The sequence below is a fragment of the Mesocricetus auratus genome, unplaced genomic scaffold (assembly GCF_017639785.1).
Source record: "Mesocricetus auratus isolate SY011 unplaced genomic scaffold, BCM_Maur_2.0 Super-Scaffold_100009, whole genome shotgun sequence".
In the NCBI taxonomy this organism is placed as follows: domain Eukaryota; kingdom Metazoa; phylum Chordata; class Mammalia; order Rodentia; family Cricetidae; genus Mesocricetus; species Mesocricetus auratus.
The window spans coordinates 25,237,576-25,366,869 of record NW_024429193.1 but is presented as its reverse complement, the minus strand read 5'-3'; the positions used below and the strand labels follow the sequence as shown (position 1 = coordinate 25,366,869).

The window sequence follows — 129,294 nt, the reverse complement described above, 5'->3', positions numbered from 1 at the left end:
GGGATAATTTATGAGACTGTCTGAACACAAATTAGACTTTAAGCATTTCCATTGCTTGGGAACATTTTTTTCCACGTTACTTGATGTACTCCTTTAATAGAATTCAGTACCTAAATCTGACAGAGTTGGAGACTTCTTGGAGTTGTAGTAAACTTGGTAGTGTTATGCGCTTTCTGAGAAAAAGGTTCTGCAATTTTCATCAAATCTGAAAAGGGTCTGAAGCCCCCAAAGGACCATACTGCCTACAATAAGCTTGAAGCTACACTGCCTTCTCTAGGCTTATTTATAGCATTAAAAATTATATCTCAAAGGATTAGGTGCATTTCTTGCTAAATTTTTATCAAGGGTATACTTTGTTGTAGGTACTGCTTGAAGATTCAATGCAAAAATTACTTCTCTGAATAGAATTCTATATTGCCTCTCAAGGTGGCAGTGCTTCTGATGTAGGCAGTGCTGGATACTGCCTGTGAACATTCTGATTGCTTGTAAATGGAAAAGAGGAGATGCCATACAAGCACACAGCATCCAGAGATTTCTGCAGCGAAACATGAGACAGTCCTTTATGGAGCCAACTGTTAGTCACTCCTGAGGTCAGCATGCCAGAGCCAGAGTGAATAGAGCTGATTTTCACATGCATTGGTATACTTAGCCCCTCCTACTTCTTAGTTCTGCAGAGGTCAGTGGGGGAGATGACAGTCATGGTTTCCAGACAATAAGAACAAAATAAGTTGTGAAGGAGGCTGGTGTCTGGAATAGCAACGGACAGGGATGCTTCTCCTTCCTGTAACAGACAAGTACAAACTTCAACACACAGAGTTGATCTATCCTTGCTCAGTTTATCCATGAAAAGACTTGGGCTCCAGAGAGACTATCAATTATTCATTTTCTTCTCACTGGGACTCTTAACAGAAAAATATAATGAATGTATGTATATGTACATATGTATGTATGTGTAGCACAAGTTCTAATAGGTCTTAATAATAAAAGCCTGGAGTCAGATATAGGGGAAAATGTTGAAAGATCAGAGAGATGAGTCACAGCCACACCTTACCTCACTAACTTCCTAGCTTTAAAAAACGACTTGAGTTCCTGTCTCCCTCAGCCTTATCACTTCCTCTCTCTACCCAGTCATATCACTTTCTGTCTGTCTGTACAGACTTCCAGACGTCTATGGCTAACTAGTGGCTAACTCTATCCACTCATCTTCAGACAAGTTTTATTTGTTAGAGTACACACAAGATATCACTGTGTGTGTGTGTGTGTGTGTGTGTGTGTGTGTGTGTGTGTGTATCCCTTAGGTCTCTGGGGAGAGAGTGCTTAGCCATTAGTTTTTGGTTTGAAAAAGGGTTAAAGTGTGGAAGAGCTAGGACCATAATAAGAACTTCTCCCCAAAGCCAAGGTCATGAAAGAAGAAAAGAGAAGGAAAGGAAATGAGGGATGAGTCCAGTGCTGGTGGGAAAGTAAATACATGACACCAAGTCCACAGCTCAGGAGTTCACTCTGGAACACTCTGGATTGAAGGGTGACTGTAGTCAGGCACAGTAGGATTCATTCTTCAAAAGTCACATAGGGGGTGATTCCTGGTACTCAGCGTGGCAGGTGACAATATTAGGACTCATTCTTGAGCAGCCACATGTGAGGTGATTCTTGGTACTCAGTGTGGCAGGTGACAAGAGCTGGAGCTGACTCTTCTGAACCTTCAGGGTGCTTTGAGTCAAAGGGAGTGATTTGTTTGGGAAATGAGAAGTCTCCATTGTAAGTGACAGGAAGACAGGTAAAATTAAGGAGTAAAATGGGTGTGTTGAGAGGATGAATAGATATCCCAGAGCAAAGGCAAGATCTCCTGACATAAAGGTGAAGTGAGGGTGATCCTGGAATTTTTTTAATTAAATTTAATTTTTATTTATTTGAGACAGGGTGTCCCTGAACTCATTAGAGGTCCACCTGCCTGTGTCTCCCAAGGGCTGAGACTAAAGGTGTGCACCATGATCCTGCTCCTAGGATTTTAATAACTGGAACCAAGGATTTGGATGCCCTTAAGACTTTCTGAGGTTTCTTCTTTCTGTGATTGGTGGAACATGGCTTCATGTAGTTACCTCCATTGCTGTTTTGAGATGTCTAGGGAGGAAATGAGATTGGCCTACTGTGTAGTCCTGTAGGGCTGGTATGACTTTAAATAGAGAAATTGATAGCACACAGTCTTAACCACTTAAAGCCTTGCCAGAGGTTCTATAAACAAAGCAGCATCTATGGCAACTCTACATTCAGAAGAAATCTCTACTCAACTCACAGAATTCCAGGGTGAGAAATTGGCTCTTGGGTCACCAGTGACCTGACCAGAGAATTAGATTTTCTTTGCTCTCTTGAAAGGGCAGCCAGAGTGACAAATGTTTTCCCAGGAGATGATGTAATGGAAGGGCTGCTTGTGATTTGTAGCACCCACAGCTGTCCTAAGAGATGAATGAGGCATGTGCACAGTCTGGTAGCTTAAAGACTTCTTAATTACTCTCCTCTTTGATGGTTGTGCATACAGGAGTTTGTAAATTAAATTAAAAGTTTTCTCTATATTTCTTGTGTACCACTATTTATGAGGAGGCGAGAAGACAACTTTCCAGAGTTCATTCTTTCTTTCAGCCATGTTGATTTCAGAGATCAAAGTCCAGGTATCACATTTGGCAGCAAATGATGTTACCCACTGAGCTGTCTCATTCTCTCCACCCCAGTTTTAACTAAAAGAAAAAGAGACATTTCTTTTTTAAGTTTATGAATGTGAGATGTATCTTATGTGGTTGACCTATTTTATTTAAGATATATAATTTACCTTCTGAGATGGGGACATGGAGATGTTGGTGTTATTTACTTAAGTGCAACACTGCTGCTAATTTCACTCATTCCATGATGAAAGGGCTTAATATTACAAAGAGATTTCGGTCAGGAGTTCTCAGAAAACCAGAAGTTCCAAGGTTTTACTGGCTTGTCCAAATTATGTGTTGCCAAGAAAGTCTGCTGGTGAGTTGCAGAATACTTGGGTTCAAAGTGAGTGTCAGTAGACTATGCTATTAGACTACTCTGCCACCCTGGGTTTATGAATTAGTCATATGGCTAAATGATGATTAGATAATGTGTTCAGTAATCATTATAATAAATGCTATAACACGTAGCACATTTACCACAAATTACTTGGTGTACTTTATAGCATGCACATATGCGGGCCATCTACTATGCCACTACAACTGTACACTTCCCTTTTGAGGTATGGAACCCTTTCCAATAAGATCTACTGTAATACCACCACCACCACCACCACCACCATGTGCTGCTTTTTCAGGCCACTGGATAGGATTAGTTCAAGAGAAGTTGCCCAACACAAACATAGACAATTCCCTCCCATAACTGAAAACTGAGATTATAGCTGGAAAGAATATGATGAAAGCAAGGACAAAATGTCAACATCAGGATCCATGAGAAACTTTGGTTCTGCCTCACCAAGGAAGTTGCTGAAGAAGAATCATACTGACATTTCAAGAGAAATCAGTTTATAAGACAGATCTGGAGAAAGGATCCTTGGGAAATGGTTCAGCTGGTAAACTGCTGACCATGCAAACATGGGTACAAGTTCACATCCCCAGAACCATTAGATGCCATTTGCTGTGGTATTAACCTATGAACTAGCTCTGGGGATGGCAGAGGTAGATAAAGCCCTGGAGCTCATTGGCCGTCTAGTCTAGCTGAATCAATAAGCATCAGATTCAATGAGAGATGCGGTCTCAACGAATAAAGTGAGGAGTAATCAAAGAGGACATTCAGTATCAACCTCTGCCCCTCCCACACACAGGCACACAGGCAAAGAGGACATTCAGTATCAACCTCTGCCCCTCCCACGCACAGGCACACAGGCAAAGAGGACATTCAGTATCAACCTCTGCCCCTCCCACGCACAGGCACACAGGCAAAGAGGACATTCAGTATCAACCTCTGCCCCTCCCACGCAAGGCACACAGGCAAAGAGGACATTCAGTATCAACCTCTGCCCCTCCCACGCACAGGCACACAGGCACACAGGCACACACACACAGGCACACACACACACACACAGGCACACATGCACACACTTGTATGATACTATTTCTTAAGCAAGTGCAGGTTGGCTGAGTATTTGTTCTTCTAGGTTGGGTTTAGTTGGGGTAGACATATATGTCATTCATTAATTTTTTTGGATCAGTATCTAAAGCCCACTCTTCTCATGGAGACGAGAATGCCACAGGGGGCAAACCCAGATGTGCCAGCTTACTTTACACATTCCCTTGTGGTACCATCTACTCATGTCCTTCCTTCTAAGTCACATTGCTGAACCCATTGTTGAGTTACAGCCAAATATGCAGCCGTTGGGAACCTCAGAGACACATGGGAGAGGTCAATGATAGAGGAATGAAAACCTTGTTGGCTGATACAATCTGCGATACATTTGTGGATCTTCCTCAGCATAGTGTCCTGGTTGACTTGCTTTGGCATCGAATGTCAAAAGGCTTGCCTGCAGGGTTCAAGCTCAGACTTCGTAGCTGTAGTTAGGTGATGGCTGATGTTTCACAGAGCAGTGGAGAAGCAGGTAGGGACTTCCCAGGCATCTACAGGTGAGTAGAATCTACTACTATGATTTCATAAATAAGCTCACTATCAAACTGCCCTTTGAATTCACGTCTCTCTCCCCATAGACTATTGCAACCCTTGGACATCGTCAGAGAAGTGCAATCCATGGCAGTTAGTGGTGGTTAATGCAAAAGTTCACAGCTGGTCAAAGGGAAATGAACACATGGCGGTAGAGCGCTCAGCACCAATGGGGCATCTGTGTCACACTCTCTCCAAGCTCAGGGGACCATTGCGGAAGAAGTGGTGGAAAGACTGTAAGAGCCTCAGGTTGGGAGGAAGAAAGGGAGGAAAGGACCAAAGCACGTATGAACTCATGGCAGCTGCTGTGGCCTACATATATCAAGCTAGTCAACCTTCCAGCACAGAGTAGGAAGGAGTTTACCTGCCCCCACCACTAACTGGGGAGCTATGAACAACTGGTGGCTTTTGGGGGGAGGAGATAGGTCAGCCATGCTACAGTGAAAGACCCAACACCTAACTAACATGACTATAAATTTGACTATTATAGATGACCATCAATTAATCTGTGTTTTAAAATTATAGACTACATTTTTAAATGTGCTGCATAAACATAAAACCTTAAATAAGAGTATATATATATGTATATATATATATATATAACAAAATTGACCTTAAATTTGTACCAACAAACCTAAATCCATACCAATGTCAGACTATCTAAAATGTTCTGAGCAAAATGAGGGTGACTGGAATAGCCTTGTTACTATTTTCAACAAAGGCACAAATGCTCTTATGATGTTTATTTAAAAGTAATACTGAGTTACCATCATCTCTCTTCTCCAGGATCTGGGGAGGAAGCAGAATCAAGCATCATTTAAAGCATGGGGAAAGCTGAAATTTTACAGAGATGAGTCAACAGTGGTGATTTAGAAAAGAAGAATAATTGCAGCCAGGGCCAATGATTGATTTCTAAAAATTACAAGAAAAACACTTCATCTCTGTAAGTTGCATTTCCATAGTAAGATTGCATTTCCATAGTGTAAGTCTGTAACATCATTACTACTTTGGAGTTTTAGAAATGGAGACTAGGAAGTTATTTTAAGTACTACTTCTGATGCCTTCTTTTACTTACAGAAATTATTTCTTAGTTACAGAAACAAATAAAAAGTAGGAGGAAAAATGGTTTTATGATAGGAGGCTAAATCAGCTACAGCTTTCTTTTGCATTAAAAGCATATGAAAGTACATTTTTGTATCTGTTGATCAAGTAGATTGCACCATGACATTTAATCTAGCCTGGAAAGGTCTGAGTTATGTAAAATTAATATAACTTATGATTTTGGAGTAAATCTTAGTACAGAAGTTTTAAGGAGAAAATTAAAAACTAAGATGAAATACAATAAATATTTCACATACCTTATGTTATATGGTAGTCTAATTTTTAAGCGTGCACACCATAATTAGGTCAGAGCTTTTGTAAATGTGTTCACTGTACCAATGCTCTAGCTGATTCCATACTGTTCTAAGATGATCACTAGAGACCATTGGCAGTCCCAACCATTTCTCATGAAACCTGAAAGGTCACCCACTGTGGATATAGATCTATCTAGAAGGCTAGAATTTGAGAAGCATTTATGATCAAGTCTTGAAGGTTTTGCTTTCCAATTGACTTATAGACATAGTCACATTAATTTATCAATTGGTAGTATTATATCCCACCTCCCACAGCGTGGAAATTCCTTCTTGTTACAGTAAAACAAACCATCTTTGGGGATGCTCCTTCACCAAGAAGCATTCATATCTAGAGATTGTCATCCACAATCCCACAATGAATAGAAATGCTGTTGCCAAGACAATACACAAAAGACATTTCTCCCAACTTTTATCTTCCTATTGCCAACAGTGTTTGAACATATGTAGTATTTGTTGATAATTTGTGATTTTTTAAGAAAAATGTATGAATTCCCTAATTTCTGTCTTCTATTATGTTATTGGTTTATTTCCTGCTTGTTTTAAAAGCCATCTATAAAATTGAGTATTGCAGTGGGAATGGCGATGTGACACTCAGATTCATTTTAAGGAAGGACTTATTTACCCAGCTTCAGGGAATGCCTTCAGCCATCAGACTGCCAGGAAACACCTTCTAAAATGCTTACATCCCCAACTGATGTGAAGGAGGGGGTTTATAAGGGTCCCACCATTCTGGTCCACTAGGAGACATTCCTAACCATCAATGTTACCTCCCAATGCTCACTGACAGCAATCAAAGCTGGTTTGGGGTCTGTGTTGCTGTGATACAATCCACCGCATCTCCCCATGTCCTTCTAAATCCACATTCTTCATTCTGTTTTCCTCAGGTGTTGTTTGCAAGCATGCTCCCTCGGAAGCAATCCTCTCTCAGTGTCTTCTTCTCCCTGGAAAATCCAAGCTGAGGCAATACATATTTATTTTCACAAATTTTTCATCAGGAAGTATTTCTCAGATAATACTACCTCTGGACCTTTGTATCTTCTCTGTCCCATGGCTGCCTTTTCATTGACTGTCATATGCAGTATCATATTTATACAGAAGCCTCCCTTCATCCTTAGCCCAAACCGGGTCTCTCAGCTATTCTGTCTCGGCTCCTGTACTTTCCACGGTGACACTTATGTCAGTTTTATATCTATAGGCTGAAGTGGTTCTTTGTGAATAATCAGGCTTTAATTGTCAGTAGGCTGAACCACTGCTACTTCTACTACCTCTACCTCCTCCTCCTCTTCCTCTTCTCCTCCTCCTCTTCCTCCTCCTTTCTCCTCTTCCTCTCTTACTTTTCCATTGTTTTATATACCATTTTTGAGTTGGATTAGAGTATCACTGTGGTTTCTGTATTTATAATATTATAAGGAATTTATAGTGTGACACGGGGATTGAAATTTCTCATGCTTATTTTTAGCATAAAAGTAGTCATAATACTCAACCAAGGAAAACTTGTTTTTTCCTCATGCCACTTAATAGTATGTACTTAGCTCAGTGACTCTTGTATGATGGGTAAATGTTATTATTATGGCTAATTTAGTGAGGAGCCAGAGAGGTCGAGTCCTTAATACCAAGTCCCTTCTTCAAATCACTGGGACTTGCATAAAAGTAACTGTAACTTGTCCGTCCTCTTCAGTTTTTAAGAAGTGAATGAGCCTCAGGACACAGGCTTGTTGTTACCCAGAAGAAATCACTCCAGAAAGGATTTCAACGTACTAGCTCCATCATGGGATTGATCAAGACCCCCTGAATGGGGGTGTCAGTGAGGAGGCCTAGGTAATCTATTGAGCCTTGGGCAGTAGATCAGTATTCATCCTGAGTATACACATGGACTTTGACTCCCATCCAACAATGTGAGATGAACTCTCACCCTGAACTCTTGGGAGGAGGGTCTAGGCCCTGCCCTGGATGAAATGACAGACTATGGACACCCCCATGGGGAAATGAGGGGGTAATGGGGGAGTTGGGGGGAGGGCACGGGAGGAGGGGAGGGAAAGGCAGAGGGACCTGGAACTATCTTGTGAACCAACCATGTTTCTAATCTAAATTTAAACTTAAAAATAAAAAAATTAATAATAAAAAAGTAAAGCTCAGCAAAATGCTATTACTACTCCAAAAAGAATAGTGTATAAAAATCTCTCGAAGAATGGAAGCACCTTGTAGCTACATAGCTGCATATAACATTCAAGGGGTAATGGGTGTTTTAGCCTAGGCTGCAATAGTATTTATATCTACATCTATATCCATATCCATCTATATATCTATACTGTATCTGTATCTATATCCATATCTATCTATATATCTACATCTGTATCCATATCCATTTCTCTATCTATACAGAGATATATAGATATATATAGATATGGATGAAGATAGATAGATAGATAGATAGATATAGACTGCTAGTCAAGAAAGCCAATCTGAGTTGAAAGCAAGTATATGTCATAAGTAGGCCATCCGACAGTACTAGTGACAGGAGATACTAGTTAGGAAGCTGAAAGAATGGTGTGTAGCCGGAATAATAAAAACCCCCAAAACAGGTATTGGGTTCAAGCTGAAGAGCAGAAAAGCAAAGCAGCAGTTCTTACCTCTGTCAAGGCTCAGACCAAAGGGGGTGGGGGTAGGAATCCTATCCTCAGAGTGACTGCAGACTGCAATACTCTCCATCAAACCTCAGACTCCCTGAGACTGCACTGAGCCCCTGCCTTATATTCTTCTCTAGTGCTGGGATTATAGGTATGTCATCCAAGTGCTGGGATCAAAGGCATGAGCTCTGTTTCTCTTTTAGAATGATTTGGTCTCGTGTAGCTGGGTGGCCTTGAACTCACAGAGATCCATCTGCCTGTGTCTTCCGAATCTTAACATTAAAGATTTGGCCACTACTGTCTGTCCTCTATGGTTAACTAGTGGCTTAGTGTGTATGTATGACTAACAAGTGACTTAGCTCTGCACTTCAGGCAAACTTTGTTATATTTGTTAGATTAGAAACAAAAACCCCTACAGTGGTAATTACTAAATGATAATGTAAGGCATAGCAACTAACAATGGAAAAAGAATGAAACATTCCAAATTTAAACTATTTGTTATTGTTAATACCAGGAGTGGGGTGCTGGGCCAGCCTAGACTGCATAGTGAGGCTCTGTTTGAAGCAGCAGCATAAAAAGGAAGATGAGAAAAGGTAGGAAGAACAGAAAAATGACTTTATTATCTTGAGATATGTCTTTTACTATCATTGTTTATGGACTTCTTTGAAATGGGCCGTTAAAAAGAGCAGTTTTATGTTCACAGAACAATTGAGGGGAACATACAGAGATTTTGATTGTATATTAGATGTAAATGGATCTTTCTTTGGGCTTCCAGCTCACAAATAATGACAGGCAGACTTATTAAGAAAGGTTGGCCTTTGCTTAGGTGTCTTCCTAACTAGTTAAATTAACCCACTTATACTGATCTACATTTTGCTTCAGTGGCTTTTACCCCTCTTCCATCTTCTACCTCCTGTTTCCTCTCTGTGTCCACTGGCATCTCTCCTGCATCTAGATTCATCCCCAATACCTCTCTCTCTGCCCAGAGGTCCTACTTAACCTCTTCCTGCCTAGCTCTTTATTAAACCAATCAGAAGGTGCCTTGGCAAAAAGATTATTCCACAACAACTAGACATATTTCTTGGTCCTGTGTGTGTGTGGGAAACTTGTGACAAAAGCAACTTTAGGAAGTCAGGGCTCTTTTGTTTTTGTGCTTTGGCTCACTGACTGTGGACAAAGCATGGTGTCAAGGCGGGAGGCATCTGGTCATCTTGTGCCGGGTGTCAGCAGTCAGAGAGAGGTGAACGCTGATGCTCAACTCACTTTCTTCGTCTTTTTTATTCAGCTCAAGACTCCAACCATCCACATTCAGGTTAGTTTTTTTCCTTCTCTAGTTAAACCTCTCTGCAAACAGCCTCACAGTCATGATTAGAGGTGAGGACGAGAACCCTACTCACAGTTGAGTAGAAACTGGGAGAGTTCTTGAAGACCTTTGCAATGAGGACCCCCCCCCAAAAAAACCCAACAAACAAACCAAAACCTGGTTCACAGAGAAGGAAAATGACATTTGTGGCCCTGTCACTTGTTCCTTCTGCAGTACCATAGCACCCGTTGTTAGCTGGACCAAAGACCGCAGAATAAAATGCTGCTGCTGTAACTAGTTGCAGCCACTAGACTAGGTATAAACACTTGTGATGTTTGCAGTTGCTGTGAAGTTGGAAGTTAACTCCACTTGGGTTAAATATTAAAGGGCCTTATGGAGGAAGTAGAACTTGAGGGAATTAAAGATTTTGTCTACTTCTGTGTCAAAGATCTTCAGAAGGCGGTTCAGTCATGCGTCATAGTCCTGTGTGTCTGTCTGTGTGTGTGTGTGTGTGTGTGTGTGTGTGTGTGTGTGTGTGTGTGTCCGTCCGTCCTCTCATCTCCTGGTTTGGACAGTCTTTGAGCAGTTTCTAGAGCCATGCGACCAATACTACATCAGTGTAATGAAAGTACGATCTAGATATCGACAGTGTGTGAGTGAGTGACTGGAGGTAAATTCCTGGGGTGAGGCTCTCAGGGCGCAGGGAGGAAGGGGACAGGTAGGCAGGTTCTGGGATTCAGAAGAGGGTGGGATTTGAAGCCAACCGGGAGGCAGTGCCGGCTCCGAGCGGCAGGGGGCGCCGTGGTGCGGCCGCGCTGGCCCCAGTACCCAGCGGGCGCCGATCGGCTCAGTCCGTCCGCCATGCGCGCGCTGCTGCCGCTGCTGAGCGTCGGCCGAGGGTGGCGCGTGGGGGCCGCCGCCCGCCCTCCGCGTCGCGTCATGTCCCTGTACCGCACGGAGGAGCGCGGCCGTCCCCACTCGGAGGACTACCGCCTGTTCTTCAGTAAGTGGCTCGCCGAGCTCCGCGCCGGCCCGAGCAGCAGCCGCGACGCCGTGCCCTGCCCGGTCGGGTCCGCGCAGCCCGATCCCAGCCTGGGGCCACAGGGACGGGGCTCGGCACGCAGCGGGGACACGCAGGGCGGCGCGGGGCCAACCGCCCTCTGCAGCCACCGCAGCGCCGCGCTCCACCCGCTGACCTCCCGGGAGCGGCTAAGCCCATCCCCCTCCGCAAGGTCGCAGAACTTCGGGGACCGGGGCTTCACTCCTAAACCGAGTTTGCCCGCGAGCTGGCCGCGAGCGCAGGCGTATTTGGAGGGAGGAAGTGGGAGGGGAGTGGGAGCCAGGCTCTGGGATTGGCTTGCGTACAAATGCCCTAATGAAACCTGTTATTTTGTAGCGCAGCTTGGAACCAGAGCAATAATAAGCCGGGTTTATAGCTCAAAGTTTGCACCCTGAATGCCACCCACAAACAGGGGACTGACTGGCGTTCGAGCAAGATGGTGGCACCACCTCTTGCCTTGGACATTGAACTAACCTAGAGGGAGGTGCCTGGTGCCACCCTGAGCTGGCCCCCAAAGACAGAAGCTCCTGGCTCCCTTTTCTTTTCACTGTGTAGTGTTTTTTGTTTTTTTTTCCCCAGTAACATGAAATAGCCACGAAGATCGAGTTGCCTTCATGCCCCATTGACTTCAGAGCCCCGAGGAGAGCTGTAAACCATGTAAAATCCTGTGCACACCTGTTAGGAGGTTCCACCCCTTCGGGGGTGGAGCTGGAATCTTGGAAATTCATAGATTTTGCTCTGAGAACTCTATCCTGAGCTAGTTTCTTAACTTGCTAAGGATTAGGTTTTTTTCACCTTGTAAAACAGGGCTGCAGAAATTGCTGTGTGTGTGCATAGTAGTTACTGGGCTTATAGTGTAACTTGTACTCAGTGATAACTATGCTTTGATATTTATAACTACCTTTCTGGGCCTTGAGGTTGAAGGTTGTTTTATGATAAAGGAGTAAAGCTAACTTAAACTCTTGTCTTTTTGTTTTCTTTTGATTTTTGAGTCAGCGGCTGCCTCTGCCTCCTGGATTGAACACAGGGGCCTCTTCATTTGACAAACCCTCCTAGTTGTCATTACATCTCGTACTAAATAGTTTCTTCAAAATTAGTTTCTGTGCTATAGTTTTTCCATCCTGTCTTGTTTAGGCAAGAGTGATAGACCTTTTTAAGAAGGGGGCTGTACACGCAGTGGGAGCCTGGGTAAGACACGAGTCTCAAAAACAGCAACAAGAGTAATAATACAAAAACAACCCAAGGAGGAACCCTTCATAAAGTAGACTCATTTCTGAATGGATTGTGTCCTCAAAGTTACAATGTAGCAGTTACTGGCAGTGTTCTCCCTAGAGATACTGTTTTCTGCTTCCTAAGCAGAAAAGCTTTTATGTATAATATGGTGAAAATGCCCTAGGTTTTCAGTAAGTATCGTCACATGTGGTGAAAGTGTTTTGTCAGAAACAAACACATTAGTCATCTACAATGTCAGAGTTAATTTAATAACAGTAAATTTAGAGGCTGCAAGGGTTTGGTGGGGCCCCACTCTGCCAAGTAGTGTGTTTCCCTTGATTTCTGGCCCCAGACAGGTCCTCTGTGCACGCGAGTGTGGAGACCAGAGGTCTTAAAGTGTTCTGTGGGTGCTGTCTGCTGTAGTTTTTGAGACAGTCTCAGTGGTCTGGTAAGACTGGATGGCTCATGAGCCACAGAGATAGGTCTCTGCCTCCCCAGCACTGGGGTAATACAAATGCGCTACCATATGTGTTTTTTGGTTTTTTTTTTTTTTTTTAAACATTGGTTCTGGGGAGTGAACTCAAATGCTTTATGCTTGCACAGCCAAGTGCTTTGCCAACTTAGCTATGCCCCTGGTTCAAACAGGCTCCTTTATACCAGTCTTTGCTAATGTTGACTCTGAGATCGCACTTTATACACCATGCAGTCAGTACATCTGTATTTGTGGGTTACACAATGACTGCCAAAGAGTTAAGAGCTTGTGGCTCTTCGAGGAGTTCCAAATGCCTTTCTGAAAGGAAAAAGCAGCTGGATACAGATGCCCAATAGGTGTTTGTTTAAGGTGCTGGGAAATCAGATAAGCCAGAGGTTTGAATCGGGTCAAGAGCCACAGGGTCAGAGTTGAGCTGAGCTTCAGCATAAAGTCAGGTTGGCCATGTGATGTGTGGGGAGTGTGGAAACTGAGGAGCAGAACCAGATCCAGTCAGAGGAGTAGGCCACAGGCATTCTGGAGTGAGTCTACTGGTCCTTGGACCCAGTTGATGATTAGCTGACCGGTAGGTGGTAGTCATAACCCTTCAGGGTTAAGTGGCCTTGATGAGGACATGGGGTAGAAATAGGATAGGCCGCTTAGTGTAGAGGACTCTGAAAGTAGACTCATTCTTCTTAGTAAAGCTGTAAATATGTCCTCGGTTCTGTCCGGGCCGGCTAGGAGAGCTCAGGGCCCTTGTCTCTTCTGACTTCTTCCCTGGGAGGTACGCATGAGGATGTGATTGAAAGTCCAGTCTAGACATGATCCTAGGAGTGCCGTAAGGGAGCTCAGGGCCCTTGTCTCTTCTGACTTCTTCCCTGGGAGGTACGCATGAAGATATGATTGAAAGTCCAGTCTAGACATGATCCCTTCTGGAGCTCTTGATTTTCATGGTGGAAATGAGTTCTTTCTATTCCCTAGTCTCTGCCCATCTCCTAAATCATTTTCGAGACTATTGGGGGTAGAGATGTTATAGTAGTGTTGGGAGCCATTGAGGGTGGATGTAAAAGTTCTGTTGAGGCTCAGTAAGGTAAAGCAATTTTGTCCTGGCCAAAATTGTATCTTTGACCCTGGGGGAGACAAGACATTCCTGTGTGCTCACTGTCTCCTCCCTTAAGAGTTAATCCATCCATACCTGTCAGTCACCTTGCAAAGAGCGGCCCTGGGGCAGCTGATACACCTAAAGCTGTGCTAAGGAGGTGGGAGGAGTAATTATCCCTTTCACATGTATTAAGGGTAACGTAGTTATCCTTCCCAGAAACCCCACCCTCAGCCTAGACGCTTGCAGAGTTTCCTAGCACAGCTGAGCTTGCCCACTTTTCTGAGTTACTTAGAAAACAAATCTTTCTTTTTTCCAAAGCTTAAACATGACTTTCCCGATTCTCTGGGCTTTCTCATCCTTTCTCTGAAGCAACCCAGGCCCCTGTCACTATGTGGCTGCTTACAAACTTTCTTCCTCTTTGCAGTCTTCTTCCGGGGAGTTTCCACGATTCACAGCCTGCACCCTCTGAAGGTTTTTCTCTTGATTTCTAATAAATTTCCTCTCACACTTCAAGTCTGTTTCTAAACTCTTTTATTAGTAAGACTAGGAACCCCAAAGAGGAAATCCTCATTTGCCCAATAATATATTGAGACTCCCCGAAGTTTCTGGGAACATGCTCTTCTTTATGGCGTCCAGGTGAGGATATTGTACCTTTTCATTCATCTGTTTTGTTTGATAAATTCTTGGGCCTGGCTTTTCTGATAGGATTTTGTTACATTTGTGAATATTGAGTGTGTGTGTGTCTGTGTGTGTGTGTGTGTGTGTGTAGGAATGCACCTGCCAGCTACATGTGGAAGTTGGTTCTCTCCCTCTAACGTGTGGGTCCTGGAGATCAAATGCAGGTTGTCAAGTTTGGCAGCAAGTGTCTTTAGGCACTGAGCTATCTCGCCAGAGCTTGATAAGATTTTAATGTGCCATGTGCTCATTTGGCCTCAATGTACTTGGATAATTTGATAGACTATCATTGTGTGGACTTTTAGGGGTGATTTCTTTCTTTATATCCTTGATTGATTGATTGATTGATTGATTTGTCTGTGCTGGTGGTACTGTTATTTACATGTTGGCCAAGGTGCAGAGTCCTCCTGCCTCTGCATTTGTGCTCTAAATGGAGTAAATTCTGCCTGTAAAGTGGGGTTTCTCAGACAGAGACACAGCCTGAAAATCTTCTGTTATAATGAGATATAGTGAGATCTACCCTGGACCAGGGCGCGCTCTAGTCTCAGCTACCATTGAAATGGGTTATGGAGAGATAAAACCTAGAACAGGGCACACTCTAGTCTCAGTAGAGTAGGAGGCAACAAAAAATGTGCTGAGCAGTGGAGAGGGCATGGTACAGGAGGTAGTCATGTACCCTGCCCTCAGAATAGTGTAACTAATTGTGAAAACTGTAAAAACAGAGAAAAGCTGTTCAGGAGAGTCTACAGCACAGGTGGCCGATCACTAGATTTGGAATGGGAAGGCCTGGATCTTAATCTTGGTCCTCTTGGTGTGTGCGGCCGGGCAGGCGATGGCAGTGTTTATTCTGTGGACGGTTCTGCCCTAAAAGGAGGCAGCTGGCCCTGTGGTAGTCCTTAAGGTCCTTCTTGCACTAGCATTCCTTCAAGGCATTGGATGCATTAATGATAGAAACTCACGTAATCCATGTTGGGAAAGGTTGTGACAGGGTACCTCCAACGCTAGACTGCAATTTTTTTCTTCTCAATATATGTTTTTATTTAAATTAGAAACGTGAATGCTTCACAGGTCAGTCCCAGCTCCCTCTCCCACCCCTCCTCCCTTGTCCCTCCACCAGCCCCCCAGTTCCCCACCCAACCCCCACATCATTCCCCAGGGAGGGTGAGACTCTCCTTGGAGGGGGATCTCTAAAGTCTATCATTTCATCCTGGGCAGGACCTAGGCCCTTCCCCATGTGTCCAGGCTGAGAGAGCATCCCTCTATTTGGAATGGGCTCCCAAAGCTCATTCATAAACCATGGTAAACACTGATCTACTAACCAATGCCCCAGTGATTTCTGTGGCCTCCTCACTGAGACTACATTCATGGAGTCTGGATCAGTCTCCTGTTGGCCTCTCAGCCATCTAGACTGTAATTTTTTTAAAGCTTCAAATGTACTTAAGATTCTTCTGGAACTTGGACACCATAAGTAAAGTTGATTTTTATTCAGTTGAGTAAATAGAGCAGAGCAGAAGAAGAAAAAACAAATGAAAGGTTTTGCTGAAAGAAATGACAAGAATCCTGGTAAAAGCAAGTGCTATCTGGGGAGGTTCAAATGATGTGACTCTTTGGAAAAGTTGAGTTAAACAGTTCTGGAACCTACCACCAGATGGCGTCAATGGCCCAGGACTTTTTCTACTTGCTGAAAGAGGTGGATGAAATGATGGGAACCTACTTGAGGGTAAGTTGAGGAAGGGGCCATGCAGAACATGTTGCTTTTTGCACAGACACAATAAGTGAAGGAGAGTTTGAAGGGATGGGTATCACAAGGTGGAAATGCTAACTTTTGGTTATATTTGATATTACTGTAATATCAAAATGGGATGGCCCCAATATGGATTTATGCAGTACTGGGTGCATATGAGCATGCGTGTTCTGTTTCAACAGAAAAGTAGAAATTATGGGCTGAAAATCGCCATTCAGCGTTATTACAGTGGAAACCCTGCCTGTATTTGAAACATAGCCCACCTCTCTGAGATATCAATATAGTCGGAGATGGGACATTTTTGATCTTCAGTGGGTTTTCTTTACCCCCACCATAATTAATGAGGATATTGATTGACATTATACTTTTTAAAAATTGGTGTTGATCTTTGTAGAAATATAACCACACGAAACTGAGTGATCATGGGAAAGTGTGTCTGGGAGAGCCACCTCCTCCCTGCCTTGTGGCCTCGCTCAGTGACTAATTGAAGTTTTGTCACTTCGTTTCCGAATGTCATTTTATAAACCATGGAATGGGAGAGTTGAGGCCAGTAGCCATTTTCCAAACTATGCTTACTTGAACACAAGTGTCCCTTGAGATACTAGGTTTTCTTTTAAGCACAGAGCTTTGCCACTTAATAAAGTAAAGCATTTCTCACTTACTACCCTCTTGAGGAAAAATAATGAACATATTAAAGTTCTGGAAAATTCTGATATAAGGCAATGCATCCCAGACCTTCGAACAGTGAAGTACTTATTTCTTAGAACAATGCTAACATCTGAGTAGCTCTGGAGATTCCTAGAACTCAATTTAGGAAGTACCATTCAGGGTTCCTTCAGTCTCTAGAAGCTGGTGGGCTATGGTGACAGATAGAAGCCAGCAAGAAAGGCGTTTGAGCTTTAGTTCTGGCTTTACCATCTTGGACAAGTCACCTGGCTGAGCTAACCATGGCATGACCTTTCCAACCTTTTAGCTCAGTTTCTTTCTAGGATAAGGTTAGCAGTAATCAGAGAATTACCATGGCTGCTCAATGAGGTGTGTATACAGTGAGGTGTACAGACGTGAGGTGTGCATGCAGTAAGTTTTGCATACAGTGAGGCATGTATAAAGATGGTCGGTGTCTCATGGTAGTAGTTACTGAATTATGCCATTTTTTTCTCTTTTGATTTGAAGAAATTAGTCATTTTAGGTTTTTTAGTTTTGAGATCTTATATACAATATGACTCACATTTATCCCCACTTTCCTTTCCCAACACTTTCTGATTATGTTTTTATTTCATTAAGTCAGGAGCTACCCATATGTGCAAGAGTGTGGGACCATTCACTGGAGCATGGGAAATCTAGCCGTGGTCACATCCTCCAAAATGAATGATACTCTCCCCCAGAAACTACCCACTGCCAGTAGTTCCTCAGTGAAGGGTGTGGTGTGTAGATCACCTACCCAAACGGTACCAGTTTTAGCTGGCTTGATCTTTTGTAGGTCTTGTGCAGTGGGTTCATGACTGCGGTAGCCATGTCATATCCAGAAGACAGAGTGTTTCTGCACTACTCCGTATACTTGGGGCTCTTAGTTTCTTTTCACCTCTTCCTTAATGTGCTCTGAACCGTGGTAATAGTGGGAGGAATACAGATGTCCTGCTTAGGACTGCACATTCAGTCTCTTGATCTTAGCACTTTGACAATTTATGCATCTCTCCATTGACCGGTGACTACTGAAAACACTTTTTTTTTTCTTTTTCCTTTTGACCAAGGTTCACAGCAGTCCAGGCCTGTGGGTTTAAGTGTAAATATTCAGGAAGTGGTTTGACCATATAACCTTTTAGCAAAACAACAACAACAACTTCTAGTCTAGGGCCTATGACTTCTCCCAGCCATGTGCTACTGACCAAGAGTACATACAGTACCAGGCATGAAGTTCCTCTTGTGGAGCAGGCTGCGAATCCAACTTGAAAGTAGTTAATTACCCTGTAAAAGTTGTGCCACTGTTATACAGTGTTACAGAATGAAGGGCTCAGTGCAGGGTAAAGACCGGGCATGTGTTTTCTCCCCCAGCAGCCCATACAACACATCTGGTACTATGAAAGCTATCGAGCAGGAAGGAAGTTTCTCTGTTAGTGTGTGGGTTGAACAAGGGTCCTGGCAGTAACCTGTGTGTCTGAAGACCTCCGAGGCCTCCCTGACCAGTAACTCACAGCAGGATATCCCATGCCTTGCACTGAGATTTAATAACTTCTGGAAGTGCCACTGTCTACTTATGTAGGGTACCTGATTCAAACTCCTTTTTTAAATGAGGTTTTTAAATGAGCTCATTAACTAGTGGGTTTGCATAGGGCTTTTTCATAGATCTTTAGTTTTGGTTAACATATTTATTATCCCTCTTCTCCCCTCCCCCTTGCCTCTATCCCTACTTAATCTTTAACCCCTATTATTTCCCCATCATATTTCATATTCCATGTATTTGACCATCCCTCTGTTGTGGAATAATTTTTTTTGTACACTGTGAAGATGTTTCATTTTTAATGAAAAGCTTACTGACCAATAGCTAGGTAGGATTTTTGTGGCAGAGAGAATGCTGGGAAGAAGAAGTGTGGAGTCTCAGGAGTCAGGAGCAGACACAGAAGAAGCAACATGGGAAGTTCATAGATGAGGTAAGCGAGCCTCAGGGCAGCATGTAGATAAATAGAAATAGGTTAATTTAAGTTGCAAGAGCTGGCTCGAGACGAGCCTAAGCTATCCACCAAGTATTTATAATTAATATTAAGTCTCTTGAATTTGAGAGCCCCCGCCAAGACAAAGACAAACTCTGCCTACATACTCCAATTATATATTTTAAGTACGTTGAGACCTGTGGGGTTTCCTGTGGCTTTCAGCACACTGTTTAAATTAGCCCTTCTCCATGCCAGTTAAACCTATCCACCGGAGCCCCGCCCTCCTTCAGCCTCTCTACCCAAGTCCTCTGCCTCACTACTTCCAATTTACTAGTATCTGTTGTCCTACCTGAACATGCCTACCCCCCAAAGGCCTCTTTCTCGTTTGCTGGCTTCCACTTGTGCTCCAAACTGAACATGCAAAAGATTAGAAGCTAGAATCCTGACTTGAGAGAAAAAATACAGAGTTTGTGTTAGAAGAGTAATTTACTCATTAAGTGCAATCTTTTTCACTCCCATACATTTACATGCAAGTTTCATGTTTTTTATCTTTTATGCACTTCGCAGCTAAGTAATACTCCATTGTGTATATGTACCACATTTCCTTTATCCATTCACCTGTTGAAGGACATCTAGTTTGATTCCATTCCCTAGTTATTGTAAATAGAATAACAACAAATGGGGATTTTCAAGTGTCTCTGTACTTAGATATAAAGCCCAATATATTTATTCCCAGGAGTAGTGTAGCTGGTCATATGGCAGCCCTACTTTTAGTTTTCCAGATTGGTTTCCAAAGTGGCTGCATTAATTTATATTCCATTTTGCGATCTGTGACAGACAGCATTTGTGGTCACATGTGCTCTTGATGATGGCCATTCTGAGTGGGCTTTTAAGATTTATTTATTTATGTATGTGAGTGCTCTGTGTTCCTGTCTGCATAACAGCAGAGGCCATTGCATCCCATCACAGATGGGTTCTGAGCTATCATGTGGGTGCTGGGAATTGAACTAAGCAGTCAGTGCTCTTAACCACCGAGTCACCTCTCTAGCCCCTTGAGATGGAATCTTAAAGTAGTTTTAATTTGCAGTTTCCTGATTGGTAAGAGTGTGGAGTATAAGCAGGGTGTTGGTGGCGCATGCCTTTAATCCCAGTACTCGGGAGGCAGAGACAGGCAGATCTCTGTGAGTTGGAGGCCAGCCTGGTCTACAGAGCGAGTTCCAGAACAGCTTCCAAAACAATACAGAGAAACCCTGTATTGACAAACCAAAAAAAAAAAAAAAAGAGTGTTGAGTGTTATTTTAAAAAAAGTATTCTCTAGCCATTTAGCCATTTCCCCTTCTTTTGGGAATTTTCTGTTCAGATCTACAACCAATTTTTAATTGGGGTATTTTCTTGATGTTTGGAAGAGTTTTTCTTTTTTTCTGTATGTATTCTAGACAACTAATCCCCCACTGGATGTATAGATGGCAAAGCTTTTCTCCCATTCTGTGGGCCCCCTACTCATTAACTAGCATTCCTTTTGCTGCACAGAAGCTTTTTAGTTTCATGAGATCCCATTTGTTGATCTTAGGTTTTGTGCTACCAAAATTATATTCAAAAGGTCCTCACCAGTGCCTGTGACTTGAAGTTCACCCCCACCTTTTTCCTTCAGCCGTTTCAGGTCTTAATGCTGACGTCTTTGTCCCATTTTGTGTATGATGATAACGAAGGATCGAGTTTCATCTTTCAGTAAGTTAAATCCAGTTTTCCTAGCATCATTTGTTGAAGATGCTACTTTTGCACAATGTGTACTGTTAGCATCTTTGTCAAAAATTAGGTAAATGCAGTTGTATGGCCTTATGTCTAGATCCTGGATTAATCTGTTTGTCTGTTTTTGTGTCTGTACCATACTGTTTTTAATTATAAATGTTTTTCTCTGTTTTTTTAAATATAAATTAGAAACAAGCTTGTTTTACAAGTCAATTCCAGTGCCCTCTCCATCCTCCCCTGTCCCCACCTACTCCCTATCCCATCCCCTTTCTGCTCCCCAGGGAAGGTGAGGCCATCCATGGGGGCTCTTCAAAGTCTGTCACATCATTTGAAGCAAGGCCTAGGCCCCTAACCCATGTGTCTAGACAAAGAGAATATCCCTCTATGTGGAATGGGCCCTCAAAGTCTATTCATACACTAGGGATAAATACTGTTCCACTACCAGAGGCCCCATAGACTGCCCAGGCCTCCTAACTGGCACCTATGTTCAGGGGGTCTGGGTCGGTCCTATGGTGATTTCCCAGCTATCAGTCTGGGGTCCATGAGCTCCCCCTTGCTCAGGTTTCTGTGGATTTCTCTAGCCTGGTCTTGATCCCATTGCTCATCACTCCTCCCTCTCTGCAACTGGCTCAGTGTTTACCTGTGGTGTCTGCTTCTGTTTCCATCAGCTACTGGATGAAGGCTCTAAGATGACATATAAGGTAGTCATCAATCTCATTGTAGGGGAAGGGCATTTAAGGTAGCCTCTCCATTATTGCTTAGATTGCCAGTTGGTTTCATCCTTGTATATCTCTAAACATTTGCCTAGTGCCAGATTTCTCTTTAAACCTATAATGACTCCCTTTATTAGGGTTATCTCTTTTCTTGCTCTCTTCTGTTCTTCTCTTAACTCAATCTTACTCCCTCATGTTTTCCTCTCCCCTCCTCTTTTCCCCTTCTCTTTCTCCTAACTCCCTCTCCCCTCCCCCCCATGCTCCCAATTTCCTCAGGAGAGCTTGTCTCTTTCCCATTCTCCGGGTGACCTATGTCTTTCTTAGGGTCCTCCTTATTTCTTAGCTTCTCTGGTGATGTGGATTGTAGGCTGGTAATCCTTTGCTTTGTGTCTAATATTCATATATGAGTGAGTACATCCCATGTTGGTCTTTTTGTGACTGGGTTACCTCACTCAGGATGGTTTCTTCTAGTTCCATCCACTTGCCTGGGAATTTCAAGATTCCATTGTTTTTTTCATTGTGTAAATATACCACATTTTATCCATCCATTCTTCATTTGAGGGGCATCTAGATTGCTTTCAGGTTCTTCCTATTACAAATAATGCTGCTATGAACATAGCTAAACAGATGTCCTTGTTGTATGAATGTGCATCCTTTGGGTGTATGTCTAAGAGTGGAATTGCTGGATCTTGTGGTAGACTGATTCCCATTTTCCTGAGGAATCTCCATACTGATTTCCAAAGTGGCTGTGCAAAGTTTGCACTCCCACTGTCAGTGGAGGAGTGTTCTCCTTTCTCCACATCCTCTCCAGCATAAACTGTCATTGGTGTTTTTGATTTTAGCCATTCTGGCAGGAGCAAGATTTTATCTTAGAGTTATTTTGCATTTCCCTGATGGCTAAGGATGTTGAGCACTTTCTTAAGTGTCTTTCAGTCATTTCAGATTCCTCTACTGAGAATTCTTTATTTAGTTCTGTACCCCACTTTTTAATTGGATCCTTTGGTGTTTTGGAGACTTGCTTCTTGAGTTCTTTGTGTGTTTTGGAGATCAGCCCTCTGTGTGATGTGGGGTTGGTGAATATCGTTTCCCATTCTGTGGGTTGCCTTTTTGTCTTGTTGACTGTGTCCTTTGCCTTACAGAAGCTTCTCAGTTTCAGGAGGTCCCATTTATTAACTGTCAATCTCAGTGTCTGTGCTACTGGTATTATGTTTGGGAAGCTGTCTCCTGTACCAATTCATTAAAAGGTACCTCCCACTTTCTCTTCTAAGAGATTCAGTGTGGCTGGATTTATGTTGAGGTCTTTGATCCATTTGGACTTAAGTTTTGTACATGGCGATAGATGTGGCTCTATCTGCAAACTTCTACATGCCAGCATCCAGTTATGCCAGCACCATTTGTTGAAGATGCTTCCTTTTTTCCATTGTATAATTTTAGCTTCTTTGTCAAAAATCAAGTGTTCATAGGTGTGTGGGTTAGTATCAGGGTTTTCAGTTGGATTCCATTTGTTTACCTGTCTATTTTTGTGCCAATACCAAGCTGTTTTCAGGACTATAGCTCTAAAATAGAGATGGTGATGCCTCCGGAAGTTCCTTTATTGTACAGGGCTGTTTTGGCTATCATGGGTATTTTGTTTTTCCATGTAAAGTTGAGTATTGTTCTTTGAAAGCCTGTTAGAATTATGCTGAGATTTTGATGGGATCTGCATCGAATCTGTAGATTGCTTTTTGCAATATTGTCATTTTTTTTACTACGTTGATTTTACCTATCCAAGAGCATGGGAGATCTTTCCATTTTTGGTATCTTCTTTAATTCCTTTCTTTAATGACTCAAAGTTCTTGTTATATAGATCTTTCACTTGTTTGGTTAGAGTTACCCCGAGATATTTTATGTTGTTTGTGGTTATTGTAAAAGGTGATGTTTCTCTGATTTCTTTCTCAGTCAGTTATCATCTGTATATAGTAGGGCAGCTTTTTTTTTTTTTTTGAGATAAATCTTGTATCCTGCCACTTTAATGGAAGTTTTTATCAGATGTAGGAGTTCACTGGTAGAATTTTTAGGGTCACTTATTTAAACTATCATATCATCTGCAAATAGTGAAAGTTTGACCTCTTCCTTTCCAATTTTTATCCCCTTGATCTCCTTTTGTTGTCTTATTGCTCTAGATAGAACTTCAAGTACAATATTGAATAGGTATGGAGAGAGTGGACAGCCTTGTCTTGTTCCTGGTTTTAGAGGAATCGCCTTGAGTTTCTCTTCATTTAGTTTGCTGTTGGCTGTTGGTTTGCTGTACATTACTTTTATTATGTTTAGGTATGTTCCTGCTAGTGCTGATCTCTCTAAGATCTTTTTTCATGAAGGGGTAGTAGATTTTGTCAAAGGCTTTTTCAGCATCTAGTGAGATGATCATGTGGTTTTTCTTTTTCAGTTTGTTTATATGGTAGATTACATTGATGTATATTTGTATGTTATATCATCCTTGCATCCCTGGGATGAAGCCTACTTGATCATAGTAGATGATTTTTCTGATGTGTTCTTGGATTCGATTTGGCAGTTTTTTGTTTGTTTGTTTGTTTTGAGACAGGGTTTCTCTGTGGCTTTGGAGGCTGCCCTGGACCTAGCTCTTATAGACCTGGCTAGTCTCAAACTCACAGAGATCCTAGCCTTCCTCTGCCTCTTGAGTGCTGGGATTAAAGGTGTGTGCCACCATTGCCCGGCGATTTGCCAGTATTTTTTTGAGTATTTTTGCATTAATGTTCATGAGGGAGATTGGTCTGTAGTTCTCTTTCTTAGTTGTGTCTTTTTGTGGTTTGGGTACCAAGGTAATTGTTGCCTCGTAAAAAAGAGTTTGGCAATGTCCGTTCTGCATGTATTGTGTGGAACAATTTGAGGAGTATTGGTATTAGATGTTCTTTGAATTTTTGATAGAATTCTGCACTAAAACTATCTGACCCTTGTGGTTTTTTTTTTTGGTTGGGAGACTATTGATGACTGTTTCTATTTCATTAGTGGATGGTTACAGGTCTATTTAAATAGCTTATCTGTTCTTGATTTAATTTTGGCAAGTGATATCTATTCAGAAAATTGTCCATTTCCTTTAAATTTCCCAATTTTGTGACGTACAGTATGACATGATGAATCTCTGGATTTCCTCAGTATCTTTTGTTATGTGCCCCTTTTCATTTCTGATTTTGTTAATTTGCATATTCTCTTTCTACCTTTTGGTTAGTTTGGATAAAGGTTTGTATCTTGTTGATTTTCTCGAAGAACCAACTCTTTGTTTTATTCATTCTTTGTATTGTTTTCTTAGTTTCTACTTTATTGGTTTCAACCCTCAATTTGATTTTTTTCTGGAGTCTACTCCTCCTGGGTAAGTTTGCTTCTTTTTGTTCTAGAACCTTCAGGTATACTGTTAATTCTCTAGTGTGACTATTTTCCAGTTTCTTCATGTAGGCACTTAGTGCTATGAACTTTCCTCTTAGCACTGCTCTCAAAGTGTCCCATAAGTTCAGGTATGTTGTGTCTTCATTTTAGTTGAATTCTAGGAAGTCTTTAATTTCTTTTTTTATTTCTTCCTTTACCAAGGAATGATACAATTACACATTGTTCAATTTCCACAAGTACGTAGGGTTTCTGCCATTTGTGTTGTTGGTGAATTCTAATTTAAAGCCTAGTGATCTGATAAGATACAGGGATTATTCCAATTTTGTGTGTGTGTCTGTTGAAGTTTGCTATGTTGCTAAGCATGTGGTTGATTTTTAGGTGGTTCCATGTGGTGCTGAGAAGAAGGTATATTCTTTTGTGTTTGGATGAACTGTTCTATAGATGCCTGTTAAACCCAATTGTTATATAACTTCTGTTAGTTCCTTTGTTTCTTTGTTAAGTTTCTGTCTGGTGGTCCTGTCTAGTGGTAGGAGTGGGGTGTTGAAGTCTCCCACTGTAAGTGTGTGAGGGTTTTATTTGTGATTTGAGTTTTAGTAATGTTTCTTTTACGAATGTGGGTGCCTTTGTATTTGGGGCATAGATGTTTAGAATTGAGACTTTACCTTGATGGATTTTTGCTGTGATGTATATTAAATGACCACCTTCATCACTTTTGATTGATTTTAGCTTGAAGTTTAATTTGTTAGATATTAGGATAGCTACACCAGCTTGTTTCTTGGGTCCATTTGATTGGAAAATCTTTTCACAACCCTTTTTTTCTGAGGTCCCATCTGTCTTTGAAGTTGAGGTGTGTTTTTTGTAAGCAACAGAAGAATGGATTCTGTCTTTGTACCCATTCTGTTAGCCTGTGTCTTTTTATAGGCAAATTAAGACCATTGATATTGAGGGAAATTAATGACTATTGATTGTTAATTCTTGTTTGTTTTGCATTTATTGTTGTTGTAATTGTGTGTGGATTTACACCGTCCCCCCCCCAGCTGTTTGGCTTTTGGTAAAGTGGGATATCTATTGCCTGTGTTTTTGTGAGTGTAGTTAACTTCCCTAGGTGGCAGTTTTCCTTCAAGTACTTTCTGTAGGACTGGATTAATGTATATGTATTGTTTAAATCTGGTTTTGTTATGGAGTATCTTGTTTTCTCCATCTATAATGACTGAAAGCTTTTCTGGTTATAGTGGTCTGGGCTGTCATCTGTGATCTCTTAGTGTTGGTAGAATATCAATCTAGGATCTTCTGGCTTTTAGAGTTTCCATGGAGAAATTAGGTGTAATTCTGATAGGTCTGCCTTTATATGTTACTTGGCCTTTTTCCTTTGCTGCCCTTAATATTCTTTGTTTATTCAGTATGTTTGGTGTTTTGATTATTATGTGGTGAGGGGATCTCTCTCTTTTTTTTTTTGGTCCAGTCAATTTGATGTTCTGTAAGCTTCTTGTATTTTCATTGACGTGTCTTTCTTTAAGTTGGGAAAGTTTTCTTCTATGATTTTATTGAATATGTTTTCTGTGCCTTTGAGGTGGGTTTCTTCACTTTCTTCTATACCTGTTATTCTTAGGTTTGGTCTTTTCATGGTGTCCCATTTTTTCCTGGATATTTTGTGTTAGGGGTTATATTTTCTTTGGTCAATGAATCTATTTCTCCTATATTTCTCCTAGTATATCTTCAATGCCTGAGATTCTCTTTTCCTTCCTTTGTATTCTGTTGGGTATGCTTGCATCTGTATTTCCTGAACATTTACCCATCTTTTCTAATTCCAGCATTCCCTCAGCTGTGTTTTTTTTTCCTTAGTCTCTATTTCAGCTTTCAAGCCTTGAATTGTGAATTGTTTGAATTGTTTTCTTCATTGTTTGATTGTTTTTTTCTTAGGTTTCCTTTCTTTCTTTTAGAGATTTGTTTATTTCTTGCATTTTTTTTGGTTTGTATTTTCTCCCATTTCTTGATTTTTAAAAAAAATTTTTTCTTCCATTTCTTTAAGGGATTTTCTCATTCCCTCTTTGAGGGTCTCTATCATCTTCTTTAACGTCGTTCTCTTCTGCTTCATCTGTGTTGGGATGTTCAGGTCTTGCTGGTGTAGAGTCCTTAGACTCTGGTAGCATCATATTGGCTTTTCTGTTGTTGAATGTGTTGCTATATTGTTGTCTTCCCATCCCTTCTTCTAGTGGGTGCAGGTGGGTTCTCTTCCTCTCCTAGTAGGTATGGGTCCAAGGTTCCCTTCCGGTGGGTACAAGCACGTCCAATAATCTGATGGCTCTCAAGGTAGGTACAGGCAGGTCTGAGACACTCACTCAGCCGACTCTGGATGGCTTGGTTTGCTGGGGACAAGTCGACCTGCCTGCAGTTCCCAGGCCTGGAGATCCCAAAGAGGGCAAGAGGAAGTCAGGCCTGAGACACGGGTCCAACCTCACCTCGTCTCAGTAAATCTTTTAATGTGGCCTTATAAATCTTACCAGTTCATAAGCAGCAAGTTTTGTTTCAGAGGTTCAGTCCATTATCATCATGGTGGGGAGCATGGTAGCATGCAGGCAGATGTGGTACTGGAGAAATAGCTGAGAGTCCTACATCTTTCAGGCAACAGCTTAATTATAAATTTTTAAGAGCTAATAAATAATTTTAGCAAAGTGGCTGGATACAAAATTAGCATACAAAAATAGCCTTCCTATTTACCAGTGACAGACATAGGAAAAATAAATTAGAGAAACATTTCTATTCACAATACACACACACACACACACACACACACACACACACACACACACACACACACACCTGGAAATAAACCAAGGAAACAAAAGACCTTTGCAATGAAAATTTTAGGACATTGCAAAAAGAAATTGAGCCACAAGAAGAATGACATCTTGTGCTCATGGGTTAGAAGAAGAATGACATCTTGTGCTCATGGGTTAGCAGGAAAAAAAAATGATTGTGAAAATAAACACCCTGCCAAAAGCAGTCTACTGATTAATCCCAATCAATATTCCAATGTATTCTCCACCATACATAGAAAAAAAATCCAAAAATTTATGGGGAAACACAAAGACCTGAGTAATCAAAGCAATACTGAATAAAAGCAATATTGTGAGTGGTTTCACCATACCTGACTTCAAATTATACTATAGAACCATAGTATTAGGGATACATTCTTTCTGTTAAATTCCATGGAGGGTGATTGTAATGGAATAAGTGTAAGATTGAATTTTTTTCTTTTCTTTTTTTTTAATTTAAATTAGAAACAAGCCTGCTTCACACATCAATCCCAGCTCCCTCTCCCTCCCCTCCTCTCCCACCCCCACCAACACTCCTAAATTCCCCACTCCATCCCTGCTCCCCTCCCCAGGAAGGGCCAGGCCCTCCATGGGGGATCTTCAAGGTCTGTCACACCATTGGGGCAGGGTCCAGGCCCTCCCCCATGTGTCCAGGCTGAGAGAGCAAGATTGAATATTTGAAAACTTCAGTTCCCAGACTTCTAGTGGATGTAGCCGTACAGCCTTGCATTAGCTGTGAAATGATAAAAAACCAAGTTTCATACGTAGGATTACAGGTGCAACACTGCCTGTCTGGTCCCTTTGATATTGCCGCTAGTTTTTGCTAGTGGTATAACTTGAAAGTGACTTATTTTAGATTTAAAATTTTTCTTAAAGGATAGGGGAAAACGCATACTTGCCATAATTCGAACTTTTGTTGGTATGTGGTAGAAGACAGATTCACTTTATAAAACAGTGTTGTTTATAATTCAAGTTATTTTTATTTGTTCTAGGACTGAGTCATACAGGTCTTCGTTAAAGTGATTTCCTTCTCTTTTTCTTTTCTTTGTAAATAGGGGCTGAAATTACCGTATATTTTCTTAATTACATCTTTTGAGTAGTGGGTGGTGACATGTTTGAGCTTAGTAAAACTTCCTACGAGTAAGTTCCTGTAAGCTTGAATCAAAACATTTAAACATAATAGTTATTATGTTAGTATTATTATTAAGTTAATATGTTAAAAGTTATGTTTACTTGATGTTAGTTTATAGAATCTTAAAACAGTTTTCTGAATGAAGAAATGTAAATTAGAAATCCTGTGATTTGTATGAAGCAGAGGGCACATTTTCACTGAAACTCATCTTTTAAATTTCTTAATCTTATTAGAAAGTATTGCAAAACTCATTTTTGTTTTATTTGTTATCAAACTTCCAGTGAGAATCTCTGTAAGTGGGTCAGTAACGCTGTGTATGTTGGTGTTTGATATAAATATAGCTATTTGGTGTATAAATGTTATAATGCTATAATATGTTATATATTATATAATGGATATATGATACATATATAATGTATAGCATATTCAATAATTATGTATTATGATATATTATGGCATTACAATATATAGATATATTGTAGATTATATAATATAATGGTATAATATATAATTATATAATATGATATTATAATGTTATAAATATTAGGTAAGGGTTCCACAGTCTATTCTGTTTTCTCAGTTTCAAATACAACTACTAAATTTTCAGCAGCATGAGTCAATGAAACCTTAGAAACTTACAGACTGATAGAATGAAAAGCAGTGTAGACAGTTGAAGGGGAAGGTGAGGCTGGCGTCCCTGGGACATGCTGATGAACCTGCTGGAATTGATTAATTTTTGTGTAGGCTGCAGACTGCCTTTATACCCAGACTAAATATGGTGACTGCAGCTGTCTGGTCAACTTTCTAGTAAATACCATATTAAAGTCAGAGCGAGAGTAAGAAGGAACAGCCCATAGACAACAAAGAATGAGCCACCAGAGCTCGAGAGAAGAGTGCACAATATTTCATCATTTTGTTTAAAGAAGTGTGGCTGTGATGAAGTAGTCCAGGGGTGGAGTTGGGAGGGAGCTGAGCTGTTTGCAGACTTTAGGCATTGGACACATTGAGACAGGTAGGAGAGAGAGTGGGTGTGATGTGTGGCTCAAAATTGGTAAGTTATTTTGATGACTTTCCCTTCATATAACCCTTTGTGTGACCCTTCTCTTATTTCTGACCTCTAACCTGTGAGATGTCTCCGGATTCTGTTCTTAGCCCTCGTCTCTACACCATCTCTCTCCCCTGGAGTTGGCAAAGCTGTCTGTAAAGGACCAGATGGGAAATATTTTAGGTCACATGAGCTATCCACCCCTGTCATAACTGCTCAGTGCTGTGTTTTGGCACACTGCCTTTGGTGGCCAGAGTCAGATGACTGTGGCTATGGCTCTGAGTGAACCTACTATGTGTCTTAGTGTCAGGGGTCGTGTGTAAGTCCTAGGCTGTCACCATTAGTCTCAAGTCTTGAAGATGGCATTCACACGGCTAGCTTTGCACCCTGTATTTCTCCTTTACTACAAAGCACATTACGAATGAAACAGAAATCTTGATCACCTTTGTCTGCCCAATACGCTTATCTGTTTTGATCAAGTTAATGGAATTAGCATATTCATTGCCTCAGATATTTATTATTTGTGTGTAGCAAGTACGGGGGAAGCCTCTCTAGCTGTTGGAAAGTATGTGGTCCGTTCCATTAGCTGTGGTCACTAGCTTTCTCTGGAGCCTGTGTAACTGCTGTGATGTGCCTTCAGCTGACCTTTCCACACTCCTTCCCCTGTAACCCACTTGTCCCTTCTCTTACCTTTGTCCCATGTTGAGTCATTGGCATCATATCCTTTTGGGACATATCCAGCTCAGCTTTTGAAAAGTACCCAGAATACATTTTCTTTTCTGTCCATCCCCATCCTTGTGACATCACCCATGTCAACATCATCTTCAGGTGATCAATTGCAGAGGCCTCCTAATTCTTTCCCTTTGGTATACTTAACGTACTGAGGACACATTATGCCTTTTAAATAGCTCTGTTCAAGACCAGCATTCTTTCTGTTTTACTCAAAAGAATTTTGAAAACTAAGGATACAAGGTTCTTCATGTTCGGGTGTGAGACATTGCTCTTCATTCACTGCCAACCATTCTTTTGCCTTTGATTGTTGCATTCCTGCCTAACTGGCCTACTTGATGTTTCTCATCATCTTGTCTTTGATGCTCTCCTCGGCACCTTACTCCATATGTGCCAGACCCTCTCCCTCACTTCCTGCAGGCTGCTGCTGCCATGCTGCCTGTTTGAGAGACACCTCCTGGCCGTCCAGAGTCACCAACATTCACTCTTTACTTGTCCTGACGTGTTTTATAGTGCTTACCATTCCTGCTGTAGTTTATATATATTCATCACTTCTGTCTCCCACTGGGATATGTGCCAGGAAGTTAGAATATGTATTCTTGGCACATAGAATAATGTTTGGAAAGGCACATGTGTTCTGTAAATAATTACCAAATGAATGAATGTAAGGAAATAAGATAACCAGAAATCAGAAACATGAGAATTTGAATATTAAACATTAATGGGGTTGGTAGAGAGATGCCCCATTGGTTAAAAACTCCTGTTGCTCTTGCAGAGGACCCATGCTAATTTCTCAGCTCTCAGTTCCAGGGAATCTGATGCCCTCTACTGAGCTCCACAGGCACCAGGCGTGCACATGGTATGCATCACAACACCCACACCCAGTGTCATAAAAGTAAAAGTAACACAGCTCCAAACAAACACTAATGCACGTTCTCCTTCCCATCATGCTCTTCTTCAGCTTTGCCCATACCATGTCCCATGCCCTGCAGGAGTTACCTTGTTGCCAGGGTAGGGAAAGCCTGGAAAGGGGGAGAAATGGAATAGTAATAAGTTGTTTATTTGGTAACTACTGAATGCCAGCTAGGTGCTAACTGTAAGCATTTCAAGGGCTCAGATGGGATGGACAGGGATGGATTATGGCACTCAGGAGCCAAAGAATACTGGGTGTTACAAGCTTGGATGAAAAGGTATTCTGGCACTCAGGAGCCAAGGAATACCACAGGTCACAGTAAGCGTAGCAGCTTACAACCCTGCTTCAGGAGAGAGCTTCCCCAGTGAAGTTGTTACAGTTCAGCTCCGGAGTGTAACAACTTTGCTATGGAAGGTTTCCCCAGCAAAAAGTGTTACAGCCCAGCTCCCCTCTGCTCCGCCCATGTCTTCCCTGCCCTGGGTGACAGAAGGTCTCACCCAAACCTCATTTAAGAGATTTATTGGGAGGGAAGAATCCAGGAGAGTGACTGCCCTGTGCTAGGGTGGCAGAGGACAGCCTGGCAGCCTTAACAATCACAAGCTGATTTATATCGGGCTTCTTAGGGGGTGGAGTTTTTATAGGGTGGGGGTTGGTTAGATTTCAGTCCTGAGCTTAGGATGGCTAGATCTCCTGCACAGGCATTGGTTAGTTTTCTGCATGGGTTTCCGGTCAGATTTGGCTCTGGTTTCAGGGCTGAAGTGCGTTTCTTTCTCTGGCTCTGATTCCAGGGGCAAAGTGTGTTTCTTTGGCACTGGTTTCAGGGTCTGATGGAGGAAGTCGGTCTGTGTATATGTCAGTAAAGAACTGTTGGCCAATAGGGAAGCAAGATAGGTGGGACTAGGAGTCTAGGAGGATTCTGGGAAATGTAGTGAAGAGAGTTGTTGCCATGTGATCTCCCAGGAGCAAAGGGCACTCAGCAGTGCATCCTCAAAAAGATAAGTCCTTATAAAATATATATTAGTAATTATGTGTTAATAATCAAGTCAGACCTAGCCGATAGAAAACCAAACAAACTGCCAACAGCTTCATAATTAATTTAGTGTCTTGTGTGTTATTTGGGGGCTAAAACGCCAATGGGACACGGGCAGGAATCCCACTACAAGGGTCAGGGTGCATTTCTTTGGTTCTGGTTGCAGGGCCAAAGTGTGTTTCTTTGGCTCTGCTCAGGTTTGTTTCTTTGGCTGGCCCCTTTTCCCTACACTAGCTACCTTTTGCATGCAGGGAATTCAATAGAAATGTAACAAAACAGACAAAACTAAGAGCCAACAAGAACCCTTTCCCTCAGAATTTAACCTAGTGCTACTGGCTCATGAGCTGGGGTAGGAGGCGGGAGTAAAAGTTTAATAAAATAGCATCATTGTTACGTTGTCAACCTCTACTTTTATTGAACTGGAGTTAGAACTTACTGTCTGCTGTTTAGCCAGGTGTTTTGTGATAATTTTATTAATCGTTTATTTTAGCCTTTTGTCCCCGCATCTTGCCAGCTCCAGATGGACCTTTCTTCCTATGGGTTGCAGGTGGAAACTGTGGAATATACTGTTAATTTTCTTCTAAGGAAATTGATGTTAGGGTAGTCTAATTCACTTAGTAATGAGAGTGTTAGTCTACCTTAGCTGGTTTCTGCACCGGGTATTTGAAGTCAAGCACAATATTGAATTACATGATTTCAACAACCAAGTATGGGTAGTTGGCATATATTTCTCTCTTCAGGCTGGACCACGTTTTAAAAGTTGAATTAAAATGCTGAGGTGTAAAGTTAGCATTGCTAAAAGCATAAAAGTTGCCGCAAAAGCCGCATATGCATAGCTGTAATTCTGTTGCTTTTTCCTTTACAGAGAATGTAGCTGGTCACTACATTTCCCCTTTCCATGATATTCCTCTGAAGGCGGATTCTACAAAGGTATTGGTTTTACTTGTCTTGGAATTGAAAAGCTTCTTGTACATGATAGTATGAAAATGATACTTCACTACTGGCCTGAAAATCTTATATAGAAATGCCTTGAAAGTAAAGATTCGGTTGGCAGGCAGGAGAAGAAACCGAGGAGCTGGAACAGGACTGTGAGCCTCCTTTGTGGATTAAAATTTGTGGGCAGCCAGGAAAAGGGGTATTTGTGGTCTGTGAAGTTTAGGCTTTGGTAGGAACTAAAGAGATTCAAGGGCAGTAATGTGGGAAATTACCTGTTTTGAATCATAACATAGTTAACATTTGCGGGTGACTTCTGCGTGCTAGCCACCATGTGAATGTGTTATTTTCTTTAACCCATGCTAAATTGCCATAAGCTGCCCAAGGGCCGTGGGCTTTCTCACCACAGAACTCTTACCCATTACCACACTGTGAAGCAGAAACGGAAAGCTGGAAAAGCCTAGTGTTTCATTAGCTTTTCTCTTGAAAACCATTGACAGTCGGAAGGACTTTGTAGGGAGAGCTGAGGGAGCCTGAAGGCTGGGTACATGAAGGCAAGTGCTCAGTGCTCACCATGTGTTACTGTAATCCTGATGGCAGCTACTGTTACTCGCTTGCTTCTTGATGAGGTCCCATACCTTGCTCTTGGTCCCACATGTAGACCGTTGTGAAATGGGCTTCAGTTTAGATGTAGTGCTTATTAGCCTGTTACTTCAATATTCTGACGTACAGGGTGTTGTGAACTATCACATGCCTCTTGTCTGCCCATCACCTTCCTTTTGGCCAAAGGTGTGTGTGCAATGGTTTATCCACTCGGTGAATAATCGTCGCGCACTTAGTATCCACCACGTTTCTGTTTGCGGCACTGAGTGTGCAGCTCACCCTCAGTGGGAGGAAACGTACGGCTGTGGGAGAGATCAGTCAGATGGTGTTTATTACCGTAAAGCCGAATGGAGGAAGAAGCACTGACTATTTATGTAGTGTCCTCTATGGGGTTCGCCATAGCAAACGCGTAAACTGCATAACAGCAATGATGCCAAAGCTTCAGTTTATTTATTTTTTTTAATTTCGAAGTGGGTAGGGGTGTGTATCAAAGATAGACACACATCTGTGGGTGCAGCACTCTGCCTGTGGAATTTGAGGAGAAGGCAGGACAATTATAAGACAGAAGACCAGTGAATTCTAGAAGTGAAGGTGTGTGTGTGTGTGTGTGTGTGTGTGTGTGTGTGTGTGCGCCTGCACATGCTGAGGTGCACAGCATGTATATAAACTGGTTTCCCCGCCTTTGGAGCCAGTCATGATTGGAATTTTTGCACCTTGTGTCTTGGGATGTAAAGTTTTGAGAACAAGAAGAATGTTCCAGGACACTGTGACTTGGAATCATCACTTTCTGTTTAGTTTGTTTCTCCGCAGTCATTTCGGTGTGGAAGTGTTACATAGACCCGGTGAACATTTGTGAATGGCCCGGCCTTTCTTCCCACCCCACCGCGTAGTCGAGCTTAATTTAGGGATGCGCAGTGGAGGCAGAATAATCACACCTTGATAGGATTCACAGGCAGGAGGTGTAGCCAAGCACTTTCACAGCTTGTTAGTCAAGCTCCCGGGAGTTTCATTTCAAAAATGAAATGACTGTTTGAGACGCAGTCACTGGAACCTGCTGGTGTCTCTCTGCACACTTGGCGGCAGACGCTCTGCTTGCGTCAGTCAGGCAGACTTGGGAAGTTAGTGACGTGAAAGGGCTTTGGACTGTCTGATACTTAACTTTTACAGCACTTTGATCCCCTGTTCATTTGACACTGGGGATGCTAGGGACAGACATTACTGGCAGATTGTCTGCTGAGTCTGATTTCTAGGCAGCAGCTAATAAAACTCATGTGCAGTAGACGTGTTTTTTTTTTTTGGTTTTTTTTTTGCTATGCTGTGCACCCTGCATTCTTCTGTGAGACATTTGTTCCAATCACAATTACCATCTTTGCTCTTACAGGAAAATGGCATTCCCAGAAAGAAAGCACGAAATGATGAATTTAAGGTACCTTTTGAAGTTTCCATCGTTTGAATCCTTTAAAATGTTCTGCGGTCTGTGTGTGTGTGTGTTTGTGTGCATGCAGGTAGGTACTCATGGAGGCCAGAAAAGGGTGCCTGATCCCGTTCAGCTGGCATTACAGATGGTTGTGAGCCATCTGGCTTCAGTGCTAGGGACCCCATTTGGGTCCTCTGGAAGAGCAGCAAGCTCTTTTAACCAAAGGACCATTTCTCCAGTCTCATGAGTCCCTTATACTGTCTGTTAATGACCTTGGTGATAGTTTGCATTTTTAAACTGCTTCTGATTTTCCCCTGCAAGCTTTCCTGTAGATTTCGGTGTTTGTCTCATGTGTTTTAGCAAGCACAGTTGCAGTGCAATAAAGAACCACTGTTCTGTATGGGAGCTGGCATGCAGGCATGCAGGCACGCGAGGCTTTGTAGTTCCCAGAGATCTGGCATTTTAGTCATCTGAAGTGGTCTTTGTCTTTTCAGTGGGGAAAATATATTCCAAGTTCTGAGTGCCAGTTTAAAATTTAGTTCTTTGAGCCAGGCAGTGGTGGGGCGCACCTTTAATCCCAGCACTTGGGAGGCAGAGGCACACGGATCTCTGTGAGTTCGAGACAAGCCTGGTCTACAGAGCAAGTTCCAGGACAGCCTCCAAAACAATACAGAGAAACCCTGTCTCAAACAACAAAAACAAACAAAAAGAATTAATTCTTGTAACACATTATAGGTTGGGCACTGATTTGTATTTATCTATTACCTTATTTTTCCCCCCAAGGGGAAAAATGAAAAGAAAAGGACTAAAGGATGGGGTTAGGTTTCCCTGCCATATTTCTGATTTGAATATATATCTTTGATTTTCTGATAAATGCTGGTAGGCAGTTGTTGGCCTATTACTCACGCTAACCTTAGGAACACGAGAGCGGTCCTAGCTTTGATGAATCACACTCAGAGCACACTGTAGCTGGAGAGAAGAAGGGCGTGGTAGCATGAGCCCCGGGCCATCCAGTGCAAATGGTGACTGAGAGTGTGGCTTGCAGGCTCACGTTTCAAACCTGCACCTCACCTGTTGCGCTTTTGGCCCAACAGATAGATCTGTGCAAGTGGCCTCGGTGGGTGTCTTTGCACAGCCGTTAACTAGCACAGTCCCCTCTGTCATCACCTTGTGTTCATCCATCTGCGTTCACCCTTTTGTAGCCAGGCTTTCAAAGTTGAATACATTGTGTAAACAGCTGCCAGATAGTTAGGTTCCCGATGCTTTGCTGTGGAGTATCTTGAAGTTGGGCACATCTCCAAAGCTACAATGTTTTAGTGTTAGATTCAGTACATACACAAATTACTGTCAGTGAACTACAAATGTTTCTAAATCATCAGCTAACTCTGCAGACTGGTCGTGGGCCTGGGGTATGCTGTTTTAAACTATTGCTTCCCCTTGACCATGATTCATTATTGACATTAAGCTTAATTGCCTTACCTAATTTTGTAAGCCACCTTTAAATGTTAAGACTTTCTCTTTGTGAGGCAAGTTGTGGGCATTGTTTTTACCCACACTAACCTAGTGTCTCCTTCAAGCTAAGCAGTTTACAAAGTATAAAAGTGAGAAAAAGAAGCCATGGCCCTTTTGTAATGTTAAGGAATCTGAAGTCACTAACCTTGTTTTAGAAAGGCAAGTCTAACTCCTTGTAAACTTTCTAACTGCCTATAGTGATATCTTTGATTTTATATTATGATTAAAGCATGGATACAAATGTTCTTTTAATCATTTTCAACTGCCTAATTCTCTGTATGTGCTCCTTTAAATTGCATATCGATATTCTAACCACATTGCCATGAGTAGAGCAGAAGGGGTCATAGTATTTTAGTTGGAAAATAATAATCAAAACTCATTTTCTGCCAGGTGTGGTGGTGCATGTCCTTAATCCTAGTACTCACGTGGCAGAGGCAGGTAGATCTCTGTTTAAGGCTAGCCTGGATGCCATTTCTAGGCTAGCCAGAGCTACCTGGTAAGACTCTGCCTCAGAACAAATAAATGAAAGAGAACAAGTCTCCTTGCTCCCAGTATTGCCACTGCTCTGAAAAGTGCTTCCAGATGTTCAGTGCCCTTTGATGCTGTGCAGCGGTGGTCAGATGCGTGGTGCCTCTGAGTGTTAGGTGGCCTCTTTCACTGTGAGAAGGGTTTCAGAGCATGGATGGATATAGAAGGCAGGCACTAAACGTTGTGTGTGGGGGGTTAAAACCTTTTGCTATTGTTTTATTAGAGGCTCTACTTATTTTTATTTTAGCATACAGTCCTCCAGTGGAAAAAAGTAAAATAGAAGGTGAATAAAAATGTTAATGCTTTAACTTTTTTTTTAACTGCAGAATTTGTTTAATATGGTTGTGGAAATACCTCGGTGGACAAATGCCAAGATGGAGGTACAGATATATTCTATTAACATAAAATTGAAATGCTAACTTAATCGTATAAAAGCATCTTTTCTATCTACTTGGCATATTTGGAGGAGGGATGCCAGACTTCTTTATGTAGGAGATAATTTAAAACACTCTTGTGAGAGTAGACCTTAATTTCAAGAAGGAAATGGTTTGAACTGCATATTCACTTTGAAGAGTGTTTCCCCGTTTTTTTTTTTTTTTTTTTTTTTTTTAGGCACGCATTTATGTAATTTTCTCTGCCCTTTCCCTGACACGATGGCGAGCACTTTCAAGTTTCATTCAGGCTCTGCTCTGTATTTAGTTCAGACACAAGCAAAGCACTTTGTCTGGTGCTGACAGCAGTTTCGGTTTCTGGGGACTTAGTCCTTTAGAGTTTCACGTTGCCTGGGAACAGTGCCTTCTCCCGAATCTATGGATGTTATCTAAGAGCACCTAATGTAGCCCTTGCTAAATCTTTTTAAAAAACTGTTTGTGAATCTCTTCCATGGAGCACAGAGCTGTCAAGCATCCCTCTTCTGCTCATCATTGTCTGCGCTCTTCCTTCCATCAGATGAGTCCTTCGCAGTTTGAAGTGGGTTCTCAAGTGCGGTGCTTTGTTTCTTTACTTCATTGTCTTGTTTGTTTATCTTATATCAGATGTTTTTGTCCTTTTTCAATACTAATATGAATATGTTTGATAGAAAAATAGCTTTAAAATAAAGTCACCTGGCAAGGATAGCTTGGATTGAAAAATTACTGTAAATGAGCAATATATATTTATAAAATACAAATGTGATTTATGACTATGACATACAAATTAGATCAAGTTGATCAACATACAATCAGAAATATTTTTCTCTGGTGAGGTCACTTTAAAGTCTTACCTTCTTAGCAATTTTGATATGTGTGCTATCCTGGTAACTGTGTTCACCGCCCTGTACAACAACACTCAAAACACAACAAAATATTCCTGTCTAAAATATTTATACTCTTTGACTGTCGTCACCATTTTGTTCTGCTTTTTCAAATTGAAATTTGTTATTTTAATTCTATTTAATTATTAACTATAACATAGAAACATAAACATGATGGTGTGTTGCACTTAAGTGGATACATAATGTTTGAATAGTGTTAAGCGCATCTGTCTGTAAACATATAACTTGCACAGTGAATGCTTTCTGGGTCCCTTCTACTCTTTGAAGTACGTACACCCTTTTGTCTTCAGCTGTCCTCACGGTGTGCAGATGCACCAGCGCCTCTCCCCGCCTCCTGCTCTTTCGAGCTGCTGTTTGGCTCTCAAGCTCTCAGATGTCAACCTTGGAGCCTGTTTTCCTTGCCCTGTTTCCATCCCTTGGCTGTTGTGAAAGTGAGGTGCCATCAGATGTCAAGTTAGCATACTGACATCCTCTCCTTTGGCTATAGAGTTGGTTGTTCTGTCAGTTCTGTTTTCTGTTTCTCAGGTAACTTTTGTGGTGTTTTCCTTGATGGCTGTATTAATTTCTGTTCCTTTAACAGTGTACCAGGCTATCCCCTCAACAGTGTACAAGGCTATCCCCTTAACAGTGGACAAGGCCATCCCCTCAACAGTGGACAAGGCTATCCTCCCTCAACAGTGTACAAGGCTATCCCCTCAACAGTGTACAAGGCCATCCCCTCAACAGTGTACAAGGCCATCCCCTCAACAGTGTACAAGGCTATCCTCCCTCAACAGTGTACTAGGCTATCCTCCTCAACAGTGTACAAGGCCATCCTCCCTCAACAGTGTACAAGACTATCCCCTCAACAGTGTACAAGGCCATCCTCCTTCAACAGTGTACAAGGCTATCCCCTCAACAGTGGACAAGGCTATCCCCTCAACAGTGGACAAGGCTATCCCCTCAACAGTGTACAAGGCTATCCTCCCTCAACAGTGTACAAGGCCATCCTCCCTCAACAGTGTACAAGGCTATCCCCTCAACAGTGTAGAAGGCTATCCTCCCTCAACAGTGGACAAGACTATCCCCTCAACAGTGTACAAGGTTTTCCCCTCAACAGTGGACAAGGCTATCCCCTCAACAGTGGACAAGGCTATCCCCTCAACAGTGGACAAGGCTATCCCCTCAACAGTGTACAAGGCTATCCTCCCTCAACAGTGTACAAGGCTATCCTCCTCAACAGTGTACAAGGCCATCCTCCCTCAACAGTGTACAAGGCCATCCTCAACAGTGTACAAGGCTATCCTCCCTCAACAGTGTACAAGGCTATCCCCTCAACAGTGTACAAGGTTATCCCCTTAAAAGTGGACAAGGCTATCCACTCAACAGTGTACAAGGCTATCCCCTCAACAGTGGACAAGGCTATCCCCTCAACAGTGGACAAGGCCATCCTCCTTCAACAGTGTACAAGGCTATCCCCTCAACAGTGTACAAGGCTATCCTCCCTCAACAGTGGACAAGGCTATCCCCTCAACAGTGTACAAGGCTATCCTCCCTCAACAGTGTACAAGGCTATCCTCCCTCAACAGTGTACAAGGCTATCCCCTCAACAGTGTACAAGGCCATCCTCCCTCAACAGTGTACAAGGCTATCCTCCCTCAACAGTGGACAAGGCCATCCTCCCTCAACAGTGGACAAGGCTATCCCCTCAACAGTGTACAAGGTTATCCCCTCAACAGTGGACAAGGCTATCCCCTCAACAGTGTACAAGGCCATCCTCCTTCAACAGTGGACAAGGCTATCCTCTCAACAGTGTACAAGGCCATCCACCCTCAACAGTGTACAAGGCTATCCCCTCAACAGTGTACAAGGCTATCCTCCCTCAACAGTGGACAAGGCTATCCCCTCAACAGTGTACAAGGCCATCCTCCCTCAACAGTGTACAAGGCTATCCCCTCAACAGTGTAGAAGGCTATCCTCCCTCAACAGTGGACAAGACTATCCCCTCAACAGTGTACAAGGTTTTCCCCTCAACAGTGGACAAGGCTATCCCCTCAACAGTGGACAAGGCTATCCCCTCAACAGTGGACAAGGCTATCCCCTCAACAGTGTACAAGGCTATCCTCCCTCAACAGTGTACAAGGCTATCCTCCTCAACAGTGTACAAGGCCATCCTCCCTCAACAGTGTACAAGGCCATCCTCAACAGTGTACAAGGCTATCCTCCCTCAACAGTGTACAAGGCTATCCCCTCAACAGTGTACAAGGTTATCCCCTTAAAAGTGGACAAGGCTATCCACTCAACAGTGTACAAGGCTATCCCCTCAACAGTGGACAAGGCTATCCCCTCAACAGTGGACAAGGCCATCCTCCTTCAACAGTGTACAAGGCTATCCCCTCAACAGTGTACAAGGCTATCCTCCCTCAACAGTGGACAAGGCTATCCCCTCAACAGTGTACAAGGCTATCCTCCCTCAACAGTGTACAAGGCTATCCTCCCTCAACAGTGTACAAGGCTATCCCCTCAACAGTGTACAAGGCCATCCTCCCTCAACAGTGTACAAGGCTATCCTCCCTCAACAGTGTACAAGGCCATCCTCCCTCAACAGTGGACAAGGCTATCCCCTCAACAGTGTACAAGGTTATCCCCTCAACAGTGGACAAGGCTATCCCCTCAACAGTGTACAAGGCCATCCTCCTTCAACAGTGGACAAGGCTATCCTCTCAACAGTGTACAAGGCCATCCACCCTCAACAGTGTACAAGGCTATCCCCTCAACAGTGTACAAGGCCATCCCCTCAACAGTGTACAAGGCTATCCTCCCTCAACAGTGTACAAGGCTATCCCCTCAACAGTGTGCAATGCTATCCCCTCAACAGTGTACAAGGCCATCCCCTCAACAGTGGACAAGGCCATCCTCCCTCAACAGTGGACAAGGCTATCCTCCCTCAACAGTGGACAAGGCTATCCTCTCAACAGTGGACAAGGCTATCCCCTCAACAGTGGACAAGGCTATCCCCTCAACAGTGGACAAGGCTATCCTCCCTCAACAGTGGACAAGGCTATCCCCTCAACAGTGTACAAGGCTATCCTCCCTCAACAGTGTACAAGGCTATCCTCCTTCAACAGTGGACAAGGCTATCCTCCATCAGCAGTATAGGCTTTCCTTCCCTGCATCTTTACTAGCACTTAGTGTCTGTAGTCTTTTTGATTATAGTCTTTCTTACTAGAGTGAGGTGAACCTGCATTGTGGTATTGTTATTAAACATTTGTGTGTGTGTAAATAGGTGGACAACCTTTGGGAGTTGGTTCTTTCCCTCCATTGTGTGATGTACCTGGTACTCCAAATGTAGGCTTTGACATCAAATGCCTTTGCTGTCTGAGCCATCTTGCTGGTCTCCTCATTATTGTTTTGACTGGAATATTCCTGTTAGATATAGTGACTATTTTTTTTTCTCATTCTTGTTGACCATTTGCATATCTTCTTGAGAAATAAGTCTACTGCCCCCATTTTATAATTATACTTTTTGTTTATTTGCTTTGTTTTTCTGGTTAGCTATTTAGTTTCTTGCATATTTTGGCTTTTAAACTCTTGTCATATGTATGATTTGAAATGTATTTTCTCCCATGATGTATATTGTAGATTTTTTAAAAACTCTTTGGTGGGGGTGGGGAGTGGGGAGGTGGGGAGGTGGGAGGGTGCCACCCATTCCTAAATAATCCCCCAGAGACTTATTCTTTCTTATGACTGCCCGGCCTTAGCTTGGCTTATTTCTAGCCAGCTTTTCTTAATAACCAGGTCATCCTTCTGTCTGTAGGGTTTTATATTTCTCCATTCTGTATACCTTTCTTTCCTTCTTATTCTGCTGCTTGCTGTGTAGCTGCCCCTGATGTCCTCCTCTCCTTCTTTTCCCACCCCTCCCTCTTCTCTTTTTCTCCTCCTATTTATTTTTTCTGCCTGGCATCTCCGCCTGTCCCTCTCCTGCCTAGATAGTGGCCATTCAGCTCTTTATTAGACCACTCAGGGGTAGACAGGTAAAGCATCAGAGTGAAGCAAATGCATCATAAAGAATGCCACACATGTTTGCATCATTAAACAAACATCCCACAGCTTAAACAATATGCACTAGTATATTGTGTCCTTATTCTGTTGGTTGTTTCCCTTGCTGTGCCGAAGCTTTTCAATTTGATGTAATTCCATTTGTCTATTTTTACTTTAATTGCCTGTGGTTTTGTGGTCCAATCCCAGAAGTTGTTGTCCACACCAGTTTGTCCTTTCCTTCTGTTTTCTCATTGGGCAGTTTCCGCCTTACATTTCAAGAATCCGTCTTCAGTTGGTTCTTCCACGCATGCTTAGGCTATTTTCCCACTGTAGCTTCTTCAGGAGTGTGGTCTTTTCCTGTCGTGTGTTGCCAGCACCTCTGCTGAAACCTTCTGTATTCGCTCTCACCTGTCTGTTTCGGAATTTGACTTTGTTGTGTGGTTGGGAATTGATAGTGATATTTTTTCTCTTTGCTCATAATTGCCATAGCATTTTAGGATGCGTGTGTCTGTGTATTTCCATGGAAACTTCAAGGTTTGCTCTTTCTATCTCTGTTCTTTTTAAATGAACTTTGGAACTTTGCTGTGGGTTGCAGTGATCCTGAATCATCTCCTTCAATCCAATGCTGGACATCTTTCCTTTTGTGTCTCCTTTGATGTTTTTCAGTAGGAACAAATATTCCTTTTCCTCCCTTAAATTTATTCCCAAGTGCTCTGAGTTTTACTGCTGTTTTGCTGTAAATAGGATAGTCTCTTGATTTCTGCTTTGAACAGTTCATTGGTAGCATACAGAAATCCTGGGGTGGGGATTGTGTGTTGATTTTATATCCTACAAATTTACCACAGTCATTTAGTAATCGCTCTCTCTCTCTCTCTCTCTCTCTCTCTCTGTGTGTGTGTGTGTGTGTGTGTGTAACCTTAAGTGCTTTCTACATATGTATTTGTGTTGTCAGTAATCAGTGATAACTTTAGTCCTTCTTTTCCTGTTTAGATGCATGTGTGAGCCTGTCTGTGTGTGTGTGTGTGTGTCTTTGGGTGTCTGTGTGCAGGAGCTACAGAGGCCCTAGAGGGTGTTGGGTGTGCCTCTCTATCATTCTTTGCTTGTTCTGCCAGGTAGCATCTCTTCCAGAACATAAAGTTTGTGTGTCCTCTACACTGGGAGTCAGTGAACCCCAGTGGTCCTACCTCCACCACACTCAGACCTGGGTTCTCAGTGTTTGCAGAGATACCTGGCTTGTTACATGGGTTGGTATCTGAATTCTGTGGTTCATATGATTGCAGAGCGAGCGCCCTTAACCTTGAGGCCATCTCTAGATGCTCACCATATAGATAAACACCTTTGAGTTAGCTATAGTATCATAAGACTGTTGGCAGTAAAAGCCCCAAGAATAGCAACAACAATAACAAAAATATTGATTAACTTTTACTCCCCTGCTTTCCATTCATCTTACTGTTTTCATTGGAAATAATGCAGTGTACAAAAAAATTTGAGCCTAAATATATAATCCAGTGTCTTCTTTCCAGGTGTGTTTTTTTACGTGGTATATGTTAACTGCTAATAAGAATTGATGTAATTCACCCTAAATCACCTTTGATTATTAAGTTGGGATGTGAGTATTTGGACGTATTATGGTAGATTTAAAATCTGTTCTTTGTATACAAGCCTAATCATTGCATTCCTCTCCCTGCCTTCCCTTGTGTTCTGCCTAGATTGCTACTGAGGAGCCACTGAACCCCATTAAGCAAGATGCAAAGAATGGAAAGCCACGCTATATACCAAATATCTTCCCTCACAAGGGCTATATATGGAATTACGGGGCCCTCCCTCAGGTAACATCCCTGTTACAATGGTAAACTTTTATGTCTTCTCAAGAAATCACTGTAAGTCTTATGAGCTCCCTGAATTTAGATTAGTTCCTAGAACATACCAGTTTCAGAGATTTGTGACTTTCAAATTTTTAACGTGGCATTCAACTGTACCAGTCAACTTTACTTCAAACCATATGTAGTCATCACTCCGGTTCTTGGAGTCGGGCATGTAGAAGATTGACAGTTGACGTTTCAGCACATCTCTTTTTGTAGGCTTAGCTGTTGTCAATGAAAAATTCTGAGCAAATCTCTATCTAGCCATTCCTTTCACGTGCTCTCGTTTGCATTTCTGTATGTCAGGATGCATTTTTTAAAAAATAAATCTAACAGATGAATTGAGTTACATCACTGATGGAACTCTGTGCTTTAAGTCTGGGATCCAGACTGGAAGACAAGGAGGTCAAGGCACGTGTGATGGCATCCTCACTCCTGATGCGGAACCATGTTGCTCTCTTGCCCCTTCACTTACCCCTCAGTTTCCTCACCATCCGAAGCAGCAGCTCTTGCTGATTACTTAGTGGTCAAAACTCAGTCTGTCTGCTCCAAAGTCTGGGCTTTGGAGACGTAGAGGAGCATTTTCCCTTTATGATCATAAGCCCCATTCAATCATCAGCTGTGTGGCAATTTAATGTTTGTACTTTTATGTATTTTTAATTACATGAAAATTTACATGGGGGACCGCGTAGGAAAAGGACAGCTGAAAAAAACAGATGTCAGGTTAGATAAACACTCACATGCAAAGAAAGGAAAATTGTTCTTCGTAGATCCCGTTTCCCTTTGATGAAGCTGGCCACCCACTTGGATGCAACAGGGAAAGGTTAAAAACAGGTCCATTGGGCTTAGGGGATTATGGGAGAGGGGCTGCGTGGGTGAAAGAGGGCCAAAGGAGCTAGCTAGTTACGGGCAAAAGCAGAGACAGGCCACGTGGAGCAGTTCGGGACTACACTAATGTTCATTTCTTGAGCTGCTTCTTGAGGGTGATATGCTAAGAGACAAGGGTATGAAAACTGGGAAGTGGACATGAGGTCCCACCTAGTGATGAGTGACTGAGTGGGTAGGCTGGAGAGCCTGGCCGTCACGCCAGTACCGTGACCTTGAGATGGTCTGCAGAGCAGAGAGCGTGCGCACGTGCCGCACGTGGCTGTGCCGCGTGCTGCATGAGACAGCTTCATTAGACTAGTGTGTGATGGACAGCACCCTGGATCAGTAGCCGTTATTTTATCTTGATGATTAGCCCTCGGGGCAGTGGTCATCAGCCCTCCTAATGCTGCGGTGAGCCCCAACCATAAAATTATTTTCATTGCTACTTTATAACTGTAGCTTTGCTACCGTTATGAACTGTAGTCTAAATATTTTTGGAGATAAGAGATTTGTCAAGGGGATGCTCAGCCCTCAGGTCGAGGACCACTGTATTAGAGCAATTGACAAGGAAGTCACTGGTTAAATGTAGCACAGTTAGCGCTGCTAACTCGGACTGATTCTATTCTTTTATTAAAAGTAGTAATAAAGCAAATCTGGGCATGGTAGCCCATACCTGTAACTTCAGCACTTCGGAGGCTGAGGAAAGAGGCTTATTGAAGCCGGCCTAGGTTATATATAGTAAGGCCTGGTCTCAACTCTACACACCACTCACCCCAGCCCTGCTAAAATTAGCAAGCGAACCAAACACAGCAGATCTACTGATGAGAAGAGGAGAGGGTGTGACTGATGACTGAAACCGGGAGGCCCTTCTGTGGTTCTGTTTAAAGAACAGGTGTGTTTTTGTGCTGCTATGGGTGTGTGTGAACTCTCAGGGTGTTCTTACCTGCCCGGGTCTAGTCTGTGAGATACAGTTGTTCTTTCTGTGGAGGGTACCTTTGAGACAGAGTTCCTCTCTGTAGTCCTGGCTGTCCTGAAACTCACTCTGTAGACCAAGCTGGCCTTAAACTCAGAGGTCCAATAGCCTCTGCCTCCAAATTCTGGGATTAAAGGCATGTCCTTTCTTAATTCAAGTGAATTAAACTGGGGCCATGTCTTAATTTACTGTGTACTGTGCATTCTCCATTACGTAATTTTCATACTCCAATCGACACTTAAAATGATGTTTTAGAAACAAAGATCTGGCTAGCACTTGGGAGGCAGAGGCAGGGGGAACCTCTGTAAATTTGAGGCTAGCCTGATCTACAATACAGACTTGTAGGACAGCCATCTCTATGACAACGAAGTCTGGTAATGTTTCCTCATACAGGAACCTTGGAGTGGTTTTGTATTGATAGGAGACTAAAGTCTGAAGCGCTTGGCCTGCTCTTTGCCCTGTAAGACTCCCTGGAAGGCCCCACCTTCCCCACTCTGTCCCTGAGGTTGTCTGCTGTTCTGATCTCTGGCCTCCACAGGCCTCTTCACTCGGCAGACACTCACTGTTCTGATCTCTGGCCTCCACAGGCCTCTTCACTCGGCAGACACTCACTGGTGCTTGCTATTTGCCAGGGATTGTTCTTGTTCTGAGTACAGGTATAGAAAGGATAAAATTCCTTGAGAACTTTTATTCCAGACAGAAAGTCAGACAGTAAACAAAACGGTGAAATGTCAGACGGTTAAAAATATCGAAGAAGGGGCTGGGGAGGTGGCTCAGTGGTTAAGAGCACTGGCTGCTCTCCCAGAGGTCCCAGGCTCAAATCCCAGCATCCACTTGGTGGCTCACAACCATCCAAGTCCCAGGGGATCAAGTGCCCTCTTCTGGCCTCCCGGGCACCGGCCACACACTTGTCTACACGTGCATACATGTAGACAAGACAGCCATCCACACACAATGAAGACAGTTCATTCTGAAAAAAGGATCTGAGAGGAAAGTAAGGCAGGGAATTAAGCTATGGGGTGTGAAAGGAGTGTTTCCATTTAGACAGCCAGAAGAGCCCCACGCACTGCCATTGTCTGGGTAAAGAACTAAAAGGAACAAGGGAAGGAGTAGAGTGGACATTCTGAGTGCAGCCATGGGAAACTGTGCCTGGTGTGGGCCTGAGTTGGTGGAGGCTGAGCGTGTCCAGGAAACGAGATGAGTTAGGTGGCTAAGGGGAGGCTGGGCATGGAACGGACCACATCTGTCCTTCCTTCCATTTTCAGCCAGAGAGACTCTTTTAAACCCCAAGCTGGTTGTGTGTGTGTGTCTGTGTGTGTGTGTGTGTGTGTGTGTGTGTGTGTGTGTGTGTGTGTGCACATGGGTGCGCACTCAAGTGTGCTTCACTGAGTACAGTGTTACTAAAGATTGCATATGTTAGTTATCTCCCACATAAAAATAACTTAATGGGACTTTTTTAAAAGCTGAGATTGCAGAGACTGCTCATGGCAAGGGATAGTCCTACATAATATCTTTTTTTTTTTTTTTGTCTCGTTATTGATCAGACAGCCTTTAGAGGGAAAGCCAGTTACTGGTCCCTTGTGAGGCTGTCTCCATCTTTCCTCTACACCCTCCTCCCAGCTCCTCCCTCTTCTTCATCCCAGCCCGCCCTCCAGCTGACTCCCTTTCCAGCTCGCACAGCTGGAATGTTTGCTCTAGTGCAAGCCTTTGTGATGTCTCTCAAGCTGTAAATCTTTCACCCTGCCTCATGAACTTTACTATTCCCATGCGTTACTCCTTCCTTTCCTAAATACCCACCAAATTATAACTGACTGTAACTCATCCTGTTCACTGTCAGTTTCTTGAAGGTGGAATGCAGGAATTCTGGTTTATTGGTGCTTATATTTCAGTGGACCAATTTGATTCTCGATACATTGAACTGATTATCAGTAATTTTGTGTTTGTTTCATGAGGCTCACTGAAAACACTTTCCCCAGGCTTCCAAAGTCCTAGAATTACAGGAATGTAGCACTGTGCACAACAGTAACATCTTGGGATGCATAAGTTAATGACTTCCTTGAGGGGTGTTTGCCTCATAGGTACATGTCTTAGTATTTCTAATGCTGCCAAAATACCATGACCAAAAAGCAAGTTGGGGAGAGAAGGGTTTATTTGGCTTACACTTCTATATTGCTGTTTGTTATTGAAGAAAGTCAAGACAGGAACTTAAAACAGGGCAGGAACCTGGAGGCAGGAGCTGATGCAGAAGCCATGGAGGGGTGCTGCTTACCGGCTTGCTTCCCCTGGCGTGCTCAGCCTGCTTTCTTTTAAAAATATTTGTATTGATTCCTGGTGTATTTCACATTATTCATCCCAGTCTCACTGGTCTCCCAGTCCCCTTGCATCCACCCTCTGCCCTTGCAACCTCCCCCGGAAAACAAAACAAAACTTCTCGGTGTGGAAGCCGTAGCGTGGTCCAGTGAGTCACACAGTAAACCCTTTACTTGTCAGTGTTGGTTGCTATGAGTCTTTTGGTCTGGTCTGAGGCCTCTGGCTTCAGCTGTGAGTTGATAATGGGCCTTCGCTGAGATGCCCCGCTGTCCTGTGTCATGGAGTTGCTGCAGATTTAGATCTGCATGCTCAGCCCCTTCACGTGCTCCTGCAGCTCACAGATGAGGTGGATGCTGGGATGGCCCGGTTCTGGGCCTGGGTGGCAGCTGGGTTGGTCGGCGTCCTAGCTTTCCCTCTTTGTCACCACCTGGGTGAGCTCTCCAGCACTGCCCTGGCTAGCTCAGCCAATGCAGCAGGCAGCAAGCACCGGGACCCATCTCCCACCACAGGGGCCAGCTCTACTGGTTTTTTTTTCCAGACAAGGTGCAGGGCTTACTTTCCCAGTTGTTGTAGGGAGCGTGTGGGGGAAGGGGGTTGCCATCTCTCCTGCTCTCATGCCCTCAGCTGACTCAGCTGGGGGGGGCACCACCAACAGGGCCAGCTCTACTTTGCTGTCTGGGTGAGGCAGGTGCAGGCCCTGCTCTCCCCCCAACCACAGGCGGTGAGGGGGGTGAGGACAGGGGAGGTCTTCTCTCTCCCTCACCCACATCTCCTAGATCCCTCGCGTGTCATTCCCCCTTCCCCCCAATCAATATGGTCAGCCCTACTGTTCTGCTCTGGCGGGGTGCAGGGCCCCTTCTCCCAAGTGCAGCTGGCCAGGGGCAGAGTCATCTCTCCCCATCTTGTTTCCCTGGGACTGGCTTGTGCCACCTTCGGTAGGTGCTGAGGGGTGAGGGAGGTATGGCTCCCTCGACTGTGACACCAGGTGACAGACAGTGGGGCTAGCTCTCCTGCTCTCCCACTTTCCATCCTTCAGGGCTGGCTCACCCACACCCCTGCCATTGGGGACAGCTCTGCCTTGTTGCCCAGGTGAGGTGCAGGGTCCGCTCTCCTGAGCGCTGCAGTTGGGGAGGAGCATGGCCAGCTCTCCCCAGTGCTGCAGCAGGTGAGGGCCAGACCCAACTGTGCAGCTCTACCCTCACCATCTTCAGTGGTAACTGGGGTCACAGACATCAACCCAGGCTGCGGCTGCAGCAAGGACGAGGACCGAGACATAGCCCTGGGCAGCAGTCCAGGTCCGGATGACACAACCCCGTGGCCCTGGATTCAGCCTGCTTTCTTATAGAACCCAGGGCTACTAGCCCACAATGGGCTGGGCCCGTCTGCATTGATCACGAGTTGAGAGAATGCCTTACAGCTGCATCCCATGCAGCCATGTCCTCAGCAGAGCCTCTTTCCTCTCCGAGGAGTCTAGCTTGTGTCAAATTGACACACAAAAACCAGCCGGTCCAGCACATATGATTATTAAGTTTAATTGGTCACCTGTGTTTTGTCTTGGTTGAGCAGCATATTTGTTGAGAACAGTTAGCAAGCCAGCTGCTTAGAAGGACATTTAAGCAGAACACTAAATAGAAATCTTATCGTCGGTGAGCTCGTGACTCACCAACGTGACATCATCATCTTAGACCTCTAGCTGCCTGTGGTCTCCCATGCAGTGCTTCTCTCCAACTTTGACTGACTTGAATAAAAATCATCTTTCGCACTTACATTTAAGTTTACCCACGTCTAACAGGGTCATTCCAGTAATCTCTTTCTCGGAGTACATATTTAGAACACTTGTGTAGGTAATATGAAAAAATTAGTCTCACTTTAAAATTCAGCTTTCAGTCTGAATACTGTATTGACGTGTTTATTATTTTAAACTTCCTTACAAATTTGAGTCATTGACCACAAACATTAGGTAGGTGGTGTTTGTTATATTTAGAGCCTGAGAGAATAGATCCAATCTTTCTATGCCTGTTTATTCATCTGTATTATTGATTCTTGCCCAGAAAGGCTATTGTCATGAAGCAGGTGGTCTAGGGTGAGCTCTGTAGTTGCTTCTCAGTAATGGTTTTTTTTTTTTTTTTCAGTTTAAATTTAGATAAGAAACAAGGTTGCTTCACAAGTCAGTTCCAGGTCCCTCTCCCTTTCCCTCCCCTCCTCCCATGCCCTTCCCCCAACCCCCCTCCCATTATCCCCTCATTTCCCCAGGGAGGACGAGGCCCTCCATGGGGGTGTCCATAGTCTGTCATTTCATCCAGGGCAGGGCCTAGACCCTTCCCCAAGAGTTCAGGGTGAGAGTGCACCTCACATTGTTGGATGGGAGTCCAAAGTCCATGTGTATACTCGGGATAAATACTGATCTGCTGCCCAAGGCTCAATAGATTACCTAGGCCTCCTCACTGACACCCACATTCAGGGGGTCTTGATCAGTCCCATGCTGGATTCCCAGGCTGATGCCTGGGATTCAAGAGTTAACCTTTGTCAGGTCAGCTGTTTCTGGGGGTTAAACCAGTCCAGTCTTAATCCCTTTGGTCATCAGTCCTCCCTCTCTGTTACTGGATTTCTTGAGTCCAGCTCAGTACTTAACCGAGGGAGTCTGCCTCTTCTTCGATCAGCCACTGAATGAAGTTTCTGTTTCCCAGACTCTCTGGCCATAGGATTGTAGGCTGGCACTCCCCAGATCTATGTCTAAAATCCATATATGAGAGAGTACATGCCATGTTTCTCTTTTTGTAACTGGGTTACCTCACTCAGGATGTTTTTTTCTAGTGTCATCCATTTGCCTGCAAATCTTAGGATTCCATTGTTTTTTTTCTGCTGAATAGTACTCCATTGTGTAAATGTGCCACATTTTCTCTATCCACTCTTCGGTTGAGGGACATCTAGGTTGCTTCCAAGTTCTGGCTATTACAAATAAGGCTGCTATGAACATAGTGGAACAGACATCTTTGTAGGTTCTCAGTAATGTTAGCTCAGCGATGCAGCTGTTGCCACTCATGTTAGCTGATGATGAGAAAGGCGATAGGCTGTCCATCCAGTTTGATCCAGTTTAATTCAGATTGGGATGAGTAGCTCTCTCTCACTCTAATTCGGAGTTGAGAACCGTAGATGATCAACAAGAATTTGTCAATACCTGCCTGTGTGGACAGCTGTTTCTTTTCATTTTCAATGATTTTCCAGGAGACCCAAGGGCCAGAGCATGGCGTTTATAAGCATATTGGTTGATATCGATTGTAAGGTGCAAAGCCAGAATTTGTTTTAGGCCATATCAATATGTATTCTGATTTCATATTTGTAGATTTACAATTATTTCTTAATAGGTCTTTTGTGGCTTTCTGTTATTCTTTGCTTGGTCCCATGCTAAGACTTTTTATTTTTAGATTATCTACTAGATCTATGGTTCTCACCTTATGGATTTCGACTGCTTTGATGGTCAAATAACCCTTTCACAGGGGTCGCCTAAGACCATTGGAAAACACAGATATTTACATTATGATTCATAACAATAGCAAAATTATGTTATGGTTGGGAGTCACCACAACATGAGGAACTGATTAAAGGGTTACAGCATTGGGAAGGTTGAGAACCACTATACTAGAGAGACGTTTATGAATCGAATTGTGCGTTATAAACCCATTCTACTTTATTAATATTCTCAGATTAGTCATATAAGAGAATATAACAATTTACACTCTTACCAGCATTATATAGGGTTCCAGGTGAGCAATAGCTTACCTCCTATTTTGGGTTGTCGGAGCTCTATAAATTCTTAGAAAGTGTTGCAATGTACTTTTTTTGTGGTTCTGAGATCTTAAATGTATAAGTCATCCATATTATTTTTTTCCTCAAATCATCTGTTTGTGTCTTTAGCCCATTTTGTCCTGTTTGCCTTATTTCTTTTTTCTTTTCTTTTTTTTCTTTTTCAAGACAAGGTTTCTCTGTATTGTTTTGGAGGTTGTCCTGGAACTCGCTCTGTAGACCAGGCTGGCCTTGAACTCACAGAGTTCTACCTGCCTCTGCCTCCTGAGTACTGGGATTAAAGGCGTGCGCCACCACCGCCCTGGCTGTTTGCCTTTTTTCTTAGTTGAAGAGTGTGTGTGTTCCCCTCTTGATACTTCACTGGTCTGAGCCTTTTCTTTTCTCTTCCCTGTTATTCACCTAAACGTCCACTAGAGGGCATTCCCAAAGTTTTACAGTGTTCAGTTTCCTCGCCTGTTAAAATTATACTGTATTTTCAAGTTAAAAGTGACACTACTTACTGTACAAACTTTGCCTGAAGATATGAAACACTAATGGCAGAAATGGGGAAGGAACCCCATCTTTTTCTGGTATGGAGGATTATGAAGAAATGTCCCTAAAATTAACAGTATTTCATTATATTTTTAATTCTTCAACATTGGAAACTAAATTGATAGGTAATATTGAAAGTGGAGTAGTGAGGGTGAATTAGGTCAGCCAGTCAACAAACAGAAAACTTCACCGAGATGCTGGAGAGATAGCCCAGTGATTGAGAACACCATTGCTCTTGCAGTGACCCAAGTTCACTTCCCCGCACCCACAGGATGGTCACAGCCATCTGTAACTCCAGTTCTAAGGGAGCCAGGGCCCTGTTCTGGCCTCCACAGCCGCTAGGCACAAGTGTGGTGCACATATCTACTACACACATGCAAACATTCATACACATAAAATAGGTAAATCTAAAAAAATAGGAAAAAGTTCTCCAAAGCCATATTGTATGTATGTTCTGAGAAGACACTTTTGCCCCAAAATAAGAGACGAGGGTTGTAGAGATGACCCAGCTGTTAGAGGCTCGGCTCCCAACCAAGACGACAATATAAGGAAAGAGTTTCTTAAAATCAGCATTGCTCTCCATAGGCTAGGTTATTGCATGACTCTGTGAGCTTCCTCTTCACTGGTGGTATGCAGGGAGATTATGAATGAACATTAACCATTAGGACTAGGGATGGGACGTATCCAAAAGTTACCTTACTTGTGTCATTCTTACATTAGTTGAAGGAACTGAGGTCTGGGTGTTTAGTCAAAGTTGTTATGGTATGTACCTGTCTTCTTTTGGACAACGTGACTTCTGGTTCAACCCCATGGAAATGGAATCCATGCCTTAGGAAAGGAAACTCATGGGTATTTCTGACTTTATGATCTAGATTATTGATTTCAGTTTGATCCTATGTTGGTTCCTATGCACATTGACAGAAATACTACACTATTTATTAACACAGCACTCTCGTTACCGAGCCTTGGAATGATATTTTATTATGATCTAACAAATAAAGCTTGCCTGAAGTTCAGAGTACAAAGCCAGTCACACTAGTTAGCCATAGAGACCAGGCAGTGGAGGCACACACCTTTAATCCCAGCACTTGGGAGACAGAGGCAGATGCTCTCTGTTAGTTCAAGGCCACCCTGGGCTACACGAAATTGATCCAGTCTAAAAGAGAAACAGAGCCAGGCAGTGGTGGGAACACTTGGGAGTCACAGGCCTTTAATCCCAGCACTAAGGAGGTGGAGACAGGAAGGGATGGGGCTGGCTGGAGAGAGGAATATAAGGCAGGGCAGTCAGACTGAGGAGACAGATCACCCGTCTGGTCTGAGCATTGGTAGAGGTTAAGAACTCCAGTGGCTGGTGGCTCTGCTTCTCTGGTCCTTCAACTTCCACCCCCTGATAGCTGACTCTGAGTTTTTCTTATTAAGACCAAAGAAAATTTGTGTAACAGAGCCTGCCTTATTCATGGCTACTCTTGCACACATAGGCCCAGCCTTGTGAGTGGATATGAATGTCTGCTATTGAGCAGTAGGGAAGCAGCAGTGATGGGAGGACCAGAGAGAACAGAGCTGCTGCAGGGAGTGCAGACGTTCTCAGGGTAAGGAAAAGCGTGTCAAGAGGGGACCTGCTGAAGTGCGAGCATCCTAAGTTCTGATTCACACTATGGGTTCTAACCCTGGCTCTGCTACTTAGAAACTCATGGCCTTTGACTACTGCAAACCATTTCAGTTTGTTTATACTGTGGAATTGATAATAATGTATTCCTCACAAGGGGTGTGTGTGTGAGTGTTAGAAAGTTATCTGTCACCTATGGCCAGTACATAATGTTAACAATAATATTGATTGTCATTCTTGTAGTGTTTTGTTTATTAGTAGTTTTAGTATTGGGACATACTTGCTGGACCTGATATTTTTGTTGTTGTTTTTGTTTTTTGGGTATTTTTTCCAAAGTAAAGATGGAATTATAGTAGATATATTATAATACAAAGTAGATGTATTATAATTAAGGCTAGAAGGAAAATACTGGAGTTTTTCTGGGGTTGCCTGTAAATAAATGCAGTTTTAGTTGCTTACATAAAATAGAGAAAGTAAACTTGGATAATATAAATGCTGGGATATCAGTGGCTGAGTCTCGATATTGCAGTTTCTCATCCCTTGTAATGTCAATTTAAGACAAACCATTTTAGTCAATTTCTCTAGTTTGATTCAAAGTCAAGCTTCTGGGAAGAGATGGTGCCTGGGAGAGATCTTAAACTGATAGCAAATTCCCATTACATTATTCATCTCCAAAACTGTAGCGTACATTTTATAGCCAATGGGTTATCACCTTCCCAGTAGACCCAAGAGTTGCATGATTTTTGCCAGAGTCCTGAAATTTAGTGACAAAGGTAGAAAGTTTTTAAGGGAGGAAAATGAGACAAAGATAGGTTTTTCCTCACTGGAGTAAGCCATGCCTTGTCCTTTGTTTCTGGAGGGAAAGCTGTTTCTAGCTGTAGAAGACCCTCATCCGATAGGAAGTTCATTTCAGACAGGCAAAGCTAGACTGTGTCCACTGGAGCACTGAGTGACGGGCCACGGATGGGACGGTCGGTAGACAGAGAAACAGTGAAACCCTGAGATTTGTGAATGTGAATTTAGCCACTGACTAAGCTTCGAAGATGAATATTCTGGAAATACCACCCACTTTCAGATGTGATGACACAAATTAGAGGGGGGGGGAATGTGCTGTGGATCTCTTAGTTGTAATGCTTGTGGGTGTTCTTGTACTGGTGTTAGCACAGAGCCTGTGTAACTTCGGCTAGCTGTAAAACTTCATGATCATTGGAAAGAGTAGCATATACTGCAGTGAATATTAACCTACATTTCTGCCTCATTTTTTTGATTGTTTCGTTTTGTTCTGTCTTTTAGACCTGGGAAGACCCTTTTCAGAAAGATAAGGACACTAACTGCTGTGGAGACAACGACCCCATTGACGTTTGTGAAATAGGCTCAAAGGTTTGTCCTACAGACTGCCTCAGACCTCTCATGTGTTTGGTTTATTCACGTCATAAAACTTCATTTTGGCCTCTGGTTCTTCCACTCTTCAGAGTCTGGGTGTATTCCTTCCTCGGATATAGAGACTTTAGTATATCCTCACTGCTTTTTCCTAAGTTCTGGCTTGGTGAACCGTGTGCAGCAGGTGGAATCCCGCCACCGCCTGGTTCTGATTCTGTACGTTACACAGCTGCCTTCCCGTGTGACTTGTCTAGTGCTGCTCTTAGGTCACAGCAGCAGAGCAGAAGAGGACTTGTAACAGGGACTGAAAGGCCTAAAATATTTGCCATCTGACCCTTTACTGGAAGTTTGCCAAGTCCCCTCTTCAGATTCCGTGCCATTGTCTAGACATTAAGTTCTGGACTGATGGGAACCAACTGCCCGAGCTGGGGAAATGGCTTCCGGGGGAAAACGCATGTGTGGTGATTTGAGTTCAGATCCCCAGAACCCAGGGAGAAGCCAAGCACAGTGACACACACCTGTAATTCCATTTCTGGGGAGGCAAAGACGGGCAGGGACCTGGCCCTTGCTCATGCACTTCCTAGGCTGGTTTGGTGAAGTTCCAGGCAGTTGGAAGACCCTGTCTCAAATAAAAGGTAGCCTAAGGAATGAGTCTGGTGACTGTCCTCTGACCACACGCGTGTATGCCTGCACTCGCACATGTGTATACAGGAGCACACACATATGAAAAAACAAAGCAACCCCCCAACCCCCGTTTTCACATCTGCTTCCCGGCTGCCGAGTGCCGTGGAGAGAAACAAGGTCCTGTGACGTGAGAGTCTGCGGGCTGGTCCTGCTCGGCTGTGGGCTGGTCCTGCTCGGCTGCGGGCTGGTCCTGCTCGGCTGCGGGCTGGTCCTGCTCGGCTGCGGGCTGGTCCTGCTCGGCTGCGGGCTGGTCCTGCTCGGCTGTCCTTCTGTCCGTTCAGTTCCTCCGTTTCCAACGTCCACTGCTAGCGCGTTGTCACTCTGTGGTGACCCCGTCTGGTTTAGATTCCCAGAAAAGCCTCTAGTCTTTGAGTGAAAGCTCTCGTGGACACCAGCAGGGGCGAGCTCCCTCAGCCTTCCCCTCAGAAGTGTGTGCGGTGGTCCATGCCACCCCCATAACCGCTACAGTTTTTATGTCCCACCTTTCTCTTTAGTGTCAGCCAGTATCATCTCTGGCTTCTTATCACAGGCATCCTCTCTGAACCTTTACACTTTAGCAAGCCCTGGAAGAAGAGCTTTCAGTGCCCGTCTCCATCTCCTCCTCCTCTCCTCGCCGTCCGCCGTCCATGCCTCTCCATTGTGAAGCTGGTTCTTCCTGTCCGCCATCATTTCAGACGAGCCATCATCGGGGTTCCCCATAGCTGCTGTAGAGGGGTATGGATTTCCGGTAGCACCGTCTCCCTGCCTTCCTCTCCCTCCTTTGAGACAGTCAAATGTTTCCTTGGCTTCTGTTAAGTCACACTACTTGGCTGTTGCTGCAAGCATTCTGGCTCCCTCCCTGTGGGTTCATTTGCAAGCGCACTTCCTCTTGCCTGCTCCTTAGACCTGGGGAGTAGGAGGGTGAGCCCTTGTCAACTCCTGTCCTTCTGTGCTCTTCCCCTAGGTGAGCCAAGGGTCCCTGGCTTTGCGCTTATAATCGACAACTTTAGCGCATATCCTTGCATTCAGCTGCATATATTTTTACTCAGATGTCTTTTAGGCCTCTCAAGTTTGTGTCCCAAGCTGTGTTCACTTTTTCTGATTTCCATTATTTTCCCTGGAGTAAATAAACAGAGAATACTACTGAAGACAACATGGCCGCTTCCTTGCCCATTTCCACAGTCCTCCACCAGAAACAGCGGGGTCATCTGGACTGCTTGCTTCTCTTCACCCCGTTAATGACGCAATATTGATTTTGTGTCCAAAGAGCTTTCAAAACTAATTTTTCCCTTCTTGCTGCCAGTAGCTTTGTCTAGTTCACTGTTAACGTCTCGCTTGATATATTCCTTCCAGTTTCCTTGCTAAGTCTCCATCCCTGTAAAATCTGCTGCCATGCTCCCTTGGATACCTGGTTCCTACCTCTTCTCCTGGACAAGTTGTTATGTTCTTCTGACTTAGCTGGAATCAGTGGTTGAAAACTTATGTTAGCATCTTCTAGTAATATTTATCTCTATGTATTTACTATTTTTGTTGTTTTTCTCCTCTTGTTTTTAATGTTCTTCATCATACTGATTACCCCTTCTTCATCCTCTCTTAATATTTCTGATGGGGGATGTCCTGTATGCTGTGAATGTGCTTCTCTTATTGGCTGATGAATAAACGCTTATTGACCAGTAGCCAGGCAGGAAGTATAGGCGGGGCCATCAAACTAGGAGAATTCTGGGAAGAGGAAGGCAGAGAGGAGCCACCAGAGAGATGCCTTGAGGCTACTCAGAGGATAGGATGCCAGGCATTCTCTGGTAAGATAAGGTCATGTAGAAATACATAGACAACAGTTTGGGGTTAATAATTAAGAGAGAGCCAGCCAGTAAGAAGCCTCAGCCATCGGCCAAACAGTTTATAGCAAATATAAGCCACTGTGTTTATTTGGGGCTAAACGGCTGTGGCACCAGGTGGGACAGAAACTCTGTCTACATATTTCCTGCCATTTGTTGCTTTTCACTTCCTGATTTCGTTTTACTTCCTATCTGTTTTTTTTTCTTCAGCATTCTCCTCCCCCTCCCCTTCTTGTCATCTCTCTCCTTATTCTTACTCCTTTTGTGAGGTGAGGGATTCTCATTCTACCTCGTAATTCTGATTTTATACCCAGATTTGTTAAAATTCGTGTTTATGTGACTGTTACTCTTGCCTGGCACATGTCTTCAACAGAAATATAAACAAATCATAACTTTTTTTTTCAAATTTAAGCTATAGTTTTCTGAGTTTATTTTTTTAGTATATTCTTCTAAGAAGTATAAATGATGTTTATAAAATTAAATAAGCTACAAGAAAGAAAGGTGTAGAGAGAAGTCTTCTCGCCAGCCTGGTTCCAGAGCCGCATCAGTCCCAAATAAACACACAGGAGGCTATATTACTTATGAAGCTGTTGGCCATTTGTTTGGTTTCATACTGGCTATCTCTGACTTAAGTATTTACTCCATAATTGTTAATCTAAGTATTTTTCTTACCAGAGAAAGGGTCTGGACTTCTTACCCCTGTGGTGGATACATTGTGACTCCCTGTGTTTCTCCTTCCTAGAGTCTTCCTTGACTCTAGTCCTACCTATCTTGCTTCCCTATTGGCTAACAGTGCTTTATTCAACAACCAATAAGAGGCAGATTTCAGAATGACATCTCCCATCAGAAAGGAATAAAGTATCTTAATGAATACCTCCTATGCCTATATTCCATGCTAGGCTCTTTGATCTCCAGCCCATATCTTATTTCATAACAAGTAAAGATAGCTAGGTTGAGTTACTTTTCATTGCTGATAAGACTATGTGTTTCTGACATGAGAAAGAATTCTCTTATTCTTAGGACATAACTGTTAGGGGGTAGTCCATTCATATTTAGTGCAAATTATTCAGTCAATTTAAACCTGGTATGAGTAAGAAGCTTAAACAAAGGCATCTTATTTTGATCAATGTACTGTGTCATTGACCACATAATTAGTGAGTTGTGACTAGAGGAAATGTTGGCAACATTTGTTGCTAATAAACTGACATGACACAGTCTCATTCATCTGTAAGCCAAGAGTAACTAAGAAACCTCAATGTGGGTTTAAAATAGAGGTTTCCAAGTTGAAGAATATTCAGTATAAAATTTAGGGTTGTTAATATGTGATTTTAATGTATAATTACTGAAGAGTATATTAACTAATTATTGTTATATTTTGCTAATCTATTCTAGAACTTACAATTTTAGGCCTGACTACTGTTTAAACCCTAGCCAGAAAATCCACCCATGTCTGGCATGGGCTTTTCTTGGTCCATGAAAATTACACTGTTTAAGCCTTTAAGTTGCAGTATTGCTGCACAACAATAGAAAACCGAGTTCACAAGTTAATATGCTTTAAACACTGTATTTCCCATTATTTTCTGTTGTTAACTGTGCATGGTTGACGTTTGCCTCCCTCAGAACTGAGTCAGCATGGAGCTTAGGTTTACAGGCCCCTCTTATGTTTGCTTATTCCAGGCTCCTGAGACTTAGCACTTGGAAGGTAAATTTCAATTAAGTAGATCCCAGAGGGGAAAATATGCTCTACAGAAGACCCCTTGGTCTTGAGTTCATATATCTACTTTTCCTTGACTCTTCAACACTGTGGGGAACTAATAGATCACCTTCACTTTACTGTGAGAAATTAAGACCTAAAACACTGTGTGAAGTAACTCGCCTGAAGTCATCTCTCAGGATTGTGGAGGACGGATGCAATCCAGCATTTGTGACTCACACTCCTGCCTTTTGAAATGTCCCCACAATAGCTAGAATAGCCTCTGCTTAGATTTTCCCGATACCTGGGGGCAAACAAACGCCCTAGCTTCAGAATCTCAACCTAGTTTACAAACTGAAAAATATGTTGCTCCCACGGAAGTGGTCACATCTACTGTATTCAGTCATTTCCTTGGAAGGGCAGAGTGACAATCCAGCTGGGAAAGTAGATGTCCTGTGACAGCTAAAGTAACTGATTCCTTTAGCCAGCATGAGCCGTGCAGAGCTTTCTAAATGAGAAGTAAATACAGTCACCTTTGATCAAAGCTGTGTCTGAAAAATGACCCTAAGTCTGTTGCAAGAAAAATGGCAGCGGGAAGTCTTTGAACACACATAGCTAATGGGTGAAGGAAAGAAACAGTGTCCTGTAAGTTGATACTAGACTGAGGGCCTCAGACATAGACATGTTGAACATTGTAAATTTCTTAAGCGATTGCGTATTATTTGTTTGGTTTTTATGAGAAGACTACACATACAGTCAGCATGAATTTGTTGAATTGATTTCAATTGGAGTGTAGCGGCTTTGTAAGGATTTTCCCATGTGTTCCTAAGCACACTTTACAGTTTTGAGTTTGAAGTTTCCTCTCTGTTTTGAAGGTGTTACAGCCAAGCTATGGTTTGTTTGAAATAAGGCTTCCTTTCTGTGTTCTTCTGAGATCAAAAGCTGTTTCATCTGATGAAACTTGACAGTCTACTGAACTTGCTTCCTCCTAGCCTCAGAGTCTACAAAGTAAACTCAGTGGTTGTTATTTTGTTGGGAAATAAGTTTTCTGAGTAAGAAAACAAAATAATTGAGAGAGGAAGTTCTCAAGAACTTCTGTAGCACAGCTCATGTTTGAGATGACTCAGTCTTTGTTAGACCAGTGCCCCTTGAGCATCCCCATCCTCTTCCATGGAGATACTAGACAACCAACAGTATCTCCGACAGTCAGTGTCTCCTAGAGGTGAAAACTGCCTTGGCTACCCAACACAACCAGCTTTTAATTGGTACATGCACATAGCTTCAAACTCAAGGTGTTTTAAGAAGACCTTACAATCCCTTTGGTCTTGTGTGTCATGTGCTCCTGAAGCCTTGTTCTTAAGGGTTTATACTCTAGATGCTGTAATTCCTTCTCCTGACAGTGCCCTAGGTCCTTCTGCCTGTTTCTATTCACTGAGCTTTCTCTGTCCACATCTTTTTAGAATGGAAAACCACCAGTGAATGCTGTGACCCAGCCCGTGTTAGGCTTAGCTACCAGCTGCAGTCTCTCTAAAGAAGGAAGCTTCACTCTCATTCATTCAGTCCCACTAACCTACTGTGTGACAGTCACTTCATGGGCACTTCGATTAAGACTTTCATTTTGCAAATATTTTGAATGAATTTACTTGATTTCCTGCTTTAACATATTTTCTCTAAACCCTTTTGGGGGTACATAAATGACTTTGTCTTGCATACCTTATTTTGTAAAATGTAAACCTGCATTTTGGACCACGAGGAAATTTGTTATCTGAAACACATTTAGAGTTTTAAGCTTACAAGGGAATTTGATTCCCTACTAAACCTTTGAAAATAAAACACTGTAGGAATATTTGAGGTGTTAGCAACCCATGGGCACTGAAACCACTTTCTCAAGCTGTGGAATATCAGAGTAAACTTCTGATACAGTCTGTGTAGTATGTGGCTGCATATAGACGTGTGTGTGTGTGTGTGTGTGTGTGTGTGTGTGTGTGTGTGTGTACACGTACGTGGGAGAGGGCATGTAAATCTATGTTATACGATGTGGCTGTCACAGGTCAGCCTCTGGTGTCATTCCTCCACAGGTGCCATCTACTGTTTTTTGAGACAGAGTTTCTCATGGACCCTAGGCTTTTGCTTATTCGACTTGGTGATCAGAGACTCGGGGACCCCCTGTTTTTGATTCTCAGCACCGGGATTACAAACCCTAAACCCAACTTTTGACAAGAGTCCTGCGACTCAAACTCAGGGTCTCATGCTTACATAGCAAGTGATGTGGGGCTGAACTGTTTTCGTAGCCCAGCTTCGTCTTATTGAATTATCCTAAACTCACTTTTAAGCATCTTGACAAACCGATTTTGTCTTTTTCTAGCATTAACAATTGTTTCATTGCCATCCGTTGTCTTCTTAAGACAATCATTTTGATAGTTTTTAGGCATGAAAGTATAACACTTGTTGGGACTGGTCTGCACTGACCTTTTCCTAAGGACACTTTCAGCCTCTTCTACACTGTGTATATTTCTGGAGTAAAATCTTGACTCCAGTCTATGATGCAGGGATTGTAACTGCCTCATTCTCCCTGGTGGCAGTGATGCAGGGATTGTAACTGCCTCATTCTCCCTGGTGGCAGTGGTTGTTTATTTTTAAACTTTATTTCATTTGTTTGTTTAGTGTGTGTGTGTGTGTGTGTGTGTGTGTGTGTGTGTGTGTGTGTGTGTGTGCTCATGCACAAGCGCTCGTACCGTGGATCAGATGTGGAGGTCTGGGGACACCTTTTGGCGCCCACTTCTGTGGCCTGTGCTCCACAGTTGCATTGGGCAGAAAGCCCAGGCAATTTGTAGGACCCTCCTCTTTGAGTAACTTCCCTCAGAGTCTTGGTCCTACACTGTCTGTTTAATGTCTGGTTTTCCGGAAGGATATAAGGCTTTGCTTGTTTGTTTTGGTTATTTAACCAATAGTCCTTTCACGGGTGGAAGTAGAAGTTTTAAGGTACTTATTCCTGGGAAAGAGACTGCAAGGCAGGCTTTCTGACCATTTCCACATGGTTTATAGTCACTAGAACTGTTGCATTTCCATTGTGTGAGTGTGGTTTTATGGTCACACCCTCCCAAGCCTTGCAAACGATGGTGTCTTTTCTCTGTCAAGGTTCTTTCCTGTGGAGATGTGATCCATGTGAAGATCCTTGGGATTCTGGCACTTATCGATCAGGATGCCACAGACTGGAAAATAATTGCTATCAATGTGAATGATCCTGAGGCTGAAAAATTTCATGGTAAGTCTAGATCTTTCCAGAAAACAGAAGTTAAATCAGCGAGTCATTGGAATTCTTAGAACTGAAAAGGGAAACAACGCAAACACACTTTGTATATGTAGGTGTTAGACAGCAGTTTAAAACCCTTTTACTATAGACCACAGAGGCTAGTCTAAGATATTTTTGTATGAGCTGGGTCATATTGCTAGGAGGAGGAAGGGGAAAAATATGAGATAGACAAACGGTATTTTGTATGGGACACAAAGAAATGTGTTGTGTCCATTTCTGCTTACTCCTTCGCCTCCCCCTTCCTTTCCTTCCATCTTGTCTCCCCATTTCATCCTCCTAGGTTCTTTTTACCCATGTGTTCTTAGTTCTTTGAGTAGCTGCTTTTATTCTGTAGCAGGTGTTTATATGGCTAGTTTTCAATTTGTGTGCTTTCTTTATTGACGTGATTTGACACTTAAAAAGACAGGGACTTAAAATTTTCCTGATTCTGCTGTATTTCTTTTTTTTATATTTTGTTTCTTCTTCAATTATCTTACCACATCTAAAGCTGTGTTTATGTTGGAGGAACTCTTTCCCCTGGGAGATGTGAACATGCATCTGTTCCCTTCTTCCAGGGCAACAACAAACCCAAGTCCATTCCACCGAAGTCCACCTGGGGGAGCCAGTGATTCAGAGCGTCATTCAGAGCATGGGTGAGGGTTGTTTACAGGTGCATAGGTGACATCAGAGCATCAGGAAGCCATCCCTGGGTGGGTGGTGACTTCCATTTAGATGGCATGCCCTTCAGGTGACCTTCCAGTCTGTATGCTCCTGTCCCTCCTGAGATCGAGCACAAGGGTATCGAGGGTGTGTGCAGTTAAGGCAGAATTGTACACAGTAGCTGAGCGTGTCAGGGGAGGGTGACAGATGTATTAATGGTCTGATTACCATCCCTGCTATCATCCTTCAATGAGAGAACATCACCAGGTCCCGGTCTTGAGGATCTCCCCACAAGTGCTCACAACTGCTCTGATGAAGGTGGCCACTGTTAGGCTTAGATGCTAGCACTATGTAAGATTTGTCACTTCACTGACTTCAAGCAATGACTCCAGACTGCCCAGTGTAGAACTTAGGTTTTGAATTTTCTTTATCGTTCTCATCCATCACTTACGTCCTAGTTCCTCACAGCCTTACTGTTTGTCTGTAGATGGGTAGTGCGTGCCTAGCATGTTTCTGGAAGCTTTGTGATAACAGCAAAAAAAGAATGCAGTCTTTATATTCTTCAAATATTATTTGTTCATGTTTGTCTCTTGGTTAAATCTTACAATTTAAAACTAAGTGGAGTTTATAATGTCACTGTGTAAGATTAAGTGATCAGCTAGTTGATTAGATCTGTTAAGCGATCAGTTCTGCTTGGGCTCTTCTCTGAGCCTGCTACATGGCTACCATAGGCATCGCTCTAGTGTCTTCCCATGCTGTCTTAGACTACAGTCTTCAAATTTATTTTTATTATTAATTTTTATCTTCATTGTTAGCTACCATGTATTTTCCAAGATATTCTATAAGAACTTGTGTATCACATCGGTTCTCCCATGTCTGTCTGAAACGCTTCTCTTTTTAACATGTCTTTAAAACTTGTAGTGCAGTGACTTGAAATATAAATTGCCATGTAGAGTTGAAATTTCTTTCACAAAGAAGGAAGTGGTTTTGTGGCAATTTAAATATTGTCATCGGTATTTTTGGCATTTTGCTTTTCTTTTTCCTTTTTATTCCTAGAGAATGTCTTTCATGTATACATGATCAGATCCTCTCTCTACGTCTTAGTCCCCCTCCAGCTCTCACTAGATTTCCTTTAACATGTCCCAAATTCATGTCCTCTTATTGGTTTTTTGAGGAATAGCTCCTGGAGTCTAATTAGTGCCGCGCGTGTGTGGGTAGGTAGGGGCTGACACCTGGAGCGTGGGTACTGACTCCCTCAAGGAAGAGGGGTGATTCTCCTTCCCCCTGTAGCCCATCACTGCCAGGACCTCCTCAGCAAAGGGCGGGGCCTCAGGCACTCCTTCTCAAGTTCCGCTGACTTAACCTCGCGGGTCTTGTGAAGGTAACCACAGCTGTGTAAGTTCATGTGTGTCACATTCCGAAGACAAGACTTCACCTCACTGCCCCCATCCTCCAGCTCCTGTTTTCTCTCTGCTGCCACCTCCTGGATGTTCCCTGAGATTTGATGGAGGGTAGAGGAAGGTGGTCCTTGATAAAGATGTTCCGTTTAGGGCTGGGCATGCGCAGCCACTTGTTCTCGGCACCCTGACCAATTACGAGTTGATTGCTGCCGCATGCAGAATGATGCTTTTCTGATCTCCCTTTTCTTTACAGCTGAGTAATACTCCATTGTGTTTACGTACCACATTTTCCTTATCCATTCATCTAATGATGGGCATCTAGGTTAATTCTGTTTCCTAGAAGTTTAATTCTGTTTCCTCCAAGTTTGTGCAGATGTCTTTGCAGTAGGAGACAGAGTCCATTGAGTATGTACCCAAGAGTATTACAGCTGGCTCATACCACAGTTCTCTCGATAGCTTTCTGAGAAACCTCTAGACCGATTTCCACAGTGGCACACTAGTTTACACTCCCACCAGCAGCACACAGGAGCTGCCCGTCTGCTGGGTCCGCACCAGCATCCGTTATCACCAGCATCCGTTATCAGGTATGTTCCTGCTGCCGTTTGACTGGGTTGACATGACTCTTGAAGTATTTTTAATTTGCATTTCTGTACTGGCTAAGGATGTTGAACACTTTTCTTTTGAGAACTCTGTTCAGATCAACAGCCCGGTTTTTAATTGGATAGGTTTTCTTTCTTTTTTTTTTAAATTGCTTTTTGTTTTTTTGTTTTTGTTTTTGTTGTCTAAATTCTAGACACTAATCTGTCCAGTATATACCTATCAAAGATTTTCAACTGTTTTGTGGGGTGCCTCTTCTCTTCACTGACAGTTCCCTTTGCTGTAGAGAAGCTTTTAAGTTTCATGAGATCTCTTTTGTTGGTGGGTGGTACTGTCTCCTGTGCTAACAGAGTTCTCACCTGTGCCCAGAAGTTAATGTGTAGTTCCTACTTTTTCCTCACATGGTTTCACGGTGTCGTGTCTTATTGCACTAGTTACTTTTGCTTTGCTAAAACACCACACAGGGAAGGCAACTGTTTTGGGGCTAAGGTTCCAGGGTGATGAGAGCCCATCCTGATGAGGAGGTGGGGAGCCTGGCAGCTAGCAGCAGACACGGTGGCAGGAGGATCCTCTTCAGATGCAAGCCTGAAAGAGAGCACTGGAAGTAGCAAGGGGCTTTTAATCTCAAAACCTACCCTAGGCACACTTCCTCCAGCAAGGCTACACCTCCCACATTTCCTCCAGCAAGGCTACACCTCCTAACCCTCCCCAGACAGTGTCATAACTGGGGACCAAGCGTTCACATGCCTGAGATTATGGAGCCTCTTCTCATTCATACCGCTACTCTTGTCTTTGACCCATTTGTAGCTGAGCGAGAGATCAGGATCTGGTTTCATCTTTCAGCATTTTGAAATTCTATTTTCCCAGCACCATTTGTTAAGATACTGTCTTTTTTTTCTAATGTATAGTTTTGACATCTAAATGGGGACATAGTCTGGATTCCCAGTTAATCTGTGCATCTGTTTTTGTTCCATTACCATACTATTTTTTTTTATTACTATAGCCCTGAGATACAGGTCGAAATCAGGTTTGGTGAGACCTTCTGTAGAATCATTTTTGTTCAGGGTTGCTTGACTAGCCTTGTGGTGTGTGTGTGTGTGTGTGTGTGTGTGTGTGTGTGTGTGTGTGTGTGTGTGTGACTCCTTGGGATTTTTCACAGACAAAAATAAGAGGAAAGACTTTTTTAAAAAGTTCGGGAAGGGCTCTTCTCTGGAAGCTTTAAAAATATTCTTCCATCTTCTCTACCCATCAAGGCGCGAGAGCTGATGCAGATGCAGTTATGGCTGCTGCCCAGGCAAGGTGGTAACTTAAAGGACGCAATCACAGAGCTGGCTGTCAGGGCGTGTCTAGCTGCAGTTCCAATGGGCTGCACCAATCATGGGGGCCTTGGGCAGTTAGAGTCGTGGCCCATCCTGTGCTGTGCTCACCCATTTGTCTAATGATAGGTCAGTGGTTGCTGTCATGTATCTTCTGTATGACCAAGGTAAGGGGTTCTGCATTCTCTGTTCCAGTGTTTGATAAGTTCATGGGCCCGATTTCTCTGTGTGGTTTCTTGGAGAGGGGAAGTATATCTTGGTGATCTGATAGTTACTTCTGTCTGTAGTTCTTTGAGGAACCTCTATTATAATTTACACAGTGGCTGAACTCACTGGTACTCCCACCAGCTGACCAATGAGTGGCAGTGTTTATTGGTATAAGGTGATGACCATTCCGTGCCTCCTGCTGTGGGCTGGCCAGCCACTGGTGGCTTTCCTGCAGAATGATGCAGAGGCATTTGCTTTAGCCCTGGCTGTCACAGTGGAGCCAAGTGCTACATCGTAAATTGGCCTCACTAAATTAGTCCAAGAAACAGACCAAAACTGTTGTTCCATGCAACACAGAGTAATTTAAAGCAGACTACAACCTGACCACAATGTATCTATCTATATATTTCTTACTATTTTCATATAGACATGCTTGTGGAGTGTCCAAGGAAATTTTGGAGTTCTTTTGTGTGTAATGAAATGGCTTCTTTTATTTTATCCAGTGAAAACATGTGCAGACTTTGGTAGGCTACAGTATGCTGCTTTGTGTTTATAGTGTTTAGCTTCAACTTGACTGAACTGAAAGGAGTCATTGCATGAGAGAACATTTCACTTAGCAAAATCTGTTGTTCCCGGCTGAATTAATGCAATCTTAATAGTAATAGCCAGGCATAGCGGCTTATATCTATAAATACCAACATTTGAGAAGTTGAAACAAGAGGGTTGCTTGAGTTTCAGGTCAGCATGAACTATATAGTGAGAGCCTGATTCAGAACATTTAAAGGCTAAATAAAGTTTGAAATAAAATACCCCCTGAGAAAAAATTGGTCTTTCTTTCTTTCTTTTTTTTTTTTTTTTTTTTTTGGCTCATTAACACTTGGGAAGCCTGGTACTATTTAATCAACTGTAATTAGTTTCTAGTCTTTAATGCTTTATAATGGTACCTAATGGCCTGAAAGAGTTAATAAGACTCCAGAGGCACCTAATTGTGCTGGAGGTGACTGGGCCATTAGAGATAATAGTGCTGGGTTAAGAAATAACCAAGTTCAGGGCTTTTTAAGAAGACTGAAGTATGAGGCCTTCTGTCATTCTCCTCGTAGTTTGATTAACTGCCTGAGGACCTTAGTAGGGTTGGTAATGAGGTCTCCGTGCTTGGCAGCCTGCACATTTCTTCTTGTTTTCTCTTTAACTAAGTGAAAACTGTTGTCTTTTGTTCTGTAAGAACTTTTGTCTGTGAGGTGATATTGCACTCTTGAAAACTGAAAGCTTAAAAACCTAAACTTAAAATCAGTGCAATCATCTTGATTTTAGTGCATTCTTAATGAGTAATTTACATGAGCTGAGCAATGCAGAACTTATTTTACAGGAGCAAGTTGGAACATTTTCAAAGGCCAGCATCAAAATTGTCCTGAAGTTAGCTGAGTTTTTAAGTGTTTCAAGTGTGTAGAATTTGAACGTATATTTAGGAAAACTTAAACATCAAATAAGACTCATGGTTCCTTTTATTGTCTATCAGGACAGGAATGAACATATGGAAAGTGCATTAGCTTGCCTATAATTTCCCTTTCGATGTAAACATGTCTAGTGCTCTTACCATTTAAAAAAATAATCAAGTTAATATTGATTGATTTTCTTTTTCCTAGAGCATAATTTAATATTGTTATTAGAAGAAAGAGTGGGGGGGGTGGTTAGTATAGCAGTCCTGAGGCAGAATGTCTCCGCTAGCTCTTATAATCAGAGGCAGAGTGTTCTGTCTCCCTCCCTGCACTGCTGGAAGACAGTGGAGTGTACTCTTGGGCTCCAGAAGGGACATGGTTATCATTATTGTATTCCTAGAGCCCTAGTGTGTGCCAGGCTGGATCACCATGTGTCTAGTGACAATGCCTTGTAATGAGCATTCTTCCCTTCAGCCTGGTCCCAGAACCGTGTCAGTCCCAAATGAACACTCAGGACGCTGTATAATTATGAAGCCGTTGGCCCTTTGCTGTGGTTTCTTGATGGCTAGCTCTGACTTAATTACTAACCCATAACTGCTAATCTGAGTATTTCCACGTGGTCTTCTCTTACTGGAGAAAGGGTCCTACATGATGACTCACTGTGCCTCCATTTCCCAGAATCCTCCACCTCTCCTAGTCCCACACATCTTGCTTTCCTATTGGCCAACAGTGCTTTACCCATCAACCAATAAGACAAACAAATACACAGAAGGCCATTCCCCATCAATGCCCCATGTTTCTTTTGGAGTTGTAAGTTTATTCACCACACAGCTTCATTCAAGGTGTTGCCCCATGTTTCTTTTGGAGTTGTAAGTTTATTCACCACACAGCTTCATTCAAGGTGTGCTTCCCTACTCCTTTTCTTTAAATGAGGAAACTGAGACGCTAGGGGAGGGGAGAATTAGTAACTTAAACAAAATGAAACTTCAGCATTTCAAATCTGGTTCCAGACCCCATGAACTTCACTGCTGTGTCTCCTCGCTCGTCTAAAGAGTTAGTCAGGTGTATTTGTAACTTTTGGGAGAGTGGTGACCATTTGCCTGAGGTAGTAATGAACAGGTGATAATTAGAAGTCTTCTAGAGAGGTAGCTCTTTTGATGTCCATCCTTTTGATTTCATTAATAGTGAAGAGGATTGGGTGTGGGGGAGAGAGGTGTGGTGCATATCATTAGGAATTAATTACTGGGACTCTGTTGCTTCTTTTGTGAACTTTGACCCTGTAGCTTTTAGGACTTTAGTCATATTTCTATGATGCAGTGGAGAGTTCAGTTCTAAGTTCTAAAATGTTCCCATTTGCTTGGTGTAAAGAGAAGCCTTCCTGCCAGCCTGGTTCCAGAGCCGCATCAGTCCCAAATGAACACACAGGAGGCTATATTAATTATGAAGCTGTTGGCCTTACTTGTTTCTTACTGGCTAGCTCTGACTTAAGTATTTACTCCATTAATTGTTAATCTAAGTATTTCTCTTACTGGAGAAGTTTCCAGGCTTCCTACCCCATGGCGTTACATCTTGACTCCGTGTGTTTCTCCTACCCAGAGTCCTCCTCGACTCCTAATCCTACCTATCTTGGTTCCCTATTGGCCAACAGTGCTTTATTGACATATACACAGGACTTCCTCCATCAGCTTGGAAAAATCATGGGTGTCCTGCCTTGTCACCCCCACCCTCCCCACACACCCCAACCTCTTACCCCCCACACCTCCCACCTCTGCCCCAAAGTCCTAGTGACTCCACTCTGCAGTCATGGATTGTCCTCTTAGCCATTTCCCATTGCTAAGTTCCTTTCCAGCAGTACATTCTACCTGCCTTCCTTTGAAGCAAGCAGCTAAAAGGAAGTTTGTTGTAATGATTAACAATGTATCAATTACATGCATGCCTGATACTTGCTGTATACATTGAAGAATTGTAACTTCAACTATGGGGTCATGAGAGCTTTTTTGGGAACACAGCCCACTTCTTTTTTTTATTATTTTATTTATTTTTTTGGTTTTTTGAGACCGGGTTTCTCTGTATTGTTTTGGAGGCTGTCCTGGAACTTGCTCTATAGACCAGGCTGGCCTCGAACTCACAGTGATCCGCCTGCCTCTGCCTCCGGAGTGCTGGGAGTAAAGGCGTGCGCCACCACCGCCCGGCCTCACAGCACACTTCTTAATCTGTTGTAGGGAGGAGATTCTTACGTCTTAGAACGGAGGCTCAGGGCCAGGCTCAGCTTGTCTGTCCTTGTAACCACTTCGCAATATGCGTCAAGTAAAATTACCTAAGGAAACATTTAAATTTCTTTGCACAAGGTCCTGGTATGGTTTTCATTTGTGGGGGTCATGCACAGTTTCTTATTAACTAGTAATGAATATTTATGTTTCAGGGATTAAAAACATCTATTAACTCCTTCTGAGATTGTTTTCTATTGTATTTAGATTTCTAGAGAGACTTAGAATAGTATTAATTTCCCTTTGCATGCGGTAAGTGTATTTTTTAGTGTAGGTTTTGATTTGGTAAGAGTTGGATTTGTGGAGCAGGGGGGAGAGTGGGGAATGAGAGGAGACCACAGTGATGGTTCTGGCACAGTGATGGCATTGTGCCGTAGCCCATGCGCGTTAGACCTAAGTGTGTGGAAAGGCCTGGCAACAGGAAAGTCTTTGGAGGCCCCCAGTAAGCAGGAACAGTTAGGGAATCATTCGCTGGGTAGGAGCCTCCACTAGTACACAAGATGAGGTGAGTATTAGGTGTTGACTTGTGTCCTTTGTCAATATGTATTAGCAGCATTTAAAGCACATGTTCTTGCCTCCCATGGATTTTGTTTAGAGGGGCTGATTGTACACATGTCTAGCTCAATTTCTTGGTGTCTTTTTTTTTTAAGATTTATTTATTTATTATGTGTGCAGTGTGCTGTCTGCATGTATCCCTGCAGGACAGAAGAGGGCACCAGATCTCACTACAGATGGTTGTGAGTCACCATGTGGTTGCTGGGAAATGAATTCAGGACCTCTGGAAGAGCAGCCAATGCTCTTAACCTCTGAGCCATCTCTCCAGCCCTGGTGTCTTTTTTTTTTTTTTTTCTTTTATGTAATAGAAGCAAAGAGGTGGCATTACACTTATATTGCAGCAGTGTGGTTTTCCCTTCTAACCTCTGTAAGTACAGGTGCTTCTCAGTTGGCGAGGGTTGGCAGTAAGATTAAGTGTAACGTTCTGTGCCGCCTCTGTGTACTGTCTGGTATAACGTTAAGTACTAAATTTCTTAATTTTTGAATTGTATATTGAATTTCTTAATTTTTGAATTGATAAAGGAGATGTATATGCATTAAAACGCAAAAATGAACATTTTGAGTGAAATCTGTAAAGATCTTTAAAATAGGTGTATTTTCATTGATTTCAACAGAAGAACATTCATTTTATACTTGGATTTTTGACCTTATGGCTGACTATACTTCTTTCTTTAGTGCTATTTGTGTGCTTTATGTTTATATCTGTGACATTTGTAAATTTTGTTGTCTACATGTCGTTGCTAAGTCACCAACATAGAATCTATTCCTGATTTTCTCACTCTGACCTCAGAGGTATCTGGAATCTATTCTTGCCTTTGCATTGCCTTAAACAGCCATATCTTGCTTGTCTATTGAAGCACTGTTAACATCCTGAAGTGCTGTTTTAGCATCCTGAAACTAAGATTTATCTTCTGCATTGTTTATCAAACTGATTTTAGAGAAGTCTTCCTTTGAAGGGAGGTAGAAAACCTTCCCACCCTGTCTTCACAAAGAGGTCTGAATTCTCTACCTTTGAGAAGTCATTTGCTACTTTCATCTGTGAAGTCCCTCCAGTACCTGGCATCTCCCACCTCCTGTGTTTGCCAGGCTCTTCTACAGCCAGTGACATTGCAGGTGCATCCCCATCACTGAAATGTTCTTCGTCTACCTGGAAACACCTCGTCTTTCAAGAGCCAGGCTAATGGTCACCTCTCCTCCACAGGATAATCTTTCCTCCACAAACACGAGTGTGTTCAGTTCAGCTAAGCATTTGATTTCAGATGTTTGTAATTTGTTTCTGTGTCTTCCAACCTAGATAAATTGTGACCTCCTTGAAGAGTAGGACTGTCATTTGCTTTGTTTGATTATATGAGACAGGGTCTCATGTATCCCCAGCCAGCCTCAAACTTGCTATGTAGCTGATGATGACCTTGAACCTCTGATCCTTTAGCTTCTGCCTCCCAAATGCTGGGTTTATAGGTGTGTGTACTACCACACCCAGTTTATGAAACCCCAACTGGCTGTGCACACTAGGTGAATAGGTGAATGCTACTAACTGAGCTACATCCCTAGGACCACATATATTTACATACAGTCACGGCACTTTAAATAGAGAGTTTAAGGGGTTCTGACAACTATATATGTTTGTCCTAGTACCATGTGTTTCTTTTATCCACAAATTCCCCTTGCTGCGGATAGCCAGTGAGTTCCGCCTTCCTATCATAAGCCCATAGCAAACACCACTCTTCCTTCTGTCCCAATAGTCTTCTCTGGAACTTACATTGGTGTAGTCCGGTGTCAGTGATCCATCAGGCATCCTATGGTGTGAAGCCTGGCCTTTAGACTAGGACTTGCTCTTATACATGTTCTGGAGCTGCTTTCTACTTGATGCAGACCTCAGAAATATAACAATATGTACTAAACAAGTCTATTTGTAGCCACAGAGTCAGACCCATATGTCCATTGTTTTGTTTCTGTTAGACTGAGTTTTGGAGGGCCCTATGTCTTCGTTACTGTTTGCTTTCTCTCCTCACACATTATTTGTTTTATTATGAGTTCACTGTGGTGGTGTGCTAAGTGTTGTAGATTATTATTTTAAGATGAGTTATATTTGTTTATGCGTGAAACAGTTGTTGAATGATGCAAAGATGTGTTGCAGTCTTTATGTTGCATTTGTTTAACTCTGAGAAGCTGTGTTACTTTGCCTGTCTAAAGCACATGATTGGTCTAATAAAGAGCTGAACAGCCAATAGCAAGGCAGGAGAATGGATAGGTGGGGTTGCCAAGCAGAGAGGATAAATAGGAGAAAAAGAGGGAAAAGAAAACAAGGATTGAGAAAAAGAGGAGAAGAGGACCCCAGGGGCCAGCCACACATCCAGACACAAAAAAAGAAGGAAAGAAAAGATATACAGAAATAGAGAAAGGTAAAAGCCTAGAGGCAAAAGGTAGATGGGATAATTTGAAGTTAACAAAAGCTGTCAAGAAACAAGCCAAGCTAAGGCTGGGCATTTGTAAGAATGAACAAGCCTCTGTGTGTGATTTATTTGGGAGCTGGATGGCAGACCCAACTACAGCTAAGACATGCTTTCTGAAAGTGATCTCTAGTTTCTCTCAAAGTAAAGTTGTCAGGTGAGGAGTGTTCAGAATTGCTGGTGGTTTGTTTTCAAGTGCTGGAACTGAGTGAAAGTCTCATCTGCTTTACTTATATAAAAAGATACATCCTTTGTTCTAAGTGTTTTTTAAATGATTGTTTAATTCAGACTCATGCAAAGAAAAAATTATGAGAGCTAAATTGGAGCCTTTGAGAGGGTTTGGGGTAAAGGAGCTTTCCCAACCAGCGTGATGACCTGAATTCAGTCCTTGTGGCCCACATGGAAAGATAAAAAACGGCTCAGTAGTTGTCCTCTACCTCCCATACATGTGCCTCATGAAGTAAGAAATTAATTTGTAATTAGTTTAGGGCCTACCTTGGTGGTAGAGTATCTGTCTAGCATGAGTACAAGAGTTCTGGGTTCAGTCTCCAGCACTATCTTTTTAGTTTAAAAATCCATTTTGTGTCTGCTCTTCAGTGTCAACAAGTAAAAAGTATATTTGTAAAATATTTTGAATAATTATATGCATACATATATGCCACATCCTTTTTGTATGTGTTATTTTTAGCATGTTTAGACCAGTGCCTAGCTACATTGATTTCTCAGTAGCATTGTAGACTAGATGAAATAACTGTTAATATTAGTTATGTTAATAAAATAACCCTGTCTCGTAAAAACCAAAAAAAAAAAATATCTTTCTAAGTCATTAATTCATGTTCTTATTTCAGAAGATAACAGAGTAGCAGGTTTTCCTGCAGGCATAGGTAAAATGTTAGGATGTTGAAGAGATGATAATTCATGTTTGGCAACTGATGCAATTTTTGTCTCAAAAAAAAAGTTAAGTAAGTACAGACACTAATAAATAACAACCCTCCCCAAGTGGAAAGCTAGTATCAGGTTCTCCATTGTCTGCAAAGATAAAATGGTAGATTTTAATTAAGTATTTTAGATTTCTTTGTTTTTGTAGAAACATAAATCAAGTTAAGAAAAATAAAACGAAAGAACTTGGACTTAGAGGATTTGGGTCTGTCTGTTACTACAGTTTGTTATTGTCTCTTCTGCTTTTTAGCCAGCATCTCATAAAAAAGTCTGCGGTTTTCAGTGACTTTATGTAGATGGTATGATACTTTGTAAAGTATCGTGTTATAGTTTTGCTACAAAAATTCTAGTAATTAAGGTTTTAATGTTGGACACATCTCTATTGTAAAGTAATCATAGTTTTAGAGTATTAAAAGTTATGACACTCTATGAAAGCTGTATTTAAAAACCTGGGGTGAGCTAGGTATGCTGGCACAGGAGCCAGAGGCAGTAAGACATTGTGAGTTTGAGGCTAGCCTGATCTACATAGTGAGTTTTGGGGTAGCTGGGACTACATAGAAAGATCCTGCCTCAAAAAAAGAAAACAAAACAAAACAAAACAAATCATCTTGGTAACTCTTTTTGCTCTTCTGTGTTTTAGATTATTTATATTATATTACGGAGTTTCTGTTATCTTGACTCTATTCTATTCCTCCTCCTAGGGAGATCCTTCCCTCTCACCTACTTGATTCCTGTCTACTTAACCTCTGTCTAACAGCTAACATCCATGTATGAATGAATGTATATCATATTTGTCTTTTGGGGTCTGGGTTACCTCACCCAGAATGCCTTTTTTCTTCTAGTTCCATCCACTTACCTATACATTTCATGATTTTTTTTAACAGCTGAGTAATATTCCATTGTGTAAATGTACTACATTTTCTTTATCCATTCATCCATTCATTGACAGATATATAGTCTGGTTCCAGTTTCTGGCTCTTATGAATAGAGCAGCAATGAAGATGGTTGAGCAAATGTCTCTAGTAGGATGTAGGGACCTTTGGGTATTTGTCTGAGTGGTTGGTATAGCTGGATCTTGAAGTAGATGGATTTCTAGCTTCCTAAGGAACCACCACACTGAATTCCATAGTGAACCTACAAATTTGCAGTGAATGACTATTTTCCTTACCCCCACATCCTTGCCAGCATGAACTGCCATTCTGACTGGAATAATTTTGATTTCCATTTCACTGATGACCAAGGTTGATGAATATTGCATTAAGTATTTCTCAGCCATTTATTTTTCATCTTCTCAGAGTTTTGTTTAGATCTGGTCTTTAGTTGGATTATTTGGTTTTTGATATCTGGCTTGCTTTTCTGAGTTATTTATATATTGTAGATATTAGCTGACTATCAGATATGTAGTTGGTAAAGATCTTTTCCCATTCTTTAGGCTACTTCTTTGTCCAGTTGAGGGTGTCCTTTGCCATAGAGAAGCTCTTCGGTTTCTTGAGGTCACATTTGTCATTTGTTGATCATAGTGCTTGTGCTAATGGCATTCTGTTCAGAAAGTCTTCTCCTGTGCCAGTGTGTTCAAGGCTAATCCTCACCTTCTCTTCTGTCACGTTCAGTGTGTCTGGGTTTATGTTGAGATCTTTGATCCACTTGGACTTGAGTTTTGTGTGAGTTATAAATAAGGATCTGTTGGTATTCTTCTATATGCAGACTTCCAGTTTGACCAGCACCATTTGTTGAAGATACTATCTTCTGTATTTCTGGCTTCTTTATAAAAAATCAGCTATCTATAGGAGTGTGTATTTATGTCTGGGTCTTCATTTCAATTCCATTGATCAACATGTCTGTTTTATGCCAGTACCATGTTCTATTACTATAGCTTTGTAGTAAAATCTTAGATCAGGGATGGTGATGCTTCCACGGTTTTGTTTGTTGTTTGTTTTGTTTAATTTTATGGTCTTACATATCATAGGGTGTTTTTGTTTTCTGTATGAAACTGAAAATTGTCCTTTCAAGTCCTGTGAAGCAATGTATTGGAATTGTGATAGAAATTGTAGTGAATCTGTAGATTGCTTTTGGTAGGATAGCCATTTTGACTATTTTAACAGCTACGTACACATGTAAGTGAATACGTATCATATTTGTCTTTTGGGGTCTGGGCTACCTCACACAGGATGCTTTTGTTTCTAGTTCCATCCATTTACCTACAATGTGTAAATGTACTACATTTTCTTTATCCATCCATGAGCATGGGAGATCTTTCCATCCTCTGATATCTTCTTCAATTTCTCTCTTCAGTGGTTCTAAACATTCGTATGTTTCTCTCTCTCTCCTTCCCTCCTTCTCCCTCCCTCCCACACCACTCTTTTTGCTTCCTCCCTCCCTCCCTCCCTCCCTCCCTCCCTCCCTCCCTCCCTCCCTCCCTCCCTCCTTCCTTCCTTCCTTCCTTCCTTGCAGCTCACAGAGATCCTCCTTCCTCTGCCTCACAAGTGCTGGGATTAAATACGTGCACCACCATACCCCACCTTTTCAGTTTCTTACTGAGCCTGTTGCTTCATTTTCTCCTCTGTACAGCCTGAGCCATTTCAACACAAAAGCCAAAGTCCTCAGTGTGGCCCCGAAGTTGTGTGTGACAAGTATGTGGTTGGCCCTCCCTTCTCACAAGCTCCGTCGTTCACTGAGTTCTAGCCACGACACTTGGCTTTTCCCATCCTCAAGTGTCAAGGCACACGTAGGCCTCAAGGTGTTTTCCTTTCTGTCTTCCCCCTGCAAACCACTAATGACAGAAGTCTGGGTAGTTGTTCTTACAGGTCACACAAGACTCCTCTGGAAGGGCTGGAGAGGTGGCTCCGTGGTAAGAGCACTGGATGCTCTTCAAGGGGACCATGGTTGAAGTCCCAGCACCCATATGGCAGCTCACAACTGTCTGTAACCTCAGTTCCAGGGGATCCAAAATGCCCTTTTCTGCCCTCCACAGGCACTAGATATGCACGTGGTGCACATATAGGTAAACACTCCTAAACTAAAAGTAGAAATTAAAACATCTTTTAAAATGAGTTCACCGAAGTGAATTTTATATGAGCTTGACTTTTATTATGTAAGATGCTTTCCCACTCCACTGGCTCAGCAATCTTCATCCGTTGGAAATGTTTAGTTTTTCCTCTAACTCAGCTGTTTTATTATCCAGCCCTAAATTGATGGCAGATGTTTTTAGTAACCAGTTTTATTGGATTCTTTCAGGACATTCAAAATTAACACTTTTGTATTAATACATTCACCTGCTTACATGACATTTAGTTAAATCTCTGTAACCCCAGATACCATTGCAGAATGCCATGGGAATGGAGACGCCTGACACTTGGCAAAGATAAAACCCAACTGATGATGGGAGACGTGTGTGCTTCCTTCCAGAGGGTTCTACCAAACTCAGCACACACTACAGTCAGAATAGTTTACACAGTGCAGAATCTTTGTTAATTAGTTCTGTAAAGTGATAAGTTGAAGTTCATTTAAAAGGGCTTAACTGGTCCAGAAGAGAAACTGAGATATATTTAGCTTGATTTTATAAATAAGTACTTCCCGGTTCTCCTTGCTTATTGATGGAGTGCCCCATCTTTGCAGTAAATGCAATAATTGTCTACATCATAAAGCTTCACATAAAATCCTAAGAGTGAGAATAAATGGGTACTAGAAAATTGCTACTTTTCTTTAAAATGGCATAAATTATAAAAATGCATCTGACAGACAAGTCCTACAGATGGATGGTGGTGCCAATTAGACATTATGGATGAACAAAACGTATCTGAGTATCCCTAAAATGACTTCAGGGTACAGCATTATGCTGTGCAGATTTTATATAGTAGAAGAAAATATATAAATGCATCTGCATTTATTTTTAACACCTTTGGTTGGACAATGCAACATGAAGAAAAATAGGTTAAGAATTTAAAATCTCATGATTTTCATGGTGCAGCTTCTGTTGTACATTTTAGCAAACATGTTAAGTTCTCTTTGCTATAGTTTCCTTATGTTTAACACATATGTATTCCATGAGTGCTTATCAATTGTAGGTGCAATGTTTCATGCTTTCAGAAAAGCAATTCATTGAGTTGGATTTCTGGTTGGACATTTACTATTGAGATTTTAAAAATGTCAAAATTGCATGCTTCCAATTTTGTCTGAGTTTTTTGTTGTTTATGAAATTGCAGCTGTTTTCTCCTGGGATATAATTAATTGAGAATTGGTGAGTTTAGCATCTACTTGAGGTTTGTACTTCTTTTTGGCAGTGTTAAATGTTTGACATTTTTAATAACTGGTATCTTAAAGGTCCCCTCCATGAGTTCTGGGCAAACAGCTTCCTAGGATGAAAAGGGTATTGGTAATTAGCTTCTTTCTCTAAAATTGGTGAGTTCAATAAAGATAATCAAACAAATGTTTTGCACAGTGGGGAAAAGACCAGTGGATTGGGTGAGGTATAGGGATGGAGTCATCAATCAGATTGAAGTATGAGATTATTTTGGAAATTCAAGTACACTTGTTTAGTGTAGTGAAATATTTTCCTAAGTGAATAAGAGAATTTTAAGTTGGAACAACTTGAAATTAATCAGCTTACAAGGATGCTTTGTAAGAATAGGAGGAGGATAGAAGAAGATGATGAATGGAAAATCTACCTTAGAGATAACCTCTTAGATCAGCAGAAAAATGTGAATATAAATAGAATCTGAGGAGGAAAGAGCTCCGTGCTGTATAAAGGGAAGAGTTTCTTGGATTGTGGGTCTTGGCCAAAACAAAGGGCTCTAACCCAGGGTGCAGTGTGCATTCCTTAAAGGGTACACTTCTGCAAAGTTCTCTGTCTTAAGAATCTACATCAATTACAATTGCTCAAAAAGAATATGTTGACACTTGTTAATGAATCAACTGTAGCCTACATTCCCTTTCAAGCAAGTCTCTCCTTTTTTCCTTTGGTTAATTGTAACTCTGCTGCTTTTTGTTTCACAATATTTTGGATAGATGTATGGCCTTTGTTATCATTTCAGACTTTAAATCAGAAGACTATTTGCCAGCAAACCAAACCTTCTCCCTTGCCCTGGGCTCTGCCACACATTCATCTCGGTTATAGTGAGGCCCCCAGCCCTGGAGGTATTGAACCCCTGTATACCAGGCAAGGGGCAAGTGGGAAAAAGCAAGGCAATAATGTTTGTCTATATGACCAGTGCCTACAGAGCACTGTCTTTCCCTGTCAAGAGAGAGGAGAGGGTTTTCAACAATTAGTTTCTGGGTTATCCCTCTATGTATGTCCTCTCCTGGTTTTAGTTATAACTTTCTAATTTTTCAAGTTTGACCAAGTCTGTGTGTTCTTTGTTGTGATGTGTTGTATATCATAGGTTGATTCTAAACTTCTCGGTTAGTTAAAATATTTCGGCAAGTATTTATTATACCTTTAAACTGTGTATATTAGAAAGGCTGCTTCCCTGGGGACCTCATTGAACAAAGGGATTTATCAATCTCAATACACTAACAGTATTTCCCAGTATATTCTAACGAATGTTATCAAAAGTAAATCCTGAAAACCATGCTGCATTGGGATACTTTTTTGTGCTATTTGGGTACTACACTGATTAATTCCCTGTCTCATCTTTGTCTTCCTTATTTGGCTCCAGTTTTCTTTATGGACTTTTGCCGCTGAACACGGTTGTTTCTCTGCTGTCTGCTTCTTCCTGCTGTGTCAGCCATGACAGTTGCAGGCGTGTGTTTTCACTGACTCATTTTGGTTGTCTCACCACTTTGAGCGGGGTGAGACACAAAGAAAGAACTCACTAAACACTGGATAGAAAAGAATCTCACAGCCTCTCTTGGCCAGTGCCAGTGCCTGGTTTCTGGGTGCCACTGTCACCCATGTTCAGACTTTGTAGGCTGGTACTTCTGAAAACGTGAATGCTGACACTGATTTTCACCAGTTTCAAACCTTCCTCTGTCTGCCAGAAGATAGCACTCCCTGTCATGGTGTGTGCTGCTCAGTGACCCTTCCTTCTTAGAGCTGTCTCCTCCCTCCCCGCTCCCTCTTAATGCACTGGTCCTGGCCTGGGTTTTGATACCTGTGGCACACTCCCTGGCTTCCCCCGTACTGTTCTCTCCCCTATTCCGCTCCTGTCTGACTACTCGTGAGCTCTTCTATGCTGCTTTCTTCCATGCCCTTATCTGATATGACCACCCTGTTCTGTCTGTGATAACCACATTGAACTGTATTTATCACCATTTGCTGTCTGTTTCCTCTACTATGTAACCCTGTGAACTTGCAGGCAGAAAGAAATCCATGTCCTGAAGGGACTCGGTAAATGTTTGTCGCGTGAAGGAGCAGTGTTCTCCGTAGGGAAGTAGAAGTCTCTGTGTGACGTGAGACCGGGCAAGCATCGCTAGCACTGCTGGTTATGATGGAAGCTGGAGTTGACTCCATTCCATGGCTTCCTCAGACCAGGCCTGCCTATATTCCTGAGTGTAAATGATTTTTAACAAAATGCTTTTGTTGCTTTCCTTCACAGATATTGATGATGTTAAGAAGTTCAAACCAGGTTACCTGGAAGCCACTGTTAATTGGTTGAGAATGTATAAGTTACCAGACGGAAAACCAGAAAACAAGTTTGCTTTTAATGGAGAATTCAAAAACAAGGTAAAGATGAGACTCTGTGAGCCTCTCGGTGTCTGCCAGTATGTTTCACGTAGACAGTCTGATGTGAGCATTCACATAAAGAAGGAAGACGCTTTACTGACTTCCATATTTAAGGGCGTTAGTGTTAACATTTTTCTTCAGATATTTAAGTGAATCAACAGAATCAATCTACTCATCCCAGAGAGTAAGGGAATTCTGCATTTAGTTTAAACTTTGCAAATTGTGTATGAAGAAAATTGCTCTGTTTCCTGGTTTGAGGAGGCTCCTTTCCCTTAATGTAAATCCATCCAGGATTCCCTCCAGACTAAATTTTACGGTGACTGAATGAAGTTTTTAACAATTAAGAGAGCACCTGAATTATCTTACTGGTAGAGGATTTTTCTATTAGAATGCCACAGAGCTTCCATAAGATGTCTCTAATCTAATATGACACAAATGAAGGAAATAAGCCAAGGAGCTGAAGTCTAAAATAGGGAATATTTAAAAGCTGTTACCACAAAATAAATGCCCACTCTTAAGCACCTTCTAAGCAGGTACAGAAAGTATGTCCTATAGCTAAAACAGACCATAAAACTGACCCCAAGTATCTCCGCAGGGATTGATTGCTGTTATGTAGATTGTTGTAATTTAAGATAAACAGTGTGTAAGCAAAGACACCATATGACAGGGCTCAAGCAGAGGGTTTTTTTTTAATTAGGAAAAGGAATCATAAAAAGGGGGAAGGGGAGGGGGAGATCGGCTTCAAGGAACAGGAGCAGCAGGAGAGAGGAGATAGGAAAGAGGGTAGAGAGAGAGCTGGGGGAACAGATAGAGAGAGAGAAAAGAGAGGAAGAGGAGGATGGGAGGTGGGCAGGGCCCTTTTAAAAGGGAACATAGTGAATGTGCACAGGTGGTGCTCTTAGTGGCTGTCGCTCAGGGTGTGGCCTGTCAGAACCCCAAGGACAGGTCAGTACAAATACCTGAATACTAACAGTGTTACTAGATGTATACCTAGCCAAATGTTTATTATTGATTATGCAATTTTAGGTATTTTATGAATTGGTACTAAGAAAAGGTTGTGGCAGTTCGGAGATGTATTGCTTTCAGACAGTGAGTTGTCCAAAATTACAGTTAGGCTGTGTACACTCATGGCAATGATGAAGTAAGTATGCGCTTGCTTCCTCACGAGTTGTGGACTAGGCTAAGCACTTTACTGTGCATCATTTTATTTATTCACTCATTCTGAGGTGGGCGAACTATGTCTGTCCAGGTCAGACAGTAAATATGTAAGACTTAACATAGTAGATGATTTCCGAATATCTTCTCAACACTGCCTTTCCATTAAGGCTTCCATGGGCCAAAGACACATGGCAGCCCATGGTTGACCCACAGACTTTCATTTGCCTACCCCTTATGTAGACTGCACCCCACCCCCACCTCGTTATAAGCTATTCTTCAGAGTAGGAAGTTGAGGCTTGGTGAAGTTCAACACTTGCATCCCAGCTGGTAACTAAAGAAAGTTATCTACTCAGGTTTGCCTGATTCCAGAGTCCAGGCTCTTAACAGTTACTGGTTCTGTGTGGGTGTAACGCTGATTTTAGTGGGACTAGGTTGCCACTACCTCTGTCTGTTTTTGGTTGGAACTAGGCTTTTGCTCTTGAAGTTGTTAACCATGCACATGAATGTTGGAAAACAATGATCATGAAGAAATGTGACCACGGAGCTATCAATTGGTAAGAACACATCTCTTCTGCAGATATAATGTTAATTTATTGTCAGTTTCTACTCAGCAGCCACGAGATATTGCTCAGATCTCAGACTTTCAAAGCATGTCTCTCTTTTTTTGTTTGGTTTTGTTTTTCGAGACAGGGTTTCTCTGTGTAGTCCTGGAACTCACTCTGTAGACCAGGTTGGCCTCGAAGTCACAGAAATCCACCTGCCTCTGCCTTCTGAGTGCTGGGATCAAATGCATATATCACCACCACCCAGTTGATGGAGCATGTCTTTAACTGTCATTGATGAGTTCTGACTGTCACTATGCAGCTATGAATCCAACATGGCTCATTTTTTCCAAATGATTTTTATTTCATTCCGATATACCGACAAGTAAACAAATACTTAATGCAAGTCTACTGTGGTAGGTGCAAAGATAGAGAAAGAACAGCAGTTTCCAATGTGTAAAAATATGGTTACTCTGTTTACATAAAAACTACCCCATCACTTCTTACAAATAGTAAAAGCTGTTGTTTTCCTTCTTAGCTCTATTTCCCATGTGCATCTGTCTGTGTGCATGCATGGCACAGATGGTGGTCAGAGGACAACTTTCTAGTCTTTTCCCTCTTTCCACCTTGTAGATTCAGGGGCTGGAACTTAGGGAGTCTTCTTGTCCACCGTGACCTGGACCATTAAATGATTAAGAGGAATCAAACAGTAGTGACATGCATACATTCTACTTTAATTTGAAACACCTGAATATATACTTTGTTACCAAGCTTTAGCCGTAAGATCAAGACCTTTTTTACATGGAATCCATGTGGGTTTTCCCCGACATCTACTAGCATTGTGGGAAGTAGAAAAGAAAGACCCTGAAATCTGAATCCTCCCGCCTTGACCTCAACAGATGGACCTTTCAAAGAGTGTAAATGTGGCTTTGCCATCTTGATGTTTAAGAATGCCTTCTGGTGGGCCCCTTCAGTTGTGGGGCTTAATGCCCTAGACTCATGATCTGTCTCCCCCTGCAACTGTCTTTTTATCATAAATGTCATCCTCTGGGCTCTCGCCTACTGCCATGCATTCCCTAGTGGACAGCTTGAGTGTTGGCTGCTGTGCCGTGTGCTCAATCTGAGCGTTAGCGCCTAATCGCAGGGCGTGGTGCAGAAGGTAGTTTTGACCAAGGGCATACATTTGCAGTTATCCCAGAATATTTGTGTCTCCCAGTTGTTTTGTTTTCCTGAAGGAAGGTCCGTTTAATTCACTGAAAATATTTTGTAGCACCAATGAGGTGGCGTGGCAGACAACAGTACTTCCTTTGGAAGCCCGGTGACCTGATTTCAATCCCCGGGACCCACATAAAGGTGGAAGGAGAGAGCTGACTGCACTGAGTTTCCCTCTGGCCTCCGCACATGCACTGTGGCATACATGCAAGGATGTGGCTGCGTGCATGCATGTGTGCACGCGCGCGCGCACACACACACACACACACACACACACACACACTGGTCTCCCTCCCCCCAACTGGGACTTTTTTTGTCTTTTTTATTTTAAATTTAAATTAAAAACAAGGTTGATTCACAAGTCAATCCCAGCTCCCTCTCCGTCCCCTCCTCCCACGCCTTCCCTCCATCCCCCCGCACTCCCTCCCCAAGTCCCCACTCCTTTTCCCAGGAAGGGTGAGGCCCTTCCATGGGGGGTAACCATAGACCATCATTTCATTCAGGGCAGGGCCTAGACCCTCCCCCAAGAGTTCAGGCTGAGAGAGCATCTCTCATTGTGGGATGGGCACCCAAAGTCCATTTGTATGCCAGGGATAAATACTGATCTACTACCCAAGGCCCTATAGATTGCCTAGGCCTCCTCACTGACACACACATTCAGGGGTCTGGATCAGTCCCATGCTGGATTCCCAGCCATCAGTCTGGGCTTCAGGAGCTCCCCCTTGTTCAGGTCAGCTGCTTCTGTGGGTTAATGTTCTTTTCTGAATGCCTATCAATAGCACTAGTCCTGTTTCATTCTGCATACATTTCCCTGGTGCCATTTTATTCTACAGATTCCAGAGGTCATGATCCAAAGTCATTGGCAGTTCACACTCCTGTATCATCTCACTTTATTCGTGGATGTGTTGTTTAAAGTGAAAGGCCTTGACAGTGTGTACCCTGGACACTGTCTTTGATCATGACCTTGAGCCTTTGTCAGACATGAAAATACTTTTCCATGTATTAAAATTCTATATTCTTGACTGTAAATTTTCTTTTGTATCTATTATTTTTAGGTGCTCATTTCTTTTTTATTTAATCAGTTATTTTGTACTGTTGATCTATTTTTTTAATATGTCTTTAATTTCTAAGTATAACTTTTGTTTGTTATGTACAGCATTTTTTTTTTTTTTGGTTTTACGAGACAGGGTTTCTCTGTATTGTTTTGGAGGCTGTCGGTCCAGCCTGGCCTTGAACTCACAGAGATCCGCCTGCTTCTGCCTCCTGAGTGCTGGGATTACGCCCGGTTTATGTACAGCATTTTTGATATTGGTGATTTTTAATTCCAAAGCCATGTCTTCTTGGCTTGGTCAATGAGAAGCATTTATGAATTGTCTCTTTAGTTTTGCAGTGGTAGGATATTTATAAATTTAGAACAAAATGTTTCGTATTTCAAAGCTAAAAAGGAGAGAAAGCACATTCTTTTATGCTATCTTTAATCCCATTTTTTGCAGTAGGTACCCGCACCCTAGTCAGCCATTTAGTGACTATCAGCTTCTCCACAGTTTGCCAGCTTCTCCACAGGCCACTGTCAGTTTAAGAGCTGAAAAGACTGAGAGACTTTAAGCTATGTGCGGACTCACTAGCTTAGTGTTTTATTCCCAGCATCTAAACCATAGATACACGGTATAATTTTTTGAACTTGGCTATAAATCGATGCTGTGCAAACTTTTCCTTTCTTTTCTCATTGCTCACATTGTCATGGGGCTTCTCTGCCCTGGGCAGACCTTGAGTTTGCCTTCCTTCCTTAACTTACCCAGTAGATGGGATTGCAGGCCCACACCACCAAGCCCCACTGAACAAGCACAGAACAGGATTCACAAATTACTTCATGAAATCTTGGTAGAGGAAAAAATGTTCATACACACATATATGTGCATACATGTTCTTATACTCTAGATCAGTGGTTCTCAACCTATGGGTTATGACAGGGGTCACCTAAGACCATTGGGAAACATAGTTATTTACATTACATTATATAACAGTGGCAAAATGACAGGAAGTAGCAATGAAAATAATTTTACAGATTGGGGGTCACCACAGCATGAGGAACTGTAGTAAAGGGTTGCAGCATTAGGAAGGTTGCAAACCACTAAGCCAGATAATGTACTTCATTGACTAAAGTACATGCTGACTTTTTGACTAATATTCCAAAGTGAGAAAGCAGCAGAGTCAGTTGACTTCTACCAGCTACTTGTCAAAATATTTAATTGGAAATTTAAAAAAAGTCAGTGTTTTAAAATGTTCAAATGCTGGCTTTACTATTGTTCTTTTCAAATGCTCCCATTCATGTCTTCCTTCTATTGTAGGAATGGCGGGTTACTTTACAAATGGGAGTCTCCAATTCAACAGAGTAAAAAGGCACACAATTCATTTTGAATTTTTGAACTGGCTTTTAAAATAATGTGTGTTCCTTTTTTACTTTTGAAAATAAAATAAGAAAGTCCATGTGAAGTTCAAATGTGTCTGTATATTCTGCCCTGTGTATGGCAGTCCTACTTATGGAAGCTCCATCTGCCTACCCTCACTTGCCCAGCAGTTACAGGATGACGTTTGACTTAGTCAATGTAAAAACCTCTGTAGAGTAGACTTATACCACACCATGCTTTCTTTGAGAGGTTAGCACTTAAGACCTTGCATAATCTAATTGTTTTGTCTGCTGCCTTTATTTTATTTTAATGTTTTATGTGTATGAGTGTTGTAACTGCATGTTTATCTCTGCACCATATGCATGCATTGCTCACAGAGGCCACAAGAGGGCGTTGGATCCCCAGTTGTGAGCCTCATTATAGGTGCTCTGAATCAAATCCCAGTCCTCCGGAAGAGTAGCCCATGCTCTTAGCTGGTGAACCATCTCTCTAGCCCTCTTATTATTATTTTTACTCTCATTAGAGAAACAGACTTGACTTGTTTCAGTTTCCAAGATATCCAAACATGAGTTATAGAGAAGAAAATGTGAAGAAGTTATACTTTAAAATATAAGTGCCACTTATCACCAAGTCTTTTCACACAGAGCTAGGTGTGATGTGCACACCTGTAATCGTGGAGCAGGGAATGCTGCGGAAGGGGGACTGCAAATTGTGTCCCCACATGGGGCACATAGCAAGAGACTACTTCAAAAAACAAAAGTAAACATGTAAAAATCAGATCTGGGCCAGCGAGATGGCTCAGCAGGTAAAGACACATCCCATCAAGCACGATGACCTGAATTCAATCCCTAGGACCCATATGGTAGAAAGAGAGAAATGACTCCTGGAAGTTGTCCTCTGACTTTTCACATGCATGCTGTGTGGCAAATGTGTATATGCACATGCACACACACACACACGCACACACACAAATAAATAGACACATAAATAAATACGTAAATAAATAATGCCATTCAAAACCCTATAGACATTTTAAAAATTAAATGTTGTTCATGGCAAAAACGAAAATAAGTCCCACACCAAGTTATGACCGTAGCCAGAATGAAAACCCACTGTAATCAGCGTTGCCAGTTACAGACAGGTGTAGTGTGAAAAATAAATACATAAATAAACAGATCTTCTTGTGACTACTTCTCAACGTATTTGACAAAGCAATTGTGAAGATAAATTTGATAATGTGTATCTGTTACTCTGTTTAAGAGAGAGTTAGTGTGTTTGCCCCATTCTCCTGTTAGAAGACCATCATTGCTAGAAACGTTTCCCTTTGACTGAAAAAAGTGACTTGATATGAGCTCCCTTCTCTTCTAGCATTTTCCAAATCCATTTTGACCTGCCAGTTTTTCTGTAGAATTTTTAGAAATTGGCCTTACTCTGCTGTCATCTGAGGGCCGGGCTTGTGTGGTGGTGGCATGCTTTGGTGTCTATCAAACAAAGAACAATGTCAGGTTCCAAGCCCTCACTGACTGGAGAACAAGTCTTTCTGGGCTGTTCAACTAACAAGAAAAGTTACCCTGTTATCATTTCTTCTTATCTTTAATCTTCTGTTTCTCCCTGAGGAAGGCAATCTTTCCAATCCCAGTGCCTACTCCATAGAGGACGATGTCCACATAGACTCTTTGTGTATGTTGGATTTGAATCTTAATCAAGCTTAAGTGTAGTTTGTGATGTTTGTGTACACAACAGGAAGCAGTTTGGGTAGTGTATCATTTTAACTTGCTTTAGTTGTGGAGAGCGCAGTGCTGTGTGTTACTCCGTATTTGTAGTACAGTAGCTTTACTTGTGATTTGCTCTTGGATCATTGGCTGACGTCATAGACCAGTGTGGACAGTGTGTGGTTGGTTTTCTTCTGACGGTCCCCTTTTTTAGCTGTGTTAACTAACATGCTCTTTTCTTCTGCAGCACGAATGTGCAAGTGTGTGATAGCCCTTTCCACTGCACTCCAGAGGATGCAAGATCACTGGTTGAATCGGTAAGGAGCCAGTGTCCAAGGCATCCTGTAAGCATGTAGATCTCATGACAACGCTGACAGTGTTTCTGAAATATCCAGCACTGAAACGGGTCAAGACCTTCGAGAAGCATAAAATGAAATAATGCTATTGAAGTCAGCTTGTTTTTAAGCTGGGCAATTTAAATCAGAGGCTGTTGGAAACCTTCTCTTTCAATTCTTAAATTTGGGGTTCACATTGTCTTCGTGCCCAGTCCTCTGTGTGCATTTGTCCTCTGTGCTCGCCTGTCCCAGGAGCTTTGTCTCACATCGTCTTCACAGAGCAAGCGCTTTTGGTTCCAGAGACTGAAGAAACTAAACCCCGCCCCCTTGTCATTTCCACATAGATCACCTACCTCACGAGGTTTGCTTCGAGGAGCTCGCTGCCTTAGTGATAATGCTGCATGGAGGCTACTGTATTTACCAGTATATTAATTCTTCATTAGAGAACACTAAATGAAAAATTTAATATTTGGATAATTAGGCATATAAAATGTGTTTAGCAGAGACCTCAGTCTTTAAAAAAAATCCCCCTTATAAAATTAAGGGCTTTTAGCTAATTATGAGTAGAAACTAGTAAATTTAGGATCCTATGAACAACTAAAATTATGGCTGCTTTTCATTTGTTGGGCTTTCCCACCACTAATTTATCAGTTATTCGATTATAACCTGCTCTGCACCCAAGGTTTATTAGTGCATGAGTACATATTAAAAAAGACACAAAAACATGTGTCCTCTTGAAAGTTACATTTTAGTTGAGAAGATAAATAATAAATGTAGAAGTGAAGACGACTTGATAAGTACCATGATGACAAATGAGCAGGAGGAGGGGGGAACATTGTAAGAGGATGGGAATTGTAGACATTAGGCAGCGGTCTAGGACAGCCTCATAGGAAAGGCATGTGCCGATGAGCCCAGGACTGTGGAAGGTGAGGGGTGAGCTGCTGAAGGGGGGCCTTCCAGGCCCAAGGCAGAAGGACGCCTGTGTCCTAGCCAGGGACACTGAAGATTGCTGGGAATTTGGGACTAACTCAGGCCACACACAGGCTAGGGAGTGAGACCGCATGTCACAAAACCAATAAATAGCAACTGGCAGAGCCGCTCCAATCTTATAGAGACACTGGTGTGTATGCTTATAAAACCAGACGGGGGAAATCTGAGACCAGGGATAGGGGGATCAAATTAGGGAATCAAATGTACATAGGCAGGATTGTTCTTGTCATGGTTATAAATCAGTACAGAAAGAAAGTGTGGAGTTGGGTAGTCAAGAGGGATATCAGGGAATCATTGCCCATAGCGAAGAGTTAGGTGTCTGCTGCTTTTCTTAAGATCATTGCATTACTTTCAAATTTAAATATCATTTTCTTCACTAGTGTGAAAAAGCTGTTTCTTGCCCATGACAAAATGGAGTGCCACCAAAATGGTGGTTCTCTTAAATAGGGCTTTAAGAGTCTGAATATATTCAGCCAGTCAAGGAAGCTGCCCTAACAACGAAAAACATAACATTCTTGAGATAGTGTTTAAAAGTAATGTCCTGTTATATGTTTCGAGAGAACTTGTTGCTCTTCTTTTACAGTGGTTTTTAGGCTAGCAAATTGCTCAACGGTTTTATTTTTTGTGCACCACTCATTTTCTCTCTCTGAAATGTTTGGCGGTACCAGTTAGAAACAGATGTTAATTTTAGACAGGAAATGTAGCCAGTGAATTTTCCAAAGAATTTTGTAAAATGTGTTGTACAACTTAAAGAGATAGAACAATGTCAGAATAGGAAAAGGCTCTAATCCGTGCAGGTAGATCCTGCCATTACATTTCCAGTGCTTCATCTGAGTGGGAGAGCCGTGTCTGCTGCACTCACCTTACCCCTGCAGGGCGCCCTCCAAAGCAGCCCAGTTAGGCATGGTTTGTGGGCCAGAGGGTGCTGTGTTAAATATAATAGTAGCCCTCAACCTGCTCCCCCTTCTCCATATACTTCAAGGAAAATGAAGCCACCATTTATGATCTGGGGAAATGGATTAGGGACCTTCTGCCGAATAGAACCAGTGGGATGCACATACATTCATATGTCCATATCCCCATTTATCTATCGCAGACCATGAACATGACCCTGGTTTCATAATCGTGTTTTAGAGCTCAGAAATGCTGAGTGAGGTGGGCTTAACCAAAACAGTCGCTCTACCAGTCATTTAAAAGTATTGCACATTGCACTTGACAGTGATGATAAATAGTTATTATCATAACTGTTTCGTGCAATGATACTTCATATATATGCTTTGCACCATTGTAGAATATACTCTTATTTTTTTAAGAGTTTGCTGTGAACAGTGTACTGTGTTACACTGGCAACAGCCTCACACATCCTAATTGTTACTCTTTTATTTGTATGATTTCTCTTGGGCTTTGCTTTCCTCTCTTATTTTATTGTGGCCCCTAAAGAGATCACATCTCCTGCCCATTGCCACTGAGAAGCCATATCAAATGATTGACCTGCAAGCAGAGGAAAAAGTGGCTAAAGCTTATTTACCAGCCAGGCGTGTCATTCCACTGTAGCTAGTCTTGAAGGACAGGGACACAGTGACTTGGAACTGCTTTCCTAACCAGCACTTACCATATCCTGAACATCCTGGGCCTGCCATTGACTGTTTCCTGTGGGTCACAGTCCTCCCAGGCTTCTGGTTCAAGACTAGGGGATTTTAGCCATATTAAAGATTTCCTTTGGCAAGTGGTTTTCCTCTACTTAAACTCACCTGCTGTTTCCACAAATTCTCCCCTGTCCTCACATCAGTGCGCACAGGCCCATCACGTCCACTGTTTAAACAATGCTCCAACTGTTTAAACCACTAGACCTGACAGCTACTAACGCTGTCATCAATGTCCGGCCCCTTCACCCAGTGTCACAAACCTGGGCTTTGACTGTGGCTGTTGCATTGTATACAGGGATATACTTCTAAGCCTGGTCTTCGCACTCCGAACCCTCGTCATATTCAGTACAGGCCATTCTCAAAGTCTCAGTATCTTACTGCTGCCAGCAAAACAGAATAGTCACAAGCTGAAACCCTTGTGAGTTACAGAGTGAGTGCCATCACATGAGTGGGCACATAGGCCAGCATACTAGAGCCCCAGCGAGGAGGCCTGGGCAAGCCAGGTAGAGGGTGCTTCCCCTCCCAGAATGCCCCTACACAGCTGTGTGCTGAAGAGGAGCAGGGCTCTTGAAGGGATCGCATAGTTGCTACGATTGTGCTTATGGTAGGTGATCCTCTCACATACGTTTATTAGTGATATTCATCCCAACGTCAAAGGGCTGTTTCCACCTCCGGACCCCATCAACCAGACCAGGGAATTCCAGCCGCTTTGAAGGCTTGCTGCCTGAAGGAGCCCTTTGGTCTGCTCCCTGCTTTAACTGAAGATCGTAAAACACTGATGGAATTCAAGAAGGTTTCCATCTGTGACCGATCCAGAACCTTGCTCGGGTAATGCCGCCCCCGAGATGGCAAGCGTGTTGAGTATGGGTGACGGTGACAATACAGGCTGCTTAGAGGCAGCTCCTGTGTGCTGCTCTCTGAGCGTAGCTTGAAAGAAAGTGTCTTCACACACTCAGCTACGGGGTGCTCAGGGGACACTTGGGCAACTGATATGGAAATATTCCTGAGCATGTTTTCTTTTATGTGATCATGTACCTGGGGTTTGTCCCTTTGAAAGAAGGAGCAACCCGATAAAGCTCTTCAAAACTTTTTTGAAGTTAGAGTACAGATATGTCATTTTTATTCTGTAATCTGATGAAAAGTTTTTCTGGGCTCACTTTCCATATATAAATATATTAATTCTTATCTTTTAGGTCGCAACGCCTTCAATGAATAAAGAAAACAATATAGAAGGTATGTTTCTTTTCAAAGTTATTTGTCATTTTAAGAGCGAGAGTGATAGCATATGCTTTTAGGAGTCCATTTTGTCCTTCCTTCAAAGACTCTGAGGGTAGAACTCAGTTCATCAGGCTTGGCAGCAGGTACCCTCATCCTGAACTCTCTCACTGGCCTGGTTCCAATTCTTGGGAGCAAAATGTACAAATCTGTTTATAGTAGTAGAAAGCAATAAATAAAGTTAAAGAGTTATGTAAATTCAGTCAGTAGAGTTCAGATGGTCATTAAATTGCTCTGATAAAATACCATTTGCCCTAACTTCAGGACGTGAGGATCACATTTGTTAGTTTGAGACTAGAGCGTTCGATTACATAGTGATTAAGCAAACCTCCATGTGGCTTGTGTAAGTCTCCTCATTGCTACTTTAGTATGCTGCAGTATGGCTTACACAGCTCTTTGTGTGAATGAAGTAATGAGAGATTCCAGCCAGCTCTGATAAACTTAGGGTGACTCCAGAAACTTGTGTCTAAAAGATTTATCTTTATTATCTCTAGGCATTTTATAAGTCACTTATTTTAACTGAAAGTCTTCAAACCAAAATATGTCATAGGGCTGAAACTAAATTCCATGTCCTTGGTTATCATTGTTTGAAGCCATTTTTGAGAAGCAAGTAAAAATATTCTTCAGTAACAATTTCAGAATGTAAACGTATACACATACCACGTGTCTTTCAAAATATGACAAGGCTGATAGCAGTGGTCATGCCTTAATCCCAGTACTCATGAGGCCGAGGCAGGCAGATCTCTATGAATTTGAGGCCAGCCTGGTCTCCAGAGTGAGTTCTTGGACAGCAGGGCTGTTATACAGAGACACCCTGTCTCCAAAAACCACCATCCCGCAAATATGGCAAAGCTTTTAACATTTTAATATAAAAATATTATGGTATTCAACTTAATGAATTTGGAGGGAAATGAGAACAATTTACTGCATCAGGCTGTGAGATGTTTAGGACAAAGGGTGTCCCTAGGCTCAATTCCAAGGGAAAGCAGGTATGGGTGGGTCTCATCTGCTGGCCATTCAGGCTTTCTTTACAGTACATCTTCTTTTGAGTATTTAATGAACAATCAAATTTTACAGCGAAGTTCTTCTAAGCCTTCCCTATTGTTGTTAGAGTGCTAACTTCTGCACTGTTCTTTAGAGTCTAAAATGCGCCTACAGGGGGACAGAAACATACCATGAGAAGGCTCTAGAATTTTTATTGTAGTTTATATGAGTCAACTGAGAACATAGGAGAGCAGGATGTAGTAGCTAATCTTTGGTGGAGACATGACATGCTAAGATTATAGAGACTTTACAAATTCTAATACTGATGTCTAAATACTTCCTACAGATCTAAACTAAACATGTCTTATTCCTCCTCCTTCCCGCTTCATTCCTTCCACCTCCCCACACTCTAAGCAGAAGACAGGTGGCACTTCCTCAACTGACGGGGGCACTGGAGGTTCTCCATCAAGACTTCAACCTATGAGGACCCCTAAGGTTCCTTTTCCCTTAGTGCTCTTGAGAAGCAAGCTGATGCCAATTTGATGACTTCCTGTTAAAACATCATTGTTCCAAAACTTTTTAAATAAATTTGTAAAATAAAAAAAAAAACCACTGACATTTTGAACTTCTCTCTCTTCTAGATATTTATTGGTACAAAAAAAAAAAAGATTTCACCTAATGCCATAGCAGAATCTAAAGGCATTGTTTGACTAATGATTTCATTTAATTTTTGTGTCTAATTGGTTAAGTGTGAAAATCAAAAAATTAATAATAAAATTTTTTATCAATACTATTACTATTATTTTCATATCTTCTTGTCTCTTTTCAAGTCCATCACTAATAAATGCTTTTTTGATTAAGCTGTCCTCTCTTAGCATTGTCTGCATAAATGTGATATGTGCACTAAAGCTCTTTCCTCTGATTTGTTGTTTTTCAGCGGCCCTTACCCCTTCCAGCTTTTCACTCCATTCCTTTGATTTTAGTTCTCATCTCCATGGACATTTAAGGTTGACGGTGCTAACCATAGCTTTTTCTCCTTTTCCTTTGTATTGGTCTCTTGGTCATTTCAATCACTAATATGTTTTGTGGTTGGCAAAACACTGTTTTGCATTATAAAACTGTTTTCTACTTACTGAGCACCTGTGGTGTATCGGTATGTGTGTTAGAAAGCCACATGCTGCGTACAGGCTATAAAGTAATGTCACTTGCTTCATATCGAATGTCCTGAGATATTCTCTAACTTGCCCAACAGCACATAGCTGATAAATATCAGAGCCAGGATTTTCCATTGGAAAATACATTCCATGGATTTTCCAACCTGTTATGCATAATACATCTCACTTATAATGAAGGCAAGATACCACCCTTCTTGTACAGATGAAGACAGAGGTAGAGTTTAATGGTTAGACCATGAGTAAATATTTTCTGTGCATGTGTTGGAGAACATGTGGAGGTTAGAGGGCAGCCTCAGGTATCATTACTCCACAGGCATCATTCCCCATTTTCTTGGAGACAGGATCTGTTTCTGGGACCTAGGACTCAATGAGCCAAAGAACCCAAGGGAGCCTCCTGTCTCTGCCTCCCCAGCTCTGGGACTGTAATCACATGCCACCATGCTAGGCTTTTTATCTGGGTGTTGGGACTGGAACTTGGGTTCTCTTGCTGACACACAGCAAACACCTTACTGATGTCATTGTCTCCCCAGCCCCAGCGATGTTTTCTTGAAGTCTTTGGGAATATGTGAACTTTGTTGAGGGATAATAAAGAGCACAAGAGAAGATCATATTTTTAATACTATACTGACTGTCCTGGTTGGTGGATTCTGTGGGTTTTGTTGTTGTTTTGTTTTGTTTGTCAGCTTGACACAAGGTAGACTTATGTTGGAACAGGTCAGAAAATGCCTCCATCAGATGGTCAGCAGGAAAGTCTGTGGTACATTTTCTTGATTTGCTATTTGGTTGGGGGTGTGGCAGGGGGTGACAGCCTACTGGGACAGTGCTATTCCTGGAAGGTGGTCCTAGGTAGTAAAAGAAACCAGGCTGAACAGGCTGTGAGTGCGAGCCAGTAAGCAGTGTTCCGGTGCTCCTCCATGGCCTCTGCTTCAGCTCCCTGCCATGAGTTCCGGCCCTGAAGTTCCTGCCCGATAGACACTTGTAAGCTAAAATAACACTTCTCCATAAGTTGCTTTTTGGTCAAGGTATTTGAGTACAGGGATATAAACCCTCAACGAAGCCCTGACTTAAATTGTGCAAATAAAACTTACAAAAAGAGAATAAAGAACACAGCCTTGCAATTTGAAAAAGTAAGCTGAATTTTCAGCGAGAAGCTCGATGGATAAGCCCGAGAGAGCAGGGTATCTTCTGTGTATTGAAAGAAGCTGATCTCAGTGAGCCCTCTTCCCCTTCCCTTGGCGGGCAGTACGCAGATGCCACCTACTTATCAAACCTTTTTCAGGAGGTGACAAATCACTGATCTAGGTTTGCTTGACACTGTGATTCTTTTCATAAATAATACAAAAACTTGAACTAAATCATTGTTATGCCGGCAGTGGTGGTGCACGCCTTTAATTCCAGCACTCGGGACGCAGAGGCAGGTGGATCTCTGTGAGTCTGAGGCCAGCCTGGTCTACAGAGCGAGTGCCAGGACAGCCTCCAAAGCCACAGAGAAACCCTGCCTCGGGGGAAAAAAAGTGAATAAAATAGATGGGACCACTTTTGAAAGAAGTCATCAAAGAATGTTATGTAGTCTTAATTGGGTAAAGCCTCAAACACGGGGTGACAGATGGGCAGTTGTGGCCCTGAACTTGGAGATCGTCCAGGATCACCTTCCTGTAGCAGGGGTTCACAGCTGGAGAGTAGAGCATGGGTGCTGGGAGTCAGGCCCCAGCCCCGTGTGTCAGCACCTGTCTGTCTTCGAGCAGACAAAAGCAACCAAGCTCACTGGGGAGACAGCAAGTCAACTGAGTGAGCCACCCCTTGTTGTCAGATCCACACTGATCTGTGCAGTGCAGAAGCTGCTCTCTGCCTATTTGGTGTAAGAGGCTCCCTGGTGAAGGCGTGGAGCCCGAGCTCTGACTGCAGATGTGGAGACCACCCAATGTGCTCTCGTTCCAGTCTCTATGGTCTCCATGTTTCTTCTGATCCTTAAACCCAAATGTGGCCTCTTCTGAGCCCCTTACCCCAGCCCTGCCAGGGAGAGCAGTTCTTGCCTGCTCCATAAATGATGAATCCTGCTGGCTTGTTTGAGAACTGTTCATACCATCTCTCCTTCTGCATTATGAGACACTGAGACTCTATGACAGGTTTTAAAGCGTTTGTTTTATGTGTTAACAATTTGTGTTTGTTGAGTTGTGTTGACACAGTGCCCTGTGAGAAAGATGAACCCTTTTCCTGCTTAACTTATCACATTAAGTTTATCAAGGGTGAGTGGAGTACAGGAAATCACAGGCTCTTGGCACCTGGTGTGTCCTCTGTTCAAAGTATTGAGAGGAGTTTCTCTCTCTCATCCCAGAGGCCATGTTGCAGCTCTGAAACAGAGGGGTCCATTTGTGCTAAGGGCACCCTCCTCCGAAAATCAAGTTTAGTCTCTAAGTATCAGGGTTTTAAACTGCATTTAATTATTGTGGGGGGGGGTGGGGGGAGGAGAGGTAATCAAATACCGGTTGTCCAACTTGGTGGCAGGTATCTTTTCACACTGAGCCATCTTGCAAGCCCTGTTCCAGTTGCTTGAATTTAGCTTATTTTATTTAAATGTGCATGGATTCCATCCCTAGCATCAGGAAGTCCCTTCACTTTAAGATACAGTGTTAAATATTACTTTTCTTTTTTTCCCCCAAGTTGCCTTATTCTCAGCTAAAATCCTACTCACGATTGCATACTGGTTTAAAATCCTTTGTAAATGGCCTCCTTTGCTGTGGAGTCCAAGTAGGTATGATAAACACCTGCCCAGTCTGCCAAGTGTCAAGACAGACACAGCAGTAACCCCCCTCCTACCCCCTCACCCCTGCCCTGTCCCTTATATATCCCTTGGACCTTCTTAATGTTACCTAGAACATTACGCTGCCTGCACGGTGGTTAGTTCATGCTACTGGGGATTTTCTCTGGAGGAATTTGTCCAGCAGTCATAGTCAAGGCATTTTGAGAGTTCTCACAGAAGATCCCTGGCATGCCCCTGGGAACAAAGCTAGCCTGACGATTGCATGTTTGCTGCTGCCTTTTGTACAATACAGATAAAAATAAACACACAGTGCTTGACAATAAAAATAGACACAGGCTCAAAGGCCAGCGTTCTTCTTCCAGAAGGCTTTCTTCATGAGTTTGGGTATAGTTACCGATAATGACTTCCATGTTTAAAATGTGACCTCCTGACCTGGAAGGCGATTTTTTTCAGATCAGAAACAGCATGGGCAGCATGCTAAAAGGAGGCCATGAGTAACCTAAAGAGAGTGACTGACACTGCACTAAGAATAATACACAATTAAAACAATGAGTGGAACATAATCCATGTGGATGTAATAGAAATAGCTCAATTGGTAGATTCTCATAAAAAGTTTTAAAGGGCTTCTTCTCCACTTAGAGCTACTTATTCCGAGCTACTCTTATTTCACAAATGTTTTCTCCCAGAAAAGTCACTTTCCCCCTCCTTTCCCACAATATCAAATGGCATTCCTCTGATGTCTTTCTTCCGTTTACAGAAATACTTAAAAATTCTACTCAGGAATATTTCAGAGCTCTTGGCTTCAAACCACAGTTTCATTTTTCAATCCTTACACCCTCTACCTTTCAAAACAGTGTCCTACCCATGAAAGTTTTAATAATCTCAGTATTGTCTCTAGAATGTGTTTAAACGTTAAAGTTTATGATATTAGAAACTCTCCGTAGCATTGCCAGAAGCACACACACGGGTTCACACATGTGCCCATGCTCATACATGCAAAAGTCCAGGAGCTGTCGGCTGTAAGTTGCCTTTTCTCTTTCATTTTTTGAAGACAGGGTATCATGTAGCCCAGGCTGGTTTTGAATTCACTAAGTAGCTGAGTGTGACCTTGAATTTTTGATCCTCCTGCCTCCACTTAAATGCTGCTATTATAGGCATGTGTCATTAGGCCCACCTCTTGTACTGCCTTTCTGAATCTGAAAGAGGATTTGGGATACAGAACTTCTTTAAACAGTTAGGAAATTTGCTTGTATGAAGGGGATTATAGAATGCACCAAGACTGGTTGCCTAGAGCCACACAGCCAATGACAGAGCTGGCTTGAAGCATAGTGTTCTGAACTCGATCTTGGCTTGTCTGATTATCCTTCCCTCTGTGCTTTGCCCCTTGTTGAACAGCATTGTGTCGAGCAGATGCAATGCAATGATGTACCTATAGTTCCTATCTAGAAACCGTTCAGAAGGCTGAGGCAGGACGATATCTTGATAGCTAGCCTGGGAAACACATTGAAACGTAATTTAAATAAATAAAATACTGAGTGTGGCAGTACATGCCTGTAATTCCAATGGCAGGGATGAGGGAGTCACCATAAGTTTGTATACACAGCAAGTTCTAGACCAGCCAGGACTCCACAGCTGTTTAGCCAGGTATGGTGGGACTGGTCTGTATTCACAGCTACACTGGAGGCTGAGGCAGGAGGATGATAAGCTTAAGGCCTGCCTGGACTAAGAGAAGTTCAAGACCCACATCCTTTATCATTTTCTTTTCCTTGACATTCATTTCTGCCGTATCTGCCTGATAGTCTTAGGATCTGGTGCCAGTCATCAGCCGGAGACCCCTTTCTGTGATGAGCATTTCTTGTGTTTAGTCCCAAGTAAACACATGGAGGCTTATATTAACTGTAACTGTTCAGCCTATGGCTCAGGCTTCTATTGGCTAGCTGTCTGTTAATTATTAACCTATTTCTATTAAACTGTGTATTGACACAAGGCTGTGGCTTACCCATAATGTTCTGGCATGTTACTTCGGTAGCTACGTGGCATCTCCCTGGCAACTCCTTCTTTGCCTCCCTCTTCCCAGAATTCTCCTAGTCTGGTAGCCCCACCTATACTTTCTGCCTGGCTACTGGCCAATCAGCATTTATTCATCAACCAATAAGAGAAACATATATTCACAGCATATAGAAGGGCATCCTCCATCAGGCCCTGGTCAGCTCCAATCCTCCTCTCTCTCTCTCTCTCTCTCTCTCTCTCTCTCTCTCTCTCTCTCTCTCTCTCTCTCTGTCTATCTATCTCTATCTCTATCTCTGTCCCCCTTCTCCTTTCTTTCTTTATTTCCCCCTCTTTCTTTCTCCTCTCTCCTGCTGCTCCTGTTTCCAGAGGCCAGTCTCCCCCTTTCCCTTCCCTTTCCCCTTTTTGTGATCCCTTTCCCTAATTAAAAAAAAAACTCTGCTTAAATTTTGTCATATGGCATCTTTCTCTCGAGCCCCTCTTTTCTTAAATTACAACAGTACACATATGGTCCAAAGATATACATGCATCAAAACACTCATACACATTATTAAAAAGTAAAAACAAAACAAAACAAAAGTCACTTGCTTACATTGGCCTATTTGCCCTTCCTAGCAAGGGACACAAGGAGTTTGCAACTGGGATTGCTTCTAAGATAAACACAAATAGTCTGAATCACCTAAAAAGATAAAAGAGTTTTCTGAAAAAAAATTGCATTATCTTTACCTCTAAAATTATGTTACTTTATCATCTATTGATGAGTAACAAACTAAGAGAAAATGTGATGACTCTAAACAATACTCCTTTCAAATCTAGGCTGAGCTTAATTGAGTCCCGTATTTTAGGTTATACCAAGGCTTGACTGGAAAAGGCCTTTGCTCCTAGGCTTAGATGGTAGTGATTAAGAGAATTTCTGTTTGTCGCTCTTCCCTTGTCACACTGTCCTCTCCACTGTGGAGAACTCTGCTTTGTCAAAGTGTAGAAAACAAGAAAGTTACAGAGTCTCCCAGCAAGAAAGCAACTGCGGCCCTTGGACCCTAATTGTGGGCATGATTTCATATCATCTTTGCTGTAACCTGTTGTTTGAAATGAGACACTAGGTTCAGCCTACAGTCTAGGGAAAACATTATACAAGGGTGGAAGCCAGGAGGCAAGGGCCTCTGGGCACCATTGTAAGATTCCTGTTCCAATGAGAATTCATGTGGGTCTGCAGAAAATTGTGTTTGGAGGGAGATCAGTTACCATGCTTTGAGAAAAATTCATCGAATTCACCAGTCAAATCCAAGATACATTGTAGGGAATGCTTTTCTCTGGATATTCTTGAGGTAAAGTCTGTCTGGTTAAGGGAAAATGTGTAACATCCAAAGCACAGGTCAATTTTGAATAGTTGAGCCATGTGGTAAAGAGTTATGTCATCTAAAGTATGAATTTTTGTCAGTTTCTTTTGAGTTATGTGTAGGGGGAAACTTAGGACTCCGCTATTAGCCATGTGGCGTTCTAAAGATGCCTAGGGATGTGGTAACCAAAGGGCAGAACCGCGCTGCTAACCACACCCACTTTAGGCATGACTAGACACAGAGCGGTGGAACAATGACACTAGCCAGGCCCACTTTTGGGCATGGCTAAGGGCGTGTACGGAGGAAGGAATAAAAGACTGAACAGCAGAGCATTCACCTTTTTTTGGCTTCCAGTTCAGTGGCAAAAAGCTACTCGACTCATCAGCATTGCTCGTTTTTCTCTTGTGAGTAATTTCTACAATAAACAGTCACCTATACTCTCAAGTGTGCCGTTTATCGTTGCAGCATCAGTTATGGAATATGTGTGAGATATGGAGGAATGAGAGATTAAGAATTGCATAGGAAAATGCAGTTACCTGCTTTTGGGTGGGGGTGGAAATGATTTATTTCCTTTATTCTTCTGGATGTTGCCAGTCACCAGAGAAGTCATGGCGGAAACTCAGGCAGTGTGAGAACTCAAGCAGTTGTGAACCAGGAGGCTAGAACTGAGACGGATGTGATGGAGGAACATTGCTCACTGGCTTGCTCCCCAAGACTTACTCGCCCTGCTTTCTTACACAACTCAGAACCACCTGCCTAGAGTTGGCACCACTCACAGTGGGCTGCCCCCGCCATGTCAATCACTAAGAAAATACCCAGTGGGCCTGCCTACATGCCAGTCTGTTGGGAGACATTTTCTCAGTTGAGGCTCCCTCTTCCAAAATGACTTTACCTTGTATTAAGGTGACAAAACAAGTTTAAGAAATCACAGGAATAACCATTATATAACCATTCACTAACAGGCATCTTTCTTATCAGTCTGAGGAATTAAAAATTATGTTTTTTGGGGGGAGGCAGTTATCTGCTTTTTTTTAGGAGAAAGTCTGTACACAGTAGAATGTAGTGGCAAACGTATATAATTCCAGCGCTCTGAAGAATTGATGTATTCAAGTATTAGCTTAGGCTGTCACTGTCCTCAGTTAGTAACTTAGAATCTAGGCCTTGGTATGCAACTCAATGCTTTGCATGGACAAAGACCAGTGTTTGACCACTTACAGTACCACGAAAACCAAAGAGAGAGGAACTCAAGAAGGCCAATTCAAAGGAAAATTAAATATACAGAAAAAAAGTTGCAGAATTCCTAATGCTTTGCGTCTGTCTTGGGTGTATTCGAAGCTCAGGTTCATCCGTGCCTTATATCTTTAAATGTCCCTTGAGAAGTCATTCTGCTTCAGCTTAATTTTCAATCGCTTGTACATCCCGAGAAACGCCAAGAAGCCATATGTAGAGAACTGTAGAAGCTTTGTGTATAGCGAAAGGTCTGAGCCCACATCCAGGTTTGAAAAGCTATCAAAACCCACTAATCCTGGAGCTTGAAATCTCACCAATCCCCACCACGGAAATCTCCACCCACAGAAAACTCCTCCCCCACGAAGCTCTGTCTGCTGCTCAGTTCATTGTTGCTTCTCACCTGAGCAGAGGCAGCCACCTTCTTTTGTCTTTCCCAATAAATGCCTTGTGTAAGGTCTGTTGTGCAGTGTGACTTTGTGGTATCCTTTGGCTCCTGACTGCCAGAATGCCTTTCCCTTCAGAGCTGTACCACTTGGCTTGGGGGGAATCTCTCCCCTCAGAGCTGTAACACTTGCCTTGGGGGAACCTCTTCCCTCAGAGCTGTACCACTTGGCTTAGGGGGAATCTCTCCCCCCAGAGCTGTACCACTTGGCTTGGGGGGATCTCTTCCCTCAGAGCTGTACCACTTGGCTTGGGGGATCTCTCCCTCAGAGCTGTACCACTTGCCTTGGGGGAACCTCTCCCCTCAGAGCTGTACCACTTGGCTTGGGGGGATCTCTCCCCTCAGAGCTGTACCACTTGGCTTGGGGGGATCTCTTCCCTCAGAGCTGTACCACTTGGCTTGGGGGGATCTCTCCCCTCAGAGCTGTAACGCTTACACCTGACTTGCAAATGCCCTATAGAAGCAAGAGGAAGTGGCAATTGTGATGAGAATAGGCTGGCACTATGAGAGGAATAAGAATTATGGGTGTCAGTGAATCTATGGCAGGGGTGTGGGAGGAGCAAAGAGAGCTGCCTATAATGCTGACGGAGACTGAGATCAGGTGACTTTAATTATTGGAAGGGGGACTTTAAGGCTGTGTTCCATTCTCAATGGACTAATTATACTACAATCAGTGATGCCTCACTGGAGCTTGGCACATTTACATTCATAATAAATGTTTGCCTGCATGTGTGTTGCCTGTGCCTGTGCTCAGTTTGTACCTGCTGGGTAAAGGTGCTGACTGCATTAAATCTATGGTAGTTATGGTTCAAAATAGTCTAATCTCTTAATGGGAGGTGACTAACTCTGAATCATCCACTTAGTCTTGAGCATAGGAAATGTCCCAGAAACAGCTGAGACTCACACCATTGTGACCATTTGGCACTGGCTCTCAATCAAACACCTGAGCAGCGATTCATTGTGGTCTTAATAAAAAGCAAGAAGGTGCTCGTGCTGCTACAGGAAGGACTTTCCACAGAGAGAGGGCCAAGCTCAGAATGAAGTAAGCCCCAGGAATATATCTTGAGATTCAAGATACATTCTACATGTGTACTGTGTGCACTTTGGCTTTAGAAAAGTCAGTAACAAAGTGGGGGCTTACACAGCTTTTGTGCGCTAGACCTTCATTTAGAAAGAATGAAGTTGAAGGATGAGTAGCACAATAAGAAACCCTGGGTACCACTTATCCCTCATCCACACCACCCAACTCCTTCTGTTAGTCTTGTACTGAGGGTCCATGTATTTGTATTTGACTTTGATAGGAAATGCATTTGCATCTTATAAGAAATCAAAAATCTGTATCAAAAAGTGTGTTCTAAGAATAAGTAGTAGGTCTTTTACTTGCCCAGAATCACATTTCTCTGGGCTATCAATTGCTATCAAGAGATGTCTGGGTCCAGAAATACTAAGGACCATCAGAGAGAACTCCACCCATGATGTCTAGGACCAGAAGGACCTGTAGTGCTCCTGAGTCTCAGCTGATGTCTAATAACAGGAAATAGTACCTAATAGATGCATTGGAAGATAGTTGGGACCTATTTGGTGAAAACATGGAAACATACAACTTTAAGCAGCCGGAGACAATGCCCCTTTATGACCTGCATTGTTCCCTGTGTGGGAAGTCACATCAGCGATTCCCAGATGAGTTTTCTGTTGTTTTTGAGTGCAATTCATGAAGAAGCTCCCCTCATCTTCTGTCTGAATTTCAGAAAGGAAGACAGATACATCTGGAAGCCATATCAGGTAAAAGAGTAGCTGGCTATATATTGAGAACTAGTTTGTTTTTGTTGTTGTTGTTGCTTTATACATTGTTGTTGATAATATATTATCATGACTATGTAACAAATTTATTAAAATTGATGTGGTTTATGTAAAGAGTGGTAGTTCTGCTTGTATTACAGTGAATGCATATTGCCTAAGCTGTGTCCTTAATTATTGAGTCAGACTGGCTCAAAACCCAGATTCGTGTGAGGCAAGTAGTTATATAGGGGGATGCTGTGGTGAGGTCTCATATCCCAAGACAAAAGCCAGGGGAGCTTACACATGGTGACTGGAATCACTCCAGTGAGCTTGCTTCCTCCATAAAGGAAGGCTGAACATTCAACATGAACAGCTAGGGAGTTCTGTGTGTTACTCTGGTCTTGTGTCTAGTTAGGAAGAGAAAAGCACAGGTCGGTTTCTTCTGGGGAAAAGCCCATGAAGATAAACAATAGCGATGGTCTGGTGATGATAAATTATACAAGGAAAGTTGACCAGAGAATTCAAAATTAGTCCTTGGGAAGAGATGAGTCCAACTAGCTAGAAATGAATAAGATCTGCAGAAGCCATTATATTGGAGTTTTTGAAAAAGTGTGTACTCAGTTGGAGAGCAGGAAACTTCATGTCTCAGACTAAAAATACAGATGTTTGATGTCTGTTGCCTGTTAGCAATTGTTCTGGATCTTAATTCTAACTAAGAAGACAGTGATAACTTCTGAAAATCACAAAGGTTGCAGCACGCTGGACTGAGATGACGGTAGCCGACAACATTTGTTGCAGTTTGGATCTAAATCATTCTGGTCGTTGAAAACCGCAAACTATCAGTCATAGAGGCATGAACTTTAATTGTCCTTACACTGCTGGTAAAGAGGCTCTATTTCCTTGTCAATAGAATGAGAACAAGAACATTTTCTTGGAGACCATAGTGTGCTACTGAATATATTAAGTCGTTACCATTAGGCTGTTTTAGGTAATGTAAGAAGGAAGGAAAACCCACTGTAAGGACACAGAATGCCTTAGAAATCTGCATGGAAAGAAACTGTGGTGGCCTCAGAAGCAAGTGTGTGCAGGAATGGAAAGGGAATGGCAATTCTGAGTCAGCCTGCAGCACAGCCAAGTTAGCTTTGGACTTCGAATAACTTCATCTCTGCAGAAAGCTTGCAAATGGATCCCACACGGTTCCTCCCTTAGGGTATTTGGTGAGTCTAATAGTTTATCTACAACTAAGCGTGAATCCCAACAAATTTAAATGGTATTGTCATAGATTCCCTGACATCAGCTGTCCATCTCTGATCTACTTAACTGTGATTTAGTGGGCCAAGCTTTGATCACGTGACACTCTACTCCTTGCTGGGGTGATGGTAAAGATGCAAATAGGATAAAGTAAAGGTGACAGGAGTCCCTATAACTGAGCTCACCCAAGAGGAGGGTCCATGAGATGCTGGATAGAAAACATCTTGGATAATACCAGCCTGATACATGCAAACAGTCCAGAATACTGTCTGTATTGCTCACAGCTGAAATCCATGGCATGACATGGGCAAAGCTCACATGTCCTCATCCACTTCATCTCTGAAAGCAGTGTTTTTCTGCACCTGCCAAAGAGGGACAGTCACAGAACTAGTGGTCTTGTGACATTTATGAAAAATCTATTCCTGACCAAAATGACCACAGGGTTGAAGGAGGTGTCCCGGCAGCTAGTGTTTCTGTGACCCCTTCCTCTCCAGCCACATTCTGGTCTCCTGGTTTCATTTGTGCTTACCACACACCCTTACTAACAAGGAAGAAATAACCAAATGGAATTTGAAAAGCAACCTAGCACAATGACTACACAAACCAAATTTTGAGTCATTTCCATGAGTTTATGTAAAAGACACATGGTTACTGGCCAGTTTCCTAAACTAAAAATACTCCCCTCTTTTATTAATTTTGATGAGATCATTGATATCAGTGGCTAGGGAGTATGAATGGAAGATCTGTGTTTTAGTGATGAAGTCATATTTACTCTTAGCACCTCTTACCTGCCCAGGAAAAAGTGCCCTACAAGCAGAGAAAAGGAGTAAGGTTTCCATATAGCCAAGCTCTGGTAAAACCCAAGCTACTACCAAAGAATGGTATTTCCTTCCTGCTTAAGTTGGGCTATATTTAGAATTTAAATATTCCCATGTAATTAGGAGGTGAAATGGGCACAGGGAAGCTTTGATTTTCTGTGCATTAGTTGCAGTATGTATCTAGAGGTGATAATGTCTGCAAGAGAAAGAATTATCCCAGTAAGCCTCAGTTCTACAGTTGTTATTAAGTACCAGATGACTTTGAAATTGAAAAAACATGCCACATAGTTTATCTTTTGATATTTCAGGTTTTAATATATAAAATTTTTTAAATTTCTTACTTGCTAGGAGATTTCAAAACCAAAAACTATAAAGTGAACTTTTGAAAGCCTTCACACTGGTAGGAGACATTACCTAACATATGCCTCTCCTCACTGTCTTGAAGCTTTTTAAACTTCACCCGTTGAGGCTAACTTCTACTTTAGTCTCAGATCAGTATTTGCTTTAGCAGTAAGTGCACTAGTGCTGTTGCCAGACAGTGTCTCAAGGAAAACCCTGCTTTGAATGTTAGGAGAAGAAAGGTGTCCTTGTGGTTTGTGTTATTCCTGTAACACCTAGAAAGGCCATCGATTTTTCTCAGTATTTTCCTCTCAATCCAAGCAATGGTTAGTGTACTAGTTTCCTTACCATTGCTGTGACAAAATATCATGAAAAAAGTAAATTAAAGAAGAGAGTGTTTATTTTGGCTTATAATCCTAGAATGATGGCATACATCATAGTGGGGAAGGCATGGTGCCAGGAAGCTAGCTGATTACATCTCACCTGTGTTCAGGAAACAGAGCTAACAGGAAGTAGAACCTGGCTATGAAACCTCAAAGCCCACTCCCAGTAATGTACTTCCTTTAGCAAGGTTCATCCTTCTAGAGATGCCATTTTTCCCTAAGAACACTGTGGGGGTTAAATGTTCAAACACATGAGCCTAAGGGGAACATTTCATAATCAAAACACAGCAGTTTGTCCCCTCCAATTGTTAAAAATATATATGCAAACAAATGAATTTTTCTTTAAGAAAAATAGCAACGTTAGAACATTTAAATGACTCTTCATGTGTCGAGTCTGTCTAGCATATGAAAAGTCATAGGCTTAATTCCCAGCACTCTATAAAACTGGCCATGGTGGGGGCATATCTGTAATCCTAACATTTGGGAGAAGGAAATTGGAAAATCAGAAATTCAAGGTTATCTATTTATTGAGGTCAAGGTTAACCTTGACTATGAGACCCTATCATAAAGAGAAAAAAAAGTATATACATTTAAATTGCTAAGTTAATGACCACCTAACAGTCATGAAAGTAGTAAAAAAAAGCTTGTATGAATATGCCAAAGATGTAAGCGGAATTAGACTCAAACTTTAATGTACTTGGAAGTCCCCATGTAATCTGCTAGAATGCAGATTCAAACTCACTTGGACTTCCATGGAGCCTAGAGTTCTGTGTTTCTAACAAGCTCCCCAGATGCTCATGTTGCTGGTCTCAAGTCCATGTTTTCAGGAGGAGACTTTAGCATCCCTTGCCCTAAAACTTCTGTCCCTGAGAGAAGTTTCAAATCTGTCCCTTTAAATACAATTATTCACAATATTGTGATGATGAAGAGTGTGCAGCAGCCATTTGGAGGGGTGAACTACCCTTGTTTGTTCACTGTAGGTGATAACCTTTATTTTTATACCAGAGGCAAAAACTTCAATTTTCAAGAATCCCCGTGACATTAAGTGACCTTTGATAGACATGGAAACTTTTGAAAGGTTAGACGAAGAGAAGGAAGAGGAGGAGAGAAAGTAGCCCTGGAAATCCACATATGCAGGATAGGAACCTAGAAATGTCTTCTTAACATTTGAAAAGTCATATTGCTTCATGCTTAGCCACGCTTAACATGTGAGCTTTCACTTCAGGCAAAAGACAGCGACAAGGTCAGGCACTATTAACCTCATTATCCTGGAAATAATGCATTTTTTCCTATAATAATTGAGCTTCTTTTCACCATTTCATTTTTAAAATACAGAGAAATATTTTATGAGAGTTTGTTGTTTTCCTTATGCAAAGCTATGCATAAGCTTCTTTATGTGAAAGAGACATGTATGTGTGACTTGACTTTTTACACTAGTTTTGAGGTTCTTCATGTTCTATGTGTTTATATTGTTTCATTAATATTAAAATGAAGATAAATCATTTGATACCTGTGTGGCTTTATGCTATCCTGTATGACAAATAGTTCTTGAATGCTATCTATAGACTATTACAAACTGCTTTATAAACCTTATTTCATTATACCCTGGGACACAATTTAATAGAGTGGCATGATGCTTTAATCATGAAATATTCCCTCCATAACCTTTTGAATTGAGTGCTTGCTTGGGTCTCAGCTGATGGTGATATTTTAGAAAACGCTGGAAACCTTAGGAGGCTGACTGTTGCTAGAGGAAGATACTGGGGCTGGGATCATAGGGTCTATCATCTCTAGCCTCTTCCTGTCCTCTGTCTGCTTCCTATCCACCACGAGGCCAGTAGCTTCTGCCACATATTCCCACCACTGAGAGGCTCACTGCTGGCATAGACTCAAGCTGCTGGCCCTGACAAGCTGAACTTCCTGAAACCACGAATCAGAAGAAACCGTTCCTCTCCTTAGGTTGCTGTTTCAGGTAATTTGGTCACAGTGTCACTCATCCTGCCCCAACTCTAGGGCTTATGGTGGTTTATGTGCCCTGGTTTCTGCAATGACAAAAAGCAAACCTTTATTTCTTATTAAATGTGACTTTTTAAAAGGTTTTACTACGTGGTACCCGATGTTAATAATAGAAGAATTAACAGCTGTGGGCAGCTTTTTGACGTTGCAATATGATGTCCTCACCTGCAACTTCATGCTCAAGAATGGCACAGTCAAGTTACTGGAAAAATGCAAAGCAATTTCACAATGTTTTCAGTAAGCTGGCCATTTTGCACAGGGTACCAGGGTGTGAGAGCCACAGGCTGCAGTTTGGGCAGGCCTACAAGAGCATCACCTGGATACAGAGAAGAGTGGGCTCTCAGATTTGACAGTGGCTCCGGGAAGCCCGTCACCAGCTTCAGCATGGTGAAGGAATGCTAAAAGTATTCCCGTGAAAAGGAAAATCTTAACGTGTGGTTTCAGATAGACACAGGCCGAAGTCTCTAAGTGGAAATGGAAAGGTGTTTGGGAGAAGGGAAGGCACTTCCGTAAACACCTGCACATTCTTTAGCTTGAGGATTTGCAAGGGCAAGTCCACCGTGATGGTCAAAGACCTGCTATGTCCAATGGCTTCTCTTCCATCTGTCACCTTTGTCAACCACCTCCTTTTCTGTATCTCTTCTGGACTGCTGTGACAGACTCCTCTGGGCCTTGTTGCCCGTTTCACTGCTCACCTCTTCCAGGTCCACCAATTCACTGTTCACACAGCTAACAAAATCCCAATTTAAAATGCAGATCCGACCTGGTGTACTGGTTACTCTGCTGCTGTGATAAAACTATTTTAGGAAGGAAGGACTTGGCTTAGGTCACAGCTCAAGAGTATAATTCCTTATGGTGACAGGAGCATGTGGCAGCTAGTCACATCGTATCCGCATTCGTGGAGCAAAACAGATATTCGGTCTACCTGCTCCTTTTATTCAGTCCAGATCCCCAACCCCACATAATGGTACTGCCCACATTTAAGGTGGGCATTCTTTCTTCAAATTCTTCCTCCTGTCAACATTGCCACAGACACACAGAGACATAGATACACGGAGGCATGTTTCCATGGTGATTCTAAATTCAGTCAAGTTGATCATTAGATTAACCACCGCCCTTCATCATTGTGTTACACACCATCTCCTGTGGCTATGCCATGTTCAAAGGCTGGGCCCTGTTCGCAGGCTTTTCTGTGTGTGGCAAACAAGTTCCCCCATAGCCTATCACCTCTTTACATCTTACGCCTTCTGCTCTAACCCTTGGCTCTATGCTCCAGAGATGCTGTAGTGTATTTAGGTCCTCCTGGATGCTAACCATATCGGACAGTGCAGGGGCTGCTATCCTCCACTGAAGTCTCTAGACTACTGTGGACACCATGAGTGCAGGCATGATCTGTTTTGCTTCACTTCCCCTCCCCCTCCTTTACCTGCTCCTCCTGTCTGAACCCAGCAGAGCCCTTAGAAGTTGCTGTGCAACTTGTACTGAATAAATAAATGCCCCTCCATTTCTTCTACCACCTTCTTTGGCACTCTTAGGGTGTTTACTTTATTATATTGGGATTATTTAGGTCTCTAGCTTTCCTCACTGGATAGTGGAGGGGTTGAGGTTTGCAAGTAAAAACACATTATTTTTCATATTTGTAAGATGAATATTAAGTAAAGGGCTGAAATATTGCTCAATAATTTTAATTTATGATGATGATGATGATGTGTGTGTGTGTGTGCCTGCTCACGTTAGTTTATGTTCACCATATATATGCAAAAGCTTGCAGAGACCAGACTAAGGTATTGGATACCTTGAACTTGACTTACATTCAATGGATGTTGAGAACAAAACCAAGTCTTCTCTAAGAAAGTAAACGCTCTTGACCAATGAGCCCTAATCTCTCCAGCCCTTCAAGTTCTTACAGAAATGCAATCTATGACTTCCTTCAAATTTTTAGGAAATTCAGTCTATGACTCCCTTCAAGTTCTTACAGAAATTAAGTCTATGACTTTCTCTTCTATTTACTTATTATTGGACAAGTTCCACAAGATGGGAATCCCTCAGTCAAACTGTGTAAACATACTTTGAGTTCATGACACACACTCTTGCTTGCTCCTGGGGCTTCAAGCCTTTGGTGTGATGTTGCAGAGTTGCAGTAGTCTATGAATGTATTTGACTTTACTCCATCCCTCACAGTAGTTACATCATTTTAGCATTCATTATTTCTGAGTAATCTAACAGGATTTTGTATATGCCAAATGCTGGGGCAGGTTGCTTTAAGACACATTTTCTCACCTTTTCTAAACTGCTACTTCCAAAGGAGGAAGGAGGGATCTGGGTGTAGAGGAGGGATGTTCCAGGCCTTCTGGGGTGGGACACCAGCTCTACCGTGCCAGAATCGCTTTAATCATTCAATCCGTTGGTCCCTGGGTATATGTGAAAAGAATCAGTCACTGGTATAAACTGAGCTGAAGGTTTCTCAGAGAGAAACTTATCATTCCATGGACAGATAACCAAGGTGGAAACTTTTAGACTTCCCTTGAGCTTATCAAGCAGCTTCACGTTCAGCTTCTCAGTTTGCTCGCGCCCACTTCTGACTTAAGAGCAGTTGCTATGCCTCCTGGGCGATTGTATCCACCAGTTAAATCCTCTATCTCTCTTCACTTCATCTGTTCTGCGAGTCATTTGAAGTAACAGATCCATCTATGCAACACAGGAGTGGAAACGTTGCTAAATAAAGGAATGAGCTGCAGCAGCCTACAGGGGTTGCCTCTCAGGTCCTCTCTGAAGGGATCCTAGGCTGTAATGAGATGGGGCATTTGGGACCTGAGCTGCCCAGGCAAGGGAAAAAGAAGCACCGATGTCTGGTATTTTAGGTCTCATCATACTTTCTGTTTGGATAACACATCAGGTTTGACTTAGCCAGTGAAGCAAAATCCTATATTTAATGACTCAATAAAATGCCTGGAGCATCAGAGGCTGGGGCTAAAGGTAGGGGCTTGATTTTCCACTGAGCTAAAAAGCCGATAATCGTGCCAGAATGCCCTGATGAGACCTGGAGATTTCTGCTCAAAGAGTCCTGGCTTTAACATGTTTTCCTCTTTCTCCTCTCACATACGACAGCTTCGGAAGGAGATCCGAGACTCTTCTAGATAGTTAACGCTATCGCCTAAACTGTTTTGATAACCCATAGGTCTAAGATTCACAACTTAGTGACACCCCACACTGGCACTGATCCTTTGGGGTAGATGATGGGAAGGGGGATAACACAGGTCCAAGGCTGGGGGCCTGAGGCTGGGTCTACTCTGACATGTTCATTGGCTTGAATAGAAGCAAACCTTTTAGTTTCAGAAGCATACAGGGAGAGCAAAAGGTTAGCAAAGACCATTTTGTAATATTCAAACTAATCTCAGGTAAGGGCTTTAAAGGCCATATTGCTTCAGTAGGGGTATAGTTAAAATTTACTGGAGGGACACCCATTCTGCTGTAATACCCTAAAACAATTTTCCTAATTATCTAACTTCAAATGGATGTCTTGAAACCTCAGTGAAGTGAAACATTGCTATTGACTGGTTTAATTAAAGTATGGACCAATAAGACCATTGTGACGACTTTGAGGTTTGATTTAAAATCCAGACCCCATGGAGAGAGGAGTAACAGAGTCGATCATGTGCCCATACTGTGCTGAGGTTGTGAGGTATCTGAGATTTAAAGGTATGTGAGATGTAATTTTGGTTCCTACCTCAGGTATATATCCTAGCATGCTCTGCCCAAAGTTTAAAGATTCTGAGTTTCGGCTCATCTAACTGAACTAATGAAGCATATCATACTGAGGGTTGAAACATCGGCATTCTATTTTGCTATTTCCCATACAAGAACATGTTCTGCCATCTTATTCTTTATGTAGCAATGACTTTAAAGCACTTCATATAGTCCCAGGGTACGAAAGGATCCGAATGGATAGGCAGGAAGTCAAGCCCCTGGCCTATGCTTGCAGCCTATGAATGTGTAGTCTGGCTAGTTGGGAAATAAGTTCTGAGTTGTTTCCTCAGCAGCTCCTGTGTTCTCGCCTCCTCTTGGCCCTCAGTCACCATAGAGTCTTCCACACAGAGCCCATTTCACTTGAGAGTTACACGTTTGGAGTCAGGAAAAACAAAAGAGTAAATCAAGGGGGCAGATAATGGACACTACAGGAATGGCCTTACAGGCACTATTCAGATCTTCAGAGCCCTCCGCTGGCTGGAGGTGAAGGAGGATCTGCGATGCCACACCTGGTTTCACGTGTATGTGTTTATGTATTGGTGTGTCTATGTGTGTGGTGACTGTACATGCTCGTGTGAGTTTGTTCATGGGCATGGCCAGGGTCAACAGTCCGTGCCTCCCTCTATCACTCCCCGCCTCATTTCTTGAGACCAGGTACCACTGAATGTGGAGCATATGGTAGCATATGGGTGCTAGGGACCCACCTGCCTCTGCCCCTCCAAATGCCTGGCTTTTATCTCAGTGCTGGGAATTCAAACTCAGGTCCTCATGTTTGCACAACTGACACTTCATCAGCTAAACACGCCAAAACATCTGAGCCCTGTTCATGAATTCTGAAGCATGCAATTTCCCCCCTGTGGCCATGATTAAGAACTCCTTAGACTCCCTTTCCAGAAGGTACATACAATTATTTTTGCTCTAAGAAACAAAATTGAGGGCCGGGCGTTGGTGGCACATGCCTTTAATCCCAGCACTCAGGAGACAGAGGCAGGCAGATCTCTGCCAGAGTTCGAGGCCAGCCTGGTCTACAGAGCGAGTTCCAGGACAGCCTCCAAAACAATACAGAGAAACCCTGTCTTTAAAAAAAAGAAAGAAACAAAATTGACGCCTGCAGAGATGGCCCAGGACCCATATGGCAGCTCACAACTGTCTATAACTCTAGTTCTAGATGATCTGGTACCGTCTTCTGGCCTGTATATGCACAGTAGATACACACATGGTACACGGACACACATGAAAGCTAAAAATCCACACATAAATTAAAAATAAATAAAAAAACCCGAAACTTTCTCATTAGTGTCAATTACAAATCCAACTGAGTCTCGTTGCTGCTAACATTATAATTAGTAATAATTGATAGGGAATGTCTAAAGTTCCCATATGTAATAAGCAGAACTTTATAGATAACCTACTAAGAATACATACAATTAAACACCAATTAAGATGCTGCTATGAAGGGATTTTGCAGATGGCATTAAGGCATTTATCAACTAACTGTAAAATTAAGAACTCGATATGACAGACTTTGAAGATCCCCCATAGAAGGCCTCACCCTCCCTGGGGAGCAGAAAAGGGATGGGATAGGGCCTAGTGGGGGGTAGGGGAGGAGGTGAGGGAGAGGGAACTGGGATTGACATGTAAAAGAAGCTTGTTTCTAATTTAAATTGTTTAAAAATGGAAAAAAAATCCTGAGCTCACCCTAACTGTGCAGGTGTGCCCAATGAAATCACTAAGCCTTTAAAAATAGGAGGCTGGAGCAGGAATGAGGAAGGGGCCAGGGAGCTGTGGCTGAGGAGGAAGGGTCACTTTGCTCTTGCTGGCTTTGAAGATGGAGGAGAAAGTGACAGGCCAAGAAGTACAGTCGTCCCTTAGATGCAAGGGACTCCCTCAGGACTCAAGGGAAACGGGGACCTTGGTACTATGAGCAACGGCTCTGATGACCTCACTGAGCTTGGATGTGATTTCATCTGAAAAAGAGCTACCCCATGCAGGATTGAACTTCAGCCTGGTGAAGCTGAGCAGAGACTCACGTGACTCCTGGAAGCTGGGAGGTAATCCTTTTGTATTTTTGAAATTACTGTGTTTGTAGTGACATGGTAGGATAGGATAGGAACAGAAGATCCACACACCTGGAAATATGGGAATACGCATTTGCTTGGCATGCAATTGAAAAATCATTGCCTGATTAAGACTTTTGCAAGTCCTCTGTTGTTACCAATTTACACACTTCTGGAAAAGCTGAATTGTTTTCTTGGTTTTGATTTTGAGAAGTAGAGAAAAAGGTGGATGGTGTTATTTTTTAAAATTTATGACATCCTTAGGATGATGTAAGCTCTTACCAACTGTTCAATGAATAGCAGTTATCTTGGATCTTATTAGTACCTCTCATTTACTAAAATGCTGGATGACAGGTGTTGTGTTAATTATCCACTAACTGTCCCCATCAGTGTTCATGGCAACCTTGTAAGCTAGGCACAATCTTTTTTTTTTTTTTTTGAGACTCAGGAGAAATATCTAGAAGCAGAAAGTCATTAAAGAAGAATAGAGGCTAGATGTGAACCTAAATGGATAATTCTACTGCTGATGCCTTGAGACAGGGTTTAGTGCATTACTCAGGTTGGTTTTGAACTTCCGGACAGAAGTGATCCTTCTGACTCAGCCTCCTGAGGCTGAGTTAGGACCACAGGTAAATGCCAGCATGCCCAGCTCAATCTAGACTCAGTTGCTATTAACTTCTTATATTACTTCATATCTGATTATCTTAGTTTTTCTATTGAGTTGAACATTCATCATACTTTAGCTAAATGGGCCAATGTAAGCAATATAATTTTGCCAAAGTTTAATTAGCTTTGTTAAAAAATCATAAGTGTTTATTCAGGTGATACCCACTGAGTTCATACCATATGCTGTTCTAGGACTGCCCTTACAATTTTTGGTTTTATTTAATTTACAGAATGATACACCATAAATTTCTAGTAAAATCTGAGCTAGATAGCATCACCACGGTCATTATTTGACATGACTCTTGCATTATTAGAGACAAAACCAGAGTGGAAAGATAAATCCAATAAAATGCAGTTTAGGTAGCAGATAAACAAGAAATAGTTCCAGTATTGGCACATTTTAAAATACTGTACAGAAATTATAATGGAATGTTATCCAGTTCCTTGACCACAGAATTTTCAGTTCTCTTTTTGGCTACCCTAAAGGCAGCTAAATAAAAGCCAAGATTCATCCAGGTGTAGTGGCACACTCTCATCTCAGCACTGGGAGACAGAAACAGGTGGAGCTCTGTTATTTCAAGGCAAAACAACGGTATGACATAGTGAGACATGCATCTCAAAAAACAAAAAGTTTAAAAGATGGCTACTAATCAACTGAAAAAGCTCAGTAGAAGTTAAGTTAAATGACTGACTATAAGACAGTCTTTGTGTAAGTGTATCCCCGGTTTTGTTTGCTTTCTAAAGAGAGGGAAAAATGAACATAAGCTTGGGTGGGTAAGGAGGTGAGGAGAACCTGGGAGGAATCAGAGGAGGTGAAAAACATGATCAAAACATAAGTTTCTCTAAGCCTATGGAGAAACTTCTGGGTCTTTCTGGCTTTTACCCCCTGCATCTGATGATGGGCACAAACGCTGAGAGACTGCGGAGGAAGAGAGTTCAGAAAGTCCTCTTAGCATCTCAGAAAACAGAATCCGAGCCGGGAGAAACAAAAACAAGCTGACTTCAGTGCACACAGTTGTGGCTGCAACGTCAAGAACTTTTTGTTGGGTTTGAGGATCAATAAATGGAGATTTCCAATTCCCAGTCTTCCAGCACAGCCTGAGCAGGGGTCAGACAGATTTGTTGTCTGATGTTAGAGCTGGGTGGAGATACCTGCTAGGCTTCCCGCCTTACCGTGTGAGTACAGGGGGCTTGGCCTTTGGGTTAGGCTCTCCCTGGTCACATGGGCAAGTTTACAGTCTGCTGCTTTTCAGTACTTTCGTGCTTCAGAGCCCTCAACCAGAATATGTTGGGTCATTCAAATGTTTCCTTTGAGATAGGGCCTTGATCTGCAACCCTCCCTGGCTTGTTCTAAGTGATATGTAGATCAGACTGGCCTTGACTGTCAGGTCTCCTGAGTTCTGGGATTACAGGTAGAGCTACGCATGTCACTTAGGATCATGCCAAAGCTCAGGAAGAAGTTACCTTGTTTAGTGTTTGTGTTAGTGGAGATTTATATTGTTTTCTTGATATATGACATCAGGCTTACAAAGATGGGTTGTAAAAGTTTTTTCAACTTTTATACCCTACCTTTTCCCCTACCACCCCAAAACATAGTTTCTCTATGTAACAGTCAATGCTGTCCTGGAACTCACTCCGTAGACCAGGCTGGCCTCGAGCTCACAGAGATCCACCTGCCTCTGCGTTTGAGTGCTGGGATTAAAAGTGTGTTCCACTGCCTTTTAAGAGAGTAGTTAGAAGGAAGCTAATACAAAGCTGTAGGGAGATATCTACATACCCATAGCGCTGACCATGCCCGTTTGGGCGTGGTCACAGGTACGTAGAACGTAAGGGGGATAAAAGAGCTAGGGGGAGGAGACTCACTCTCCTTTTGGGTTCCGGTTACATTTCGATTACGTCCCGGAGAGCAGTGCCGGACCTTTGGCTGTGTGGCTTTCTTGACTTCTCATGTAAGTGACTTCCCCCTCAATAAAACATCCCTACTTTGTGTAGTTTAATACTTTCATGACACAAAGACCCTTCATATAGTCAACTCTGTATGGAGAAGTTGCTTGTGTATTACAAGTACCACAACTGTAGTTCAGTTATATCCAAGTTCACAGATGAGGAGGGAAACTGCACCTCAAGAGTAGGAAACTATTATAGCAATTGAGATTCAGAATCCATATGTCTACCTACAAAGTCTTCCTACACATATATTGCTGCTTATATGAGGGAAAAAGTAGTGATAAGAGAGAGAGCTTTTCTAGAGTTAGGGATTGAGGCCTAGGAGTGTTTTACCATGAAGTTCTGAGATTCTGAGTTCAAATCCTTAGAAGTCACATAACAGGAAGCGGGAAGAGTCCGTAATAGCAGCATCCTGCAGGGGCATAGGCAGAAGAGACAAAGCAATCTTCAGACATCGGCCAACTGGTATGCACAGTGGGAAAACAACAGAGGTCCAAAGTAAAGACTGACACCTGAGGTCTTTCTCTGACCTCCACACGTGTTGTAGCTTGCACACGCCCACTTTAACTCACACAACAATGTGCACACATACACACATCAGTGACAGAAAGTCAGTGATAGAAGTGTGTTTAGGTATCCTGAGTTTGGTATGTAAATCGGAGGCTGTATGAAATGAAATCTAACATCTGCTTCACCAGAACAATAGGATTTTACAGCTGTAAGCATGAATTACATGTTGAAGGGACACTAGCCCACTTGAGCATGTCACTCTGGAAGGCCTTGCCCTTCTCTGCAATTCCCTCTACCTTACTAAAAACCATTAGATTATATTCCTAAAGTTAGTCACCAAGGTCTGTTCTTTTATTTGGTCACTTCTTCCTCCTGAGGCTGACTACCAAGGTCGGGCTATCAAAGTATTAAATAAAGTTCAGCAATCAAAAGCCCCTTTTGGTTCACCCAATTAACATGCCCAATTAAAATATATCACACATTCTAACACAGAAAAAAATGTAAGGACCATGTCTCTGTCTGTGGTCCTACCACAGCTGGGGTCTGTGTTGATGTCTGTGGCCCATGTTGCCACCAAAGGCCACATGCATGCCTGGCCTCTAGGCCACAATGTGTGGCTATATGGGTGCCCAATTGGGGCCATGGTGACATTCTGGCCTCGGCTGCTACCTAGGGTCATGTCTGGGTTCATGGTTCTGCAGCCACCACATTCTGAGTTGATTTCAATGGCTCCTATTACCACCGAGGGCTGTGCAGATGCCTGGGGTCTGGTCAGCACTCTAAAACGATGTCCAAGGGCCTTGCTGCCTCTGGATCCATACTGATCTGGGTGGTCTGTGCTGCCACTGGGACCATGATGCCTAGGACCATGTCTGTATTGGGGTCTGTGTTGATGTCCATGGCCCATGTTACCATAAGGGGTCATAACAGCCGTTCATGTTAAAATCCAAGGGCTGTGCTGAGATGGCATTGCCCTTCACTGGTCCTGGGATAACTTGCTTTGCTTCTCGATGGACACTGTAGCAGGATTGCTGGTCTTGATGGCATGGGCCTAGGAGAGCTGCCTCCACCCCTCATCTGAGTGAGAAAGTCCCAGTGGCCACACCAATTAACTCAGCTACCACCCAGACCCACATCCTGGGCTTTGGGTTGGCCCACGCTAACATCTGCCCCATCTGTAACCTGCTGGAGTACATGAAGGGACTGGTTCTACACAATAGTCGTGTGATCTCCATGACATGTGGAGTCACCAGGATACTGAAGCGGAGTTTTGGAGAGGGTCCAACGATGATGGTGTGCCAGAGGCTTTAAACTAGATCAATGAGTCATTGCAAACATTTTGTTGGTGGTGCTGATTGGACAAAGGGGTATGCTATGTGACACACCTCAGCTCCTAATGTCACTAGAATGAATGAAGAGGTGTTGGAAAGATGGAGGAGCGAAGTGGGTCTTTTTGTTTGTCTTAATTTGTTTATAATTAATTTGGAGAGGTTCTTTTGTGAGGATGCTGCAGGGGTGAGGGGCAGATTAGGAAGGGAGTGGGATTCAGAGTGGGGCGTATGATGTGAAATTCTCAAAGAATCATGTTATTCAATTTTTTTCAATAAGAAAGTGGTTTATAAATAGCATGAATGTAAGGGATAAATAATTGCTTTATATGTGCAATACTGCTGATCATATAGAACATAAATGGGAACCTGAATCTGAATGGAGCAATTTTTCAAAAAGCAGGAAAAAATATCTAGAGCTCTATAGGTCTACCAGCTATTTGACTGAAGCTCATTATAAAATACAATGAACCAGATATCAATTAAATATAAAGATGAAACTTGCTCAAACATGCATGTTGTGGTAAGGGGAAAACCCTTCTTTGAACTGTGCTGTTGGTAACAGGGCCTTTTGTTGATGGCATTACATGACATCATAAGGTGGTATCCTTTCTATAGGACTTTGTGTTCTTCTGAAAAGGGACATCAGAATACCTCTTCTATATTATTTAATATTCTAGAATAAAATATGCCCCTTTTATAATCAGTGGAAACATGAGAAAGTATTTATTTGTGGGCAAGAGGTACCTCTGGAAACTAATTTCACTGCAACATGATCTTTCTTTAACTTTCTGGCCTGTCCCTTCCCACAGTGTGTGCGCAGCTTGGCTTTCACTTAATGATTCTACTAAGTTAAGCACATTTTGAGATGATGTTATGGAGAGTGGTCCAGAGGCAAGAGTAGCTGTGAGCTTACAGGACTGTGCCAATTCTCCATGGGCTGTTCCATCTTATTGAATGGACTTGAGTAGGTACAAAGATGCTCTGTTACTAGGGTGGAATTATCTTCACCCCACTTTATGTCCTGCTCAAAATAATGCAGACTATTTTAGGTTTTCTCTTCTTGGCATATTTGATTTAGATGTTATTGATGCATTGAAGTTTTATAAACTTGAACTATAGTTAATACTTTGTGTGGGTATAAAGTCAAATACCACCCCACTGAACTCATTAAGGCAAATTATCTTCATGGATAGAGAAGCTTGTTTCAAGACCTGTGTCACCATCTATCTGCCTTAAAGGGAATATTTCATTTTTCCTGGGTGTTGATTTAGTGATAAGCTATAAATAAGGTTTCTTTTTGTTTTTGGTTTCTCTGTATTGTTTTGGAGGCTGTCCTGAACTCACTCTTGTAGACTAGGTTGGTCTTAAACTCACAGAGATCCACCTGCCTCTGCCTCCCGAGTGCTGGGATTAAAGGCATGTGCCACTAACGCCCGGATTATAAACATGTTTTTATCTTATTTCAACACATTATCTCTTTATAGATCATCATGCTTATCATTTAGTAGACCAGAGATACACCTGTGTCGCAGTTGCCAACAGGGAAATGGATTACAAATGATAAATGACAGTTGGGCTTCATATTTTTTGAAGGTCTCAGTGAATTTGATTCAAATTCTCACTTGCCAGTTGGCGTGCGTTGAGAGTCTCTGTAGAATTACAGAGACTTCCAAAAATTATTTTCTTACAATCACCCATATTCATCAGGCTTAGCAAGCTGTTAAAAACTGTTCACATCCATCAGTTTGGCAATCTTCCTTACTTCACTATTTTTTTCTGTGTAAAGTCCAGTTAGATAGAAATGGTATGAGGATGGAAAGAGTTGCAGGATGAAATCCGGTTTCAGTCTCCCATAGCTTCCATGCAGGCTGTCACTTTCGAAGGGCCCAGGCCTCTGGCACAGACTGTCTTGTGATTCTCATGCACCAAGAGTAGTGTGACTCTGTTGCTTCGACTCCTTCTATAGCAAATGTTCTTTCTATGTTATTCTGTCTCCTGTTACCTAGGATCATGGAGAGTGCAGTCTTTCTACTTCACTACATGGGTGGCAATGTAACATTATTGATATCTATGCAGGAGGCAGTGGTAGTCCCAATTTATTAAATGCCCCTCCATTGGGTACCTATTATTTATACTAAGAATGCACATGTAAGACAGATGAACCCTTGTAAGATATTCTGCGTGGATAGAATACTGTAAAGCTATAGAGTTGGGAGGCTCTTGGAAATCATCTAGATTTTGTCCTCAGCAATGGGGACCTGCTGTGAGTTTTTGGAGAGAAATCCTTTGTCTTAGCATCAGCTATGGTTGTTTGGGGATTTCCAAGGGACCGCCTTGGTCAACAACTCAATTTAATGCAACCCAGATCCCACCATTAGAAGAAATGTCCAATCCCAGCTGCCCTTCCCTGCGCTCTTACCCTCCATCCCATCTCCCCCAACCTGATTCTTCACATTCCTATCCCCACCCATCCCCAGTCTGCCTGCAAAATCTATTTTATTTCCCCTTCCCCAGGAGATCTATGTGCCACCCACTAGAGCCTTCCTCTTTATCTAACCTATGTGGGTCTACAAATTAAAACTGGGTTATCATTTACTTAACAGCTAATATCCACTTATAAGTGAATACATACCACATTTGTCTTTCTGGGTCTGGTTTGTCTCACTCAGGATGTTTTTTTTCTAGTTTAATCCCTTTGCCTGTGAATTTCATGTCAATTAAAAAAAGAAAACAGCACATGTTTTTTAATCCATTCTTCTGTTCAGGAACATTTAGTTTTTTTCCAGTTTCTGGCTACTATGAATAAAGCTGCAATGAGTATGGTTGAGCAAGTGTCCTTGTGGTAGGATGGTGATGTAGCCAGAGGTAGATTGATTCCCAATTTCTTGAGGAGTCACCACATTATTTCCATAGTGGCTATACAAGTTTGCACTCCCACCAGCAATGGAAGAGTGTCTCGTTACTCTCTACATCATCACCATCATGAGCTGTCCCTTGTGTTTTCAATCTTAGCCATTCTGAAGGTGTAAGATGGAATCTCATAGTAGTTTTGATATGTATTTCCTTTATGGTTAAAGATGTTGAACATTTCTTTAAGTGTTTCTCAACTATTTGAGATTCCTCTATTGAGAATTCTCTGTTTAGATCTGTGCCTCATTTTTAATTGGATTTTATTATTTGACATCTAGTTTCTTGAGTTTTTTATACATTTTGGATATTAAAGCTTTGTCAGATATGAAGATGGTAAACATCCTTTCCCATTATGTAGACTGCTCTTTTGTCCTTTTGGCAATGTCCTCTGCCTTACAGAAGCTTTTCAGTTTTATGAGGTCCCATTTATTAATTAATGACCTTGGGGCCTGCACTCTTGGTGTTCTGTTTAGAAAGTTGTCTCCTGTGCCAATAAGTTCAAGGCTATTCCCCACATTCTCTTTTATCAGGTTCAGTGTATCTTGTTTCATGTTGAGGTCTTTGATGAACTTGAATGAGTTTTGTACAGGGTGGTAAATTCAGATCTATTTGCATTCTTCTACATGCAGACCTCAAATTTGACCTGTAACAGCTGTTGAAGTTGCTTTGCTTGTTCCATTGTATATTTCTGGCTTCTTTATCAAAAATTAGGTGTCCATAGGTGTGTGGATTTATGTCTGTATTTTTAATTCTATTTCATTGATCAATGTGTCTATGTTTATGCCAATACCATGCAATTTCTATTACTATAACTCTGTAGTATTATCTGAAACCAGGGCTGGTGATACCTCTGGCAGTTATTTTATTATTCAAGATTGTTGTAGCTAGTGTGGGATTTTGCTTTTCCATACTAAGTTGAGGATCATCTTTTTCTGGATTTAGATGGTTTCATCCCGTAATCAGTGGAGTCCAACTCTCCACATCCATCTTCCCATCCTTGTACTCATCCCCATGCTATTGATTCTATACATTTTGCATCACATATTGAGAATCTAGTTCACTGTATGAAGTTCTGATTTTTGTGAGTCAACCCAATGTGACAGGAATTGTGACTGACCTGACTTTCAGTCCTTTTCACACTAGGAGAACATGATTGGATGTTCCTATGCAAGTCCACAAGCCTTGATCTGTAATCTAAATTCCCTTTTTTATGTTCCTGGTTTTGAATGATATACTTTACTTTCTGTCTTATGCATACATTTTGTCTTTTGGTATGACATTCATACTGTCTTAGCGAGCACATAAGAAATGTATGTCTAATATTTGAAATTTAATCAGGCAGGATCTGTTAACATCACTAGACATGTTTGGTTTTCTTTTCTTGTGCTGCAAATGAACACAGCTACAGTTCATGATTCTCTACTTGTTAATTATTACTTGATCCAAACTTTAAAAAAAGATTTAAAGGAGGTTTGTATGATGGAGCATGAGCCATCAACTAAAAGCCAGGTTTAGAAAGAAGAGAAATAGAACACTTTTCTGTACTAAAGAGGATGTGCTAACTGGGGTGAGTAGCTACTTTTGTTTGTTTGTTTTTCTTGTCTCTGAGTTTATAGTATGTTGTGAAATCATGCAATTGAATTCTCTGTTTTGAAGATATGAGTTTAATTCAAGGCATCACTCATGCCTCCAGGTAATGTCTGTGGGGTTTGGTGAGTCATAATGAAGCATTCTATTGATTACGTGATGGAAAATCAATTCCCAAATCACCCAGGTCCTTTACTGCAGGACGTGTCCTGTGAGTTCAATGCTGGCTCTTCATCATTGTGACTAACACCCAATTACTGACCCGGTGAGCAATCTTCAGGGAGTAATTGTGATTTCCTCCCTTGCTTTCATGTAGCCTGAGGACTCTCCCATTTCCTTTTCCATGCTATGCAGCAAGGGCAAAGCACAGCTCCCTTGTCTACCGCATTGAATCTGTGCTCCCCATCCCTTTAAGAAACCATGTACCACAAATGCTGTGCGGTACATCCATGTCAGAAGATGCCCTGAGAAAAAGAAATGGGGGCAAGAAACCATTCATTTCCTTTATGTATAGTAATCAGACTTGGACACTGAAGTCAAAACTCTCCTAGGAAGGGAAGAGTGATCTAGAGAGGATGAAAGGGCATAACGGGGGAGGGGGATTTGTCAGAAACCTCCAACAAGGTTGTACTCATGAGACCAACTGGATCCCTGTGTTTGCAATTGAAAATAATAAAATGCTTTGGATCCAATAAATTTCCTAAAGGAACATAGGACATAACCATTTGGGTTACCAAGAATTAAATCCATCTGCCTAAAATGTAAAAATCAGTAGATGTCTGGGCAATTTGAATGTGTCTTATTTAATGCTAGCATTTTCTCTTTGATCTGCTAGCATTTTCCTGGTGTCACAAGTAGAATCTTCATATGTATGAAGGATAAAGGAGAAATAATATGAGTATATAATTTTAATAAGTATTTTTCTTTCAAATAGTTCATTTTGCCATATATTCCCCTAACTCTCTTTTTGAATAAAACGTTTCAAGATGAGAATAGAAAATAATGTCTCTGAGCTGTGCTAGAGTGGTAGTTGTTAGGAGACTCTCATTCAAAGATGGGATGCTCAAGTTATGGTTTCCTGCATAAGACCTGCACCCAATTAAGCCAATCAATATTTCAAGCATGGATAAGGGAGTTGGTCATGAGATGCAACCCCTAGCTGGGAGTAATTAGCTGGGAGAGGTAAATTATATTTCCTCAGAGATGTGGCCACTGGTGTGTTGCCCATAGTCATGTTTGAGACAAGGGTGGAAAGGGTACACACTGGGACTCTGGAAGACTATGAGGGGGAATTAGAGGTAAATATGATCAAATACATTGTGATATATGTGTGTGTGTGCATACGTATAATTGTTAAAGACTTTAAAAATATAAATAGAATAAATATTTTTAAAAAGATGAATGCTTAGAGAGAGAGATACTCATCTAAACCCCAGTAGCCTCTTACTTGAAATTGCTGGTCACAGTATAATAGCCATGATTAGATTTCTACTGTTAGATTTCTATTATACTTTCCCAGATACAACTAATCTCTAGCTTTAAATATTCATAGCAAGAGATATGTTCTTGATTATTTTCATCCCTCTAAGAAAAGTAAACTAGCCAGGCATTGGTGGTGCATGCCTATAATCCTAGCACTCAGGGGGCATAGGCAGGCGGATCTCTGTGAGTTCGAGGCCAGTGAGTTCCAGGACAGTCTCCAAAACAATACAGAGAAACCCTGTCTTGAAAAACCAAAAACCAAAAATAAAAGAACGAAAAGAAAAAGAAAAAAGAAAAGTAAACTAGATGGGATAAGGCCTGGTGGCATACACCTGTATGTCAGCACTCAGGAGGTAGAGACAGCCTTGGGAATACAATGCCAACTTCAGACTTATAGGGAATATAGAACCTGGGCTACATGAGGCCCTTTCTGAGCTAACAAAAGAACTCAATAGGTCCTTAATTCCATTTGAAATTTCATGCAGAGTGAGAAATAAGGACCTAGTTTCATTCTTCTACATGTTGATATCCAGTTGTCCAAGAACCATTTGTTGAAGATGCTGTCTTTTTATCCAGTGTGGATTTTGGATCTCCTTAGGTAGTTTTGGCTGATGCAGAACTCCATATTGGACTTGAACTTACAGAGATATGGTATGCCTGTATTTACCCACTTATCACCCCCCAACAACCAATGCTGATATTATAGTTGTGTGCCTCTAGCTCAGCCTTAGTTGTATGGACTTATATCTGGGTTATCTATTCTTTTTAAAAATTTGTTTATTTTTATCTTATGTGCATTGGTGTTTGGCCTGCATGTCTGTGTGAGGATGCCAGATTCCCTGGAACCAGAGTTATAGACAGTTGTGATCTTCCATGTGGGTGCTGGGAATTGAACTCAGGTCCTCTGGAAGAGCAGCTAGTACTCTTAAGCCCTGAGCTACCTCACCAGCCCCTGGGTTCTCTGTTCTATTTAGTTGATCTGTGTGGTGTGTGTGTGTGTGTGTGTGTGTGTGTGTGTGTGTGTGTGTGTGTGTGTGTGTGTTTGCAAGTACCTGGCTGTTCTTGTTTCTGTAGTTCTCTGTAGTAGAACTTGGTTAAGATATGGTGATACTTGCAGTATTCCTTTTGTTCAGGATCATTTTGGCTACCTTTCATTTTTGGGTTTTCACATACATTTTTGGATTGTTTCCTCTGTGTCTATGAAGAATGGCCCTGGAATTTTGAATGAGATTGAATTACATTTGTAGACTGCTTTTGTTAAGGAAAGACTTTCTGAATAGGACTCTGATAGCATGGGAAATAAGACCAACAACTGATAAATAGGAACTCATGAAACTAAGAAGCTTTTTACAGCAAAGGAAACACATGTCACCTACAAAAGTTATATCATGACCATATATATACCATATATATTACATACATATAGATATGTGCAGATACATAATATTCACTGAAATTGAAAAAGTAATTAGTTTCTTCCTATGACTTACCAGGCAGCTGGAGAGATGACTCAGCAGTTAAGAGCTCATACTGTTCTTGCACAAAACCCAAGCTTGCTTCTCAATTGGGAGGCTCACAATGGCCTGTAATTCCCGTTGCAGGGGGGATCTGACACTTCTGGCCTCCATGGGCACTTAGACTCTGCACTCATGTGGACATAGCCACTGCACACATACACATAACTAAAATAAAATAAAATCATAAAGGGGGAGGGGGAATCCCAGGACCTGATGGGTATACTGCTGAATTCTCCCAGACCTTTAAAGGAGAGCTTCAACATCTACTAAGGAGAAACCCAGCATTATTCTGCTTCAGAAATTCATTAAAGATACACAGAAAAAACATTATAGACCAAGTTTCTTGTTGAACATACTTGCAAAGATTCTCAATAAAACCCTTGCTAATCATGTTCATATTCAAGAGCACATTAAGAAGATCATACAGCATGACCCAGTTGGTTCCATTCAGGGATACAAGGTTGTTTCGGTATAAGCATATCTCAGCGTAATAAAGGCTAGATGTAAAAAAGCATAACTAACATAATTTAAAATGGGGGTAACTGAAAGCATTTCCTTTGTGATAAGGAGCAAGACAAGAGTGCACATTCTTACCACGATTACTCAATATTGTGCTTGAATTTTTATCTAGAGCAATAAAATGAGACAAAAGGGACAAAGACAGGAAAGGAAGTTTGCATGCAGCATGTCCTGTGGTTAAAAGACCATAAAGACCCCATCAGAAAGCTCTTTGTTCCCATGAGAGGAGATAAGTGTTTTTAGCAAACTAGATGTGTAAACGAACTTGTTGAGAGAAAATAAGGAGAAAAAATATCCACTCACAATAGCTTCTTAAAATATATGGAAATAAACATAACCAAGCAGGTGAGTGATCTCCATAATAAAGATTTTAAGACTTTGAAGAAGACACTAGAAGACGGGAGGACTTTTCATGTTTGAGTATTGGTAGGATTAATATTGTAAAAATCATTGTCTTTAATATTGTAAAAATCATTGTCTTGTGCAAAATGATCTAAAAATGTAAGTCCATTTCCATCAAAATTTCAAGTAGACTCATCACAGAATTAGCAAAGTTAATTCTAAATTCACATGGAAGCACAAAAGTCTCTAAATAGGCCAGTGTAGTTCTAAAAAGAAAGAATATTGGGGCTATTACAATACCCTATCTCAAACTATGTTATAGAGTCATAATAATAAAAACAGCATTGCACTGGAACAAAAACAGACATATAGACCAACAGCAAAGAACTTCCAGAAAGAAGCAAAGCTACATCTGCCTAAGTTTTAAAAATAATATTTTATTGTTTGAGAATGTCACATAGTATATTTTTATCATATTAATCTATTTCCCCCAACTCTTCTCATATCCTCTCTACTTTCCTGAGTTTCCTCTCTGTATATCTAACCAAATTTTCTACTTTATGATTTCCCCCCATCAAGTCCAGTTTGTTTTCCCAACTACTCCTAGGGGGTAGAGCCTATCCTACAATGTGGTCAACCTACTAGAGGTCACAGCATCAAAGAAAATTGACTCTCCCTCTCCCAGCAGCTATCAAATGTCCTAATAGCTCCTCAGCTAGTGGCAGGATTTCATACCACCTGCCCTCCATGCTGGGATTTTGTCTGGTTTGAGCTTGCATGGGTCTGAACACTTGCTGTCATGATAGCTGTGAATTCATATTT

General features: G+C 42.2%; 1 protein-coding gene across 3 annotated transcripts; it reads left to right on the top strand.

Annotated features, from left to right (window-relative positions):
- Window positions 1-10,841: 10,841 nt before the first annotated feature.
- Window positions 10,842-94,916, top strand: Ppa2 (inorganic pyrophosphatase 2). Of its 3 annotated transcripts, XM_040751764.1 has the most exons (13): window positions 10,902-11,013; window positions 20,572-20,648; window positions 33,294-33,358; window positions 35,346-35,390; window positions 37,748-37,801; window positions 44,463-44,582; window positions 56,000-56,086; window positions 63,416-63,542; window positions 81,930-82,057; window positions 83,684-83,769; window positions 89,337-89,406; window positions 93,254-93,293; window positions 94,734-94,916. In XM_040751764.1, exons 2-13 carry the CDS (start codon window positions 20,615-20,617, stop codon window positions 94,760-94,762), a joined length of 885 nt encoding a protein of 294 aa, XP_040607698.1. In that variant the 5' UTR covers window positions 10,902-11,013; window positions 20,572-20,614; the 3' UTR covers window positions 94,763-94,916. The 3 variants fall into 3 exon arrangements, with proteins under 3 accessions (XP_012977386.1, XP_012977387.1, XP_040607698.1); XM_013121932.3 differs by lacking the exon at window positions 20,572-20,648 and having other exon boundaries at window positions 10,842-11,013; XM_013121933.3 differs by lacking the exon at window positions 20,572-20,648 and having other exon boundaries at window positions 10,843-11,013; window positions 94,737-94,916.
- The last annotated feature ends 34,378 nt before the right edge of the window (window positions 94,917-129,294 follow it).

Excerpts from the sequence above, each read along its gene's own strand:
- Ppa2 (XM_013121932.3), top strand. The coding sequence starts at position 10,872 with ATGCGCGCGCTGCTGCCGCTGCTGAGCGTCGGCCGAGGGTGGCGCGTG. Across the intron at positions 11,014-33,293 it reads GGACTACCGCCTGTTCTTCA|AGAATGTAGCTGGTCACTAC; the intron begins GTAAGTGGCTCG and ends TTTCCTTTACAG. Across the intron at positions 37,802-44,462 it reads GGACAAATGCCAAGATGGAG|ATTGCTACTGAGGAGCCACT; the intron begins GTACAGATATAT and ends TGTTCTGCCTAG.